Source organism: Misgurnus anguillicaudatus, chromosome 25, assembly GCF_027580225.2.
Source record: "Misgurnus anguillicaudatus chromosome 25, ASM2758022v2, whole genome shotgun sequence".
Classification (NCBI taxonomy): Eukaryota; Metazoa; Chordata; class Actinopteri; order Cypriniformes; family Cobitidae; genus Misgurnus; species Misgurnus anguillicaudatus.
In genome coordinates this window covers 24,799,150-24,943,328 of record NC_073361.2, presented here as the reverse complement: position 1 = coordinate 24,943,328, position 144,179 = coordinate 24,799,150, and the positions used below count along the sequence as shown (strand labels likewise).

General features: G+C 37.6%; 1 protein-coding gene across 1 annotated transcript; it reads left to right on the top strand.

The window, feature by feature from the left end:
• Nucleotides 1–52,412: 52,412 nt before the first annotated feature.
• Nucleotides 52,413–124,084, top strand: hs6st1b (heparan sulfate 6-O-sulfotransferase 1b). The gene is made up of 2 exons (XM_055181471.2): nucleotides 52,413–53,368; nucleotides 121,852–124,084. Exons 1-2 carry the CDS (start codon nucleotides 52,848–52,850, stop codon nucleotides 122,555–122,557), a joined length of 1,227 nt encoding a protein of 408 aa, XP_055037446.1. The 5' UTR covers nucleotides 52,413–52,847; the 3' UTR covers nucleotides 122,558–124,084.
• The last annotated feature ends 20,095 nt before the right edge of the window (nucleotides 124,085–144,179 follow it).

Below are 144,179 nucleotides of genomic sequence, written 5' to 3'. Positions count from 1 at the left end.
AAGGGGACTATTTTCGGCTGCTGTGTAATATCATTGCGCTTCCTGCAGCCATGTTACGGCAGCAAAGTCATTGATTTGTTACGCCAGAATGAGAGTATTGTCCTAGCCATATCCATAGATATGTATAAAGGCTAGATGGCTTACCGGCGCTGAGAGCCAATGGGACCCGACGACGTCACACGGCGGCCATCTTAGGACAGGACCGCTCGTCCAGTTATAACATTAAAGTCTATTGTGCATGTAGTGCTGAAATAACTATATTTTGCTCAATTTTCAACCGATTTTCAAACGGCTTGGTGTGTCATAAACGTCAGGGATGCAGCTATTTAAATGCATACTTGTGAAAAATTATAGCAACGGAGTTTATTAAGAAAATAGTATATTAAGCGTTAATAAGGTTTGTAATACACCAAACCGTTTGTAAATCCGTCAAGAATTCAGCAAGTTACGAGCATTTTAGTTGGCGTATGTCACTCACCTTCCGTCCAGGGAGCAGCACTATGGCAGCACTGACCTAAGATGGCCGCCAAGTGACGACACAGCTGACTCCGCCTTGAGCCATCTAGCCTTTATACATATCTATGGCCATATCGGCCTAGAAAATCACAACTGTTAATTTTTCGTCGGTCTTAGTACACGATTTAACTACAGAAGAGTCAAGTTTTAAATAGGAAAAATAGCCAAACTTTTTGGTTATTTTTGAGCACGATGCTAATGGTCTAATCAGATTCAATGGATTATGCTAAGCTATGCTAAAAGTGCTAGCGCCAGACCCGGAGATCAGCTGAATGCATTCCAAAAAGGTAAAAATAAAATGTTTAAATCTAGGGGAACTGGAAAATTAGCATATTTTCAAAATAAAAGTCCCTTTAAGTGTGTGGCTACTACTAAAAGAATCATGTGTTGTACACATTTCTTTGTTCTGATGAACACAAAGAAGATATTTTGAGGAATGTTTGTAACCAAACAGATCAGAAGCCCCACTGACTTACATAGTAGGAAGAATACTATGGAAGTCAATGGGGCTTCTGATCGAAAGTTCTTTTGGGAACAACTAAATGGTTCTTCTATAGCATTAATGTAAACTCTTTACTGGAATGTAGATCATGGTGCCATTGTGTGAGTAAACATGTGGGCTTGTAATGGAAATATCAGGGATTTAAATCCCACTAGGGGTGGTCCAGTAGCCATCAACATGTTCTCATTGGGTTGCATCTTGTTTCTTTTAAAGTTCACTTGTATTCATAGTTTACATAGAAAATACATTTAGAAAATCAGCTCACACACTTACAATGCCAGACATGACATGAACACACCTTTTTTCCACACAGACTTTGTGTTTATCGTAGAGGAATTAAAGAATTAAAATGCAGTCTTTTTATAGCATCTTTCAGGCGTGGTTCTGATGTCACAGGAATATCCCAGAGCCCCATCCCTGGTCCATTTGGAAACACTCGCTCCTGCAAAACACACAGCTGAACATTTTTCTAAGAACTGCTGGCACCAGAGGGGTTATGGAGAGTGCTGGCATTAGCCAGAGAAACAAATGTGGAGGATCCAGTGTGTGTGCGGATGGCCTCTGTGGGTTTAAACATGCATGTGTCTGCAAGCGTGAGAGACCCAGAGACAGACTGGAAAATTAATGTTAATTATTTCTTATTTTGTTTTATACTGCTACAAAAGGTTCTTCACAGTGATGCAATAGACGTTCCATATATGGTTTCCCAAAAAGGGTTCTTAAATAAAGATTTATTTAAGTCTAAAGAACCTTTTTCCATGACATGAAACAGAAAGGTTCTTCCAACCTGATCTCACAGGAATACGTATTTTACAAGTTTGCTAATTCGATTGAATTGCACAAAGGGAATCGTACAATTATTACCAATTAAACAATAATGAACCCCTCCAACCGCAATGTCACAAATCGAACAAAAACATACGTGGTCGTACAATTAGCCACCTCATAAAAAGCTTAGAAATTGCCATAAGATTGTGTTGGTTCTTCTGTTGGATGTTAAAGGAAAACATCACAGTTTTTTAATATTTTACTATGTTCTTACCTCAACTTAGACAAATTAATTCATACCTATCTTTTTTCAATGTGTGCACTTAATCTTTGTACAGTGTGTAGCGAATGTGTTAGCATTTAGCCTAGCCCCATTCATTCCTTAGGATCCAAACAGGGATAAATGTTTTCAAGAAAAAAAAATCTAGTATTTTTGTCTTGTTTTCAATAAAAATATCAAAAAGTTCTTAACTTAAGATGCTTTTTCTTGATGAGCAAAATGACCCAATAAGTCTAAAAATATCAAATTTAAGTGATTATGTGCAAAAAACAAGCAAAAAAATCTGCAATGGGGTAAGCAAAAATATTAATAATGAATATTTTTCTTAAACACTAAATTCAAGAAAAATTCAATTTAAATTTGCTTACCCCATTGGCAGATTTTTTTGCTTGTTTTATGCACAAAATCCCGTAAATTTGATATTTTTGGTCTAAAAACTGGACTTATTTTCTTGGGTCGTTTTGCTCGTCGGGAAGGGGCATCTTAAGTTAAGAGCTTTTAGACAAAAATACTGGGAGTTTTTTCTTGAAGGTAGTTTTTTGCAGTGCATGTAACAGTCTTTAAACAGGAAAAACATTTATCCCTGTTTGAATCCTAAGGAATGAATGGGGTTAGGCTAAATGGTAACACATTCGCTCCACGCTGTACAAAGATTAAGTGCACACATTGAAAAAGAATATGAATTAATTTGTCTAAGTTGAGGTAAAAACATAGTAAAATATTGAAAACAGTTGTGTTTTCCTTTAAAGGTTTTTCATGGAACCATATAGCCAAAAAAGTTCTTGTTTGGCATTGTTTGGTATATTAGATGCCTATATAGCATTTTTAATATGTAGTGTAATTTATTGTTGTTTGTTAAATTTATTGATTATTACTTTCCAAATGTATTCTGCACAGTTAATATTTTATTCGCAATCTGATTGGCCCGGGTACAGAAACTCCATAAACTGATTGGATACGATGCTCTTCAACACGATAGGTTTATTGGCAAAAATATTATGCACCTGATTTTCTGATTGCCGGACATATTGTACAGCTCATCACTTAATAATTTATTATTAAACCTCCAGTTTATCAATTTGCATAAAGGCTGTGAAAAGCTATAACACTTGGCCAATATAACTTTTGTACAGAAAGAAGAGAATGGGTGAAACAAAAAGAAAGAAACAAAATGGTTAAAATAAATATCAAGATTGCAAAAGGTATAAAAGGGTGGAAGTGATTCTCTCTGGCAGTGGTTGTGGGTCTCAAGCGGGCATACGGCAGAGAAACAGTCACAGAGAATCAAAGGTGACGGATCTGAGAGGTTTCCACCGGTTCTGATCTAAGGTTGGGCTCTGCCCTTATCACAGGGACTCTGACATCCCCCCTCTTACTCTATTGGAATTGCTAAACCTGACCTTCAAGAAGACATTTAAAAGTGACCCCAGATTGTTTTTTCTCTCCAAGTAATGCTTCCCAAACCGCTCTGCCTCCATAAACAATGATCTGGTCACTGAAACTGAAACAGGTCATCAACATTGCAATTGATTTCAAACACTAGTCTATTTTGTTTTTCTTTCTAATACAGTATGTTTCTAATACCTTTATTTAATAACGAAAATATTTTAGCAATATCTCTATAAAGAGGAAAGATCGTAGACGTGTGCCTAAATGAATGTTTATTGTTTTTAATGAAATACTATGATGGAAACTGACAATTAAATGGAGCTAAAGTAAAATATGCATTTCACCTCAATCTACTACATTGAATTCTTTATGCATATCATTTTCAAGTATGCCACATTCTGTAATTTACTATTGTTCAATCTGCATTGCCTCGTTCAAAGTGTTTGGCATCTTTTATGCAGAAAAGTAAAAGTATACAGGAATACATAAAGCAGACATTTTGATAAAATACTGTAAGGGATGCAAAACACAATAAATACAAAATGCTTAGAAGCGATGTTAAATAAACCATTGAGAGAATATTGCAGAAAATCTGTTTCTAGCTGTATTTTTCTAGCTGGTACTAAAGCTTGTGACTTTCGACAAGAGCTAAAGCATTTGATCTTTTGTCATAATGGCAGAGCAGATTGCTTTAATGTTTCGTATTTAGCCTATGTATTTAGTCTCGTTTCTTCTCAAAAGGGAAAGTAAGAGAACTAGAAGCACTGGTGGAAGTCGGGAACGGCCAGATAAGAGGCTTCTGTGTGGTTTATCTAAGCTTTAGTTTGATATCAGAGCTATAGCTTTGTGTGTTGTAACTTAAATGTCTTTAGATTTATGCACTAAACACATGAATTGAAAAGAAATGCCGCTGGTTCATTTTTATTCATTTGATTTTGCATAGGCAGGACTATACAAGTGTGTCCGGTGGAAAAGAGGGTTAAGAGATGAATCTTAAAATACGGTCTTAGTGCTTTGGTTCATGTGATGGTGCCTGACCCTAACAAATGCCATAAAACCTAAAAGCTGTATATATCAGAGCATACTGTAACTATGGTTCTGTTAAGAGAGTTTTTTGGTTTGGGGTTCCAAAGGCCCATAATGCATGCAAAAATATATAAAATATATTACACAGATATATATTATAGGGTTCTTTTTCCTTGTTCGTGATTATTGCGTACTGTGGTCTAAGTTGTTATTATGCTATTCCAAACATTTAAAAGAAATTTTTGTATAAAAGTTTTTGCTGATTCATGATTTATTAGTTAAAACGTCCGAATGCATATTTTACAAACAAATCTGTGCGTATGCATGCTTTGTGAATGAGACCCCCTATTTGTGCATGGGGTAAATTTGACTTTAACCCTGTAAAACCCTCGGTTGCAATATTACAACATCACTTTAAAATCGAATAAAGTATACCTGTACATGTTGTTTTCTGTTTAAAACCACATTTACACAACTTAAAAAGGTCCTAATGTTTGACCCTGCAATGATTTTGAATGGTAGACTTTGTAAATAGGTTTGCTTTCCTTGACGTGAACTTACAAAATCTGCAAAACTGCCTTGAGGAACATAACCTTTTTTACTGGACTAAATAAATCAACAATCACGTAAGTAAATGCCTTTTCTGTGATTAGTTATGTGTCTAGATCATGCAGATTTTAAGATACAGCTGAATGTTATGATTATATAAGATGTTAATGTTGTAGTTTTACAACGTTGGGTCTGAACGGTAACAAAATGTACCTGTGCCCCTTGCTTATTACATGAATTTGCTGTACTTCTAAACTGTTAAAAATTTACTTTTTAAATCATTTTTTTGTAGCAACAAAATATAATATTGATGTTAAATGTCTATTTTGAGTTTCAATCAAAGTTTTAAGATTATTAAATAAGTTTATAGGAAATCAATAATTTATTTGATAATTTGAAAGTATTTATGCGCCAATATTTGAAACTATTTGTATCTTATTGTTTATAAAATATTCTTAGCTCGTCCTGTTATCTTGTCTGGGCTTTGTTTGCTCAAATATCTGTTTGCTGCATGAGGGCCAGTTGATAATGTTCTGGAATGTGGTGTGGGGGTTATAAGTGATATTAGCATTATAAATACAGGACAAAAAGCTTCCTAGACAATATTAGTGAATTCTGTGGAATGGGTGAATCCTTTGAAATGTAGAAAACAATGATTGGAAATGATTTGCATCAAGATTAATAAGCATTAAAAAATAATCAGTGTGTTTTTATTTCAGAATTCTACCAGCCATGACTGTCTTATCTACAATGTGGTATGATGTCATTTATATCATCTAAATTTAAAAAAGTGAGTTTGAGATGGGACTCTGATGAGGAGGAATGTGGTGATGCCTCTCAACTATAAAAAAAAAACTTTGTCCATATGATGATAATGTGGACATGACGCCAACAAAACCAATCCATTTATGAACACAGACCTTGCCCCATTACAGGTATTACTGTCTGAAAAAGGATTTTATTAGTCTCAAGACTGATATTTCTGTTATTGGCATCACTAATGATGCCATCTCCTTTCATATTCCACTGGAGAACCTCCGAAGGTTTGCGCCAGAAGACATGATCACGGCACTGGAATGCATGTAGTAGAAAAAAACAATAAAACAAACAAAATAAAATACTAAAAGGTAGAACATAGCAATTAGTAATAAAACAGTGATTAATCTTATTTCTAGGGATCCCTGAGACCTTAAACAATGTTGCATGTATTAAGGATGGTGGTTTAAGCGGCTGAATTAAAATGATGCTTACAATTAATTATCAAAAGATTATAAAAATGGAATGAACCTTATACTTATTTCTTATTATAAAATGGTTAGTTCCAATCCTTGATTCTGATTGGTCAATAGGTGTGCTTTATTCACGATAAAACACTGCTATGACCGCTTCACCCAACGGTTCTATTTAATATCACTGCGCCCTTAGCAACGCCCTTAGCAACACCCTTAGCAACACATAAACATATAATGAGACAAAGTCTGAGAACAGTTTGTTGTTTTTATTTGAGCTTTCATGTTGTTGTTTGCAGTCAGGGACTATTTTTTCTAGCGGAAGGAATGCTTTTATTGATTTAACTTCATGAAAGTTGCACTAATATTTTTTTTTTACTTTAATATTGTGTGGTAACCATTTTATAAAAGCAATAAGGTACTTGAGGCAAGTGCTGTATCGTGAATAAGTAACGGCTGAAGGGCGCTTCGCGTCGTGCCTAACAACGCCCTTCAGCCGTTACTTATTCACGATACAGCACAGCCTCTCGTACCTTATTGCTTACCTATATTTTCTTGATACCACCTTGGAGTTTTTGTTAAAGCCAAAACATGAAAGTTAGTACATGTTGTGTAAATATAATGAACATCAATAGAAACTGCAATATAAAAAAGACTTCATTTCCAAATGTTTACAGTTCCTCATTTCCAACACTACTATTGCTCATATATTTTTATATTTCAACCACATATCCAATAAATATTTCACTGGAGTCTGCCACGAAAAACAACCACTCAAAACAATATAATTTTTACAACAGAAAGTCAGTAAGGGCAAAATGAAATTGCTGCGCTGACTTCGGTAAATCGCATTTATTGACATTTCCACAGAAAACGAAGTGTGATGGATGATAAGAACCTGTCTTGTATTTAAGGCTTAACAACTTATATCAGTCTGCACAGCTCGTGAAGTATAGAGAGGCATCTTCATCAAATTAGCTGAGGGAGAGAATCAGAAAGCAGGGTTGTTTCGGGTCGCTGACTAAACAACAATCACGCACGCCTTTGGTTGGTGTTATGGCCAATCTGAACGGTTGTCAAATTTCAATAGCATTGAATAATCGCTTTGTTGTTCAGGTCTGTTTGCAAGAGGCAAACAGGAAGACTGAAACATCAACTAAGACCAGAAACTCATCTTAAGATGGTTTAGGTTGTATCTTCTTCCGAAACAGCCACATTTCTTTCAGAGAAATACATAAAACAAGCTACACATGAACTTGTGTTTATAACCCAAAGAAAAAGCAATTTCACACATGAGAACATAAACTTGCGTTCTGTTGGTGTTTTGATTAATTTAGCTTCTTCAACACAAATAAAAGACTGGCAGAAAGGGGAAATAAATTAACTGTGCACATATGCAAATATGTTAGCAAGCCTCAATGTCAAAGAGGCACTAGGATATTGAATTATTTGTCATAGGATAATGGGTGATGCATGCCACACCACTGTCTCTGTTTTGAAACATCACTTTTAACAAGATTTTGTAGCTTCTGAATGACCATTACTTTGGAGTTCTGTGCATTGTAGATAATGTGATGTGTGGTGTCTCAGTGCCAGCTGTGCCAGACACTGCCCAGTTTGAATCCCAGCTGGCCTGTCCTGGTCACACACTTCTGCTTATGAACAGCAATGTGTTCTGCAAATGTTACTGTCAAATTGCTTTATAATGTACTGGTATAATATAATTTAATGTGTAGTAAGGTACATTGTGGCATGGTGCAGTATTGTATAGTAGTAGTATATTGTATATTATACAACAGTTCTTTCTGGTTCTCGAATCTGATTGGCTAAGAGGCGTGCAATATTCTACTGATAACGGCACAGTAACCGCTTCACCTTACGTATCATTCCGCCACCTAGTGAATGGAGGTCCTCTAAACAGGCTCATCTCTGAATGAAAAAAAAACACCCACACACGGACACACACAAACGCGCTGGTTTGAATCACTCTCCGTGTGTCTCATTAGTTCACTAGCTCGTAAATCAGTCTGTGAATACCAAGTTATTATTCCGTCAAAGATCAGCGCTCTTGGATGTTATGTTAAACTTAATGGGAGTAATGTCTTGTCACATCGTGTGGACACTTGGAAAGAGGAATGTAAACACTCGTTTTTTCTGGAGCTATATCTCTTATCAGAACGCGAAAACACCGTGGAACTGCAGGTAAGCACATTTAAAGCTTTTAAATGTGTACATTGATCATTTATTTAATCGCGACGTGACTATTAAAACATGTTATGAGATATCGCCACTGGTATATTTATAAGCAGCATGCAAAAACATCTCTCTGACACTTTTTCAACAGTTTTATATAGTACTGACAAGAACAAAGTTTAATAATAATCGAGTGCTCGTATCGCGTTAAGAGTAAATGGGAAACCAATAGTAACATTATAGAAGTATAGTTTTATTAACTTTTACCTCGCGCCAAAACAATAACAACACAAAAGACACTAAATATGACTAAGAAAACAAGTAATAGTTTTATCATGACACCAAATACTGCTGATTTGATCTCATTTTGACCATCAAAAACAAACAAGGCGAATATCAGAGCCAGGGAATCCCTGTCAGAGATGTAGCCCAGAGAGGGCGGTGGTCAGCGGGGCGAGTAAACACTGACGTTCGCTCATGCTTTGGTTCTCATACGTACCGAATCTCACTAAGCAAACGTTCAAACTGGCGCTATCTTTACTAATCGACTGTAGATTTAAATATAATAAATATATATTATAGACTGAACTAATCTTAAAACTACACTTTGTGACCAAGAAACGGTAATATAAAGAAACGGCTTTCCGTCCATTGAGTTATTATAAAATTCAAAGCAGCCGAAAGTGTTACCTGTCATTCTGGCAGCCCTCAAATCCGTGGCGGAAGAAGTAGTTCTCAAACAAAGAGGCTTTTAAAATAACTCCGTTGTTGTTTTCTAGTTTTCGTTTTTCAAACGTGTGCCGTCGAACTGTTGTATAAAAGCAATATCGCTCTCGGAGTCTTGTGATATAGCTCTACTCCTACTCCTACTCAAGCGTTATTGCTTAAGTATGGTATTGCATTGCATTATTTAAGTATATAAGGTTTCTGAGTTATGAAGCGATTTGTTTTTTTCCGTATTGTTTTCACACTGCCAAAAGACAATCTCACGCACATTTTTGGAAAGGTATAATGTTTTTCCATAGAGTTATTGATGAAAGAGTGTTTTGGTGGCATGTAAGTAAATTTTTTCATCATATGTTTTTTTTTATGGTTTCTGAGTGTGTAAGATACCAAATCCAATGTTATGTCATCTTAATCAGTGTCTTGTTGACTGAAACATAGCATCATTTTGAAATATGTCTGCAGCTCTTAGCAACTTTTTTCGTTGGCTTGAAAATATTTTCACCCAGCGGGGTTAATTGTAACGCTGTGTTACAACTAACCCCTCAGCACTTACGATATGAAAACTGCTAACTTTAGCATAACTTTTGCCGCTGTTTTAAATAGACTACACACTTATGATTGCTGGCTGCCAACAAAAAAAATGTGCCTGTCTTATAAAATTTTTGTGTCTAATGTATTTTTGTTCATATCTTTAATATTGATTGAATAAGGTCGAAATCATAATGAAATGGATGGCTTAAATCAGACTTTGATTTTTATTATCTCAGAATTAGATTTTGAGACTTTAGGTTTTTTTACAGACTGGGTCACATAGAAAAGTGTTTTTTTTTGTCATAATTGTGCTGCTTTTTGTCACATATTAGTATCCATTTATAATTGAACTAGGGTTAGATGAAGGATGAATAGTATAGATACCTGTCTATTATAGACATATATATAAACAATATTCACTTCAAGTATATAGACAAAATAGTATTGAAACATTTGCCTGCAAACTTAATTTTTAGCAAGTGTTACAACTAACCCCCTGCCTGTTACAATTAACCCCACTTACAAGGTAAGTTGTAACATTTGCACTTCTGTCATGTTTGGTGAAATTGTCCAAGAATGGTAAGTAATAGAAACAAACTTCAAATGGTCATTCGTCGCAGAGATGTGTGTGTTGCTTGTGTAAAAAATATAATTCATCAAAAGGTCTGCATAACTGGAAAAACATAACAAGATCCCTGGTGGACAGTTCTTTCCCTCTTTCCCAAGAAAGGACATTTATCACAGTTAATTCCTTCATCTTAATTATATGTGAAATGAGACAAAGAAAAGGCATCGAGCGTGAGCCGCAGTAATTAGTTGCAGTGCAATAATTGATATTGTTCTGCAATGATTGAAGTCATCCACTGATAGTCAGAGTCCCTTTCATTAAGTTATCAAAACAGCCACAGCCAGTACATGCGCAATTATAGAAGACTGTTGGATTCTCTCTGCTAATCTTTTGCATTGAGAAAAAGGTGATAAGTGAGAATAAGGATGAAATTGACTTGAGCTATTAGTAGAACAAATGATAAAGGTGTCTGTGTTTGCAATGAAAGTTGAACTCCACTTAAGAGAAAGAAAGAAAGAATGAAAGAAATCTCTCCCTCGTTTTCGTCCAATATGAGTTTTCCAACTCGTTACAGTTTTACAGCTGTTTTAATAGGGATGTGATATCACAACACAAGCAGCGTATGGTTCATGTCTCATGCTGTTTTCTAAAGATCCACCCACAAAGCTATCTTATCCATTAAAGGCTTGCTGTATAGCACAGAATAACCCTATAGTTTTATATGTGCTACTTTAATGGTGCTCTTCCAGCCAGTTCCTATTTATTTTAATTGCATGCATAGTAAATAATCAAGCATCCTTTAAAATCCATTTCTGCTCAAAATGGCAATGTTGCTTTTTGGACATAAATGATGTTTACCGAACAACGACAGAATTTTTTGGGCTTGCTTGCTCTGCATCCTCCCACGTATTGCTATCCAGACATCAGAGTCGGATTCTGTAGCCAGTCCCAAGTCAGAAAAAGGTTTAACAGGCTTTTAAGTGCAGCACGCTGTGGGCCGTACAAACTCGCTTGTGTTCTCCATAAGCTAACTATGTTTCTCCCCCGCAGTGGAGGCAGCGGGGCCGCTACTTTACTGTGGGCTGAGCTGTAACTTACTGTACTCCCTCCATCAGAAAGCTCCATAAGTCAGTGACTGCGTAGAGGCCGAGGAGTCCTGGGAGGCACCTGACGTGCTGATGGTGCGCTGGGTGAAGAGCAAAGAGGGTTATGCAATGCAGTTACTGATGGAGAGTGACTCTAATTCACATCTGGAGAGGCTCTTGATGGCTCTGTAGGGAACACTGAAGGACCTTTGACTAAAGAGCAGGTGTAGAGGGGGATTTGAAGAAACCCAGGGGTGGAGATGCTGATGGAGGTGTCCAACAGTGTTAAAAGGGGTCTGTGAAAGACCTAAACTTGGAAAACTACTATTGTTAGCTCTAGTGGCGGCTCGTGATTGCTCATCCGAGGGATGCTAATTCAAAATAAGTGTTCATGTGTGTTGCTTGCGTTCTCAAAATATGTGTTTGTTGCGTCATGTAAACCATGTGCATCACATATTTTGAAAAAAGGAACCACACACATTACAGGCTACATGCATGTTGTGTTGAACTTCGCATCGAGCGCCCCCGAAAAAAGAGCTCAATCCAGCCATTACGGTTACCAGCCCAAAGCTTTTTTCACTACGCCATTACGTTGCCATCCAGTTAGATGTGTTAAATACAGATGGTGACCTACACAAAGCTTCATCGCCAAGTGTCTTTGAGTAGGTCACCATCTGCCCTGTGTTTGTGTTGCTATGTGGTCTATCACCTGGGAGTTTATTTATATTGAGAGGCTAGAAGGTCATTAAAGGTCTCAATGCCAAAATGATAGATCCGAGAGGAGACAAATCCAGTCCAGACCATGATTCCTATTTTCATATAAAAGTCAGGGAGAAAAATACCCTTCACCTCCAGAACATGATCTTGGGAAACTGAACATAATGTGGATGAAGGTTGCACCTACTCCACGTTCACCAAGCAGTCAACGACCTACTCTGCATCCCAGACATGAAAGCAGTAAGGAACCCTTAGTGTTTCTGGGCCAGCATGTAAACATAAGAGCCATTTTGAGAGTAAGAATTTCACAGGAAAGACGAATGAGCTCTGAAGACGAGCTCTCTGCGATGTGGTGCGGAGATAGTGCTCAGTGTGAGCCAGGGGAACTGCGCATCGCTATTAATCTTTGACGCCATATGCCGAGAGGAATTCCGTAATCCAGAGATTTTTGGGAAGGCGTCATTTTTCTTTCCCTGCTTCTCAATGCACGCCGGAAAGGGAAAATTAAAAATGGATTGCAGGGTGATTCATCATCACAGGTGCACCAGAAACAACCGTCTCATTACGAAGCCTGAAACCAAAGAACGGCATTCAAACATTCTTGATCACAGTGGAGAAAGATGAAAGCACGTGATACGTCATTTACATATTGAATAGGTGACAAATTGGTTTATGGAAAATAGCATGGAAAGTTGGACATTCTGTACTTGAAAATGTGTGAATATTTTTCCGGTAAGTTTAAGTGTAGTTTAAAGGGATACAGTAGTTCAACCAAAAATTAAAATTCTGTCATCACTTACTCACCCTCATGTTGTTTTAAACCTGGATGAGTTTCTTTATTCTGATGAACACAAAAGAAATGTTTTTGATAAATGATGGTAACCACATAGTTGACGGTACCCATTGACTTCCATAGTAGGATAAACAAATACTATGGAAGTCAATGGGTACCGTCAAAACTCTATGCTTACACCATTCATCAAAATTTCTTCTTTTGTGTTCATATAAAGAAACTCATACAACATGATAACAGAATCATTTTTGGGTGAACTATCCCTTTTAGTTAATCAAAAATAGGGCCCTGATAACATTTGCATTCCAAAACTATGACAGCATCTTTAGCACGCAACCTTTGACAGATATTGCATTATTTACCCACCGTTTTGCGCGTGTAAGTCCAGAAAGCTGTTTTCATCTTTCCTAAAGGGGTCCTTTTTTCTTAAAACGCGTTGTGTTTCTGTTTTCATGTGTTCAAGATCAATGTACAGGTTATTTAGTGCTCTAATGCTGCGTTCACACCAGCCGCGATAGGGGCGTCAAGCGTGAGTGATTTTGATGTTAAGTCAACGTGAAGTTTGCGCGAATGGCGCGAATTGAGCGTCTGACGCGGTACGCGTGAATGGTGCTTTTTGTGCATTTTGTCTTTGACGCAAATTTGCGGCTGACGCCCGAGTTGATAAATTTTTACTTTGGCAGATTTTCGCTCCGCGTTAACCAATCAGGAGCCTGCTTGCTGCTGTGGCGGCAGCCACGCCCGGAGGCCCTCATTCAACATAGAGAAACACTTGATATTTTGACGTGCGTCTGGAGGTCCTGAGGCGCGAATAAGGCAGAATTGCGTCTACCGCACAACACTAAACGCCTTATTCGCTCTGCGAGATCTCTTCACGTTGACTAGTCTAGTTCACGCGAATGGCGCGAATTGACCGTTGCCGCGGCAAACACACAAGTTTTGAGCAAAATTTTGAACTTTGGCGGAAAAACGCATCGCGTTAACCAATCAGGAGCTTGCTCTAGTAGTGACGTGATTACAGGAAGGGAGCGGAGTCCCAGAAGCCCCTCCCATGACGCAAATTTTCGTGTGAATGTCTCGGACTAGAATTTCATGCGCGAATGAAGCGAGTAAACTGAAAATGTTCAAGCGGCAAACTAGACGCAGTAGACGCGGATTTGACGCCTTCAACGTGGCTGGTGTGAACCCAAAGTCACACATCCTGAAGTTTGCCGAGAGTTTTTCAAAATTAAAGTAAATTGGGTTTAAATGTCAGGATTTCCTGTTGGGACGAAAATAACACTTGTTACTTTTGTCTCGCTACTAATACTGTTGCATTATGTTGAAAATTGTATTATTCTAATTTGATTTAATTTAATTTAATAGTGTTCAAACTGTTAAAATGTTTTATTTTCAACAATTCAAGTTTGTACTGTCGGGTTGCTTTTGAAACGATTGATAAAACTAAATTTAAAATTAAAATGCAATTTCATTATTTTTTGCAAATATAAATGACAAATTTTGTTTGCAGTTACATATCAACAAGGTCATAGTCATGTATATTTACTAAAAACAAGTGTAACACAAAAATCTTGTTCTGTTGTGTTACTACTGACAGGGTAAAAAGTAACAATGCGCTTCTTATGTTCAAATTGAAACTATACTGAAGTCGTTTTACATTTGTTCAACATGGTATTCATAGACCACACTCGTGAGCAAAAATAAATCTCTGTCTAAAACATTATCTTTTCAAATGACGTTTTTCTGAAAAATTGTACTTTCGCCCCTGCTCTCCCCTACACTACAAGTCAAAAAATGATTGGTCAACAATGGACATTTTTTCAGACAGTGTACATTTGTAGATTTTCAGCTGTATGATTTCCCAGAAATGTTTGCAGTTTTATTTTGAAGAACATAAAAACATTATGGCTTTAATTGATGTCATTAAACTAATCCGCATTTAATGTAACTCAAACATCTGTTCAAAAAGCTGTAAGTCAAATCGAGGCTGCAGTTTGTTAATGTTCATAAAGTGTGTACTGGCTGATGGATGCTCCTCTCGGGGGGAGAGAAAAGGATTGTAGTCTGATAATTTAGGTTTATTTTTATCCTTTATTGTATTTGCATGCATGTCTTTATGTCTTCAATGTTTATAGGCCTAATGACAAATGCTAATGTATTCTTCATCCCTGAGGCATGAAACGTGTTCTTGGAATATGCGATCCCTGACAGCATGCATATTCCCTGCTATTAATTCAAGACCTTGTGCTGATAGGTACTGTAAACCCACATAACTTTTTCAAGTCTTCGCATCAGTCAGTCATTTACATCTTACCATTAAAAGATGCTTTTAAGCATTTCATTTTGCCTATTAATTTATGAATCTTTGTTAACAGTTGGGTTTTATCAGAACAAATGGAGCCAGAAAACATAACTCCAGTGAAAAGACCTTGGCTTGGGTGACAGATTATAAGCACATTTTTCTGCTCGCCTCATTTCAGCTTCTGCAATTACTGGCTCAGAGGATCTTATTGTCCATATCAACAACAGGATGCCCGGCAGTTGTCTCTTTACCGGTTTCCCATTTTATTGCCTGGAAAACCACAGAGAGAAAATTGAGTCTCAAGATCTTCGAGGCCTATCACATTCAATTAGAGTCCGATCCATTGCAACACAATAAGCTTTTCAAAATAAATGAGCATAAATCATTTGGTTAGTATGTAACCATTATCTTTTTTTCATTTCTGTGCTCTTATACACCGGAATGAACCACTGGGATGGCTCTAAGTGGTTTCTGATTTCATTAGGTGGATGCCTGAGGATAGATGTGCCTGATTTTTTTTACATTGGATGAAGTGAGAATCAGTCGGAGACACCACAGGTAATTGAACATTTTTACGAGTTTCCTCTCATAAAACACATACTACTATAAATCTACCTGTCATCTGTATCTTAAAAATGGATTTTTGCTGCTTGCATAATTTAATTGAGAATTCAACTATTCTTTAACAGCTTTATGTCATTGCACTGAAAATGGTCCAAAGCTGTCACTGGATAAGTACCCTTTAAAAAGGTCCTAACATATAGGGACAGATATACTGTATACATTCTGCACCAATATGAACCCTTAAAATGCTGTATCTCTGAGGAACTAATATGCACTTTTTATGTGTTAAAGTGTACCTTTTGAAAGGGTGTTTTTTGACAATTTTTTTGAAAGTGTAAACTATTCCAAAATTGTGGAAAGAAGATATTTAATTCTTACTGATATACATTTACATTGAAAACATTTTTTGTTTAAATGTAGCTTAAATAAATTGATTGCTACCAATTACCTTAAAAAAATTGAGTAAATTGAATGAATCATTTTTTTCAGTGTAACTTGACTTGTTTTTATCATTTAACAATCAGTTAAGAGATAATAAATATGGTTTATTGTGTTTAAAATATATAGTGTTAGTGGGTCTGTTTATGCGACGCCATTTTCAAATAAGCATGCCATTTGAATAGTGATGCTTCATTCATTCAATTTCCCCCGTATATCTGCACAAATTTCAACAGCGCAACCGAGAGGTTTCCACATGAAGGTCAGATATTGGTTCAAAATCGTTTCATACAAGATCTGGCAACCTTGAATAATATATTGATGTGATTATTCATATAATGAGGTACATATTATGGGAGTTTCCCTGGAGAAATTACAAAACGGGAGGGGGCGGGAGAAAGATGTGAAATGCGGGAGACTCCCGGGAAAAACGAGAGTGTTGACAGGTATGCTTTTGACCCACCTGGGTGTTGCTTTCATCCCACCTGACAGGGTCGAAAATAACAATGCAATGCGCTACTTATGTAAAATTATACTGAAGTTCTTTTAAATTAGTTCACAATTTCACCAACATTTTTGATAGACCACACTTGTGAGTTATTGACCACAGCAAAAGTATTTCTCCGTCTAAAACATTATCTTTTCAAATGTTTTTTTTGAAAAAAATTTCTTTTGCCCCTGCTACATCATTGTTGTGTAAATCAAGGGTAAATGTATATGTTTTTTATTAAAATGTTGAGTTTTAGAACTGTTTTTTGTCATAATTTTTTTTTTGGGAGGGGCGAAGGAATGCCCCATACACAAGGGGGGCCGCACACTGAAAAAGTTTGCGAACCACAGGTGTAAATGTACCCTTAGTCATCCTTTAGTAAATGTTTATATCTTGTGTGGTAAATACAATGCAGAAAACTACAAAAAAATTAATTGTCCATGTAAATAACATGCTTTTGCTTTACATTCACATTTATGATCTCAGCAAGCACTATGTATTAGCTGTCACTGGGTGATTTTTATTTTTTATTAACAGTAAAGATACTTTGTAGATTCGTCTATTATAGAAGCGCAAGAAAACAGAGTTACTTTATCTTCTTGAATTAGATTTGTGCTTTCCCCCGGAGCCATATTCCAAAAGCACAGCAAAGAAAACAAAGTTATAAAAGCACAAAAACAGTAAACAAGAGGAAACAAATGTGGTCTTTGGGGTGAGATTGATGAAAGGGTTGTTCAAGACTGCAGTGAAGGTTTGTGACAGAATCTGTATCTCCTCTCAGGTCTGTAAGCTTCACTGAGGTCTAACAGTCATTCACAACCGGTTACAAACTTATATGTGTGAAGATTTTTTTGGAAACACATTAATCTCCTCTTGTCTTTCCACAGAGGACGTAGTCAAAAATGAAATTTGCAAAGAAATGGAAAAAAAAAATGAATGAACGAGAGACGGTGAAAGCAAACAAAGATATCATGGTGAAAGTACACAAAAGCGAAAATGACTGGAAGAGAAAGTGAACTAAAGAGAAGTCGAAAGCAAAAGTAATGAAAGAGAAAGTAAAACAAACTGGATGGAGAAAGCAAGTTTTTTAATACTCACTTTTATTTATTTAAAATTAAAATGCTGTTTAAATTATCCTGGGAGTAATAAAGATGCAAACAATAAAGTACAGAGATGATGAAAAATGAAAAAATGAATATCAGCGATATGAATGTTTAAAAGGTTTTCTGAATGATTAAGCTCTATGCATTTTCCTCCATCCTTCCTAAAAGAAGATTGGTTTCACCTCTTCATTAATTTGCCATTGATAGAGAAGAGAATAAAAACGGCACATCATCATTCTGTGCTAATTCGATAATGGCAACTCATTTAAAACACGCTCACCAATTTCTGGTACACCATTTCCAGAGATAAAGTCAAAAAAATCCGGCCCTAGTCTTAAGGGTTTGCTCTATAAATAAAGCGAGAGCACAGGCAGTAAACAAGCCGTGTCTTGGCGTGTCAGAGCATCGAACTGAGACCGCTGTAATGATTCAGAAGGGTCTCACGGGACCAGACTCCAAATGATAATTATCACCCCCTCTATAATAACCTCAGTTTTATCATCATCTCTCTTCCACAGATTCCAAGGAGCGGCATAATCCAGACCGGATTTCAGCGGCTTTACCAGTTATTCAGTGATTAAACATCATCAAGCTGTTCAAGGGTAAGATACCAGATGGAGAACTGGGTGGTTGTGCCTTGTTGGGTCGATCCATCCGGGAGGAAACTATAAAACACAGTTGAATTCCAAACGGTTGGTTCATACAAACTCATGATTCTGTTATCGTTTTCTGAGCCCATGTTTTAAAATGCGATAGATGTGTTGTCTGAGTTATGAGGTTTCCAGTTAATGCGCTGCATGCCACTGACGTGCATGTTGATCCCAGATGAATAGTTGAACAGCAAGACTCAAGTCAGACCTTTTCATATCGTTTTGCTTTAATTCTGTGCTCTCAGGTGTGCAACACAGGCGCCTTCTCACTATTGTTTCGTTGTTCGGCCTTAGTTGAATGGTGTCCATCAATATCCATAACAATGAATAAATAAGCAAAATGGCATTCGGTGTCTATTGCAATATCTCAGTAGGTGCTGAGGATGTTGAAAGGTCAGAGGCACAGTATCTGAATGATACCCAATCACACTGCCCAGAGGTTAACAATCAGTTTTCAGAGCACACAACAGGAGTTTGTTGTAAGGGGTTGTGACAATGGTCTTTAAATCCACATATCATATATTATGTTAGCAAGCTACTTACATCTATCTGACTCTCCATCCTTCTCTCTGTCTATCTATCATATCTGTCTGTCTGTCTATCTATCTAATGTATTTGTTCTGACCTATCTGTCTATCTATCCATCCATCCATCCATCCATCCATCTATTTGTCTCTTTATATACCCACCTGTCTGTCTGTCTGTCTGTATGTATGTATGTACGTCTATCTATTTATCTACTGTATCTGTCCGTTCTTCCCTGTGTCTGTCTGTCGATCTGTCTGTCTATCTACTGTAATTGTCTGACTAATCTCTCTGCCTGTCTATCTACTGTATCTATCTGTCCATCCATCCCTCTGTTTGTCTGTCTGTCTGTCTGTCTGCCCGTTCATCCATCTATTTGTCTATCTACCCACCCATCTGTCTGTCTGTTTGTATGTCTACTGTATATATCTGTCCATCCATCCATTTCTCTGTCTGTCTGTTTGTCTATTTACTGTATTTGTCTAAACTGTCCATCCATCTGTCTGTCTTTCTGTATGTCTTCTGTATCTATCTGTCCATCCATCCCTCTGTCTGTCTGTTTGTCTATTTACTGTATTTGTCTAAACTGTCCATCCATCTATCTGTCTGTCTGTCTGTCTGTCCGCCTGTCCATTCATCCATCCATTTGTCTATTTACCCACCCGTCTGTCTGTCTGTCTGTCTGTCTGTCTGTCTGTCTATCTATTGTATCTATCTGTCCGTCCATCCCTCTGTTTGTCTGTCTGTCTCTCTGTCTATCTGCCTGTCCATCCATCTATGTGTCTATCTACCCACCAACCCACCCATCTGTCTGTCTGTCTGTCTGTCTGTCTGTCTGTCTGTCTACTGTATCTATCTGTCCGTCCATCCCTCTGTCTGTATGTCTGTCTGTCTACTGTATCTATCTGTCCGTCCATCCCTCTGTCTGTCTGCCCGTCCATCCATCTATTTGTCTATCTACCCACTCATCTGTCTGTCTGTCTGTCTGTCTGTCTACTGTATATATCTGTCCATCCATCCCTCTGTCTGTCTGTCTGTCTACCTACTGTATCTATCTGTCTGTCCATCCCTCTGTCTGTCTGTCTGTCTGCCTGTCTGCCCGTCCATCCATCTATTTGACTACCTACCCACCTATCCCTCTGTCTGTCTGTCTGTCTGCCTGTCTTTCTGTCTTTCTGTCTGTCTCTCTACTGTGTCTACCTACTGTATCTATCTGCCCTCCATCCCTCTGTCTGTCTGTCTGCCCGTCCATCCATCTATTTGTCTATCTACCCACCCATCCGTCTATCCATCTGTTTGTCTGTCTGTCTGTCTGCCTATCTATCTATCTGTCTGTCTGTCTACTGTGTCTCTCTGTCTATTTGCTGTATCCATCTGTCCGTCCATCCATCACTCTGTCTGTCTGTTTATCTACTGTGTCTTTCTACTGTATCTATCTGTTCGTCCACCCCTCTGTCTGTGTCTGTCTGTCTGTCTGTTTGTCTATCTACTGTATTTGTCCGACCTATCTGTCTCTCTGCCCGTCCATCCTTCCATCTATTTGTCTATTTACGCACCCGTCTGTCTGCCTGCCTGTCTGTCTATCTACTGTATCTATCTGTCCTTCAAATCCCTCTTTCTGTCTGTCGGTCTGCCTGGCCATCCATCTATTTGTCTATCTACCCACCCGTCTGTCTGTCTGTCTGCCTGTCTGTCTGTCTACCTACTGTATCTATCTGTCTGTCCATCCCTCTGTCTGTCTGTCTGTCTGTCTGTCTGTCTGTCTGTCTGTCTACCTACTGTATCTATCTGTCTGTACATCTCTGTCTGTCTACTGTGTCCCTCTGTCTATTTGCTGTATCCATCTGTCCGTCCATCCATCACTCTGTCTGTGTGGTTATCTACTGTGTCTATCTACTGTATCTATCTGTTCGTCCATCCCTCTGTCTGTATGTCTGTCTGTTTGTCGGTCTATCTACTGTATTTGTCCAAACTGTTGATCCATCTGTTAGTCTGTCTGCCTGCCTATCTGTTTGTTTGTTTGTCTGTCTGTCTATCTACTGTTTCTGTCTGTCTGTCTGTCTGTCTGTCTATTTACTGTATCTATCTGTCTCTCTGTCCATCCATCCCCCTGTCTGTCTTTCTGTCTACTGTATCTATCTACTGTATCTTTCTGTCTGTTCATCCCTTTGTCTGTCTGTCTGTCTGTATGTCTGTTTGTCTGTCTGTCTGTTTGTCTTCTGTATCTTTCTGTCTGTTTGTATGTCTATCATATCTATCTGTTTGTCTGTCTAATGTATTTACTGTCTGTCTGTCTGTCTGTCTGTCTGTCTGTATGCCCGTTCATGCATCTATCCATCCATCCATCCATCCATCCATCCATCCATCCATCCATCCATCCGTTTTAGACTTTTAGAAGATTTGGTCAAGCCAAGGATGTGTGCACAAATCTAATGCAGAAAGATACGTTTGAAAAAATACTACAACAACCTAGGGAGAGACATTGAATGTGCACAGCTGTTATTTTCTTCTTTTGTTTCTACATGAGCAGTCATGATGTAAAGGGCAGAAGTTGTCTGTGCTCCAGTGCAAACGGGAGCCGCTACATTTCTGTTCCCTTTATTCTTCACACAGCATTTAGCAGTTTCTGCAGAAAAAGAATCATTTAATGCTTGTTTTGATCAATGATATTTGGTCTAATAATTGATGCTGGTTAAAGTGTTATTTAAATGCTGGCATTCGTCTAATTGTTTTGGCCACATGGCTCGTAAATGGCACTGTTTGAATTTGCACATGAAAGATGCAAGACATTTGTTTGGGGGCGTTTCAGAGATAAGTTGGCATGTTTTAGTGTTTAAAAACCTCGAGGGATTTTAGTAAATGTAAAAATTCCACGTATTATTAAAGTTACACATCTCTTTACTATATTAGGTATTTTATTGTAAATGTAATCAAATACAAAATGACTTTAAAAATAGCTTAGTTTTTAATATCAACTTAATCATAGGTTGTGTCGATTTTAGCATGCTTAGTAAAACACAAAAAAAGAAAATTTTATGCTATGATTTATTTAAATGTATAAGTTAATATGATTAAGATAACATAAATAATCAAATTAAATAATTATTTATCACAAGTATTATGCTATTTTACAGTTTTTCTCAGTCGCTTTGGTCATTTCTAGAATCATCCTCGACATTTGCAAAACAATAAGTGCATTTCTCAAATCAATTTGTACAAATAGCAAAACACCATGGAGAACCTACAACAGCTCAAAATCCTTAGTTCATCTCTCAAAAGTGAATATCTGTGTCAATGAACATGTCAGTGCCATCAGAATAATGTCCTTGTGTCATTGTGTACGGATAAGACAGTCAAATTGTTTAGTCATGTTGTCAACAGTTTACTTTGGAGGGATGTTCTGATGTAAACTGGTTAAAGTTTTGATGATAGTTATTGTAAATTGTAGTTACATCTTAATGTAAGTTATGTGGGAGTTTGCAAGAGATTGGACAAAATTTACATGTACGCTTTTACTGTTTGCACTGTAATTCGCTGACAGACCATGTCATTGCCATAAAGAAAGGAAAAGACAGCACTGCATACCACAAATAAAAAAATAAAAAAGTAGAAATGTGAACATAGAACAATATTTTTAGGGAAAACTGTACATGCAGTGCTGTAGGAACTACACTGAAGTCTTCCTATACCTCCTGAACCAGCAAGCATGTTTGGCTAAAACAAGGCTAAATTTGGGCTGCCAGTAAAAGTCTAATAGACATCTAACCATAGCCCAAAAAAGACAATGGGTATACTTTTAGAACATGTAAAAGACATGAAAGCAAACACCTTGAACACCTGTGGACTTTGCTTACATGTTGGAATATGTTATTTATATGTTATCAAGTTATTTTGGCAAACATGGCATGTAACCAAATTCAGTGTTATTTGGGGTAGAAGTGGGTTACTCATAGTCGGATAGTTAGCCGCCATTTCAATTTTTCGGTTTTTGCTTGCTGGAGATTCATCTGGAAGCAATTTACCAATTCAGGACAGATTTAGAAAAAATGTCTAATGGAAATAAAAAAATTGTTTGACCATAGCCTGTATTATGAGAACTTATGATCAAAATTACATAAGCGATAATGTAGGAAAAAGCTGAGAATTGTACAAAATCATTTGCATGGATCTACCAAAGCATTTGCAACTTGTTCAAAGAAACGAGAAACTGCTTTTTTGATGTGCACAATGATGTGAGAATTTAACAGTCTTGAGAATTTTTTTATTCTAATATGAGAAATGTACCAAAGCGACTGAGAAAAGCTAAGGAAATTTGCATATAGCAAATAACCAAAACAAGTTTTTCTAGAGAATGAAATCACTTTGAGCACATTGATTATTCTGCGAGACATGAAGGAACATGAACCTATGAAAAAACAACTTTGTTCAATCTCTCTTTAACCTAAGGACGAAACATTTATCACGCTACTGTATATCACTGCAGTTTGATCCGATAGCTGTTTGGATGGTTAGATTAGATGGCTTTGTTATGCCATGATGTGTCTTTAAACATCTATTATGGGGATTCTCTGCTTGTTTAGACATCTTTTCCTGTGACCTTAGAAGAATGTTTATGAGTCACAGAGTAAGTTATGTTGTAACAGAGCTACCAACTCATGACATGTAGAAAGCTCTCATAAAAAGTTCAATTTGGAAACCACAAGCCATTCAACTTCCATAATGTGATGTATTTCAAAATAAAGGAGAGCATTCAATGAGAAAATAAAATGTAGGATGGGACGATTGGATCACGAGTTGCTATTTTGCTTTTTGTAGGCATTGCTCAACACGGCACACCAGCCTGAGGGACATAAAGGTTGTTTCATGAGAAAAAGTTATTGCATTTAGATTAAAGATCACAAAGACAAACATTTTTCTTTGAAATAAGATGCGCTTATAATTCGTTCATAATAGGACAAGCAATGTACGTTATGAAAACAAATATGTTCAGTCCTTATTTCATGTTGACTATAAATTGAATTTGTGTTCAGCAGTCGAATAGCAGACCTATAAATTTGGATGATAAAATCGAAACAAGATAAACCCAGAGAGACAGAAAGGTTTAGTAATACAGCTCTGTTCAAAACATTTTGTTTGGGTGTTGTCTGTGTAATGTAGTGGTTACAATCGCACTCGAGTGATTCTCCCGAAATCCAGTGTCCATTCTTATGAAATCCGTGTCCAGTATTAGAATAAAAAAAAAACTTGAAGCCAATTTTTTTTTGCACATATAAGATTAAGGTCTGAACTTACTATAACCATTATTTGTGGAGAATTAGGGGTGGGCGATATGACCAAAATCTTCTATCACGATAGGATTAATTTTATATTATGATAACGATATGTATCACGGTAGAGGTTTTTTTAATGTTTTAATAAGGTTTAAATCTTTAATACCATAGAAATGTTCATACTTCTCACAAAAAACATATACAAGCATAGAAAGAAGATAAAAAGCAAACAAAACTCAAGCTCTCTGAAGACAGTCATATAAGAATGATAATAAATAATTATGCCTGTATGTATAAGCCTATACATATTTTTATTTAAGGTAGAAAAGTGATTTAATCAGGAGCAGTGAGAGATTTTCTCTCAATGCTGTTTGATTAACACGAGTGACAGACGGGAGCAAAATTAGGTAACTTCCCCTTTAAGACCAACGTCCAGATCCAATACACTGTCACACATGCGCTTTCTGTTTTAGCTGTTTACTTTCGACCTGACTGGTCGTGTTTATGAGGATGCTTGCAAAGACGGGAATTTTGACGCATATATGTATTTAAGGCCAATAAAGCGGGAAAAATGCTCGCGAGCTTAATGAGCAGCAGTCGCGCGACTTGCGCGTTCCTCACAGACAGAAAAAGCAGCGGCTGCGCGACTTGTCCGCTCCTGACACACAGAAAGAACGCACGCATACAGATCTGTTGTCTGTGTTTCAATGGCTTAAAATAACTTGTTTTAAAAGTGCAGTGCTTAAATACGTGTACAAACGTTACGTTTTCGCGACCACGCGCACAGGAGCGTGTCGTGGGCACGTAACCTCGATAGAAACGATAGTCCAAAATCTCTACCGGTTGACAATTTTCTACCGGTTAATTATGTCTACCGGTTTATCGCCCACCCCTATGGAGAATCATTAAAAAAATTATCATTACCGCAACATGATATTACATTAAATATATATATGCATTTACAAACTCATGTTTCGGTAATGAGAACTAAAAAGTTGTCTAGGTACTATGACAAACAAAATTTCAACTTTTATCTGGAGAGAAAAAATAAGAACTGCTTTCCTGGTAGCCATCTTGAGTGTCACAGTCAATTATGTCATTTCCCAAATTTTTTAAAAAAATTGTTAGTTCCTTGATGGCTTAAACAATGATTGAAAATTGTTGTGGAGGATGAGAAAAATTTTCTTGGACACAATTATATTCCTTATTATTGTCTCTACATTTACCAATGATCACCAAATACCACATGTTTCTTTACTGTAAATGTTTCTAGTATAACATGCACTGAAGCTTTTTATTTTTTAGATTTTTTAATTATAAATATTTCCATGCCAAAGAACCCAAATCCAGTCATGGACACGTTGCGGTAATGACAATTTTCCTCTTAAATGTAGAAAAAAACACAAAATTGATTTGTATGATGTCATTTGAAATCATGTGCAAAATAGTACGTGAAGAGATCTTTGTAACTGTATGCTGCTTCTTATTTTGGTACTCTTACTTTGCATTTACTTTTTTTAATCAAAATGTTTCATGACACCTCATAAGTCTAATTTCGCGAGAATCACCCACTTTTCCTAGTACTTTATTAAGTTATAAAACCCATATATTTTACCATTTGGTAAAGCATAGTGTTGTGTTAGCATCACAAAGATCATAGGAACGATTAAAGGGAGCATACATACTGACGAAAATAGTATAGCTTAAATGCACTGTAAATCGCTTTGGATAAAAACCTTGTTGAAATGCACAAATGTAAATGCATTTATAAGAGCACATAGACTAGAGAGATCAATTACAAGGAGAAACTGTGTGTCTTACTTCATTCCACAGTGCAAATAACTAAACTCCAGTTTAAGCGGATGAAACCGGTCGATTTCATTTTGCGAGAGGCATTTTGGCTGTGTGCACTTTGAGATATGACTCACTTTTGGCAGTGGGGGTATGGAAGCAGATAAAAGACAGGGTGTCTACAGCTGACGTACAGGATTTTAGATGTTCAGCGAGCACAGAAACACACCCTCGGCGAGGCAGAAGGTCACACGCGGGAGGAGGCAGAACTGTGTGAAATGCAAACGTCGTCTCTCGGCCCCTCTCTCTTCGCACCACCAATTAGCAGAGGAGAAGGGTGTGAGGACTGCTGTGTTGACAAAGTGCTCTCGTCTCCCCGCGCGCCTCTCAGCACGCTGTCGTACAGCGTTTTCTCACATCGGCCCGTGTGCTTCTGTGGCAGTGCCTCGTGTCCTCGCCCGACTGCACAGACGCCCTTTATTTGCAGTGAGCGCCGCAGTCATTAGAGCCAAGGTGACCTAGCATTTGCATACATGGTCGTACAAAAGGTACAGGAATAGAAAATGAAGAGAGTTTCACAAACCCTTTTCCATGACACAAGATACACACGAACGTGTATTTGCTTTCATTGTCTCTTTGATATCATCCTATAAATACTCGATTAGAGAAATTGATTGCAATGCTTCTATTGTTTTAAAAGCTTTAAGTACATTTTGGCTGGAAGTGCCAGACTACACTCACCTAAAGGATTATTAGGAACACCTGTTCAATTTCTCATTAATGCAATTATCTAATCAACCAATCACATGGCAGTTGCTTCAATGCATTTAGGGGTGTGGCCCTGCTCAAGACAATCTCCTGAACTCCAAACTGAATGTCAGAATGGGAAAGGTGATTTAATCTGCTCAGTTACTGGGATTTTCACGCACAACCATTTCTAAGGTTTACAAAGAATGGTGTGAAAAGGGAAAAACATCCAGTATGTGTCAGTCATGTGGGCAAAAATTCCTTGTTGATGCTAGAGGTCAGAGGAGAATGGGCCGACTGATTCAAGCTGATAGAAGAGCAACTTTGACTGAAATAACCACTCGTTACAACCGAGGTATGCAGCAAAGCATTTGTGAAGCCAAAACACGCACAACCTTGAGGCAGATGAGCTACAACAGCAGAAGACCCCACCAGGTACCACTCATCTCCACTACAAATAGGAAAAGAGGCTACAATTTGCATAAGCTCACCAAAATTGGACGGTTGAAGACTAGAAAAATGTTACCTGGTCTGATGAGTCTCGATTTCTGTGGAGATATTCAGATGGTAGAGTCAGAATTTGGAGCAAACAGAATGAGAACATGGATCCATCATGCCTTGTTACCACTGTGCAGGCTGGTGGTGGTGGTGTAATGGTGCGGGGGGGATGTTTTCTTGGCACACTTTAGGCCCCTTAGTGCCAACTGGGCATCGTTTAAATGCCACGGCCTACCTGAGCATTGTTTCTGACCATGTCCATCCCTTTTTGACCACCATGTACCCATCCTCTGATGGCTACTTCCAGCAGGATAATGCAACATGCCACAAGGCTTGAATCATTTCAAATTGGTTTCTTGAACATGACAATGAGTTTACTGTACTAAAATGGCCCCCACAGTCACCAGATCTCAACCGAATGGGGGCATTTTGGACATGCTATAATAAATGACCTGTGGGTTTTTTTGTGCTGAAACTTCACAGACACATTCTAGACACATCTGAGACAAACATCCCTAGAATAGAGATTGTCAGTTTATGCTGAAGACTTCAGAACTGATGTTGATATGAAGACGGGCAGATTGAAAGTAGATAAGAAAGATGAGAGCCGCTCAGCAGATGTATATGGAGAGGAAGGACTAGACTGATTGAAGGACATATTGTTTTATAGCAAAGACAAGATTTTCTTTTAAACTACAGCGGGAATCATACTTGTATAAATTCTTTCCTTCACCGTACCCTGTATACATAGAGAGAAGTGCACTTTACCAATACAAAGAGTGATTTATCTTGTTTGTGAAATGCTGAGATTTCTCAAAAACTACTTCTTTATAGAAGTAAACAATTGGACGGCCGTAATTGGGCATCAATTGCAATGCGGTTTGTCCAAGGTCAGCCGTTTACAAAAGAAATTGTTCGAGAAGAACGTTATTTCATTCCCACTGTTTAGCTTGTAATAAATCAGCTCTCTTCCAATGCATAACCTCTGCCAGTTGGATTTATACAGAGGGTTGTTATGTAAGCATAGCGAAACCTGGCAAGGGTGAAAAAGTCTTATATCCTCTATTCCACTGCTTGATAAATGAGATGAGAAGACTACACGTTTGGAGTTCTAATGTGTCGGAAATGAAATTCCATAAATATGGAGATTGAAAGCTGCATAGTACGATCACACAGCTCGTGCCCAATCTCCATACTCACCCTGGCATCCCATTTTGCTTTGTCCTGCAACCACCTGCAGAGTTTTAAGCAAATTTCTACAGGACAATGAATCATAGATCATTACAAGTCATTAGCTTTAATATCTTAATGCGTAACTTGGTGTCCAGTATCTTAAAGGGACATTCCACTTTTTTTGAAAGTATGCTTATTTTCCGGCTCCCCTAGAGTTGAACATTTGATTTTGGCCGTTTTGGAGTCCATTCAGCTGATCTCCGGGTCTGGCGCTACCACTTTTGGCGTGGCTTGGCATAATCCATTGAATCTGATTAGACCATTGGCATCACGCTTAAAAAATAGCCAAAGAGTTTCAATATTTTTCCTATTTAAAACTTGACACTTCTGTACTGACATCGTGTACTAAAGCCGAAAGTATACTAGAGACGTCCGCGTATGCGCGCCGTCCACATGACGTCATTTTCGTCATCAAGAGGGTCCGCGGCTGGCCGCGCGGACCGTCCGCGTGCAGCCCAAAATTTGAGACCGCGCGGACAGTGCGCGTACAATCCGCGTACAACAGTGCATGCGCATGAAAATATTTAGACAATGCACTCCACTATAAACAATTATAAAGAGGAAATAGACAGCATTTGCACACACACTATCGTTTTTTCTTCTTTAACTTTTACTTCTTCCAAGAACAGAAAGCTCTGGAGCATGTTTGTTTGATTCCTGTTCTTTGTTGTCTTGTTGTTTGTTCTAAACTGTGTTTGCAATGGTGGATCAGTTACTTTTCTTCACCAGTTACTTTTCTTCACCTAATGTTTTAATGTAATGTAAATGTCGCCAAATCAGTGCTGCCCTGACAGCCCGTTAGACTAATAATTTGAATAAGAAATCATTTGTATTGCGTATAGTGTCGAACGCGGCCATATAATAGCCGCGGGGAGTATACGCGAAAAGCTGCGCGGACACGGAAAAAAGGTATACCTTGGCCTTAAGACAGACAGAAAACTAAAAGTTGCGCCTTTCTAGACAGATATGGCTACTATACTCTCATTCTGGCGTAATAATCAAGGACTTTGCTGCCATAGCAGGGGCAATGATATTACGCAGCCCCTGAAAATTGTCCCCTGCTATTGAAAGTAAGCAAGGGGACTATTTTCGGCAGTGCGTAACATCACTACGCCTGCTGCAGCCATGTTACGGCAGCAAATTCATTGATTATTACACCAGAATGAGAGTATAGCTCCTAGCCATATATTGGCCTAGAAAATCGAAACTTTTAATTTTACGTCGGTCTTGGTACACAATGTGATTACAGAAGATTTAAATAGAAAAAAATATCGAAACTCTTTAGTTATTTTTTAGCGCGATGCTAGTGGTCTGATCAGATTTAGTGGATTGTGCTGAGCTATGCTGGGGGTGGTACCGCCAGACCCGGAGATCAACTTGGATGGATTCCAAGAAAGGTAAAAATCAAATGTTTAACTTTAGGGGAGCTCGAAAATGTGGAGTGTCCCAATATAAACACATTAAAACTTTGCCTAAATTTTCCTAAAGCCACTTATGTGGCTATGTAAAAGAGCTGTTTTACATTTAACCTACATGTCATGTTTTCAAATGTAGTATGTTGTCTGCCTGCACGTAAGTATTTTAGTTATCACAGGTATGTGACTTAGATGCTGCCCTTTGAGATCTTTTACGAATAATCACATAATGCATTGGTACAAGAAGTAGACTGGACTGTTTTCACGGGAGGAAGTTCTGTCTCATTAAAAATAGATCATTTTGTCCAAAGTGTTTTTGTGCTTAGTGGAATATTGGATCATTAGTTTAGTCATTTCCTAACTGTGAGCATTAATCTTCAAGTCTCTCATGCGATTCACAGCATACACATGGTGCATGTGTGTTGCTATTAAGTTAATGAGAAGCGATTTTAAATCAGCAACTTATATAGTACTCATTTATATCAGATGTTACCTGTGTAGAAAGGTCCCTTGGTTTTTACAGCTAATTTAACATGCTACTTAATCGAAACCTTATGTGTGCATTTATAAGTTATGGGTGTAGTACCCCAGCAATGCATTAGCTGCATTTCTTGTCTTTAGGGTGATCATCTGTGTCGAGTCATTGCAGGTCGTGACTGATGAGCCGACATCCCGTATCTCATATTTACTGTGACTTCTCACCATGAATGTGTCAGCCAGTCTCACAACTCAACATAGGTTGACAGAACACAGGCGCCTCTGTATTCACTTTGTTATGCATAAATTATAGCTGCATTAAATATATTGAGATGCTGTGGCATAGTTATAAAGCTCAATTGATAGAGCATTGCATTAACAGCACAAATGTTGTGGGTTCGAATCCTAGAAATACGCATACTGATAAAATATATACAGCACATTGAATGCACTGGATAGATGCATCTGCAAATGCATAAATAATGAACCAATTTGCTTGAAGCATTTAGCTTGGGTAAATGTAATCCTATCGTTTTTCATGCTTCACAGATGCAAAACCTGGTTTAGTAATTATGTGTCACTTTGGATAAAAGCATCTGCTAAATTAATACTGGCTGGTGGAAATGTATAACTGATGAATTGGTAATTAGTTTTTAATTAATTAGTGCCTATACTGTATATCTATGCCAGTCACCTAGGTTCAAATGTTTATGCCAGTGTAGTTTTATAGGTCATACCAAAACCATTTCATCAATCCAGACGCGTGATTGGAATAAATATAGCACAAGATAATGAAGAAGGAACAAAGATGTGTCTTAGAAGGTTGTAACGCAGATTTGAGTCTGATCTTTTGTTGCTTGTGTGTCGTAAGATGATGTAATAACCATTCACGGCTGTGTTATTTGATTACATCTGTTTGCTAGATAAAACTGCACAACATCAATTTTATGCAGTTGTGTCTCAGAACAATATTTTTAATTGACTTATTTTTTTCATTCCTAAAAGCCATTTTGTAAAGCTGGTTATCTTGCTAATCTAATGCACTTATATATATTTTAAAAAAATGCTTGGTAGTTTCAACCCATGGTTAAGTAAAATACAGAGAAACCAATCCATTGGTTTAATTTACTTAGAAAATGTCCATATTTGACCCATGGTTTAAAACAACAAAGCATAGGTTTATATTTTTTGACCAACACACATGCACAAAGATGATAGCATACATATGCAATGCTGTTATAATTATTATAATTATTTTGAGATGAAAATGATTTTGACACCACATGGTGACCATGACGAATATTTTTTTGTCCGAAAACAAAATGGTCAAAAAAATCTTGCAGTCTGTTACTGGGGCAGTACCCTTAAAAAAGGCCCTAATATGCACCATTTAGGTACATATGAAGAGTTTGGTTCCAAAATGCAATAAATGGCTTTTTTTTAATGTGTTACCGCCAAAATCAAAGTATTAAAAAGTAAATTCTTAATTTTATGCAAAATCCAATACTCATTGTTATATTCTGTCATCTTTTCTCCATTTTTTCCCAAAACGCGATAAACGGCAGTCCTCCTTTTCTGCGGAATGCAATAAATCCGCTCAACAAATTACAGCGCACCATTCCACGCACTATAAAACAATAATAGTGGCGCGTTGAATACATACAGAATCATCTACTTTGTACTTCGTGATCAACAAACAAACAAAAACAAAATAACACTTTTGTTGGCATAGAAAAACCTGTGGTGGTTTTCTGTGATGGGGAAGAAACGTAAACCATCAAAATCGAATAATTTACGCGAAAGGCACTCAGGAGACGGAAAAAGGTTGTCTGTTGCTTGTTTTCACACTACAGTATCAAGCTTCTGTCATGCTAGACATTAAACTCAGGGGATCTTATGAAAAACTTTCCATTATCTTACTCGAAGTCAACGAAAATCGAGCAGGACCAAAACATTTTACAGCTGATCGCTGTCAAAAAAAGTTCGGCGACGACGTCCCAAGGATGACAGCAACAATGACAGTGTTGTTAATATGTGATAAGTGTTTTCATTTATGCCATTTATGTTTTTTTTTTTTTATCAGTGTATACCACTAGTCAACTAAATGAATATAACATGACAAAGATGAATGCACATTTATATATTGATTCAATAGATTTATAGCATTTGAAAAAACTTATGGATTTATTGCATTTTGCGGATCAGTTTTTATAATAAATCTTTGAAAATCAAATTATGGATTTTAATTTTAAATTTTATTATAACATAAAGATGCTATGTGAAAGTTTGTAACAGAAAATAGTGGTTTTTATTATGTCACTTTCTTGGTATTGAAAACACATTTTTACCGAAATTACTCAAAATGGATTTATTGCGTTTTGGAACCAAACTCTTTAGATATTTCTAATACATTTGGTAACAGAATGTTCCTCTGAGGTACTAATATGAACTTTTCATATGCAAAGGTATAGATTTTTAATTTTTTTTAGACAGTGTATATAATATAAATAACATTTTGTGTAAATATAACCAATATATTTAATATTGACCGAGTAAGGCCATGTTTTTTAAATCAATATTTGAAATCAAACCTGATAACGTTTTATAATTATGCGATCAAAACTTTATTTTAAACCTTTATTATGCTGATCAGGTTCAGTATTTCAACATATTTAATAGAAATTCAGCTACAGAGGACAGCCATTGCCATCTGATCCCTAAGTCTTCAATGTCCTTCTAGACTCAATATGTGATTGTAATCAATAGAAGGAATCCCAGTCTGATTATATCAGCACGCTTCTCTGTGAAAATTATGCCATGACAGCAAGGCCTTGCTCTTGTCTTGAACCCTTCATCTTTCTGAAAATCTGTGTGCCCATTGGTCGAGAGCCCCTGTGTGTCACGCTATGCTAAGGTCATCCTTTTTCATGATGAATAATTTATTCTTCCTGTCTTATGCTCTGTATCAGGGTCAGTTTCAAAGGTGATACAGCGCATATCACTACATGAGCCATTTGCAGTGTCGTGGGGTTTGGAGAATAGAGGTTGGAATTTGAATTGAACTTTGCTAACCTTACCGTTGGGTTTAAAATAACCTATGCTGGGTTGTTTCAACTCAAAAGTCGGGTCAAATATGGACATTTTCTGAGTAAAGTTAAACCAATGGTTGAGTTTGTCCATATTTGTCCAGGTTAAAACATCCCAGCAGGATATAGTTGTTTCATTCAACCCATGATCGGGTCAGAAATTGGGTTTTACTCAAGATTGTCCCTATAGCTGTGACTGTGGCAGTACCCTTTAAAAAGGTACCAATATGTACCATTTAGGTTTAGATATTAACTTTTTAGGTGCAAATGTGTGCTTTTGAGTAGCGGTAGCTCCCCAATGATGGCAAAGGACAATTTTTTGACCATTTTTTCTGACAATACACGAGTTAGTGTATTTTTAATTTATGTTTTCACCTATGTGTTAAACTAAGGAATGTCATATGTTTTACAATTTCAATGAACCCTGAACCTTGTCTCTCTCGCTGCCTCCTTCAAGGTCCCTGTGCATGGCTGTCCTCTCACTTTCCACAGCTGGTAATTAAGCCGGTCAATTCTTCACAACGTCAACCCTGAAGGCTTTTTCATTGCAACAATACGTCTTCTCAAGGACATCGACCGCGACTAACCCATCGACAGTACCTTGACCCCACCTAAATTTTGTACAGGCACTAATTAGGACACCCTCCCTTGTGTTTATACCGATGCAGGGAGGAATCAAGGTGTGATGAATGTTGCATAGCAGTTTCACCAACCATCTCCTGTGACAGCCAAAGGCATATTTAATGTTGCGTGTGGCATTTTCAACACCGTGTATCTGGCCTTTACAAATATATATCAGTATTGTACAGCTTAAACGTGACTCTGATGCTAACGTATAGATAGAAAGATTGTAAATGTCATGATTGACACAGAAGAAAAATGTCTGTGTTATGGAGGATGTATCTTTGAATCTGGGATAAAATCGTTGTAGGTTTTATGCGTCATTGATCTTTGTTGTGTATTTCTAGTTATATTTTGAAATTTAAATGTTTATTTAACTAAGTTCGGGAGGAGCATGGTCATGTGATCCAACCAATCAGCGCAAAGAGGTGTCTATAACAGACTGATCTCACAGAAGATCCGTGACATGATTTTTTTTCCGTGTCTTTTTATGTATTGTTTTCTCATAGGTTTTTTTTCTATTTTCTTATCGTTGTCACTTGGGGTTGGGGTTAGAATCACTTTCTGTTACATTTTAAGACATCCTAACCCAAACCCCAAATCTAACCCCAACTTCAGGCGAGAATAGTTTTAAAAGCGGAAGAAAAACATGTAGAAACCAATACAGACAAAAAAGTACATCCTAACCCAAACCCCAACTTTAAACCCAACACCAGGCGACAATGATTTAAAAAATAAAATGAGATAACAATACATAAAATGACAAGAAAAATAAAGTGCCACGGACACAAAAAAATATTTAAATAAATACGTGCGAGTAACATGAAAAAGACATTCGTGCACAAGGCATGAAAAAAGCTGAAATTTGTGCCATGGACACGAAAAAAATTATAAAAATTTTTGTGACTATACTGTAACACGACTTGCCGTGAGATCATGTTGGTCTATAAATAGCTGCCCTTCACCTCTGTCTCGTTTAGAATAACCCGGAGTTAACTATTTCCAGTGTGAAAAGCATGTGACGACTTGCCCTTATGTCATTAAGACAATTTGCCCCAAACTGACATGTGCTAATGTTGGCTAAATCTCAGGTTTAGCTCAACATAGCACGTCAGCTTGCCATAGTATCAAAAGACACGTTATTGTCTCCTATATTTTTTTAACTAAGTTGTATTGCATAAAATATAAAGTGCATTTTTTTTCTTTTGAATAAAAAATAAGAACATTTTGCTAACGCCAGATTAGAGCGATTTTGACCACATGTGAACACAAAGTTTACTATAGAAGAAGTCGTCACACAAAGTGGCTATTTGATTTTTGAGATCAAGAGTGCCTCTAGTGTTGGAGTTATAAACAGGGTGACAACTTACCCATTAACAACTTACCCCGCTCTCCCATACTAATATGCAGTGTTTGGGGGTAACGCATTACAAGTCACGTGCATTACGTAATGATATTACTTTTCTGAAGGTCTGAAAGGGATCAAGCCTCAGGCTAGTAAGAAAAAGTAACAAAAAAGTAATTAAAAAGTAACTTAAAAGTAACGTAAGTATTACTTTCCATGAAAAGCAACTAAGTAATGTAATTAGTTACTTTTTGGGGGAGTAACTTAATATTGTAATGCATTACTTTTAAAAGTAACTTTCCCCAACACTGATAATATGCACCAATATTGGTACCAATATGTACTTCTGAGATACTTAAAAAAAACCTCTTTAGGTGCAAATGTGTACTGGTACGGCCCCAGTGACAGCTAGGGACCATTTTCGATAATTTTTTCCGAAAGTGTAGCTTTCAGTTTCAGTCTATTACACCTCAAGACATGTTAGGCTTTTCAGATAACAGTATTGATTTCTGAGGTTTTGAATCATTGTAAATTGATGGTTGGTTCTTTATAGAAATCAAAAAGTTTCTCTACTGGCATCAAGCTGTTTATTCTCACCAAAACCTTTATTTTTCAGATTTGCTGGTTTGAGTTATATTCCTCTATTGCCTGAATTATATAGAAAGCAGGTATAAGAATATCTCTAGCATTAAACCTTATATAAACCTGCTCTTTAGAGAAAGTTGAAGTCGAATATAGGACCTCAATAACATGTTTCAGTACATTATCCCAGATTGTGTGGAAAGGTGAACGGGATGGAATCATATCGCTTCAGGGTATCTCTCTCTGGCTGGGCTGGGGAACTTCAATAGAGTGAATGTGACTCTCTCCTCCCACTTGGTGACTTCTGCCCATGCATTCAGGCTGATTAATCTCCATTTCCACCGCTGAGCGTGGAGGAGTTTAGAGGGGATATCACATGCGCTTACTTATTCCCTATATTAGTGCCGTGGGCGTGGGTCACCTCGCTGAGGAGTCTGTAGAGTCTTTCTTTATCTCTCTCGATCTCTCTCTCTTCTCGGCCCACGTTCTGAATCAGCTGTCAGGACTGCAAAGGTTCCTCTCTTCCAACAACTTTTGTTTCTGTTGTGAATTATAAATAAACCTCAAATGCACCTCTTGATAGGGTGGGAAAAGATTTTATCGGGACTTTTACAAGAGAAACAGAACAGTTCCCTTGTTTTTGTCATTGTAATCTCAGACTGATTGGATTCGGTTGCTCTTGAATGGGCTTTGAGATTGGACCATTTTTCTTCCAGGCGTTTTAATTTTCCCCAAAATGGATTCTTAGCTTGCTTTGCATGTATGTTTTTGTGCGATAGCATCGTTTTTCTTTAACATCGGGGTGTAGGGAAGAAAATTAATAAAGGATATGTGTTTTATCACAGACAGCATGAAGTTAGATAAAATGTAAAACTGCTGCTTAACTCTCTAGGATTTTTTCTAAAGAGAAAACCTTAATAATCTCACCCATCTCTTCTTTGGAGTTTTAGAAAAAAATCTAAACAATTTCAAAGTCAAATTTCAATATAACATTTCTCTAATCTAATTTATCCAATATTACACATTTAGCAGACACTTTTATCCAAAGGGACTAAAAGTATAGTTCAGTTTTTACGCATACACTAGGGTCTGCGTACAATGCACGTGACGCAAATTTCGTCATCAGAATATACAGTAAGTGTGCACTGCATATTTTGTAGCCCTAGGTTGCGCATGCGCATGCATGCATCCAATGTCTGTGTATAGGTACGAGTCAAAAAACGATGCTTTCAGTGTGTTCGACCGTGCGCGTACGTTCGCGTAGCCTATACGTAAAAACAAACTATACTTCAGGCTTTACAGTGCATTCAAGGTATACCTTTTTATTCAGACTGATCTCATGGAAAGTCGTGTTATAGTCACAAAAAATTTTGATTAATTAATTCTTGTCCATGGCACAAAATTCTGCTTTTTCGTGCCTGAAGCACAAATGTCTTTTTCGTGTCAGTCGCACGAATTTCTATAAATAGTTTTTCATGTCCGTGGCACAACTTTCTTTTTTGTGGCATTTTATGTATTGTTTTCTCATTGTTTTTCCTATTTTCTTACCATTGTCGCTTGGGGTTGGGGTAAGAATCGCTTTCTTTTACATTTCAGACATCCTAACCCTAACCCCAACTCCAGGCGAGAATAAAAGGGGGAGAAAAACATGTAGAAACCAATACATAAAATTACATCCTAACCCAAACCCCAAATCTAACCCCAACCCCAAGCGACAATGATTTTAGAAAAAAATTAGAAAAAAATACATAAAATGACACGAAAAATAAAATCGTGCCACAGACACGAAAAACTATTTATAGAAATTCATGCGACTGACACGAAAAAGACATTTATGCTCAAGACACGAAAAAGGTTGAATTTCAGGCCGTTGACACAAATAAAATAATCAAATTTTTTGTGACTATAACACGACTTGCCATGAGATCAGGTTGTTTTATGAGTACACTGTAAAAAATTGCTGTAGTTATGCAGCTGTTTGCCGGTAACCTACTGTAGATTTCAATTTATGTTACCCACTGGCAACAGTTTATTCAAAGGTCAAATAAAATAACAGCCTCATGCAAAGCATTCTGGAAACCAGAAATCCTCATCAACCTTTTTCTGTTTTTTCCTTAAGATTTTGTTTCCCAGAATGCTTTGCATAAGGCTGTTATTTTTGTTTTATTCTATAAAGATTCTGTTAAAGGGATAGTTCACTTTAAAATGAAAATTTTGTCATCATTTACTCATCCTCATGTTGTTTTAAACCTGTATGAATTTCTTTTTTCTGAGGAACACAAAAGAAGATATTTTGAGAAATTATGGTAAACACACAGAAGTAAGTGACCTTAGACTTCCATAGTAGGAATAAAAAATATGATGGAATTTAATGCGTACCGTCAACTGTGTGCTAACCATCATTTGTCAAAATATTTTCTTAGTCTTTTATCACAATACTTCCAGAAAAAAAAATTCTACTATGGAAGTCAATGGTCACTATATGCTGTGTGTTTACCATCATTTCTCAAAATATCTTCTTTTGTGTTCTTCAAAAAAAGAAAAAAGAAATTCATACAGGTTTAGAACAACACGAGGGTGACTAAATGAGGACAGAATTTTCCTTTTAAAGTGAACTATCCCTTTAATATTCATTTAACTTTGAACAGTAAATAACATAAATTTACAGTAAGTTACTGGCCCACAGCTGCCAGTAATACTGTAATTTTTACAGAAATGTTTTAACAGTGTATGTCTATTCCCTAATAACGCTAAGAGTAAAGTCTACATATTCATTTCTAAATTAACACTCATATTGCCATCTCGATCATGTCACTCCTCTCCCTTTGTACATATTGCGTTTTTTGCGTTTTGCGATTATACTTAATATCATTTGAGCCTTTGGCAATAATTTAACACCATGAAACGTGTTGAATTATTAAATTGTGAAAGTTAACGTTTTGTAACCACATACAAAATTTGTTGAACACTGTTCATTTCATAATCAAGATAACGGCAACTTTCAGTCACCCTGCAGGCAAACTCCTTGACAGTTTTTCTTTACATAACCAGCACAATAAAATCTGTCTTGTTAAAAATTATGAAAGGGAGCTTTTTAGCCTAGATGAAGAGAACCGCACTCAATCCTGTCATTCTGGTGCAGCATGATACTGTAATACATGGTACACCTGCCTATTCCTTCTTGTGTAACCACATATTGTTTGTGTTGCTCTACGCTGCAGGATTTTACTTTCCTGGGTGAATGTGATATGAGCTTTGGTGAGCAAATAAAATGGAGTAACTGTCCTGGCCTGTAAATGTTGAATGTAGATAAAACATGATTGAAATCACAACAAGACTGATGATCTCACTGTTGCTGATGTAAGCAAATTAAATGAAAGAGATTAAAATGTTCAACTACAGAAAAGCTCTTTCACTGCACCGATGTCCGATAGTGGGAAATCATGCAAAAACTTACGACTGTCATTAAAAAACAATAATGAAACACCATCCCTAACCCCAACGTTAGAGACGTCAAGGCAAATAGTTCAAAAATGTACGAATGTGGTCATACGAATTAATGTGAATTAGCCACCTCATAAAATACGTACGAAACTACGAATTGCCATGAGATAGCGTTGGAAGAATGCTTTTATCTGCGACGGTTATAGGCTGATATATCGGTGCATCCCTGCATAGACAAGTATATCAAACTTCTATGTATGATGATTTCATAAAAAAAAATTCCACATATATCCATATGGAATAATGAACACTATAGGGACCTCGTGTATCAGTACGCAGCTTGTGAGAACAGATGGAACGTACTGATAAGGGCGAACTGTAGAGTCATATCCATCAATCCTGCATTAGCAGTCTAGCAGGACTCACATGTGGTTGGCTTCCGTCTGTCACGTTTCCAAGTATAGGTCTTAAAAACACACACATACTGAACCCTGACTCATGGGTGGGCTGCAGCGGAGTCCAGACCTCCAGATGTGCACCTCCAGATGAGCATCACTGTATTATTTTATGCCTCTTTTACTTTTTAATCCATTCCATGCAATGTTGTTTCTAAGCAGTGCAGACTTTTAACGTTCGCAGAAAGCAGACCTAAACGTTGAGGATGTTGAGGTTAAAGTTTGTGATTTCTGCATCTACACTGAAAAAAATGAGTCATTGAATTTAATCAATTTTTTTAAGGTAAGTGGTTGCAATCAATTTATTTAAGCTACATTTAAACAAAAGTTTTATATTTTATTTTACTTTACCAATCTTTTTTGTTTAAATGTAGCTTAAATAAATTGACTGCAACCACCCACCTCAAAAAAATTATTAAACTCAATGAATCATTTTTTTCACTGTAGTGTGTCTCCAGACAGACATAATTGCAAAAGATTATAAAAATAACACTTTTTAAAAGTCCCCCTTTATGTGCAAATATGTACTCTTGACATTTTGTCAAGAGGGGGACACTTTATGCTCATTTGCCAGCTCCCCTAGAGTTAAACATTTGATTTTTACCATTTTGGAATCCATTCAGCTGATCTCCGGGTCTGGCGCTAGCACTTTTAGCATAGCTTAGCACAATTCATAGAATCTGATTAGACCATTAGCATTGCGCCTAAAAAAATAACCAAAGAGTTTCGATATGTTTTCTATTTAAAACTTGACTCTTCTGTAGTTAAATTGTGTACTAAGACAGACAGAAAATTAAAAGTTGTGATATTCTAAGCCGATATGGCTAGAAACTATACTCTCATTCTTGCGTAATAATCAAGGACTTTGCTGCTGGAACATAGCTACAGGATGCGCAATGATATTACGCACTACCCGAAAATAGTCCCCTGCTATTGAAAGTTACTAAGGGGACTATTTTGGGCTGCTGCGTAATATCATTGCGCCTCCTGCAGCCATGGGACGGTAGCAAAGTCCTTGATTATTACGCCAGAATGAGATCATAGTTCTTACACTGCAAAAAATTATTTTCAAGAAAAAAAATTCTTAGTATTTTTGTCTTGTTTTCAGTAAAAATATCAAATAAATCTTAAATTAAGATGCTTTTTCTTGATTATCAAAATGACCCAACAAAAATAAGTCTAGTTTATGGACCAAAAATATCAAATTTAAGTGATTTTGTGCATAAAACAAGCAAAAAAAATTTATTGAATTTAGTGTTTTTTTGCTTACCCCATTGGCAGATTTTTTGCTTGTTTTATGCACAAAATCACTTAAATTTGATATTTTTGGTCTAAAAACTAGATTTATTTTCCTAGGTCATTTTTGCTCATCAAGAAAAACAGCTTAATTTAAGAATTTTTAGATATTTCTACTGATAACAAGAAAAAAATACTAAGTAAGAAAGTCATTTTTTGCAGTGTAGCCATACAGTATCTGCCTAGAAAATCACAACTTTTAATTTTCAGTCAGTCTTAGCACACGATAGTAACTACAGAAGAGTCAAGCTTTAAATAGAAAAAAATCGAAACTCTTTGGTTATTTATAGCGTGACGCCAATGGTCCAATCAGATTCAATGGATTATGCTAAGCTACTCTAAAAGTAGTACCGCCAGACTCGGAGATCGGCTGTAAAACTGTAAAAATCAAATGTTTAACTCTAGGGGAGCTGGAAAATTAGCATATTTTTAAAAAAATAGTGGAGTGTCCTTTTTAAGGAATAGTTCGCTAAAATATGAAGAGACACACATAAACTAGTCTGGAGACATGCGAGAACGAATGAGATTCAATGTTCCCGACATGCCACCATATTTAGCACGATGTGCAGTGGCGGCTAGTGACGACTTTTCTGAGGGGCGTGTGTGTTGCTCGTCATGTCAAAATATGTGTTCGTTGAGTCCTATGTGCATCATGCGTCATGTCAAAATATGTGCTTGCTGCACATGCGTCGAAATGGTTTATGATAAAAGTTTCTGGCAAACGTGAACCCCATCATTTGCAGGCTCGTATTTTGACATAAGTTTGCATGACACACCAAACACATATTTTGACATGAAGAGCCACACACATGACGGACATGTTGTGATGAGCTTTGCATCATGGACCCTCGTAAAAGAAGTCACTGGCCACACTGATGATGTGTATGTTGCTATGAATATTCAAAGTGGATACACAGATCAAAGTCCTTTATGGAAGTCGTGCCACTCGGCAGCCATGTTTGCAACAACTCCAAGCAGTTGCAAACTATTATTTTTTAAGTTAAAAATCCTATTGACTTAGACTCACCCGCTGTACCCTGGATTACCTTTCTCACATTATATAACCTTTCTCTTTTACAGAAAATTTGGTGTGAATTTTCCTTCTTCCTTTGTACTATAATCAGGAAACACTTCTCTGAGTCTCTTTGAATGTAACATTTAATTAACCCTGCAATTATTGCATCTGGAGCTTATTAACATATCAAATGAGCAACCGCTGTGTATAAAGGGAGCCTGGGCTTTGGGGAGGCATTGATTACCTTTTCAATGCACTGCTTGCTTTAATATGACTCATTGTGTTCAAAGCAGCCCGTTCATTTTCCCCAGTGCTCATTTTGTTAAATGTAAATGCATTTTAGCGCATTTTCTCAGTTCATTAGTTTGAGGTCCGCGTTGGCAGCACAGAGATGCTTCGGATAATGGAGCTGGTGGAGGCAGGATTGCCATGTTGGAGAAAATCCGAATCATTTCTTGTTTGTTTGTTGATACGTATGATGGGATGGCTTTTGGCAAGAAGCTCACTGCAGCTCTGCGGGAGGGTTGGCAGCGTCTTTAACCTGTCATACAAACCCTGTGATCAGCTTGGTCTTAGCTGTCATTTCAAAGCATGTTATACACAGAGAGACTTCAGTACTGATACTGTATTACTCATAAAGATGGTTGGCTCTTACTGCAGAGACCTGACATCTGTGAGACAGCTGGATAGCTTTGTACTTGTCCTTCGTGTTATGATTTTTTAGTTGTATGCAGAAATTATACTGTAACATCATTAATTGTGACAGTAATAATAGCATCATTTAAATCTGTGAGAGATCATTGAGATTTTCTTTAGAAAAAATGTAGATGAAACTTCATGCATTTGCTCTACTAAAATGAAGCTGAATGGTAAGCAAATATTGATTTGCACTAGCTTGAAATTATTTATTGAATTCCACGATCCAGAATTTTGGCCAATCACATTTTTGAAAGAGTGCAACCAATTTCAAACAATCGATTTTGACGAATAAAAGCACAAGATTGACCAATGTTGTTCTTTGGAGCGGTTGCTTAGCACAGATTTTATTGTGATTTTACAAGCATGATGAATTCTGCACCTCAGAAACACAATAAGCACTTTGGCAGCTAAACAGATGCAGACCTGTTGGAGTGGAGAGAGGTACCAGGCACGAGGGTATTGTGATGAGGTCTTTCAATGGACAGCCAATGGGTTCATATGCTTTGCTGTATTAAGAATTTACTTTGTCCTTGAGAAAGAAAGAGAGAGAGAGAGAGAGAGAGAGAGAAACAATGCAATTATTTCTGAATCTGGTGCACAGGTCTGATTGACTATGAGTAGAGCAGATGAGAAAATATCCTTATCATGATCCTTATCTTACAGACACTTTTTAAAATAGCAGTCTGTGTACAGTATATATTAGACAAGGTGTTGCGATTGCGTTATTTTTTATTTATTTATTTATTTATTTTGCTTTTATTTATTGTTTATTATTTTTAAAACAACAATTTTGCCCTCGCCTAAAAATACATAAATAAAAATAATGAATAAATAAATACATAAATTAATTAAAAAATTACAAAAACCTATATAAGACAAATCTAGTGATTTATAAAGAAATATAAAATAATAGTAATTGATTTAAAATCACAATGGGTACATTTACATGCAACCAAATAATCAGTTTTTCGGATCGAAAAAGCCTTCATGTAAACACCTTAATCAATGTGACTGAGGTCGATCAGATGCAAATTTCAATCGTTTTAAAAGGGGTGGTGTAGTCCGATCTATGATCTGATCATCAGGAGAGAAGTATGAATGTAAACGCATGAATCGTAGTATCGGATGCAAAAAATACCTTGTGCAAATGCGCAGAACAATTGTGCTTAAGTTCACGTCTTATATTTATCTCATTTTTACGTATCACATGATTCTTGTCACAGAAACATGCAATGGCAACATGCATTATTAATGTAATGGGGTCACGCACTGTACATTCTGCAGCGTCAATGTAAACTTTCATAACATTACATAAAGCAATAAAATAGCGCTGTGTCTTTCGAAAAGTGTTTTTTCTTTGCCTATATTTGAAACAAATTTTTCTTCAACTCAGCTTTGTACATTTATTCAGAGATAAAGCATGGATTTTAGATTTTTTTTGGGAGTTAAGATTTGGGCTACTTTTAAATTGTTTTCGCAAGTTGTTTTTTCTGCAGGTTAAAAATTTGGGCTCTGAAAAGTCTTTGGGATGCTTTGGGGCTAGTTTTGAATGTCCTTTGGGCTGGTTTTGATACGTCAAACTGGCAACCCTGGCTGGGTGCTTGCGCAGACCTTTGTTTTGATTATATAAAATGTACATGTAAACTAACATTTTAATCGGATTGCAATGTTTAGGGTACCTAAACCAGCCAATGGTTTTGTTTATCCCTTTTTTACCCAATCCTGGGTTAAAAATAAACAATCTTTTTTTTAGGGCATTTAAAGGGGTCATATTTTGAATTTTTTTAAAAGATGTAAATTAAGTCTTTGGTGTTCCTAGAGTGTGTATGTGAGGTTTTGTTTCAAAATACTCCACAGATAATATATTATAGCATGTTAAAATTGTCATTTTGTAGTGTGTGCCGTTTTTGGGTGTGTCCTTAAAAATGCAAATGAGCGGGTGAAAAGCAAACACTGATCGCAATGATGGTGGTTTGTTGAAATTGAAACTCAATTGTGCTGTCAATTATCTTTTCTCTCTCTCTTTCTCTCTGCACTAAATGGCAGTGCCGTGGTTGGATAGTGCAAATTAAGGGGCGGTATTATTGTAATTTTCCTTGCTACCAACGTCACAAAACAGGCGAAATCTAAACAACCTGATTTGCTTGCACAGAATGGCTTAACAAAATAAAGTTAAAAAAAACTTATTCAGCAGTGTGGAAGTGAAGGCTGTAGCTACAATAGGGAACCAAGTTTAATTTTTTAGGTCATTCCTCTAGAGCAATGGATTTGACTGACAGTGCTCTGACAAGTGAACAGACAAATGTGCTAAATTTGAGAAAAAGTGAGTGGGTCCAATATTAATGGTCTAAAGGGCGCATATCGACCAAAAAGTGTGCACTTTTGAAGGCTAAAATGACAAATGTGACACCCTATCTTTTTGTGGTATTAACGGGCGTGGATTGCTTTCATAAACCAACAGAAAGCACCAAAGTGCCTATTGTGTACACTTTTTGAAAAGTCATCCTTTAAACAGCTTGCTTATAGTTGTCTATGCCCATTAAAGGTGATGTATGTAATGTTTTTCATCTTGAATACTTCCCCATTCAGTTTGGTGGCGTGAGTGGCACATAAATGACACATTTTATCTTTACACTGTCTGCACAGTTTGCATGAGCTAAGTTAAGACGCAAGTTTTTTATATTTTGCAGACATGAATGCATTCATACAGACTAGCAAATTATAACACCAGCAAAAATACCTTTTATGAGTTTCTATGCTGTATGTTTTTAAAACAATGGTTTTGCAGCTGCCTCCGGGTAACCTGCAACACTGCAAAAAATGATTTTCAAGAAAACATTTTCTTAGTATTTTTATCTGCGTTTGTCTGCTTTTTCATGATGTGCAAAACGACCCAAGAAAATAAGACCAAAAATAACAAATTTAGGTGATTTTGTGCATAAAACAAGCAAAAAAATCTGCCAACGGGGTAAGCAAAAAATCTCATTTGTTTACCCCATTGGCAGATTTTTTTTGCTTGATTTATGCACAAAATCACTTAAATTTGATATTTTTAGTTTAAAAACTAAACTTATTTTCTTGGGTCATTTTGCTCATCAAGAAAAGCATCTTAATTTAAGAATTTTTAGATATTTTTACTGAAAACAAGAAAAAAATACTAAGAAATATTTTTCTTGAAAATCATTTTTTGCAGTGCACTGCAAAAAATGACTTTCTTACTTAGTATTTTTGTCTTGTTTTCATTAAAAATATAGAAAAATTCTTAAATTAGGTGTATTTTCTCGATTAGCAAAATGACCTAGAAAAATTTGTCTATTTTTAGACCAAAAATATAAAATTTCAGCAAATTTGTGCTTAAAACAAGCAAAAAAATAATAATAATAAAATCTGCCAATGGAATACATTTTTTTTTCTTGAATTAAGTGTTTATGAAAAAGTAATCTTATTTCAAGAATTTTTTTCTTATTCCATTGGCAGATTTTGTGCTTGTTTTAAGCACTCATTTACTTAAAGTTTATATTTTTTGTCTAAAAACTAGGTCATCAAGAAAATACATCTTAATATTAGATATTTTTACTGAAAACAAGACAAAAATACTAAGTAAGAAAGTCATTTTTTGCAGTGCATGCTCTACTCCACTGTTATTAATTTTAATAACAAAATCCACCTTATTAATTTTAGGGTGGCTAAAATGACATACAGAGTGGCTGAAATAAACCCTAAAAAGGGTCTAGAACCTCTCCTGCATGTGAATAAGCCAGTGTTTCTTCTAAAGAAAGTCTGCACGAAAAATAATGAATGCACTACAGTACTCTATAGTGTCCAACAAGGTTGCTGAAAGCATTTTGCAGGTTGAGGTCACCTGTTGTGTATGTACGGTCTTTAAAGGATGGATGTTATTTCATTACTTCATAGAGTTGCTGAAGGTCATGATGGAAAGTCTGAATTTAACAACACTGGTTCGACAAGCCACCTTGTCTTTGGGAGGCGTGTGGCTTTGTCTAATCTAATTTTGCCATGCAGCTGCCTCTGTCTCTGACGTTAGTCCTTTGTGCTTCAAAGGCAAACTCACAGAAACTCAGCGATAGGGAACTATGCAGGGAGTTATTCTGCGGCCTCAAGGAAATTCATATTTTTCACAGCCATACGCTGGACGCTGTCTTTGATGCTCACATAATTTCATAGCATTTTAAAACCCTGTTTAGCTGCATCAGCAGTCCAGCATGTTGAATCAAAGCAGACATGCTTTCTTATTTGTTACAGTAAATGAGCTGGCTGGGAAATAGCAATGGGACATCTGTAGCCCTACAGTTGCTATGAAAATCCACTTATGATTATCATATTGTTTAAATGCAATTTTAAGATCTGAACTTTTAAATGTAATCTCACTTTAAACACCATCTTTTTAAACACTAACATTTTGTTAAAGATTTGTAATAATAATTTATTCAAGTTCACACATTTCAGACATTGCTTTAGCAGTGCAAAAGGTTCTGGTTTCAAACCCAGTGAACACATACTGGTAAAATATATATATACCTTGTAATGGACTTTGAGTCGCTTTGTATAAAAGCATCTGCCAAATGCAAATGTCTATAAACTTTATGTCTGAACCTAAAAATGTCCCTATGCACAATTTGCATACATACTGTATATAGTTTACCCTGAAAGGACTTATATAATGCATCTGGTTAATGATCATACATGCTTAACTATTCAGCAACATGAGACTCTGTCTATAACTTTGTATGCTTCACTAGTTGGCAGTGGTTTCTATTTCAGGTCTCTAATGTCCTGTGTGGCCTTGTTTGTATGGTTAATTTATACATTAAATGTCTTTGCCTCAAATCATGTTGTTAGTGATTGTTAGATGATTGCTGCGCAGCGTAACACCAGGCACAACACATTTATATGAAACGTTGTCTTCTGTAATCACTTATTTTGTTATTTCAAATCTGTGCAACCCCCCATCAAAAATAGGAATATTCTTGCCACCTTTTTATGAAAGTACAGAGGGATTGTGTCTGTGAAACTACAAAACTAAAGTAAGGCCCTGTTTACATCTGGTATTAAGATGTGCTTTCGTCGATCAGATCACAAGTGGACAATGCTAAATACAAGAGTAAACAGGGTGTCAAAGATTTTGAGCTCACAAGCATCACTGTGCAACGCACCTATGGCAACGAACGCTCACCATGCTAAAACTCTTGTGAATCGTCCGTTGTTACCGAAAGCTAGTTATTACAGTTTATAAAGTTTTAAATCTGGATATTTTTCTCACAAATTCTCATTGATTACCCGCAGAAGACATTTATTAACTTATTGGAGCTGTGTGGATTACCTCTGTAAAGGATGAATGCACTTTTTTGGTGTTTAAAGTCAGAAGTTGTTCCCTAATCCCTGTTTTCTACCATTATAAAGCTTGGAAGAGCAAGGACATTTTCTAAAATAACTCCAAATGTGCTTGTCTGAAAAATGATGGACATATGTATCTTGGACTGCTTGAGGGTGAGTAAATCATGGGGTAATTTTGATATTTGGCTGGAGTATCCCTTTAAAGCAACACTATGTAGTTTTTTTACCTTTAAATAATGTCTCTAAAATTATTTCAGTGATAGAATAACTTTTAACTGGACAAACTGTACTGTTGCTGCAACCTGAGCAGCCTCCTAGCTGCTACAAGCACACTCTGAAAGTGGCGGTGGAGGGTAGGAAACACAGCCCCGCCCCTCCCCCTGCCTGCAGAAGAGTGTCTGATACCAGGCACTGTTGCGCTTTTCAACCACATGGGGGAGCTGTAAGTCATTTTTACATGGAAACTACATAGTGTTGCTTTAAACCCACAATGTCTCCCGCTCGTGTTTAACATAAGCAGAAGGACTCATAGACCATCTTCTCGAAGTAATCAGGACAGAAGCAGTCGAAAGTAGACAAAAGAGGCAGATTAAAACACCAGGTGTGAATGGGCATGTCCACTTGTGATCCGCATTTTAATACCATGTGTAAACAGGGCCTAAGTTTATTTGTGATTCTGTTACATTTAATGCCCACTATTAAATTATAGTGCTGCTACCACACAATAAACCGTTTTTTACTGTGTTAACTGTAGCTTATAAATGATTTAATTACTACAAAATTCTTGATTCTTGTTTGAACAGTTTGTGTGTGACCCCACTAACCAATTAAGCAACATGATTCTAAACTGGTGTCACATCATGTCACACATACTGTCCCTATACTGTAACATGTCATGCACCCCATCAAACAGTCAGTCAGTAGCTGCAAAATGCAGTGATAGAGGAAGTATTTCCTGTTCTGTGCACTTTTTTATATCACTTCTGTAGCCAAAAGCAACACATTGCATACCCTTAGTCTGTCCACATTAAAGTGAAACGTTTTCATTTGTGTGCAGATGAACAAGCGTAAAGCACATCACAAAGATGTTTCTACATCAGGTATGACTACGTTAGGTAATGTAAACTAACAATGAATGCTGAAAATTAAAGGCACAATATGTAAGATGCTTGCATTAAAATATCCAAAAATCACTAGAGCATTATATATTTTGTTCACGTGTGCTTACATTATCCCAAATATAAATTTTTATTTCAATACATCATCCATAAACTTGATATGAGGGCTCTGTCGGAACGACTATACTCCCATCATTCCATGCTCTTTCACATTTGTTGTTAAGCAACCTCTACCGGTAAAAAATTACATATTGATCCTTTAACAAAGATTATTAAATGCTGTAAAAATAAAATAAAAGTCTCTTACTGTTAGAATAGTTAAAGCCACAATATGTAGATTTTCAGTAAATGGAACCTCACAATGTTTTCCCGACATTTTTTGAATGTCTTTATTCTCTTTTTATCTATTAAAAAAATTGTGACAGCTACAGTTTGAACCTGCAAAGAAAATGTTTGTTGTGTGATCTGGCACAAGCATTTGTTGTTTTAGGTGCTAAATGTGTCATTTGATGAAACAAATAAATAACAGCACGAGCAATTAACCATGCAAAACACGCATTTCAGGGTTTTACAAGTGCTACGTTTTCTCATTTGAACCAATAAATGCAAACCATCTGTAGTACAGTGAAGCGTATTGATGACAAAACAGTTCAAAAGTGACACCAAACATATGGTACAACAGTTCTTCCCCATTTTATATCCTGTTTGCCTGGATTTTTTTCTCCGGAGATTATCTCGGAATGGCTGGACCCTAAAGCCACTGGTCAATAAAGGCAATAATTAAATGCAGTTTAACTTGGGGTCGGGTTTCTGTGTCCTTGCTCATTAAGGAACTTGAACCACTTTTCTGCTTCAACGCTTTCATCCCTAAAGCCACATAACTAAGGTTAATGGCAGGGACATTTAGACAATGTTCTAACCAACAAACTACACCAATCTTCATTGGCAGACCCTTTTGACAACAACAGATTTAATTAAAATACTGATATACTGTAAGGGGTTTATATGAATAAAGAACATTCAAGATACTTATTTTATCACCTGAAAACTTCTCCAACTAGTATTAGAAGAAAAAGTTCTGTAAGGGAAAAAGAAAGAGATATAATTTTCACATTGTAGGGGTGTCAGATGATTCAGCCAACTAGACATTTGATGAAGTCATTTGTCGATAATGGAAACCCTAATAAATAGTTATTACCTGTCTGGTGATGAAAGATGAATACAGGTTGCTAAATCAATAAAGTCACTGTCTGTCAGGATATGAGACATATTCTTAAATGGGGTTATTACATTCGACTTATTGTGGGTGAAACCTGACCAAAGGGCTTCATGTATTCCAAATAAAGTTAGATATTTATCTTTCTCAAAAATGTCATTTGCGCTATTTCATCGTCATGAATAGTTTCACACTACAATCCAAATATGAATTCATTTCTGTTTTATTACTATATGGCGCTCTTTATGATTTTGCATTGTTGCGAAGGAGCTACAGCAATTGCATATCAGTACAGGCTGTAGAGACATAAGGAAAACATGTCCTATGAAAACAAGCTAATGAAATATATGTTATCACTGTAAAATAACCCTAACCTCATTTAGTATACACTTTAATGTACTTTGTGATTAAATAGCTATTTCTTTGAAAGTATAGATTTACATTTTGCATGATTTGCATGATACATCTGCTATGGCTTTTGCTTAAATTATTTTCATGTGTTGGACTAATGGGCTCTCTCGCATAGAAAAACACTGCTGATCGCTTCACTGAAGTGGAGAGAGTTCACCCCGTACAAACAAATACGCTTGGGGTCAAGTGATACATTCTAGCCAAACTGACATAAACATGGATGTTTACCATGTAGCCATTGTTAATTTATTGTATGGTTGACACTAATGGGTTTGGGTATTTGAGCTAAAAGGATCAAGGTCACATGCGTCCTACTGAAATTTTAGACTGACAAATGGAATTGGAATGCAAGTAAATGCCTTCATCGCTATATGAGAAAATATGGAGGGCAAAGCAAGTTTAAATGAAAAAAAAAACATGGTCTGGGTTTTCCCACAGTCACATTCACTAACAATGTAAAGTATGCATACTTTTTTAGCTTTATTGTTTGTCATAGTGTGTTCTAAAACTGAACATTTTAAACCATTTTTGCTTAAAACATTTCTTAAGCTTTTACTTAAAACTTTTATATAAACTTTTATATATACGTTTATAAAACTTTGTCACTATTGGCCAATAATCTTTGCCTCTACTTTCTGATGTGCTTTGGTCAAAACAGCTTCTGTAAGATACATGATAAAAATGTAGTGAAAAAAAATAGGAACATAAATGCCATAAATAAAAAAGAATCCAATGAATAAGAATTCAAAACCCAACAACTAATCTGTAATATATGTATATTCTGTTTGATTACATTATTTATTATATCAAATTCATTTAAACATATCTATCCTCAAAATATGGTATGTTATAATAATTGTATTTCTAAAATGAAACAAAACATTTCTGACATGTCCATGTCAGTCCCCATATTCTTCCGTGTCGCCCCCTATCGGTTCTCAGGGGAGATGCACCAGTAACTCTAAATCTCATCAATCAGGTTTGATGTTTTGGTTCACGCATTGCATTATTTTTATGACTCGAAACCACATACTTTGTGTCTGCTACAATAGCATCGAGTTTTGTCAGCTTGTGCAAATACATCATAAATCAATTGTTGTGTACTTTTTTGTTATTTCCTCAAAAAATTAATCCTAACAATTTTTCCCTATCTTAAAAGTGTGTGTGTGTGATCCTTATTATCTGTGAACTGAACTACAGGAACATTTTTAATTATTTAATTATGCAACACAAATGTTGCATCACGTTTCATTTATTGGTTTGAGAATAACAATTGTGGGGAATAAACAATATAATAGTCCAAAAACCAACGCGTCAATTATGTTACAAGCGTGACCACCAAGCGAAAAATTAAAGCCCCGTTCGCTTGATATGTGTGTGCGCGCGCGGGAGTGAGTGAGGGAAAGTGGGTGTCGCTCTTGTGGCCGTGTAGAGTAATTATACGAGACAGGGGAAGCGTTTTCTGACTGCTGGCTACACCGAGGACTCAACAACAAGGTTTGCGGATTGTTGGGCTGTAATAGGAGTCCCGTGGACGAATTTGAGCTGTGTTGTGGACAGGTCGGAACAAGACTACCGCACGAGTGCAATGTGGATACAATGTATCCAAACGCGTAGCGTTATGTATCGATACTTTTTACAGTGTGTATGAATTTGAACTCTTACGCGGACCTGGAGCATGTTTTTACAATGCATCTGATCGTAAGTGGACCCAGACTTCTCTACACATAGTATGATTATCTGTATGTGGAGAGACGAAAGGGCAAAGCCCCAAAGAAACAGCAAGGACTAATTTGTCGTCGTTGTTGTCGTTTGAGAAATGATTACAAATGCACGACACGGAAAGTAACATGATTGAAAGGACCAGTAAATTTCTGCTGATCGTCGTGGGATCGGTGTTTTTCATGCTGATAATGTATCAGTACGTGGCGCCCGGGGTGATAAACTTCGGCTCCCCGCATGGATACCTTCTCGGTGAAGAGGACATGACCATTTTCCCCTCTCCGGATCCCCATTATGTGAAAAAGTACTACTTTCCTATTAAAGATCTTCAACGCAACATAGAGTTCGAGATAAAGGGAGAAGATGTGATCGTTTTCCTCCACATCCAGAAGACCGGCGGGACCACATTCGGAAGGCATCTGGTCCAAAACGTTCGTTTGGAGCTTCCGTGCGATTGCAGACCCGGACAGAAGAAGTGTACATGCTACCGTCCGAACCGTAAGGAGACCTGGCTGTTCTCCCGTTTCTCGACCGGCTGGAGTTGCGGGTTACACGCTGACTGGACCGAGCTCACCAATTGTGTACCGGGAGTTCTCAACAAAAAAGAGAGCAAGTCCAAAAATTCGAGGTGAGTTGTTTGACTGTTGCATTACAAGGTTTTCAAAACATTCAATAGGCTACACTATGAGTTTAAATACCCAAGAACTTAAAAGCTTGAAGGCAAATTGTTTATTGCTGCCCCGCTGATAGACTAACACATTACCCTGCTGACAAAACAATAGAAACCATCAGAGAAATTGTAATGGATTTAATGGTGATAATGGGAAATAGATTGGTTTACTATAATGGTCTGTGTGGGTCTTCACAGGTAATGTGTTGGTGGGATGTTATACGGCACAACAGAACACTATTAAATCCTACTGGAATAAGACCCAAAACATAAAGGAATTTTGTAATGGTTCAGCTCATTTTATAATGAAAACCATAAACTTTATATTGTTTATTTTTTTCAGCAGTACTCTTTAAAGATGTTTTTAGTGTATTTTAGTAGTGTGGTTCTTTTTAAATAATAGGGGTTACACAAGTTCAACAAAGGCACGTTTAGACAGGCAGTTATCAAAGAAAAATCTTGTATCTGCTACGGTTAAAATTCCACCAAAGTACTTATGGAAAGTTAACTTGGTGACTAATTGTTGTTTAGCAGACACGTTTAGATCTATATTCACATTTGTGCAGTGTTTAATCGAAGACACAACTGTAGTTCAATTGTTTCGTACCTTCAGGGTTTGTGGAAGTGCTATCGACTCTTAAGGTACTGTTACTGCTGTAAAAAAATATATACATATATATTAAATGTCTCCCAAAATCTGTTCAAGGTTTTTTATAGTTTTACGGTGGCATTATAGTTTAAACCAGTTTTTCTCTTTGTGTCCAAGTTGACGTGAAAATAAAGTGGCTCGGTCATGTTTATTATCACAACGACTTGAAAACCAAAGCACTTTTACTTGATACACAAGACAGTTCACCATCTGTGTAACCAGATAAAAGTCAGTAGGTTGTTATAACAAGCCTGTAGAAAGAGTCGAAATAACACCTTTACATCTTCGACCACATCTTTCATGACATTTCAGTTTTTTTTTTAAAACCTCTCTTGAATGTGATAATGGACATGGTGACTCATGTTTCAGAGTGACTGCCCGCTTGATGACAGAAAGTTTAAGACTGTTTGAAACTTGTCTTACCTTTCACTTTCCCAGGTGCTTTCCTAGTTTTTTTTTTTAAACTCCAATAGTTGAATGACTAAGCATTCCATTGTACTTTTAGCGGAAGGTCATTTAACGTTTAAACCTTTAATCCTTTTTGATAATGAAGTAATAAACTCACACTCTACAGTAAATAAAGACCTTTTCTGTATTTGTGAAAATTACTCCATTTAAAGGTATTGTGAAAGATCACAGCCAACGTTGTGGATCTGAGTTGAACGTTCGGTCAACTTCAGGCTTAGTTGATGAAAATTGGGAATTTCATGGATGGTTATGCCTAATCACTGAGAAAGTGCCTTTTAAAGCCGACACGACCAGCGTAATAGGCACCTCGGTCACTGAGTCCATCACACATGCCTTGACACATGGGTCTAAGTGTATCGCACTACTGAGAGAGCCATCAGTTGTTACTAGTTGATCTCAATGGCCTCACACTGTCAGCCACGGCTACACTTAAACAAGCAGGGCGCAGTTAACACACTCATGCTGTTGACGTGTTTGGGCACAGTACATACGATGTTCTATAGCACAACATTCAGAGTTGTGAATGTGACCCTGGGCTTAGAGATTAGGTTTTTAAAATAGCTAAGATTTTACATTTTTAAAAATTTTAATCTAATCAGTTTACAGAAGAGTTACACCGCACTTACGGTCAATAAGGTGCCAGACAATAAAGTAGTCAATAAAAATAAAGACGTCTGCACAATTAAATCCTTTAGAAGCAGGTTTTAATAACTTCACCAAGCTTTCTGTCAAAAGACCATCTTCAGGGTATACAAACAACAAATGCGGCTATGTTCAGATACATCAAGACCTTGGTGAGGTTATTAAAACCTGCTTCTAAAGGATTTAAGTGTGCAGACGTCTTTATTTTTATAATCTAATCAGTTTGAAATTACAAATGATTTCAACCTTTTTTGACTAGCGAGGAGTTGCTATAAATAAAAAAGTGAAGATTATTTTGAGATTTTTGCAAAATAAAATAGATGCAAAATGAATCTTTGGTGTCCCCAGAGTAGGCCTACATATATGAAGTTTTAGCTAAAAAAAAAACTTTTTTTTTATTGTGGCAGGTTAAAATTGGCATTTTGTAGGTGTGTGCAAAAATGTGCCGTTTTTGGGTGTGTCCTTTTAAATGCAAATGAGCTGATGAAATGCAAACACTGATCGCCATGGTGGTGGTTTGTTGAAATTGAAACTTAAAGGTGTAGTGGAGTATTTTCTCGAATTTTAGAAAAGAACCGCCTTTTCCACTTTTTTAAAAAACGCAATTGCGCAACACTCCTGATTGACAACTAGGAGGACCAATAGTCTTGATGATCCACCCGGAAAAAGAAAATCCACTGCAATACCTTTAGTTGTGCTCTCAATTATTTTTTTCTCTCTATTTCTTTCTGCAGTAAATGCTAGTGCTGTGGTTGGAAAGTAAGGGGTGGTGGTATTATTATAATAAGATCCCCTTTTGACATCACAAGGGGAGCCAAATTTAAATGACCTATTTTATATGCTTGCAGAGAATTGTTTACCAAAACTAAGTTACTGGATTGATATTTTTCAGATTGTCTAGGTTTTCACCCAATTATATAGCCTGGCTCCGCCCTCCTATGTGCTTCCGCTTAATTTTCATTTCGCTTCAGTACAACGTCTGGGACTGCTGAGTAGAGTTTCGTTTTCTCTGGCAAAAATCTGCAGGTCCAATCAGCGAACAGGGAAAAGTTTGATTCGTTAGCGATTGGTTATGACAGTTTCAGACAGAGTGACTCTGGGCAGATCCAATAGTTTTAAACTTCAACAGAGGACCCTCCTTAATGGAAGTAACGCTTTGCAATGGAGCGTGGCCTCTGTACAAATGAAATGAATGTACAAGAGTCTGGTTGGATCAGGCTACCAATTATAGCCCTTAAACATGAAAAAATCAGATTTTCATAATATGTCCCCTTTAAGCTAATTCAACTTTATTTTTATAATATATAGCAACTCCTAACTAGTCTAACGTTTAAATGAGTTGTAAATTTAAGTTGATTAAACTTAATTTAAGTGCAACAAGGAATTTAAATAGTGTAGGGCATGGCGCTAGCAACGCCAAAGTAATGTGTTGGATTTCCAAGGATCAGCCTGTAAAATGTTTTGGATGAAGTTTGATATACTGAAACTGTATTCACTTTTTTCAATTTAAAATTTTCATTAAAATTAGGGATGCATAACGTTTAATCGCGATTAATCTATAGCAGAATAAAAGTTTTTGTTTACATCAAATATGTGTGAACTGTGTATAATAACTTTGTATAGATAAATGCACACACCTGCATGTATATAATATATTGTTTACATGTGTATATACATTTGTATATTTATGTATAATTTATATTCTATACACACATATACATAATTATTATACACAGTTCACACATATATCATGTAAACACAAACTTTTATTCTGCTATAGATTAATTGCGATTAATCGATATGCATCCTTAATTAAAATCTTTATTCAATTAAGTAGTCATTTATCATATTTTCTCTGTGCATTTGATGCTTTCATCTAAAGCAACTTATTTATGTGTTCCCAGGGCTTTGAACCCATGACCTTTGTGCTGCTAATGCAATGCTCCTGAGCTACACAAACATTTTTAACAATTTAATTATGCAACATAATTGTTGTAGTAAATTAGTTTAATTTGCTTTGAGAATAACAGTAAAAGGGAATAAACAGCATAATGGTCCAAAAGCCAATGCGTCTCCAAATTACTCCAAATAACTACATCATATTTATTGCCTCTAATAGCTCCAATCCTATCAGACTCATAAACAAGTCTTGTTTTATGATTTTTTTGTATATTGTTTATCTCTTGTTGCTGGTTTACTGTTTATTCTAGTACTCATTAAATCTTATTTTTAATAGTTTTATGGTGAAGGCAGTAGCATGTTATGATGATCATAAGTCTGGAGTAAAGGCTCATTATCAGGTTGTTCCCATGGGTAGTGTTTCGAACACACACAGAGGCAATTTGACTCGCGACCAGAAATAGAATAAGGTTAGTTAACTCTTGAGGAAAAAGCTGTAACTGATAGGACAGCGTCTGAGCTCTACTAAATTAATTTTGTAGCATGCAGATGGCTGGTTAGGTGCTGTACTCATAATGTAAAAAAACAACCAATAAATACTTATAAATGTTTCAGGTTTTAAGAATATTCAGTAATCTGCTCTGTTGTTAACCTATCACCCACACGCTCTTAATTTTCTCCTAAGCAGCATCTGTAGATGGGTGAAAGACCAATCTGTCTGTAACCCCTAGCAACAGACTGTTTACAAAGTCTGTGCGCTATTCAAGTTGCTTATCTTAATAATTATGCAGCCGTGGCATCATCCATAACCCATCCATGTAGTATCAAAGCTCTTTAGTAACCTGAGACTATGATGCAATTTCTTGTGTAGCACCACACCTTATCCTGTCTTCTAATGTGGAGGTCAAAGTCGAGATCTGGATCAGGCAGAATTGTGATAGATTTAGAGGACAGTGCTGCTTTTGTGCTATATGTGGGTTTGTAGCTCCACTGGGACAAGTTTGGGGATATTATGTTAAGGTATGACCTCTTTGTAGATTGATTGGTTAAAAAAGATTTGTTTTGGACTTTAATGCTTATAACCAGCATCAGATCTTCAGTTTGATATTTCACCAGAGCTGATACGAGTGATGCTTGCTGCCCATAAAAGTCATGATCACAGTTCTAGGACATTGCTTTCCAGTCCAAGTGTTGTTGGACAGTATCCAAGACGGTGTTATTGCAATTTTGGATGTATTGTAAATGATAGGTGGTTGTATTCTGTCCCAAGTTGTATTTTTTACTTTCACTTTTTTGTCAGTCAAATAAAAAAAACAAATCTGACCACTTTGAAAGTTGCCTGACAGAGTAAACTTTACTCAGGGTTCCCACGAGTCCTTGAAAACCTTGAAAGTTTGTGAATCTGGGGGGAAATTCAATGCCCTGGGAAGTTTTTGAAAATATACATACATAGATACAGGTCATTGAAAGTGCTTGGATCTGTTTTATGCAAGAAGTTTTCTGGAAAAAAATCCATATAATTCCCTGTGTAGTGTATGAAAATATCATAAAAATTCTAGACTTTTTAAGCACACATGCTAAACTTTTCGCTTTAAATGCTTATATCTTCTATATGCGAATGTTGATTCATACCAAAATGCTTTTTTGCATAGTTGTGTTTGACACATGAAAACGTCTCGTGTTACGTATGTAACTCTTGTTCCCTGACACTGCGTCTCCCTTACCATACTTCCTGCATCCCTGTAACGCCGTCTTTGGCAATATTTCAGATAGCGATATACTTCCTAGCTCCCGCGTCACCATGTCTTTGTCGTTAAGCCTCACTATTGGTTGAATTTGATATACACATTCAGACGCACATACCCCTGGAGGCGTCCCCAAAGTGTCCCTTGGTGACACAGCGCGAGTTCCCTTGAAAGGGAACTGTAACAATATATATTGAAAGATAACACGATGTAACCTTGCTCTGACTTGAAATGTGTCCTCACATTTAGTCCTTGAATTCGAGGGTATTGGACCTGGAAAGTCCTTGAGAGGTCCTTGAATTTGAAGTTAACTAAGGTGTGGGAAGCCTCTTTACTCCTTTCAGTCAAGTATGTACAGTATTACATTTACCTTACATTCGGTGATTTTTTTTATCCAAAGCAACTTACAGTGCACTACAAAGTATGTATTAATTTTATCTCCATGTTCCCTGGGTTTGAACCCAAAACATTTTGCACTGCTAGTGCAATGATCTACCAGCTGAGCCACAGAAACAACATGATTTAGCTTTTTCAGACAGTAGAGCATAAGAACAAGAGGTCAGGAGAACACTTGCATCAAAGATTAAATATAGTTCTCAACAGGCGAATCCTCTTCGTGATCTTGAAGAAGGTGCGTGGACCCGTAATAATAACGGCTTAGGCTGCAGGCTGTGATTTAGTGAGCTGGAAAGACAGGACAGCAGCCTGCTAGGGAACAACCCAGCGGTAAGCCACTAACTACCTGTCCGCAGAGACAAATGAGAGCCAAATTCTCTTAGACTTTCCCCTTCTCTTATTTTCTTGTATTCTTGGCCGTATGTACTTTTGTCTTGCTTTCAGGTCTCTGTGTAGTCATCGTGTGGTATTCCATGCATTTCTGGTGCTGCAGGGGTGTACGGACACGTTCCCGTCAGCTGTCATCTTCGTTCAGCGTAAATGTAGCGTTTCTCTCCTTTGATGTAAAGCTGCACACTTATAATCGCATTACTTCCTTAGTAAAACCATGTTGCCTGCCGCAGTGAGGCTCTGAAAGGGATAGTTCACCCGATATTAAAATTTGGTCACATTACTTGCACTTAATATTGTTTCATTATGTTTCTTATGTTTTTCTTTATGTGGAGCACAAAGTAGTGCACATAAAGAAATGTCTGAAGATCAGCTGGTAGAGCATTGCATTGGCAATGGGTTTGATCCCAGGGAACACACATACTGATGAAATGTCAGTGGCGGCTCAGTGCTTTTCCGAGGGGCGAAAATTCAAAATAAGTGTTCAGAGTGTTATGCGTGTTGCTCGTGTTTTCAAAATATGTCTTTGTTGCGTCATGTGAACCATGTGCATCACGTGTTTTGTCAAAATAAGTGCCTGCTGCACACGCGTCAAAACCAAGCTTGCCGCACAAGCCCTGAAAAGTGAAGCCAAAACGTCTCGATTGCCCCCCAGTGACTGGTCCCAGTATACGTCATACACCCCGCGTCCCCATGCTATTCAATGGGACTTGAGACCAACTAAAAAAATTAATTACACTTCAATTATCTTTTTTCCGAAGCTGGTTTCTGTCATTTACTGTAGTTTTTATCACGCTGATGTAAATTCAAATGTTTGTTTTTAAAATAAGTTTGTGTTTAGTTAGTTATTTAATGATATAAAAATGGTGGTGTCACGTCATGATTGACAGCTGTGATATCGTGTGATATGCGCCTTTTGCGAGAGCGAGGGCGGGGTCTTGATTTCGCTGCTTTACTTCCTGCTCAAGACCCAAGATGTCAGCGCTGTATCGGGACACTGGCGGCTTCACTTTTCACCAATGGAAGAGAGCGAACAGGCGTCGTCCATCTTTTTTTAGTCTATGGTCAAAACTGTTTATGATAAAAGAGACGTTCACGTTCACAAAATACACGCTAGACATTATGAGAGTATCTGGCAAATGCAAGCGTCTCTTTTATCATAAACCCTTTGGACGCGTCTGCAGCAGGCACTTATTTTGACCAGACACGTGATGCATATAGGTTCACTTGACGTGCAGAACACGTATTTTAAAAAATGTCGAACGACACATATGACGGGCTACATACATGTTGTAACGAAGTTCGCATTGTGCGAAGTCGAAAAAAGAAGTCAACGGCCGCTACTGTAAAATGTAAACATTATAATGCACGGTAAGTCGCTTTGGATTAAAGCATCTGCCAAATGCATAGATGTAAATATCTGTGATTAACCCCATGAATTGTTTTGTGATTTTAAAAAAATTGCAGTTGTGATTTTGAACTGCAACGTTTCGGTTCTCATGTTGTTTATGTTTTGGTCATAAACTAAGAAAGAAACTCTTTTATTTTAGCGATTTATAAATGAGGGAGCATTTTGCATGTTGCCTTAATTCCAAAATCCTTTAATATGAACCACTTTAAAACTCTTTTTGGTGATTTAGAAGCTCGACAGTCCTAATCCTCATTCACTTTCATTATTTGAAAACAATCAGCAGAGATATTCTTTAGAAATGTACCTTTTGTGAAAACAACAGGCCTGGACACAAGCACTCTTTAAATGGCCCGGCTGTTTCTTTACCCATAATAAGTAAATATTGGACAGAACACATGCTGGGTTAAAAATTACCCCATGCTGGATTAAAAATAAGTTGACTGGGTTGTTATGCAACCATGGTAAATGGTAAATGGACTGCATTTATATAGCGCTTTCATAGACCAATGGCCATCCAAAGCGCTTTTACATATTGCCTCACATTCACCCATTCATTCACACAATTATACACCGACGGGGGTTTCAGCCATGCAAGGCGCCATCCAGCTCGTCAGGAGCAGCTGGGGTTAGATGTCTTGCTCAAAGACACCTTGACACCTGGTCAGGTGGAGTTGGGGATTAAACCACCAATCTTCCGGTTTGTAGACAACCTACATGAACCACTGCCGCCCCAGAACCATGGGTTATAATAACCCAGCAGTTGGGTTAAAACAACCCAGCATTGGGTAAATTTTCTGTCCCAATATTTACCCAACATGGCATAAAAATAACCCAGCCATTTGTAAGGGTTAAGTGAGGTTAAGCATTCATGTGTCTGCTTTAGGTAAAACTGCATAGTCTGTAATGGGTATCTGTGGCTACCTGGCATGTAAGTTTAATGCAGGAGACTTGAACCCTTTAGGCAGACATCTCCTGTAGCAGGCATGAAAGTGGATGAGGTTGGGATGAGCAGTGGTCTGTAGCGCTGTGAGACCCAGGATGTTTGGGGCTAAATTGAATCAGATGTTGTCGAGCTGTGATGGCTTATGGTACGGCGAGAGCCACTCACACACACTTCAGAGGTAATTGGAGGACTTTTTTCTTTGACCTCACATTCGGTGCTTTATCACTAGGGTTGCCGTACTGATGCTAAACTGGTATTTTGATATTACACAGTTATAAGGAATTTAAACCCTAGCTCTATCCCATAGGCCTTCTGGAGAGGTGCGCGTCAGGCTACGCACAGCCTATGGCATAGGGCCTAGGCTAGGTCTGCACAATTCATTTAAAAACTAATTGCGGTTACAATTATGGGTAAAAAATTACATGATCACCCATAATCATTCCTGTAGCAGTCCCTCCAGAAAAATGCGATTATGCGATTGCATGATTCAATGCATAATCAGCCAGAGTCCGCATATTTATGTGGGGGGCGCATTGTTTAAATACGCCACACTTTTGCAGCATAAATTGCAGATTTCTGCTTGCAAAATATGCAGGGCTTGCATGATTTCATAATCCCCGCATTTTCGTACCAAAAAGTCATATATATCTTAGCCGAAAGTTGAAAAATGGGAATGAGGAAGTGATGTAATTACGCGACGTGAACATCAATGAAAAACAGTTTTTGCAAGTTCCCGCAATTTTGGCAAGTTCCTGCAATTTCATTGCATAAAATTACATAAATATCCCGCATATTCCATTGCATTTTTTAAGAAAACGTGCCGCAAAATCAAGGATTTTTGCCCGCAACAATCACAAAAAAACGTGTTTTTCTGGAATGACTGCTTTAGCCATTCCTTTGGACTTTTTACTTGCAGCATAACTCCCATTATTATTTGTTATTTACATTATATTATTTTGTTTTGGATGTTAAGAGTTTAGCATGCAGCTGCTTCACAGAAAAATATAAAACTTCAACGTAAAATGTATTAATCAGCAAATATAACCACAATTAAAGCTGCAAGCAGCGATGGAAGGGCCCTCGCACGCATGTGCACCGCCACCCTATGGCATTAGTAAAGCAGTAAACCAGGGGGGTATTAATTAAAGTGGGTAAATACAGATGGATATGCAAAGGGAAACTGATGTTCCACACCGCCTGTGTGCAGCAGGCGGCGCTATGACGGTACCTGATTATTGTTATATTGACGTGTTCAGGCCGGGACCCTTATCAAACGTGTGAAGTCTGGAGCAGATCAAACAATGTATGCCTGAATTACAACAGCTTCCTGTTTCATGGTGAAACATCACACTTTGCCAGGCTGCCACTGACACGCCCTTCAACGAAAAGTCAAGATCTTCGCAGTTTATCATCGCAAAGGGCTTAAGATCAGTCTGACCAAATATGATGATGATTTTAGTAAATCTCTACGAGCAGTAAATCACAGCGTAAAACATGGCATTTCCTGCTACCTCTAGGTGGCGCTATGACTGAAGCAGAATATTGGCATTGAAATGTGTTTAGGCCAAGACTCGCATCAAACGTGTGAAGTGTGTGGCAGATTGGACATTGTATGCCTTAGTTATAACAACTTCCTGTTTCATGGCGAAAACGCTGAACTTTGTCAGGCCGCCACGGACACACCCTCCAACGAAAAGTCAAAAGCTCCGCAATTTAACATCGCAAAGGCCTTTAGATGAGATTGACCAAATATGATGATGATCTGATAAAATCTCTAGGAGGAGTTCGTTAAAGTACGAAGGCTGGAAATGACCAAATTCGCACAGAAATCACAGAGAAAAATCAAAATGGCCGACTTCCTGTGGGGTTTAGAGCTTTGCTCCAAGAGACTTTTTTGTAGGTCTTGGGGTGATACATGATCCTACCAAATTTCGTATCGGTACGTTTTTCGTAGTGGGGGGGCTGTTCTTTTGAAATTTTGCAGGTGGCGCTATTGAGCCATTTCTACACGCTCACTTCTGGCGCCTATGCCAAATGTAAATTTTCGCCACTTCTGACGTGTGTGCAAAATTTCATGAGTTTTCGAGTATGTTTAGGCCCTCAAAAATGCGATTCACTTTGGAGAAGAAACGGAATAATAATAATAAATATAGCTGCAAGCAGCGATGGCGGGCCCTCGCACGTTTGTTTACCGCTACACGGTGCCTCCGAGAAAACGATGCACGGTGGGCAAGTGCATCAAGTGGGTAAATATCATGCTGCTACTGACCCATTTAGGTACTGTAGGTAAAAGAAACCCCACATTTTAGACAAACGGGGGCACTAGTGAGCCACTAAATAGACACGCCTTTATCTGACGTTTTTGTCAACACTTAACAGCCGACAAATCTGATGTGTGTGCCAAATTTAAAGTTAATCTAAGCACACCAAGAGCCTTAAATATGCCTGACATAAAAGTAAAGTTTGACACGTTGCCATGGGAACAGCGTTAGAGATGTCAAAAATTCCTTCGCAATTTAGCGTCTACAATGTCTCAGCATCATGTTGACAACTTCTGGTGTGAATTGCATTATTTCCCTAGAAGGAGTATTAAAAAGAACATTGCATGCGACTGTCAGGCTTAAATAAGCCTTTAAAATGAAAGTAAAAAGTTTGACGCGTTGCCATGGGAACAGCGTTTGAGATATCAAAAATCCCTTCACTTTTTTATCATCTCCAATGTCTCGGCATCATGTTGACCACGTTTGGTGTCAATCGCATGAATATCCTAGAAGGAGTATTGAAAAGTTCACTGCATGGGCTTAAATATGCCTTTAAAATGAAAGTAAAGTTTGACGCGTTGTCATGGGAACAACGTTTGAGATATCAAAAATCCCTTCGCAATTTATCATCTACTATGTCTTGGCATCATGTTGACCACTTTTGGTGTCAATCGCATAAACATTCTAGGACGAGTATTTAAAAGAACATCACATGGAACTGTCAAAAAAATCAACCTTTGTGACTGCAACACTTCCTGGCGCCTGGTGGTGGCGCTATACCCGAGACTTACAATAGGCACATCGATGCGATCGGAATCTTCAGACGAACAAACACCCCGCATGTCATCACTATAAGACATTTTTTGCCTTAGATATTAGACACTTCCTGTTTCTCTGATTTCACCATGACTTTGCCGCTTCGCCATGGCAACACCGTTCGAGATATCAAAAATCCCTTCGCAATTTAGCAAGTCCAATGTCTTGACATCATGATCACCACATTTGGTGTCATTTGCATGAATCCCCTAGGAGGAGTATTCAAAAGTTCACCGCATGCATTTTTTAAACAACCCAAAATGGCGGACTTCCTGTTGGGCGGAGCTAAAATGTTAGAGGGCGAAAGTTGTTCGGGTCGATGAGATCTATATGCGTACCAACTTTCGTAAATATGCGTACATGTTTGCCCGATCTGTGCACTCCTGTTTGTTTTTGCATTACAGGGGGCGCTACAGAGCCCCCGTGCCACGCCCGTGTTCCAGCCTTTGGCTTTCGGCGATCACGGACGACTCTGATGTCTGTGCCAAATTTCAAGAGTTTTCGAGTATGTTAAGGCCCCCAAAATGTCCAAAAGTGTTGAAAAAAAAAAAAAAAAATAAAAATAAAAATAAAAAAAAATATAGCTGCAAGCAGCAATGGCGGGCCCTCGCATGTTTTTTTACCGCTACACGGTGCGTCCGAGAAAACGATGCACGGTGGGCAAGGGCATCAAGTGGGTAAATATCAGTGGGCTATTTAATGTTGTTACTGAGCCATTTGGGGACTGTAGGTAAAAGAAACCCCACATTTTAGACAAACGGGGGCACTAGTGAGCCACTCAAGAGACACGCCTATATCTGACCTTTTTGTGCACACTTAACAGTCGACTACTCTGATGTGTGTGCCAACTTTTAGGTTAATCTAAGCACGCCAAGAGCCCTAAATATGCCTGAAATAAAAGTAAAGTTTGCGGCATTGCCATGGGAACAGCGTTCGAGATATCAAAAATCCCTTCGCAATTTATCATCTACAATGTCTCAGCATCATGTTGACCACTTCTGGAGTCAATCGCATGAATATTCTAGAAGGATTATTTAAAAGTTCACTGCATGCAACTGTAAGGCTTAAATATGCCTTTAAAATGAAAGTAAAGTTTGACGCGTTGCCATGGGAACAGCGTTCGAGATATCAAAAATATCTCTTCGCAATTTATCATTTACTATGCCTCTGCATCATGTTGACCACTTCTCGTGTCAATTGCATGAAAATTCTAGAAGGAGTATTTAAAAGAACATTGCATGGAACTGTCAAAAAAATCCAGCTTCGTGACTGACACACTTCCTGGCGCCTGGTGGTGGCACTATACCCGAGACTCACAATAGGCACATCGATGCGCTCGGAATCTTCAGACGAACAAACACCCCGCATTTCATCACAATAAGAAATTTTTGCCTTAGATATTAGACACTTCCTGTTTCTCTGATTTCGCCATGACTTTGTCGCTTCGCCATGGCAGAACCGTTTGAGATATCATAAATCCCTTCGCAATTTAGCAAGTACAATGTCTCGACATCATGTTCACCACGTTTGGTGTCAATCCCATGAATCCCCTAGAAGGAGTATTGAAAACTTCACTGCATGCAACTGTAAGGCTTAAATATGCCTTTAAAATGAAAGTAAAGTTTGACCCGTTGCCATGGGAGCACCGTTCGAGATATCAAAAATCCCTTCGCAATTTATCATCTACAATGTCTCAGCATCATGTTCACCACTTTTGGTGTCACTTGCATGAATATTCTAGAAGAAGTATTTAAAAGAACATTAGATGGAACTCTAAAAGAAATCCACCTTTGTGACTGACACACTTCCTGGCGCCTGGTGGTGGCGCTATACCCGAGACTCACAATAGGCACATCGATGCGATCGGAATCTTTAGACGAACAAACACCCCGCATGGCATCACAATAAGACATTTTTTGCCTCAGATATTAGACACTTCCTGTTTCTCTGATTTCGCCATAAATTTGTCGGCTCGCCATGGCAGAACCGTTCTAGATATCAAAAATCCCTTCGCAATTTAGCAAGTCCAATGTCTCGACATCATGTTCACCACTTTTGGTGTCAATCCCATGCATCCTCTAGGAGGAGTATTTAAAAGTTCAACACATGCATTTTTTAAACAATCCAAAATAGCTGACTTCCTGTTGGGCGGAGCTTAAATGTTAGAGGGCGAAAGTTGTTCGGGTCGATGAGATCTATATGCGTACCAACTCTCGTACATGTGCGTACATTTTTGCCCGATCTGTGCCCCAATGTTTGTTTTTGCATTACAGGGGGCGCTACAGAGCTCCCTTGCCACACCGTTGGTCCAGCCTTTGCCTGGACCTGATGGCCGACGACTCTGACGTCTGTGCCAAATTTCAAGACTTTTCGAGTATGTTTAGGCACCCAAAGTGGCCAAAAGTGTTAAAAAAAAATAATAATAATAATAAAAAATATAGCTGCAAGCAGCGATGGCGGGCCCTCGCACGTTATTTTACCGCTATACGATGCCTCCGAGAAAACGATGCACGGTGAGCAAGTGCATCAAGTGGGTAAATATCAGTGGGCTATTTCATGTTGTTATTGACCCATTTGGGGACTGTAGGTAAAAGAAACCCCACATTTTAGACAAACGGGGGCGCTGGTGAGCCTCTTAAGAGACACGCCTATGTCTGACCTTTTTGTGCACACTTAACAGTCGACAACTCTGATGTGTGTGCCAAGTTTTAGGTTAATCTAAGCACGCCAAGAGCCTTAAACATGCCTAAAATTAAAGTAAAATTTGACGCGTTGCCATGGGGACAGCGTTGGAGATATCAAAAATCCCTTCGCAATTTATCATCTACTATGCCTCGGCATCATGTTGACCACTTTTGGTGTCAATCGCATGAAAATCCTAGAAGGAGTATTTAAAAGAACATTGGATGGAACTGTCAAAAAGATCCACCTTTGTGACTGACACACTTCCTGGCACCTGGTGGTGGCGCTATACCCGAGACTCACAATAGGCACATCGATGCGTTCGGAATCTTCAGACGAACAAACGTCCTGCGTATCATTACAATAAGACATTTTTTGCCTTAGATATTAGACACTTCCTGTTTCTCTGATTTCGCCATGACTTTGTCGCTTCGCCATGGCAGAACCGTTCGAGATATCAAAAATCCCTTCGCAATTTAGCAAGTACAATGTCTCGACATCATGTTCACCGCGTTTGGTGTCAATCGCATAAATCCCCTAGGAGGAGTATTCAAAAGTTCATCACATGCGTTTTTGAAACAATCAAAAATGGCTGACTTCCTGTTGGGCGGAGCTAATAGGTTTAAGGGCAAAAGTTGTTCGGGTCGATGAGTTCTATATGTGTACCAACTCTCGTACATGTGCGTACATTTTTGCCCGATCTGTGCCCCAATGTTTGTTTTTGAATTACAGGGGGCGCTACAGAGCTCCCTTGCCACGCCCGTGGTCCGGCCTTTGCCCGGACCTGATGGCCGACGACTCTGATGTCTGTGCAAAATTTCAAGAGTTTTTGAGTATGTTAAGGCCCCCAAATTGCCCCGAAACGTAAAAAAAAAATAAAAAAAAAAAAAAATAATAATAATAATAAAAATAATAATCCGAGCAAAAACAATAGGGCTTCGCACCTTTCGGTGCAGGCCATTCTGGCCTGCTCCTCGGTGCTCGGGCCCTAATAATAATAAAAAATATAGCTGCAAGCAGCAATGGCGGGCCCTCGCACGGTTTTTTACCGCTACACGGTGCCTCCAAGAAAACGACGCACGGTGGGCACGTGCATCAAATGGGTTAATATCAGTGGACTATTTCATGTTGCTACTGATCTATTTAGGTACTGTAGGTAAATTAAACCCCACATTTTAGACAAACGGGGGGGCTAGTGAGACACTAAATAGACACGCCTTTATCTGACGTTTTTGTCAACACTTAACAGCCGACAACTCTGATGTGTGTGCCAAATTTAAATTTAATCTAAGCACGCCAAGAGCCTTAAATATGCCTGAAATAAAAGTAAAGTTTGACGTGTTGCCATGGGAACAGCGTTCGAGATGTCAAAAATTCCTTGGCAATTTAGCATCTACAATGTCTCAGCATCATGTTGACCACTTCTGGTGCCAATAACATTATTTACCTAGAAGGAGTATTTAAAAGAACATCGCATGCAACTGTAATGCTTAAATAAGCCTTTAAAATGAAAGTAAAATTTGTCGCGTTGCCATAGGAACAACATTCGAGATATCAAAAATCCCTTCGCAATTTAGCATCTACAATGTCTCAGCATCATGTTGACCACTTTTGGTGTCAATCGCATGAATATCCTAGAAGGAGTATTTAAAAGTTCACTGCATGAAACTGTAAGGCTTAAATATGCCTTTAAAATGAAAGTAAAGTTTGACACATTGCCATGGGAACAGCGTTCGAGATATCAAAAATCCCTTCGCAATTTATCATCTACTATGCCTCGGCATCATGTTAACCACTTTTGGTGTCAATTGCATGATTTTTCTAGAAGGAGTATTTAAAAGAACATTGCATGGAACTGTCAAAAAAATCCAGCTTTGTAACTGACACACTTCCTGCCGCCTGGTGGTGGCGCTATACCCGGGAGTCACAATAGGCACATCGATGCGATCGGAATCTTCAGACGAACAAACACCCCGCATGGCATCACAATAAGATATTTTTTGCCATAGATATTAGACACTTCCTGTTTCTCTGATTTCGCCATGACTTTGCCGCTTCGCCATGGCAACACTGTTCGAGATATCAAAAATCCCTTCGCAATTTAGCAAGTCCAATGTCTTGACATCATGATCACCACGTTTGGTGTCATTTGCATGAATCCCCTAGGAGGAGTATTCAAAAGTTCACCGCATGCATTTTTTAAACAATCCAAAATGGCGGACTTCCTGTTGGGCGGAGCTAAAATGTTAGAGGGCGAAAGTTGTTTGGGTCGATGAGATCTATATGTGTACCAACTTTCGTTAATGTGCGTACATGTTTGCCCGATCTGCGCACTCCTGTTTGTTTTTGCATTACAGGGGGCGCTACAGAGCCCCCGTGCCACGCCCGTGTTCCAGCCTTTGCCCGTTCACAATGACCGACGACTCTGACGCCTGTGCCAAATTTCAAGAGTTTTCGAGTATGTTAAGGCACCCAAAATGCCCAAAAGTGTTAAAAAAAATAAAAATAAAAATAATTAAAGCTGCAAGCAGCGATGGAAGGGCCCTCGCACGCATGTGCACCGCTACCCTATGGCATTAGTAAAGCAGTAAACCAGGGGGGTATGAATTAAAGTGGGTAAATACAGGTGGATATTCAAAGGTAAACTGATGTGCCACACCGCCTGTGTGCAGCAGGTGGCGCTATGACTGTACCTGATTATTGTTATATTGACGTGTTCAAGCCGGGACCCTTATCTAACGTGTGAAGTATAGGGCAGATCAAACAATGTATGCCTGAATTACAACAGCTTCCTTTTTCATGGTGAAACATCACACTTTGCCAGGCTGCCACGGACACGCCCTTCAACCAAAAGTCAAGATCTTCGCAATTTATCATCGCAAAGGACTTAAAATCAGTCTGACCAAATATGATGATGATTTTATTAAATCTCTAAGAGCAGTAAATCACAGCGTGAAACATGGCATTTCCTGCTACCTCTAGGTGGCGCTATGACTGAAGCTGAATATTGGCATTGAAATGTGTTCAGGCCAAGACTCTTATCAAACATTTAAAGTGTGTGCCAGATTGGACATTGTATGCCTGAGTTATAACAACTTCCTGTTTCATGGCGAAAACGATGAACTTTGTTAGGCCGCCACGGACACACCCTCCAACGAAAAGTCAAAAGCTCCGCAATTTAACATCGCAAAGGCCTTTAGATGAGATTGACCAAATATGATGACGATCTGATAAAATCTCTAGGAGGAGTTCGTTAAAGTATGACGCTTGGAAATGTCAACAAATGACAGAGAAAATTCAAAATGGCCGACTTCCTGTGGGGTTTAGAGCTTAGCTCCAAGAGACTTTTTTGAAGGTCTTGGGGTCATAGATAACCCTACCAAATTTCGTATCTGTACGTTTTTCATAGTGGGGGGGCTGTTCTCTTGAAATTTTGCAGGTGGCGCTATCGAGCCATTTTTACACGCTTACTTCTGACGCCTATACTACATGTAAATTTTCGCCACTTCTGACGCGTGTGTAAATTTTCATGAGTTTTCGGGTATGTTTAGGCCCTCAAAAACGCGATCCATTTCGGAGAAGAAGAAGAAGAAGAAGAAGAAGAAGAAGAAGAAGAAGAAAAATAATAATAATAATAAACGGAGCAAAAACAATAGGGTCCTCACACCCTGGTGTGCTCGGGCCCTAAAAATAAAAAAAAAAGTGAAAAATTCGAGCAAAAACAATAGGGCTTCGCACCTTTCGGTGCAGGCCATTCTGGCCTGCTCCTCGGTGCTCGGGCCCTAAAAATAATAATCCGAGCAAAAACAATAGGGCTTCGCACCTTTCGGTGCAGGCCATTCTGGCCTGCTCCTCGGTGCTCGGGCCCTAATAATCCGAGCAAAAACAATAGGGCTTCGCACCTTTCGGTGCAGGCCATTCTGGCCTGCTCCTCGGTGCTCGGGCCCTAATAATAATAATAATAATAATAAACCGAGCAAAAACAATAGGGCTTTGCACCCACGGTGCAGGCCATTCTGGCCTGCTCCTCGGTGCTCGGGCCCTAATTACAATACAAAGGGGAAAAACTGTGAATTGTGTTTTTTTTTTGTCATAATCGTACTAGGCATGGGCTGGTATGAGATTTTGGCGGTATGATAACCTTAAGCAAAAATACCACGGTTTCACCGTATTGCGGTTTTGCCATTGCAACACTAAAATGTGTTATTTTCAGACGTATACAAACAACAACTTTTTAACAAACTTCTTTTTAAAGCAACATACAACATGTATGCTGGGTGAAAAAGCCTTTAAATTAAAAATTTCTTCTTGAAAAAATATTTTTGTATTATTATGTTAAATGTAAATTACATGACTTAATGATTTAATTAATTTTGTATAAACCCAGCTCATACCTTGCAAAGGATATTACAGAAAATGTTAGTGGTTTTGAAACCTTGAACTTTAAAACCTTGGTATACCTTGAAACCGGTAACTGGCCCATGCCTAAATCGTACAGCCCTAGCCTATGCAGAACTGTAAATCGCCCTTTTGGTTGAAGGCCCTAGGTGCTCAAATGCTTGTTTAGAGCTAAAGGTCGGGGTATACCCTTTTCCTTGTCCGCGCAGCTTTTTAAGTATACTCCCCGCGGCTACACGCGGATGGCCGCGTTCAACACTATACGCAATACAAATGGTTTCTTATTCAAATTATTAGTCTAACGGGCCGTCAGGGCAGCACTGATTTGGCGACATTTACAGTACATTAAAACATTAGGATAGGTGAAGAAAAGTAACTGATCCACAATTGCAAACACAGTTTAGAACAAACAATAAGACAACAAAGAACAGGAATCAAACATTACGGTAACAAACATGCTCCACAGCTTTCTGTTCTTGGAAGAAGTAAAAGTTAAAGAAGAAAAACGATAGTGTGTGTGCAAATGCTGTCTATTTCCTTTGTATAATTGTTTATAGTGGAGTGTCCTGTCTAAATATTTTCAGGCGCATGCGCTGTTGTACGCGGACTGTACGCGCACGGCTGGCCGCGGACGCTCCTGATGACAAAAATGACGTCATGCGGATGGCGCGCATACACGGACGCCCCTAGTATACTTTCAGCTTTAGTAGTAAGGACAGTAGGTCAGGGGATGCATCTGAACCTTGGGATGTTAGTGGCGTCAGAAACCACACATCGCATGATGGCATAGTGCACAGCCATGTCCCTAAGAGCTGGGACAGCCTTAGTGTGTTAATCCAATCAGATCAGCAGGGTATTAAAGGCCGTTGTCTCTAAAGACGTCTATGGAGTTACGCTAATCTCTTTAGCAATGTGTGCTGAGGCCAGAGTCTCTGGTGACAAATAGACCGAGACAGTCAGTTCTTAGTAAGTTTACTCAAGGTTATTTTCTCAAAAGAGGAACATAGTTGATGTTGTTGGCAGATTGAAAGAATTCTGATAAATTATACTTATATTGCATTTACATGTGTTTGTGTTCCTGGGATTGAACCTATTACCTTTGTGTTGTAACACAATGCTGAGCTACGGGGTCATTGTTATCAACCTCTGTCATCATTACTCTTTTGCATTTCATTTGAACCCAAAGTTTATTTAAACTTCTCCATTTTCTGTTTTACACATTAAAGGAAGTCTTTTGAGTTTTAAAATCAGAATGACAGATTTTCATTTTTGGGAAAACTTGAAAGTCATTTCCTACACGTGAAACTTTTGTCCGTACCAACCCAAGCGACACAAAATCTTGTTCGGCACAAAAAGTTGAAATTGATGCTCACGTATGCGTTACACTTTTAATGGTAAAAAATCCTGCCTCACACTGCCTCAGTGATTAGATGACTGATCTTCAAATCATTCGCCAGGACTCAGTGCTGTATGAAATTGAATTTAGGAAAAGCGAAGAACGCAAGATGAGGATTAAAAACAGCTGATCATTGTGAAAAAGGTTCATCCATTTGTAAAAAAAAGGATTAAACTAGAGAAAACATACAGTGGCTTTGCCGCTCCGGTGAAAGCTTTTTGCTCGATGTGTTGAAATATAAAGATTAGAAGCATCTCTCACTTTTATTGCTCTTATCGTCTGCCTCGTCTAGCATCAAGGCCAAAATGACAGTCGTGTTTTTAACCTTTGACTTTTCGTTGAATCGTTTCGCCGTGATCTTTGATTTCCTTTGTGTGCGAAAAATGGATGACATGATTTCTCAGAAGAGAATGAGATGTCCACGGTGAATGACATCTTGCTTAGGCGGTCTCTTGTGTTATACTGGTACGTGCAGGAAATGGGCTGTCCTGGTCCTTCAACAGATTGGTGCTTTACAAGGGCAAATTACAAGGTAATGGGCGGTTAGCAGGAGACACTCTTTAATTACGGCTTGATGGTCTGGAGTGAGTCTGATGGACAGCTATGGATTATTGTGTTTCTCTTTGTTGGTGTGTGCCCGGATGTTTTAAACACCGGCGGGTTTATGTCTCACACTTTCTCATGTATTTTTAGACGAATCCAAATCTGGAGGTCCATCTCGAGGCGACTAATAATAGGTTGGGATCCTATTATAATGATGACATGCAATCTGTCCTGCTGGACAGCTCCTCTCTCTTTCTCTCTCTCTCTCTCTCTGCAGAGACTGGGCTCATACTAGCTCATTAAAAGCATAGTCTTATTTAAACTTGTGAAAAAGGGCTGATGAAGAAGATACATTTGTGTGGGAACGATGACAGTAAGCTGTAACCAAATGGTGGCTCCCATTGGGGATTTATTATCAAACCGTCAGGCACATCAGCATATTTAAACATGCACGCTTAGTGGTGTGTGTTTTTTTTATTTGGCTGTGCAAGTCCCTTTTTAACTTATTGAAATAGTCCAAGCTGTTTTTCTCTATGATGGTTTTTATTTGAAATAAAGGGGGGCAGTACTAGGTGGGCCCCCATCACCTTGATTTTATGTCATTTTGAAGTATCGTATAAGAACCTAGTGATGAAAAAGCCAAATTCTTTATAAAATCCTTTTAATACGCTAAAGTTTTTACACACACTTGAGGTGGTTTTTGACTTTCGTGAAAAAAGTAAATGCAAATAATGGCAGATGGAAACGCATTGTCCAAATAAATTTGTAGCGACGCCTAGTTAGAAAGGAATCCTTCTTCTTTTGTTTCCGGTCAATGTGCTTAAAAAACTTTATCGGAGGAAAGTTTTTAACATATTTATGCATTGGGTTTTTGTAATCCGTACGAATTGGACTGATGTACTTAGTCATAGGACTATATTAGTGTTGCTTACAATGCTTAAAACATAAGAATTAGTGATTAACCAACAGGCCAATAGCAAAACAGATTTTAAATACACATTGCGCTGATCTTATCTCAAAATTAGGTCATATGTCCCTTCTTATTTCAACAATCCATGATTTCTGAGGTTCTTTGTCCTGTGGAAATTTGTCCAATGATGTATTTTCTGTGTTTTGATAACTGAATGACCACCATCCCGGTACAAAACAATAAGTTTAAAGCGCACGCTCTGGACGTCTATCCCTCACAGCCTCGTTTTGGAATCAACATGGCGGCAGGCTGAATAAGGGGCGGATCACATTTCGCATCTAAATCCGCTCTGAAAACACGACCACCGGTTGGTTCTAGTTACATGACCTTGCGGCATTCTAGAAAGTTGAAATGTTTATAAGTTGATGTGGTGCGGACGCGCCTGGAAGAAACGAGCCCGTCGCACCGCGTGCGCGCCGTTTCCATTATGAGCGTGCATACCGTGGCGCCTACATTTGAAATAACGAACTTGAGCACGCAAAAGACGCGAAATGTGATTCGCCTCTGTGTGGGTTTACACCAGATGCGAGTTCAACGATTTGCGCGAGTAGATTACATACAAAGCCAATGCATAGACGCGATCAGACGCGTCCTCGCGTGGTGCGATGCGAATGACGCTATATGGGCGGTGCGTTTGCCGTGAAAACATCCCTATTCTACTCAAACGTGTCTTCAAAAAAATTAGCATGACACAAAGTTAAATCCCGCGAGTAATCTAGTTCCCGCAAGTTTGGTGTAAACCCACAGTAATGCTACGTACACACCAAACGCGGGACATCACGTTACTCGCTCTAGATTACTCGTGGGATTTAACTTCTTGTCATGCGAATTTTTCGCTCAAGTTGAACATTTTTAACTTGAGCGAAGATACATTTGAGGCGAATAGTGTGTGTTTTCGATGCAAACACGCCGCCCATATTGCGTCATTCGTATCGCCCAACGCGATGACGTGTCTGATTGCGTTTTTGCATTGACTTTGTATGTAATCTACTCGTGCAAATCGTTGAACTCGCGTCTGGTGTAATCCCAGGGTAAAGCATATTAAACCCATGTGACATTGTCTTTACCATATATGGGGCTTGATTTTGCTCTATCATAACTAAATGCAGTCCTGTCTCCATTTTTTTAACATGCTTTGTTTTATTTACTGTTGGTTACTATGTTACAAATACCACTGTCGTTCGCTCAAACAACTTGATGGAAACACACCTAATTCGTGTGTGGTTTTTATTTTGCAAATTTTGAAAAGATTCGCTTCTCATTTGGTCGAAAAACTCCCTTTTGAAGCAGACATGATGATTTGCATCTTGCAAAAATAACTAGAATTTTACCGACACACAATATTTTGCTGCACCCCTAGTCAAAGCTAGATAGATCCGGTTCAGGTTAGAAAGGTGTCAAAAGGAAACAAGACCAAAGTTTGGGACTGTTGCACTTTGTAAGAGAAAGGGGAATATAAACCAGAGAATAACAAAAAAAACAAGGTTGGCAAATGTTATTATAGAGCTTTTTATATTTGCTTTGATTAACTGAATTTAAACTTTCATTTCAGAGACTTTCACCACCTACTGTCTTTACTATCTTAGCCTGTCAACATACATACAGTAATTCCTATCTCACTCCGGTTGCTGTCTGGTTTTACAGATTCCTTTTGCATGACATAAATCTTCACATAGCTCCCCTAATGCTCCGAGATCAGAGCTGGGAGGGAATCGTTCTTCATCAATCCAACAGCAGGGCATCTAAACCCACCCAAGACACAGCTGATTCTGTGTCGATCTGAATAAACCGCATCTGTTATTCTAAAGCGTAAGATGTTAAATAAGGAAAGGAAAGGCTGAGCTTGCGAAAAGTGATCATTTGGCTGTCGTCTCATATGTTTGCTGCTTTTTTTCGTGGTTGCTGAGCAGATGTCTTCATCCAGTGAGAATTGGGTTCTGTTAAATTTGGGCTGGCATTCTGTTATTAGACATCTGCGTGCTGTTGCATGATATTTGGCTGCGCAGCAGCTGAGGGATTTAGACAGGGTTTTGTTTTTCTTGTGCATTTGGTGTACAGTTAAAATGCTGGAGGAATGTCAAAAAAATAGTTTGCATGTGTCTTAAACTAGTGATGGTATGGGTGGTATGCAGGCAGCATTGTGGAGGTTCCCACTTAGGCTACGTGATCTTTTTAAACATAAGCCGTGCCGGGGTGGGAGGGAGAGAAAAATGCGCACATCACTAGAGATATTATTATCCATTTATGGTACTATTTATACATGTGCCGGGCTTGCTGTATGTCGAGGGAAGTGAGGTCACGTATGTTGAGCTGGCCGGAGGCTGGTTTACATTATACGGAGCATGATTTATTAATACTATGATGGGGGTCAATAATAGGCGTCTTTTCTGCAGATATTCGGTGTGGAGAAGGCGGGCAGAGCATGAGCTGCCTGCAGCTATGTGGTGGATGTGGGTGGCTTTGCTTTATGTGTTTTCCCAAACATGAATCAGAAAGGCAACAAACAGGTTTTACTGTAAGGATCTCTGTGGTTTAGACTGAGGTTTATTTGTAATAAAGGTTTGAGGAAGAGGTTGGTAGTGATAAAACTGAAGGGAAGAGATAAATTGTCCGAGAGCGGGAGAGAGAGTGCGAGCGAGCGAGAGACATTGATGACAAGACAAAAGATTTACAATGACCTCCAGAACTGTCTTTGAAGAGTAATTGTAGGTGAAGATTAATAGTGTATTGTTTCCTTCCTTCAAAATTAAAAAGAAAGTATTAGAAGTACAAGACTATCAATCTATTATCTATCTATCAGTCTATCACTCGTTCTCTCTGTGTGTGTCTGTCTGCTTCTTATATGGTCATACTCGCTTTATGACTGTTTTTAAATGAACCGTCTACTAAATTGTTCTTCTTACCACATAAATCGTGTTTGCTGTGCTCACAGGAGCACAGATAATATATCTAGTATGACTCTCCTCCTCTCCCAAGATCACCCGATGGGTTTTGCTGTAAAGTTTTATTTCGAGTTCAAAAACAATAAATTCTGCATCTCGAATTTGACTTTAACCATTGTGTTGAATCATATTAAAAAGATATTTCAAAAAGAACATTGCTTTCTTAAAAACTTGTCTTGCTAGAGATATGCCAAAAAATATTAGTGACCCACTGGAATAGTCTCTCAATAATGCAAGGGAAGTATTGGAGCACCTCAAACATGCACTTTAGTCTGGGACTACTACTAGAATAAGCCCTGTCTGGGAAACCTGCACTAAATGTTTTTTTAATAAAAAACTAACTTTGTCTCCAACTGAATACTGAGGATTATCACGAATAAGGATTCACGTGTTATGCTACGTACAAACCAAACGTGGAGCATTGCGTTACTCGCTCTAGAATACTTGCGGGATTTAAAGCAACACTATGTAGTTTCCATGTAAAAATGACTTGCAGCTCCCCCATGTGGTTGAAAAGCGCAACAGTGCCTGGTATCAGACACTCTTCTGCAGGCATGGGGAGGGGCGGGGCTGTGTGCTCTATCCTCCGCCGCCACTTTCAGAGTGTGCTTGTAGCAGCTAGGAGGATGCTCAGGTTGTAGCAACAGTACAATTTGTCCAGTTAAAAGTTGTTCTATCACTAAAAAATAATTTTAGAGACATTATTTAAAGGTAAAAAACTACATAGTGTTGCTTTAACTACGTGTCATGCGAATTTTTCGCTCAAGTTGAATATTTTCAACTTGGGCGAAGATGCGTTTGAGGTGAATGTGTCTGATCACGTCTTTGCATTGACTTTATATGTAATCTACTCGCGCGTTGAACTCACGTCTGGACTCGCGTCTGGACTCGTTTGAGGTGTCAAATTCGTGTCTACCGCGTCTAGTTTGTCGTTTAAACATTTATAGTTTACTCGCTTCAACGTGTGAAAGCCGCACGTGAAATTCTAGTCATGGGACGGGCTTCTGCGACTCTGCTCGCTTCCTGTAATCATGTCACTACTAGAGCAAGCTCCTGATTGGTTAACTTGGCACGTTTTTCCGCCAAAGTTCAAATTTTTGTGCTCACTCATTTCCCGTGGCAATGCTCAATTCGCGCGAACTAGATGCGCGAATGAGGCGGAATCGCATCTACCACACCGCAAGACCTCCACATGCGCGTTAGTCAACATTGCCTCCACGGCTGTTTTTGCCTCCAGCTAAGCCCCGCCCACCCGTAGACATTGCAATGTCTACAAACTTTTAAGGAGTCTAAGCCTCCAACACGCTTGCACGTCGCGTGAAAAATAAACGCCGGTTCTGTTTCTAGCATGCACGCGTTGAGCCGCGCCTGAGATGCACGTCTCGCGCAGGCAGTCTGCAAGCACTAACCTGTTAACATGGGAGCTGAATAAAAAACGGACACGCCACACAGCTGAGACGCTTACGCCATGCATCCAGTGTGTCACCGGCCTTAAGGATCATAAGAGAGCAAGTCTTTAAGTTCTTTAGGTTTGATGGTGTGTATGTTTGTTCAAATTACACGGTGTGTTTGGTTTTAATATGTCTGGATCTTTATTGCCTATGGGAAAGCAGGGGAGCTTTGCTGAACTACTCTCCAAATTGACAAGTAGATTGAATTTGGAAAATGGATGATGAAATGCTGTTGAAAAATTCATTTTGTTCTCTACGCTGCAGACGGGTCACACACACACACACACACACACACACACACGCTCGCACATATCCCAGTACTGCTTTACTTAAAAAAGTGTCACATATTCTTGACTTCACAGCTGTTTCAGCAAAAGCGAGAGTCCCACAAACTGACACATTTCTCTTGATGATCAAACCTCTATTGAAGTTTGGAAGAAAATGAAAAGAAGAACAAACTTTCTCACCACAGTGACATCAAATCAATCCAGTTGTGTGTTATTAAATCTTCTTAGGTGTTGATATGTGTGTGCTGTGTAACTATAATGAAATTAAAAGATGAAAGGAATTCTGGGAACTTCCCAGATTTTTGCTTGTGAAGAAACGTAATGGAGTTCATGCTACTGTTAGAGAAATAAACAGACACAAATGAGTAAGATTACAGTAAGATTATGCAGTTAAAATAAACATAGAAAGCATAATGAAGGTTCTTAAGTTTTTTTATGGGGCTGTATGGTTTTATTAAGAACTTTTTACATCCAGTGTAAGACGGATATCCTGGAAATGATTGATGGGAAATATTTGTTTATATTAAAATCTCACTTTCCATTGGCAAGACCTTGGCACTTTTTTCTTTATAAACTTTAAAGGAAACATGTGAGATTACTCCTGTGTCTTAGAAGAGAAATCTGGAAGCAGAAGACGAAGACAAGAATCTCAATTTGCTGTCATTTTAATATCATGCTGTCTAGAAGCAACAATTGAGCTATTAAAAAGATTTTACTTGTGATTTCTCTTTCCTGTGGGCTGTTAGAATTGGCACTAAAGAAATCTTGTGAACTATGGCAGTCTGTTTGACAAGCTCGATAATTGAATTGTCGAAATGCAAATCCATTTCAACGACTTCTGCCGGCAATGACCAGTAAAAACAAATGAAGGTCCACCTGTGCGAACATCTGTAGGCTCAATAGAGTCGTCACACCATGCGATCACAAGACGTACATCTTGTGATCGATTTTTGTGAAAGACGTCTGTAATCGTAATTTAAGTTCTGGAGCTGGAGAGTACATGCTGCTGTATAGCTCAGTGGTAGAGCATTGCGTTAGCAACACAAAGCTGCATGGCCGTAACCACATCTTGAACATTGGGGGGACCAAAACATTCAGGGCTGCGTGTATGTATATTAAAAACATCTAATGTTGGTGGACAAGTTTCTGATTATTGGGGGGGACATGTCCCCCTTAATGTCTGTTGTGGTTACGGCCCTGGTATAAACCCAGAAAACATACATGGAGATAAAAATGTCGTTCGGTTCTCTGACAGGGCCGGAAAGATGGGGTTTAGTCCGGGGGGAGTGCTTAAGAGTGGGATGCTCTGGACCGAACGGTGCGCCGGGTACAGACTCCAGGGTGTCCGTCGCAGGGTTCAAGGCTGGCCGATGTTCCCGGGGTCTTATTTCCGGCTCAGAACGGTCCACGGAGACGGGGTGGTCTCTCTGCGGGGCGTCCATGGGTGTTGGTCCCGAAGGGCTGGGGTGAACGGTGCCGGAGCTACGGCCATGGAAAATCAAGGGGAGGTATGCTTTTCAAATCTGTGGGTTTTAGAAAGAGAGTAAAATCTGGAACTAAAAAAATGTACGGTATGTGGAAAATAACGTGTGTTTTAACCATAAACCACGCGGACACATTGTATTATACCAAATACACAAAATAACATTGTTTTTTAGCAATGAAATAGGTGCTCTTTAATGTGTAAAGTAGTAGTAACACAAACTTAAAGTGAAACTTAAACTGCTTTTCTGTTTTGACTGTCAAATTTCAATCTTTGTTGCTAGGCTATATTCCTACCAAGTGTAAGAAAACAACATTTAAAGAAGTCTGTCTGTTTTCTGATTGGTTGACCTTGCCTTATACAGTGTGGTGCAGCTTGAGGGCATGTTTTTCAATGAATGATTTACCGATCAGACTGGGTTTATTTGGACGGCCAGCTATCCATCACTTTTATCAATGAAGCATGTCCCCGCAGAACCAACCTGCCTGTTCCTTCAATATCCCTGAGTTGGAGCTTTCAAAAGTTTGTTCATTGAAAAAACTGCTGAAGGTGGTTTTCCTGTGAAGCATAGCGCCTGGTGCTGTATAGTGGTCTATGTAATATGATGATATGATTGAAAGCTGAACACGCAACCTTTCAAGAAGATCAAATGGAAGGAGTTCTTCATCTCTCCAGTGTGCCATGTTTTCCTTGGCTTAGTGCTGATGCACAAAGCCCCAGTTTTTCTTCTGATTTCTTTGGGGTTGCCCTCTTAACTCCACACTTTCTTTCATCTTTGGTTTTTCTTAGTATGTGCTTTAAATATGTGAGTAGGTGCAATCTGGAGACTATATGGACTTCAAAGAACCGTCAGTTCATATCACGTACCAGCGTTTCAAAAGGTCTGTGTAGATGCTTGCTAGTGTAGGAAACATGTGATTTACTGGATTTGACTTGCACTGAGCGTCACCGCAGAGAGATTTACTTCCATTTAAACGTCATTTCATGGGAACTTGATGAGTCTTCTTTGCTTAGTTGTTTTATCCGCACCACCGACTTCCTCTTTTTACCACTCACTAGGGCTGTGTGGATTTTGGCAGCCTGGATGAAACGCGTACAGTTTTTTGGAACTGAGGGTTGAAGTTTATTCAAAGAAATGTGATGCAACTTGAATGGAACAAAATAGTGCTGATCTGGAGAGAGGTTTAACCAAAAAGTGTCATTTGTCATTCTAGTATAACTGGGCTGACTTCATTTTATTATGATACTATGATATCTAAGCCTTTAGATTTTGTTTCCTTGTGAATTAAAAAGTGTTTGGACACTTAAAATGCTGTATACCGAGTTATTTGCACATTTTTTTCAGCTTTTCATTTTTAACATTGTTTATGTGATGGCTGCATCACATGGTTAAAGAGCCCCTATGGTCTGATTCACGATTATACATTTCCTTTGGTGTGTAAGTGTGTATTAGTACATGTTAACGATATGCAAAAGGTACAAACCACAAAGTAAACAATGATGCGAGTTATCATCTCCAATGTAAATCTATTTTCTTGAACTTTAACAAACACACAGATTGTAGGCAACAGTTTACTTCTTTTGATTTGTGATGTAGACGGGACCGACATTATTATAATTCCTCCCGCTTCAGACTCACAGCCTGTAAGTTAACTCCTGTCAGCATTGCATTGTGACCAAGTCTTTCAAACATGGTAAGGAGCATCACATTTCCGGCTGACGTCAGCCAATCAGGGACACAGAGCTTTTCAAATCGATGAGTTTTGTGCAAAATCAGTGCGTTTCAGGAAGAGCGGGAAATCTGAAGCTACAAAAATGTACGGTATGCCAAAATACACAAAATAACATAGTTTTTAAAAGTGAAATGTGTGCATTTTAAGCAACAGTGTATTTAGTTGTAGATATCTTGTTTTCCAAAAGGAAAACACAAAGGCAGACTCTGCATGGACGAATAAACAAAACCAGTGTCCCAAATGATGCACTGTACACTAATACACTATGCATTTACACTATGCACTATGTACTCCATCTAGTGCATGACATTTGGAAGTGTAATATTGTCTCAAATAGAAGACTATGAGCCAGTGAAAAACAATTTATACATTGCACTTCTAATGTCTGTGTTGCACGTTTTACCCAACATGACCTCAGTCACCATCAACTGAAGCATAATCGTCTTCGCAGCCAGGTGAACTTTGCTTGCAAAGCACTCGATGGCCCGCCTCCTATCGGCTATGTAAACAAAACTGTGTCCATGGAGTGCACAAAGTGTCCAGTGTTCCACACTTCATTTTTTCGAATAAATAAGTGCATCCAGGTCCTTGAAGTGCACAGTTACAGTTGCACTATTTGTATTTATACTACACTGTAAAACCTAAAAGTTAGCTTGACTCAAACCATTTAAGGAAACCGGTTGCATTAAACCATTTAAGTTTAAAACACATACATTTGAGTACTGTGAATTTAAACAAATTGAGTCATATGCAGTTATGCACTTATATTTAAGTTCACACTACTTAAATATAAGTGCATAATTGCACATGACTCAAGTTCACAGTACTTAAATGTATGTGTTTTGAAACTTAAATGGTTTAAGGCAACCAGTTTCCTTAAATGGTTTGAGGTAAGTTGACTGTGATGATGTAGAATAGTGCATAAGTATGCAATTTGGTATTCACCAAAAAAATATGTTTTCAGTTAAATTTTCTTAAAAGAAAGATCTTTTTCTTAGAAGAAAAATCCAGATAATTTACTCACCACCATGTCATCCAAAATGTTGATGTCTTTCTTTGTTCAGTCGAGAAGAAATTATGTTTTTTGAGGAAAACATTGCAGGATTTTTCTCATTTTAATGGACTTTAAAAGACACCAACAATCCCAAACGAGGCATAAGTGTCTTATCTAGCAAAACGATTGTCATTTTCGACAAGAAAAATAACAAATATACACTTTTTAAGCACAACTTATCGTCTAGATCCAGTCGTGATGCGTGATGTGACCCCACGCAATACGTCATGACGTCAAGAGGTCAAGAATGCGAAACTCCGCCCCAGTGTTTACAAGTGTGTTGAAAGAGGACCGTTCCGACGTTGTTGTATGTCAACTGATACTAATTAATGTCTTTGTGTCAGTTTATTGTTAACAATGGTCCACAAATGTGCGTTTTATATATGTAACACGTGACCTCCCTACGTCACTACGCATTTATGTTAGGTCGCGCTGGACCGGATCTAGACGAAAAGTTGTGGTTCTTTGAAACTCCGTTGAAAAAAAACTGTTACGTGTGGTGTTAAGTGTTAAGTGTTGGTGTCTATTAAAGTCCATTAAAATGAGAAAAATCCTGCAATGTTTTCCTCAAAAAACATAATTTCTTCTCGACTGAACAAAGAAAGACATCAACATTTTGGATGACATGGGGTGAGTAAATTATCTGGATTTTTCTTTTAAGAAAATGGAATATTCCTTTTAATGTTGTGGCTTTAGATATTGTGTACTGTAGTGTACCCATGGTTATTTTGCTGGGACACCTGTGTGATCCTGAGGGGAATTGACTTTATTCATCTACATTGATTTTTTTGTGTGTGTGTGCGCGTGCATGTGTGTGTGCGCGCATCTCTGTACAGGATATTGTGGTCGGCCACTGTGCTATTGAAACACAAATGGTGATCAGTGATTTATTGTGTCAGTTATCACCTTCTGTGTCTCTAGTGACTGCTGTCCAGATGGTCTTGCCATTACGATGTGTAAATTACACTTCAAAGTGCAGTCGCTCCAGAGCTCTGTATGGCTTACATGCAGTTTGAATGAATGTCAAAAACAGAGCTGGTATGTTTTGTTAGGAGACTGTAAAGCTTTTTTAAAATTTGCTTTGTGACCGTTTAGTAAAACTCTTATACATGGTTTTTTTTAAATGTAAAAGCTAATTTCAAATCTGGATTTTAATATCAACCGCGTGTTTTTGTTAGCACATGTTTTGTTTATCCTGAAGCAGGCAGTTTCATCCTGTCATTATTTATTAGGGTCAGAGAAGCTGCGAGTCTTTGATTGATGGCTTTAACTTCCCTTAGCAGGTGTAGAATAATGAGCCAAAGCTTCGCTGCCTTTACCTCCGGTTTCATTAAATCCTCAGACCCAAGCTTTTAGCTGCAGCTCACGCTGAACCGAATAAAGCGGGAATCATATTTAAGCATTTTTCAGGGAAGCAGGGGCTTTTCAGAGCATTGAGAGACGGAAAACAGCTCAGTTGGGATTCTTTCTAAAGGTTTCAGCTGGAATAGGATTTACAGAGGACAGATATTACCCTTTATCATGTCTCAAGCTTCCCTTAAAGGTACAGAACTCCCAAAAATGAAGATTCGGTTATCATTTACTCACAATTACTTATTACAAAAATGAACAGATGATTAAATCATGATAAATAATTATATTACTGCTTCAAACTTATTGTATGTTTCATCTATGTGATGACTACATTTTAATATCCTCTGTCTCCTCTTCTTTCCTCTAGTCAGCCTTTGAATAGACTGCTTGCGTCTAAGAGTAAAGGTCAAAACAAACCAATGTCACCATTCATGCTAACAATGCTCCAGTTTCACCCAGTATCCCATACTAATGGGTAGTGCATCGATTATGGCACTCGTGTTAAGAAATGTCAAGGGACAGGCCTCTTTTTTAACGCAATTAAAATTCAATAATGTCTAAAGGATCTTCCCCTCATAGATGTCAATAACAGATTTGTTTCTAAATGACAAATGTTGTTCCAAATGCTGACTCTAAACAGCATTTGATAAAAGGCAAAACATCAGCGGAAATTACTATGTGATCTATTCGAAAAATGTGAGTGAATTTTATTATTTATTTTTTTACTGAGAAACGGGACAAAAATACAGAAGAAGAAGTTGTGAATTATCTTAAAATGGATTTTTCAGCTGGAGATGTTATAGGATGGGACATGATTTTAGCCATCCGGGTATAATTTTCTTAAGATTTAGCATTAAAAGAAAAATTCCCTCATCATTTACTCGGCTGTTGGAAAGCATCTTTTGCAGCGATTTTTTTGTGTGAGCATATCAGTGAACACCCCTGACCACTCAGTGAGTTTCACGTCTTTGTAAACGAAAGTTTAATGCATTTTAGGAAGGATTGTTCCAGTGCACCTATGCAGCCATTATAGAGGTGGGAGGTGATACAACAAACACTCGAAAATTCTCGGGCCAGCATCATATGTCCAAATTTTAGTCCAAATCGTTCTATTTCATCATAAACAATCTGAAAACAGTTTTAAGTGTAAAATGCCGAACTTGTCCTTAAAAGCCCATGAGGGAGTGTAAACAACACACATGCCTTACAACCTAGTGCAAGGAAATGCCAGAGCCGCGCGTATTACAGGCTCATGTGCAAGGAGTCATGCGCGTTCAGGTCCAGGTGCGTGCGAATCCTTGCACGTTACAAGCTCTCTCATGCAAAGTGAAGCCAATAAACCGTGAAAAAGCATACAATGCGTGTTACTGTGAAACTATGATGATAATAATAACTTTTGCCAACTGTCGTCATGAAAGCCCGCTATCTGCCATATGTCTGACAATCGCCGATATACGATAGTATCATCTATCGACACAACCTTAGTGTACATGTTTCACACTCTTTGGGCCCTATTTTAACGATCTGAAACGCAAATGCGAAGCGCAAAGCGCAAGTGAGTTTGTGGGCAGATCTTGGGCGCTGTTGCTATTTTCCCGGCGGGAGAAATAAGTCTTGCGCCAGGTGCAAATCAATAAGGGGTTGGTCTGAAGTAGGTTCATTATTCATAGGTGTGGTTTGGGCGTAACGTCAAATAAACCAATCAGAACGCTATCCAACATTCCCTTTAAACGCAAGGGCGCAAGTTCCATGGCGGGTTGCTATTATAATGACGGATTTACCAGGCGCACGCCAGGAGCGGTTCACAGCCAAGGAGACCCCGGTTCTTGTAAGAACAGTCAAAGACAGAGAAGATGTTTTGAATGGGGATGGGAGAAACCCACCCAAATCAGCGTAGGTTAAACAGGCGTGAGAGGAAATAGCCACAATTGTCTCATTAGCTGGCTTCCCCATCGTTGCGCCAAGCGCTACAATGATGTCAGGAGATGGGGGAATCCCAAGCTTGCCAGCATAAATCGGGCACGCCGTGTAACGGGAGGTGGATCTGTCTCTACACATGACCTGACGCCAGCAGAGGACATTGCTGCGTCCACCCTCACCGCTGAAAGGGTTTGGGGGCTTTGAAATCAGAAACGCAAGCAAGATCCAACCCCAAAGTACACTTACAAATCAAGTTCATTAAGGTTTCTTATGAAAACATTTTAATTATTATTTACATAAAATAAACGTAATACAGCCACACAACAAACTTATGAAAATATTTTAATCGTTATTTGCACGAGAATTTTTTAACGCAGCCACACAATACATAACAACTATCACCACAATGCTCACCACAATGGTTTCCCTTATCTCATGTGTTAATATTTTTTATTGTAACAATTTATGATTTGCAAAATTAACTGTTGCATCTGTGTAGATTAGATAAGCAATGTGCGTTGTGCACGCTATACATTATGGTCAAGCATGCGCCCTTAAAATAGCATAATGAACTACGTGCAACGTGCCACTGACTTTAGACTAGTTTTTTTTTTTGGTTAGTAGCGCAATTGTTTTTTGAAACTGCAAAATAGCATCCGGGATGGTTTGCGCCGAAACACGCCTCCTTTTTTGCCCTGAACCGCCCAGGGAGCGCAAGTTCATTCCCTAGTTTGCCGACGTGCGTCTGTGGAGGGAAAAACCCGCTGTGCGCCGGTGCAAAATACGAAATGATACATGCGTCACTGACAAAGTCAATTGCACTGGGTGCAAGATAGGGCCTTTTCTGTTTGATGATCATCTTCCACACGCCAGAGAACACACGAGCGCTCAATCATGTGCCAAACTGTTTGCTAAAATGCACGTTTGTGATATTTCGATGATTCCGATATATTGCCGTATTCGAAATGCATTCAATCTCCGTTTTTCTTGGGTTGCCTTGGCGGTGTCTTATTCTTGGTTTCTCTTAATTGCATGTTTGTCATATGGACTTAACTGTAAGGATGTAATTAAGCAGAACCGGATTCAGCGAGCAGCTGTTTGTGGTCAGTGGCATTGGTTGGGTATGAGGCATGACAGCCGAGTCTCTGGATTAACAAATTTAGCATGTCATGGTCTTTATCTGATCATATTGACATAAAGAGCAGACATGGTGTTTTTAGATATGGCCAGAGTTGAGAGTGGCAGGTGGCAGGTCTCACTCTTTTGTTCATTATTACATTATTCCACATTTATCCTCACCGTGAGTTCCTACATCCGTTGTTTTAGAGCCATCTGGACCCACTCACTATCGTCTTGTACCTCTCTTTCTTCCTTTTCAAAGGTCAGAGGTCAGCTGGCATCCAAGTCTGCGTTTGTGTAGTAACCGTTACCATCGTTAGGCATAGGGGTCAAAGTTCATCTTTGGTCAATCCCTGAGGGGAATGAAAGTAAAGCTCTTCTTTCATGCCGTTCTGCTCTCTTGTCAGAACGATTAGATTGTTTTTCCAGAATGATGGCAGGTCTGATTGGCCAGAGGCAAAGTATCTTGCTGGTCACTGGTGGGGTCAAAAATAAGCCCACTCCTTAAACAGTGATGTATTGCAGTGTGTCAGATTTAAAGACCTTATGTAATATGTATGATGATTATAATTACAGCAGTGATTTTCAACTAGTGGATCTCGACTTAAAAACAAGTTGCAGGAAAATTGTATTTATTGATTTCCAACCTGACTTCCTGTTTATTTGTACACTGTAAAAATGTATGCAGTAAAAGTTATGCAGCTGTTTGCCAGTAAAATACTGTAAATTGGAATGTATGTACGATTTATATTCATAATCTTGGACAAATCGCCTCCGATAATGTACTGTATGCGATTTGGCCGAGCTTCTTTTATGAAATACGGCTCTGTGTAGTAAATGCCGCTCCATCTGAAATAGGGCTGGGAAAAAAATCGATTTGATTTTAAAATCGAGTTGGTAGGTCAAATCGATTTATATTTTCAAAAAATCGAGTTTTTTTAGACCCCCCCCCCTGCAGTATAGCGCAGTACATAAATTTTGCATTCACCAAATCTTCAGTCGTGTGGAGTTGGTTTGGATTTGCGTAAATTTCATGTTGATGCATTTTGATTAAATATAATAAGTATATATTTTTTAAATATATATACAGTTTGCAATTATCTGTTTTAAATGGGGGTGGGGGAAAAATCGAATCAAATCGTAAATCGAGTTTTTATAAAAAAAATCACAGATTTTTTTAGGGGGACAAATCGCCCAGCCCTAATCTGAAAGTAGCTGATGCCGATTTACTACTAATCATGAAACCGGCTTTACTGATGAGATACGCATGAGAATCGCAGTCGATTTTTCGCCCACCCCTACTTTGGCATGGCCTTATTCAGTCAATATTAAAGATATTAAAGTTATATTATCACACATTATGTAGAAAACTGTAAAAATGACTTTAGCTAGGTTTTTACAGACTGGGTTACATATTGTTGCGCCGATGGAGTTTGTGTGGTTTTCGGGTTGTCACTTGAATGCAGATTAAGATCTGAGGCCCGAAGCAAAAACCATTTGAGAACCACTGAATTACATACTTTAGGTTTTAAGCAAAATTGTTTTGCTAGTTTGGCAACCGCTTGCTCTTTTCGCATTCATCTTTCTGAGATTAACTTTGCTATTTAAGGCCCATTAGGTTGATTGAATGTTTCTGTGTTTTGGTAAATGGCAGTGTTGGGTTGGTGCCCCTTTTTATAAACTCTGTTTTTAATCTAACAGAAAGGTTCATGCATCTGTTCATTTTTCATCCTGCCGGCTGGCTGAGATTCATCGTAGCTGAGGGCAACATATGGTAGAATTACCCAAAAGCCACTGGTTCATCGCCTGTTTTTTCTAAAAAAAAATCAAATCAAAAATAAAAAACTTGTTGAGAGTGCTCGAGCGGACATAGATGAAAAGAGCAGAAACATTTTACTGTGAAAAACAACAGGTGCTGAGAAAGGCTTCTCTGTCTGAGGAAATTTCATCTGGTACATGAGGAATTCGAGGTGTGTTTGTTCCTCTAGCTTAATTGCTGGAGCGTTACACTAGCAACCCCAAGGTAAAAAAATAAACACCCACATATGAATACCATGATGTACAGGTATATAGCAGATGTGTAAATGTGAATTAGACTGAATCTAAAGGCTGGCTAGGTGAAACAAATAGGACTTTGATGAAACTGTTGTGATCATGGTTCACTCCCAGATGATAGTAGTCCAGAGTTCATTGGTCTGTGTGTGTAATATCCCTCGGTTTTCAGATTATCCCTCAAGCAATCCTGTTAGTGTGATGTTTACACTAGTAATCTGAGCCAGACACATGCAGAACAAATCTCATAAACAAATCTACGCATAGCCACCTGCTCAACGCACTGATCACAGCTTTGATAAAGAAAATAGACAAAAGATTTAACGTGACCCTATGTCTTTGGCCGCATGTCGCATTTACACTATAACTGCTGTACATTTTTGTATCATCCCTCTATGCTGCGATTTTTGTCATTATTAGTATTATATGTACGCAAATGTATGTGCACAGCCTTGCAAAGCCTAGTTGATTTGACTCACAGACGTTTGACGCATGCGCATTGCAACAAAATGCAATGCATCTCCTAGGCCACATACTACATTCTTCTGTATGCATATGCGCGCCCTACGCGTTAAAAGTATATTATGCACGGTAACAAAACATGAACAGTGCGCGGACCATCGTGTATGCATAAAATTGCCCTATACTTTGTTGTTAGGGCTTTGATAGTTGGTCTCTAGTAGGGCTGTAATGATTAATTGTGCAAATGCGTGTTTTCTCAATGAATGAATTTTAATGATTTATGGTGAAATCCTGGCACATCCAAAATCCAGAGGGCGCTCTTGTGCAGAAACTCCAATTGTGACACAGAATTAGTACCATTACAAATACTGTCTGTTTCTCAATATGCATTCTTCAGCAATCTTGCGTCTTTAAGGGCTCGTTATAGTCATGCGTAGGTCCTATGGCGTAGGTTCCGTGTCGGTTTTCATTTATACTTTTGCGTCGTCATACGCATCGACGTGCAAACAAATGCGCGCAGGCCGCTGGTAGGCAGTAAACATGCGTGTAACCACAGTAGCAGCACGAACGCCAAAGAAGAAGAAACTTTGCAAGTTAAGCCACAAACGAAGAAGAAACAGCAACTTGTTGTGTATAATTTGAGAAGACCAGCAATGATGGAAGTAAATAAACAGCGACTTTTGTTGCAGTTTTGAGTTAAATCACTCCTCAACTTGACCATTCGTTGTTTTCACCCTCGCAAACGGAAATACCTATGACGCAGTTTTTTTACCGGACGGGAGGGGTTCTGGTGGACCAATCACAGCGCTTGCGGTCCGCGTAGAGCTGACGCGCTGTTAAAAATATTGCAAGGTGTGCGTCATTTTACGCAGAGCTACGCACAGGCTACGGATAGCCTACGGCGTAGAACCTATACGCACGACTATAAATTGCCCCTTTAACCGTTGAAGTTCAATTCTCAAGAACGCAAGTACAGAAGACGCATGAAAATACCCAGATATGTTATTGATATCGAGAGTGCATCGAGTGCAGACTTGCGCGTTGAAGTCACTTTACGCCCCAGAAGTCATTGCGGCAAAACAATGGCGGAGGTCAGGTGACCAGCAGGAAGATCGAACACATCTCAATTCTCACAGGTGCGCTCTGTGTTCTCGTGACCTTCTGAGTTCGTTCTTACAAGGTCGCCTGGCAAAACCGATTTCCACGAGAACGCAAGTCAGTTCTTGGAATTGAGAAACAGCCACTATTCCAGGAAATGTCTATAAGAATATTTATATAGGCGTTCTTTAAATTATTTCAGGTATTTTCATGATAATAAAGAATATTTTGAATAATTTTGTTTCATGAGTGTTGCTTTTATAAATGCACGTTATTAACAAATCCGACTCATAATGATTTTAGATTGATAAGGACTTCTTACTGACCAAAATGCCGTAGTACACGCAGCCTTGTGATTCAGAATTCAAAACTATGGTTTTACTACAGTAACCATTGTTTAATTATGGGTTTTGAAAACCTTGGTTGTCAAAACCATGTTTATTTTGTGGTAACCATGGTTTTACTACAATAACCTTTTTTTTAAATGTAGTAAAACCATGGTTAATTTTCGTAAGCATCTGATCGTTGTGCTCGGGTTCTTTCCTTATTCTGTGTATATTATGTTTTATTATCATCACATAATTCGAATCACTTATTAAAACAATAGCACAAAGCCTCAATAGACTTAACAGATGCACAGTTTGAGGTGTCATTCATGCCCATAGCACAAGTGGTGTGGGATGTGTTATTTAATATTGTAGGTTTTTGTAGACAAGTTTCTGCAAACACACGCACAATGATTTAATTCTGTTCTTTTCAGCTTATGTATTAATTGTTTTTATATAACTGTTAGTTCCGGTCCTTGATTCTGATTGGTCAATAGCTTTGTTTCATTTACGCTAAAACAAAAAAGGAAAATGGCTTTTAGTGATTTTACTTTATGAAAGTTGCATTGATATTTATTCGCGTTTTAATATTTGTATTGACTCCCAACGCCCTTCAGCTGTGACTTATTCCACCATACACCGCAGTCTCTTGTACCTCATTCCTTACTTTTGACACAGGCTTGCGCACAAAAATGATTTATTTTACAGTATGTTGTACTACAGTATATGAATTATATGTATTGGTGCTGTGCTTACATGACATAAGACTAATTTCGCTCTCTTTTTTCCCCATGCTACCCCTCGCTGCACATCAACTCAAGGTAAAAACATTTTATTTTCTTATTCTCACTTAACTTTATACAATTACATTGACCCTTGTGTCAACCATGAAAACATCTGGGTCTCTGGCTTACTTCTTGCACATTTGTCTGTCATCAGGGCCTTGCACAGAGAGTTATGTAAGATATTCATTCGCTTTCCTTCATATGTATTTGGCAGACAGTTTCATATCCGAGAGACGTTTGTAAGTGTCGCTGATATGAAATGTATATGGATAGTCTTACAAATTGACAAATGATGTATGTTATGTCTTGTACTGTGCCTGAATCAGACATAGCGATATATAAACACCCGACAAGAGATTCTTTAAATTTTTTTCGTTTCCTGTGTGATTTGTATTTTGAGCGAGGACTGCTCTCTCATTGGTCAAAAAACTGCTTCCATATATAGTATGTATATTAAACGTATTTCTGATTGGCTCTGATTTGACACTTTGCAGAGCATTTGCATGTGCAGTAAAGACAGAAAAATGACTTGCATGGGTAAATTACTTTCCACAATACTGTTGTGACACAAACAAGAACAGTTGGCACAGATGATAAGTATTATGACAATAATATAACCACTATTAATAGAATATTTAAAATGAATATACTGAAAAGGATCGAGTCAGAATTGCTTTGGATGAAATTCAAATGCTGTCTGAAACTAAGAGCTAATGAATCACATTGATGATCTTGTCCTCTGCATTGCTTGTCTAAGATGGCATAGCAGCCTTTCTAATGGTACATCAGATCCTCACCATTGTCTGAACAAGTTATTGTGGACCAATAATGATCTGAACATTTCTGAATGCTATTCAAACTGGCCTTCCTTACATCAGCACATGATGGAGGATTGTGTTTTGATTCATGTAAAGCAAGCCAAAACGTTATTTACTCATTTTAAACTATGTGCATGCTTTGATAATCGTTCTGAATCTGATCTCTACAAAAAATTATTTCACAAAAATGCAATTATTTTAGCTTTTTTTTTTTTTTTAAAGAAAAATATCCATATTTAAGAGTTTATAAGCAGAGGAAAAAAGGTAGGATGACACGTTTTTTCCATTTTGTTTGTTTGTTTGTTTATTGTCTGTTTGAAAGCAAGAGGGTCTGTTCTTTCACTTGATATATTTGTATGTTTATATATATTTTCCTGGTGGACATTTTGTGAAACTTTTGTGAAAAATGCTTGCGGGCACTTTTTAAAAAAATGTCTGGCAAGGGAATGAGTTAATATTCAAGGGACTGATTAAGGTGTTCCCCATTATCGTATCATTTCTACGGCTCTGGTTTCCATTCATCGTCTTACCTATGCACGCGTTCATCATTTGATTGATCTATTCCCCAGTCCCTCCATCCACCCTGGATCTCCATTTCTTTCTTTTGTTTTGTTTCTCTTTGACATACGAGCAGTGGAAATTATGTGAAGTGTGATACACATCTAAACATTTAAGCTCTGTGCACAGTTGTACAGCGGATAAAATATTAAGCTTTCCATTAATGGTATTTTGATGAAGCCGGATAATTGGACTCCTGCATATCGGGTTATATCAGCTTCAGAAAAATACACGTACTTACACACGACCCCATTTCCTCCCAATTGCTGTGCTTCATGCTTTATTTTGTCTGTTTTGTTTTTGACCCTGTTGCCTGGTCATTTCATTTTTCTGAGGTAAACCATTTGCGGTTCATTTTTACTTGGTTTGGTGGTGTTTGTATTGAGTTAAAATCACTGAAATACCACACTTTATAAAACTTATCATGGCATCAAGGGGTCTGAACATAGAAAATGTTAATTAGGGCTGTCACAATGATTAAATAATTGTGTCATTGTGATTGTTTTACCTCATCGCAATGATTTCTGATCACCACAATGATTGCACATCTCTCTAAAAAAACACAAGGGGGAGCTGCAGTGCCTGTATAAACGAGACAGTATTAGATTACTTTTAAATATGTGTTATGTGTATTAATATTTACTGCCAGGTAAACCTTGCAAAATATTTAATTTAAATAATCACAACGTGTGAAATTATTTTATAAACAAACCAAAAAAAATGAGAATTAAATGTCAAAGCAATTAATCGTCATAATCAGCACAATTTATTAGACAATTAATTGTCAGCCAAATTTCATAATCGTGACAGCCCTAATGTTAATGTATTGTTTTTTGATGTTATAAAGGAAATTATACCGTATAGCTTATATCGTAATGAGAGCAAATGGAATTAGTGGAGTGTTTAACTCTTTCGCCGCCAGCGTTTTTTAAAAAAGTTGCCTGCCAGCGCCAGCGGTTTTCATGATTTTCACAAAAGTTTAATGCCTTCCAGAAAATGTTCTTCTTTAAATATATACCAAATGAAAGAACAGACCCTCTGCTTTCAGACAAAAAAACAGTTTCATCCTACCTTCAGCAGTTCTTTTATAATCAGCTTTTGAATATGAGTAGGTTTCTGCAAAAACACCACATTTTGAGCAAAAAGCAGCGATAATTCAATTTTTGTGACAGACTTTTCATAGAGATCCCATTCAGAGCGATCTTTAAAACAGACACGGACATGCAGCCGCTTGCCATAGGGCAATACTTCCGGGTTTAAAAAGTTGCGGAAGGGCTGTATTGCGGAAAGACGGAAATACTCGTCATTGGCAGGGAAGCGTTTTCTCTTGATTGACGAGATATCTCGTCAATGGCGGCGAAAGAGTTAATGTTTAATGAGTGTTTAAGTGATCCAGTAGGACACAGTGAATGTTGCCTTATCTCTTTCTCTTTAAATATAGATTACCCAAGTTCGACAAAGTTGCATGCACTTTTTAGCTTAATAATTAAATTCATTGTTGACTAAACTTAATGTACTGGAGTTTGTAAGATGACTTCTTTCATCCGAACTGTACTGACACTTGTGAACAACACGTCCTGAGGAATCAAACTCTGTTGCTGTTCATTTAACTCTGGAAATTTGACTTTGTTATTGTACTGTAGATCCACTGAGCAGAATGTAGAGAACTGTCAGTCAAGTTGATTGACAGCGAGACCAAGTTCACCCTTTTTTTTCTGTCCATTCACGTGTGCCACTTTCTGTTCCTGCAGAGCACACTAATAAGTCTGTCATGGCGGCCCATGAAGTCACATTCAGCTGTGTGTGTATGTGACCCAAGGGAATGTGGCACCTCATTTCTCAAACGTGACAACAGAAGTGCAGGTCTTTGAAGCCCGCCGTGCTGCAGGAATTGAACCCTGTGTGAATTTGTGACCCGGGTGTCGGGAAGGAAGCTCTTAGACTTCCAGTCTCCCAAAACACTCACGCAGAGGAACCACCACCTCGCCGATATGCTAACTGCCCATAAATGATTAACGTGCCGCATGTGCCAAACACAATGCTGTCTTTCTGCCAAGTAGTAGTAGATGCTTGAGGGTACATTGCGTATGTGTGTGTGTATATGTGTGTGTTATTGTAATGACACTCCTGGGTTTTGTCTATAAATCTATTAAGTCTACACTCTTAAAAATATAGGTGCTACACAATGCCATAGAAGAACCATTTTTTGATTTATGGTTCCTTACAAGAACCTTTAACATCCGAAGAACCTTCCTGTTTCACAAAAGGTGACCTTTAACTGACCAAAATTTTTTATTTTATGGCACCACTGCGATGAACTCTTTTCGGATCCTTTGTTTTTAAGAGTGTATAATGTTTTGCTAAGATGAATTGTAGCTGCTGAACAAAACAACTTGCATTTTTGGACTCTAAATGGACTCATAGGAATGCGTAGTTTTGTTTAAAAATCTTGAAAATTCTGGCTTGGTGTGAAAAGTCTTTTTATCCTGCTGACAAAAGTGTGTGATTTTGTGATGGACTGAGTGTTCCTGCCAGTACAATAATTTGTTGACGTGCCTCATGAGGCCCAAAGAAAGTTATGTCTTGTGTATATATGTTTGTGTGTGTGTGTTTTGGAGGTGGTAATGCTCCAGGGATCTTTGTTTTAGCTCCAAATCAGATTGGTGAGTTGTGTTAGTGGAGGTGACGGCCTGACATAAAGTGAAGGGTCTGACTGTGACAAGATCTCCACCCTCTGTGGCCCTGGAAAAATGCTTCTAATTCTCAGCTGTCATTTGGTGATCACAGGCAGACCGGCATGCAGGGATCTCCCCACCCAAAAACTCTGAATGCAACATACCACAGCGTTACACCCCTATGCAACCCGCCTGGGTCTTATAGCAGTAGGTGGAAACGGATATAAGCCCCTAAAAAAATTTAGTAGAAGAGAGAAGAACTTGCTATTTACCAGTTTGGTAAATCATTTTAAACATATGTTAATATAAGCACTGTTATATGGTGTATTAAATTAGATCAATTAATGTAATGGTGTTTACAGTATTTAATATTAAACCACGTTACGGGTTTCTTAAATGCACTTTTAATCACTTTGGATAAAGCATCTGCCAAATGCATAACTGTAAACTATTTTACAGTTTATATAATACTAGCATTTAACTATTTCCCCGCCCAGCATTTTTTTTTTTTTTAAAGTTGCTGGCCAGGCGACAGCATTTTTCATGATTTTCACAAAAGTTTTATGCCTTCCAGAAAAATTTCTTCTTAAAATATATAAAACATACAATATATCAAATAAGAGAACAGACCCACTGCTTTCAAAAAAAAAAAAAAAAAAAAACATTTCATCCTACCTTAAGCCTGGAATACACTGCACGATTTTTGCCCTCTTATAAGATCATTACCTTATCACACTGTGCGACATGTATCATTGAAACTCGGGTACGACAGGCATGTAGACTGTACGATGATGACACGGAAGCTTCGGCGGCTGCGTCACACGTTGCGCAACGTCACCAGCATGCGCTCGTGGTAAACAAATACCGGCGCGCAGGTCGTAGCAGCAAACACACTGTGCGGTGATCATGCCGAATTTCTGACACTGTCAGAAAACTATCGTAGGCTATCTTTGGACGCAATACCGGGAAAACGGCCGTCTTTGAACCTCTCTCACTGTACGACATAGGACCACCGATGGAGAGCCACGATCACAGAAATCGCGACGATAGTTTCACGATGACAATCTTTCGTCTGGGACAGCCAATTATCGTGCAGTGTATCCCGGGCTTTAAAGGTGCAGTGTGTAATTTTTAGAAGGATCTCTTGACAGAAATGCAAAATAATATACAAAACTAAATTTTATAATGAACCATTATGTTTATTACCTGAGAATGAGATGTTTTATCTACATACACAGAGGGTCTCCTTACATGGAAACCGCCATTTTTTGCAGCCATGTTTCTACAGAAGCCCTTAAAGGACAAACTTTTTTACTAAGTTGTCTCCAACCATGACATGTTTGTCCGGTGGCGGCTACCGTAGGTTCTCTGTGTTTCAAAAGCAAGAGGTGAGCAATGGACTGAGCCGTTGGTTGCAATTCGCAACCTCACCCCTAGATGCCGCTAAAATTTACACACTGCACCTTTAACTCTTTCCCCGCCATTGACGAGTATTTCCGTCTTTCCGCAATACCGCCATTATCCACTAGGTGGCCCTTCCGCAACTTTTTGAACCCAGAAGTATTGCCCTATGGCAAGCTGCTGCATGTCCGTGTCTGTTTTAAAGATCGCTCTGAATGGGATCTCTATGAAAAGTCCGTCACAAAAATGGAATTATCTCTGCTGTTTGCTCAAATTGTGGTGTTTTTGCAGAAACCTACCCATATTCAAAAGCTGATTACAAAAGAACTGCTCAAGGTAGGATGAAACGGTTTTTTTTTTTGTTTGAAAGCAGAGGGTCTGTTCTTTCATTTGGTATATTGTATGTTTATATATCTGAAGAAGAACATTTTCTGGAAGGCATTAAACTTGGTGAAAATCATGAGAAACGCTGGCGCTGGCTGGCAACTTTTTTAAAAAATGCTGGCGGTGAAAGAGTTAATTAGTTCTCTTTTTATCACCTCTCAAATATGGGTAGGTTTCTTTAAAAACGCCAAATTTTGAGCAAAAAGCTGAGATAATTAAATTTTTGTGAAGGACTTTTGATAGAGATCAGATGCAGAGCGTTCCTTAAAATATACACGGACATACAGCTGTTTGCCTTAAGGGTTTTATAAGTTGTGGATAATAGCGGTATTGCTGAAAGCCGGAAATACTCGTCATTGGCATGGAAGTGTTTTGTCTTAATTGACTAATTAACTTGTCAATGGTGGGGAAATAGTTAACTGGGAGAACGAATTAAGAAAATCACTTGTTGTATTGCCCATCTTGAATAAGCTTCAGTGTATGGAAGGTTTTTTCTGCCTATTGTAAATAAAGTAATTGCATGATAAAAATGAAAATTAAAACCAGACTTACTATTTTATTTTAGAAAACTGTACGCAAAATAAGTGGCAAAACTGATAATTAAATGTAATTATTTCATTATTTATTTAAATTTCCCATGTGATAATGCATCTTCGCTGTCAAATTGGAAAAAAAAAAATTTATGATTTTACATTTCAATTTCACTACAATTCCAAGACTAAAGCAACTGTGCATTCATGATGCAGTGCACTACCAATTGTATGGTTCTGTTGCAATCTTAAGTCAGGTGTTACTGCCTTATCTCTTCTTGCAATTTCATATCTGATTAATTTTTTGTCCGTTCTTAAGTTGTAGTGTGAACAGGGGATGTCTCGCTTGAATGGCTATCATGAGTCGTCCTGTTCCTTAGCACACCGATACATCAAAGAATAGGCGTTGCAAGAATATCCGAGTTAAAAGCCAAGGCTGTTGCCTATGTAATCGATTTCTGAAAGGTTAAATGAACAAAAGCAGTGTTCCTGTAGCTCAATTGCTAAAGCATGGCTATAGCATTTGCAGTGCAAAGGTCATGGATGTGATTTCAAAGAAACACACATACAGATAAAAAATGTAGACACTGAATACACTGTAAGGATAGGTGACTGTAAGATCAAAACATGCAGATAGTCAGACCGTATCTCACATAGGAAGAAACACACTATCTAAATTGGGATCTTCTCTTGCATTTATTTATTGCATTTCTTTTGCATATGCATTTTATTATAATTGCTAATATAATATTCAACTTTAGGGTTTAGCGGTAGGTTTAGGGGTAAGGTTGCTCCACTGGCAAAACACCTGCTTTATTCATTGGTAGTTAACACCCTTTTATAAGTGCAAATTGCATGTTTTTTTTGCCATCTCTTATTGTACACACCTCATGCGTGTCTCTTTGTGAGCACAGAGCGACAGACAGAATATGACATTAGCAGGGGAAGCTAATTGTGTCAGAGCCTTAGAGGGGGTAAACCAAAATAACGAGGCTGTTTATCAGGCTAATGAAATAAAAAATAAAAAAGTCACGTCAGTAAAACTACTGAAGGAAAGATTTAACCAAAAAAATGTTAACATTTATGCATCTGGCAGACGCCTTAAAGGATTACTCCACTTTCATAAAAAAGAAATCTCGATAATTTACTCACCCCCATATCATCCAAAATGTTGATGTCTTTTTTGTTCAGTTGAGAAGAACATAGATTTTTTTTTTTAGGAAAACTTTTCATTGGCTGAATGTCTGTGGCTTATACGCCAATACAGATTTATCTGCGACAGGCTCATATCGGCCGATGAAATCTGCAAAACAATAAATCGGTTGGGCTCTAGAAACAATTGTCGTTTTCGGCAAGAAAAAAAATGCACTTTAAAACCACAACTTATCGTCTTGCACTAGCCGTGTGATGCGCCAGCATGACCTTACGCATTGCGTAAGCATGTCAAAAGATCAAGCATGATGTATGCGAAACTACCGCCCCAGTGTTTACATAGGACCATTTCGACGTTGTTGTATGTGAAATTATACAAAATTAATGTCTTTGTGTCAGTTTATTGTTTAAAATGGCCTGCAAATTTGCGTTTTTCATATGTAATGAGTGACCTTTCGATGTGCTTACACAAATATGTAAGGTCATGCTGCCGCGTATAAAGTGCTTATTTTGTATTTTTCTTGTCAAAAATGAAAATCGTTTTGCAAGACCCTTATGCCTCATTTGGGATCATTTAGATCCCTTTGACGCTGCATCGAAACTGCAATTTTAAACTGCATTGAAACCGTAAACTGTTGGGGTCCAATAAAAGTCCTGGAATGTTTTCCTCAAAAATAATTTTTTTGATTATTTTGACTAAACAAATAAAGACATAAACCAAGTAGATTAGGGGTGAGTAAATTATCTGGATTTTATTTTTATTAAAGTGGAGTAATCCTTTAATCCGACTTGAGTCAACATTCTTATCAGTTCCTTAGGAAACAATGGTCTACATGTAAATAACTACAAAGACGAAAACGGTGACAACCCCCCACCAAAAGAGCAAGATAATGTAGATTCTCTTGTATGTTTTTTTGCTCTTGTTAACTAAGTTTAGCAAAGGAGTGATGTCATAATCATTCTGCACTGAAATCCAACCACTTTCCCTCTATTACTTTGATCAGGCTTCAGTCTTCCACGAAGACGAATAGCAGGAAATAAGACTATTACGGCATAGTACCGCAGTACAAATGACAGGTGAAGGGCATTTTCCTCTCGCTCGCCACTGATCCGGCGACAGACTTTGAAGTTTAGAGGAATCTTCACATCCAGAGATGTTTTTGTCTCCACTCTCAAGTGGGTGAGATTACAGCATTTTGAGTTTTTTAAATCCTCAGAGAACATGAGATTAGAAGTGCCAGCACAATGAAAAAGGAAACGGAGGAGACTTTTTCAAGGGCAGAGGAAGTTTACACTCCGCGTGCCAAAGGCGTACAGAGATCTGACAGAGACCACGTTTTGTTCTTAGATTGCTGAATGATGTTGTGGTATCAAAAGCCCAGATGTAATATTTCTTCCAGCCAGAGAATAAAAAACAAAGGCAGGCAGATCAAGAAAAGATAGAGAAGTATATAAGAGAGGGAGGTGTTGTTTGATATGATGTGACGTGGTGAAGTATTGTGTGAACTCCCTCAGTTTCTTTTCCTCATTTTCTTGCGGTTTTTATCTGTTGAATTGAGGTGGAAGGAAGTTGTCTTATGACATGTGACTCAGCCAACTATGTAAATGTTAATTGCTCTTATTTGTATGTTGCGATTGGCTAAAATCTTAAAGGGACACTCCACTTTATTTGAAAATATGCTCATTTTCCAGCTCTGCTAGAGTTAAACATTTGATTCTTACCGTTTTGGAATCCATTCAGCTGATCTCCGGGTCTGGTGCTAGCACTTTTAGCATAGCTTAGCACAATCCATAAAATCTGATTAGTCAATTAGCATCATGCTAAAAAATAACCAAAAAGTTTCGATATTTTTCCTATTTAAAACTTGACTCTTCTGTAGTTACATCGTGTACTAAGACCGACGAAAAATTAAAAGTTATGATTTTCTAGGCAGATATGGCTATATACTCTCATTCCGGCGTAATAATCAAGGACTTTGCTGCTGTAACATGGCTGCAGCAGGTGTAGTGATATTATGCATTGCCCAAAAATAGGCCCCTTGGTTACTTTCAAAAGCAGGGGACTATTTTCGGGCACTGCGTAATATCACTACGCCTGTTGCAGCCATGTTAAGGCAGCAAAGTCCTTGATTATTACGCCAGTTTGAGAGTATAGTTCCTAACCACATCTGCCTAGAAAATCGCAACTTTAAATTTTTCGTTGGTTTTAGTACACGATGTAACTAAAGAAGAGTCAAGTTTTAAATAGGAAAAATATTGAAACTCTTTGGTTATTTTTAGCGCGATGCTAATGGTCTAATCAGATTCAATGGATTGTGCTAAGCTATGCTAAAAGTGCTAGCGCCAGACCCGGAGATCAGTTGAACGGATTCCAAAATGGTAAACATCAAATGTTTAACTCTAAGGGAGCTGAAAAATTTGCATATTTTCAAAAAAAGTTTAATGTCCCTTTTAATGGCAGTCACTTTATGCAAATAAACACAAATGTAAACACTATGGCAATATATTGCCTCTCCAAAAATCACAGAGGTCATGGTCATCATTAATCATGCGATAAGTCGATAAAGTAATTATCAGGCTTATTTGGCACTAGGTGTTGTTTAATTACCTGAAAAGAGGATAGTTAAGGTGATAATAAACACAATAAACAGCTTACTAAGCTCACAATTAAATAGACTGTATTGATGGTTTACACACTTGCGGTAGGCTGCTGGGTACAGTAAGGGACTGTAATTTGATTACCGTTTATTGTTTGATGCCAAGAGCTCTATGACTCACTTTTAATAGTTTTATTATTCTTTGAGCACGTGGTAATGACTTATTAAAGGTGTATTTATCGTGTTTTCTTTGTCTCGATTACATTTTGCTTGTTATTGTTTATCTATAATCCTGAAATTGCCAGAGCATGTTTACTACTTACTGCGAAGAAGTGTTTAATTCGATTATGTGTTTGGCTTTCCACCAACGCCTTTCGACTATGTGATTGATTCGACAGAGTTCAGGTTTATTAAATGCGTGCTTTAGACAGATGTCGACCTTCTTTCCTGATGCTTGAGTTATGTTGACACTATGCCTGACAAAAGCTCCATGTTAAGATTTCAGCTTTTGTTTAAAGCCCTCCGGTTGTTTTGATGGATCGCAAGGACGCAAACACTTCACAAGCACCTCGCACGTCAGCCGGTTCGCTGAGGTGTCGTGATTTGAAGAAAAAGCTGAAAGGGCCGTGTGTCACCTGTCGCCTCGCCTGAAATACTTGAGTAGCTATCAAACCCACCAGGGCGTGGAAGGTCCACGCAGTGCCAGCACAAACTGTGTTACTGTGTAACCGTGCATGTCTGTGATGGAGAGCGAGGGCTTACGTTTCTGAAGTGTCTGGGCAGTATTTCTTATCTTGGATGAATGACTGCGGTTGTTTTTCACTGTGAGTGCAGAAGTTCTCTGATTATGCATGAACACTGTCCTTGGTACTGAACTGTCGGTTGAGTGGTGCACTGGTGTATTCACACAGGAAGTGAGGTCATAATGAAGGCGTGATGACGGAACTGTAACCTAACCTGACCTGCCCTTTGCTTACCTACTACACATTAGTACATAAACAGAGCAAAGCATTTTTTTTGTCTTTTCTATATATATGGTGTCTGAGGTGTTAGATTATACTTGAATTGTGAAGTCATTTTTTGTTATTGTATGAATTATTTGGATGATGCAAAATGCATTACATACTTTAAAGGGATAGTTCACTAAAAATGAAAATAATGTCATTAATGACTCACCCTCAAACTCGGGAGACCTCCGTTCATCTTCAGAACACATTTTAAGATGTTTAATATTTAGTCCGAGAGCTTGCTGACCCTTCATTGAAAATCTACGTACGGTATACTGTCCATGTCCAGAAAGGTAATAAAAACATCATCAAAGTTGTCCATGTGATATCAGTGGGTCAGTTACAATGTGTTGAAGCATCGAAAATACATTTTGGTCCAAAAATAACAAAAATTACAACTTTATTCAGCATTGTCTTCTCTTCCGCGTCTGTTGTGAAGCGCATGCGCAAGACTAAAGTCACGTGACTACAGTGACGCGGATGATGTGTTATTCCTCAGACATGTTTGTGAAGTTTTTTTATTTTTTAAACTTACAGGGTGCGTCTCCCTCAGACTGTAAACGAATCCCAGGCGCACTAAAAAATAACAGCTGGGGGGCACCAGATAACACGTCAGCCACGTCGTTCGTCATCCGCGTCACTGCAGTCATGAATAAAGTCGCAATTTTTGTTATTTTTGGACCAAAATGTATTTTTGATGCTTCAACACATTCTAACTGACCCACTGATGCCACATGGACTACTTTGATGATGTTTTTATTACCTTTCTGGACATGGACGGTATACCGTACGTAGATTTTCAATGAAGGGTCAACAACAAGCTCTCAGACTAAATATAAAACATCTTAAACTGTGTTCTGAAGATGAGCGGACGTCTTTTGAGTTTGGAACGACGTGAGGGTGAGTCATTAACAACATTATTTTCATTTTGGGTGAACTATCCCTTTAAAGCTGCGATCCATAACTTTTGCCTCTATATCGCCATCTCTGTTTGCAACATAAAATTGCAGGTTAATTGATATGAAGAGTTTCGTTGCAAAACGTTATAAATCCATTTTTTAACATTTTTGTCAAAACATGTTAGTATTATGTTATTATGTTATTACTTTGTTTTATGGTGCTAATTAGCTGTATTTTTTTAAGTTATGAAGGTTTAAATCAAAACAAACCAACTGCAGTTCAATTGATATTAATTGGAATGCACAACCAAAAACGAGATTTCTGAGAAATAAAAAAAAACGAAACTCTTCATATATTAATCTTTATGTGGGTTGTTGTCAAACTGACATTTCTGACAAACTGAAATTTTACCTGATAACTTAAATTATAAGCTCATTGTTGTGAATCAGGATATTTATTTCAGTGAGATATTAAATCGAAACCCAAACAAAGACTGAAAGCCCATGTGTGTACAGGGAGCAGTGTGACCTTATCTTTGAAGTAAATATGTTTTCTGGATTAGCTCAGTCTCTGTGATTAATAATAAGCAGCTTTAAACACCTGCTTAAAAGCGATTACAAGTTAATATTGGAGTAATTCTCCATTTCCAGTCTGTAGATTCAGTATCTGAACTGTTTGGAGTTCTTCTTTAAATAAGACAACAGTGGTTTAAAGGTGGAACATGTTGGTGGGTAGTGTTGATGGTGGAAGTCAAATAAGTGTGTTTAAGTAAAAATCACATTTGAGGAAAGAGCCCTTCCAGTCTCGGTGTATCTCTGTCACACATGCACATGGCATTTAAACCCTCCAGACAGATCCATGTTGATCAATATAGATCAGTTCTGTGTAGATCCATTCCTTGACTGATCGTCCGTGCCATAGTGAGATGGGCGCAGCGGTCATCTTACCAGAGCAGCAGGATGTAGAAAGTCAAGTATTTAACCATAGCTAATTAAACCATTAACTGGCACTTGTTCTGCTACAGTTACCACACAATTGGGTGTAACAAGCATGTTTATTTGCTGGTTAGCAGGTAATGATGAGAAAGTCACAGCGTCTCTTTGTGTAATAACTTGACCTGACGGCTTTTTGTCTTTAAAATTTAGACAGGTTATTGGGCAGAATAATTTCTTTGTTTGTTCGTTCGTTCCCTCGTTCTTTCCTTTTCTTTATTGTTAGTTTGTTCTTTCATTCTTTCACACATTTCACATTCGTTTGTTCTTTTGATCGTTCTTTTGTTCGTTCGTTTTTTTATTCGTTCTTTTTTCTTTTGTTTATTCTTTTTTCTTTCGTTCATTCTTTCATTCTTTCTTTCTTTCGTTCCTTCTAATGTTTCTTTCGTTGTTTCTTTTTTTGTTTTTTTTGTTCGTTCTTTTATTTTCTTTATTTCTTTCTTTCGTCCTTTAGCCCTTTCTTTCTTTCTTTCTTTCTTTCTTTCTTTTTTCTTTCGTCCTTTCGTTCTTTCTTTCTTTCGTCCTTTCTTTCTCTTGATCTTCGTTTGTTCGTTCTTTGTTCTTTAGTCTATTGTTCTATCGTTCTTTCGTACATTCTTTAGTACGTTCTTTCGTACGTTCTTTCATCGTTTGTTCGTTCGTTCTTTCTTTGGTTCGTTCTTGCATTCTTTTTTCTTTTGTTTGTTCTTTTTTCTTTCATTTTTTCTCTGATTCTTTCGTTTTTTCTTTCTTTCTTTCTTTCTTTCTTTCTTTCATTCTTTCTTTTGTTTGTTCTTTCTTTCTTTCTTTTGTTTGTTCTTTCACACATTTCACACATTTCACATTTGTTTGTTCGTTCCTTCGTTTGTTCCTTCGTTCGTTCCTTCGTTCTTTGTTCTTCAGTCTATCGTTCTTTCTTTCGTTCTTTTGTTCATTCTTTGGTTCGTTCATTCTTTCTTTGATTCGTTCTTTCATTCTTTTTTCTTTTGTTTGTTCTTTTTTCTTTCATTCTTTCTTTGGTTCTTTCATCCTTTCCTTCTTTCTTTCTTTCTTTCTTTTGTTCATTCTTTCTTTCTTTCTTTCTTAAATTTTTTTGTTCTTTCCTTTGTTCTTCTTTTTTGTTCATTCTTTTATTTTTCTTTTGTTCTTTCTTTCTTTTCTTTTCTTTCGTTCATTCTTTGATTTTACGTTCTTTTTTTCTTTCATTCTTTCTTTTCTTTTGTTCTTTCTTTTGTTTTATTTGTATTTTTTTGTTCTTTCTTTCATTCTGTCATTCTTTCTTTTGATCTGTTTTCTATTGTTATTTTTATTTTGTTATTTTTTTCTTTCATTTTTTTAATTGTGGGAATTGTGGGGCATTGACTGCTGGCATAAGAATGTATTTCTCTTGTATTTTTCTTTCTTTCTCTCTCTCTCTCTCTCTCTCTCTCTCTCTCTCTCTCTCTCTCTCTCTCTCTCTCTCTCTCTCTCTCTCTCTCTCTCTCTCTCTAGTTGGTCGAATTGTGTGGCATTGACCACTGGCATAAAGATTTCTATCTCTTGTATTTTTCTTTTGTTTGTTTATTCTTTTTTCTGTCTTTCTACCTTTCTTTATCAATCTCTCATGTTGGTTAAATTGTGGACATTGACAGCTGACTGTGACATATAAAGATCTTTGTCTCACCTTCTACCAAGAACCATCACTACATTATAGCACAAGGCCAATCTTTCATCTAAGCCTTTCTGTTGGTTCCCTCAGCTGTCACCCTAATAAAGATGGACACTGTGCTTTAAAATGAAAAACATTTTTATTTTTGCTTCAGCAGCATCATCTTTATTGCATAGAGAAAATATAGGCACTGCAATTATCCAGGCGCATCTCATGTGTGACTAACAACCTGAGGAGGTCAGAAACACTTATTAATGTCATACTGTGAGTTTGCAGCATCTCCTTTTGACTCTGTATCGAAGTGTTTGTTTATGTGACTTTGTTCAGTGGCCATTTGTGTTTTCGAACAATTATATTTAGTTAAAATGTTAGTTAAGTTATAATACTCACTGAAAGAAACGTCTGGACATCGGTTGCACATGATTAAATTTATTAAAATTAATTTCATTTTAAGAAAACTTGATTCAATCATGTTGAACTGGTTTACATAATTAAATGACATAGATCCAACAGATCGTTTTTTTAATGAAAAATCATTTTAGGAAACTTAATGCAATCTTGTGCAACCGGAGATTTTTTTCAGTGTGTATGTGGTGCCATCAGCCAATCAGAGTTAATAAATGTGTGCATAATCAAAATGGAAATCTATAAGTTAGTCAGATAAAATTGCAGTTTATGTTGCCAGACACCAGGACCAACAACATCACTGATGTGCTTTTGCCCACATAGCGGAAGGGGAAAACCCCTGGCCAACATCCAAACAGACTGAGAGAGGAAGGGACGGGGAGGTCGAGAGAGGAACAGCATCTGCTTCTCGCTTCAGTTGTTTTCAAAAAAAAAAGTGTGGGGAAAAATGCTTGACTGTGAATACACCTGTCTCTGTGTCGCCATAGCAACGTAATTAGAAGACCAATAGGATGAAAGCAGGGGTTGGTTAGAGATGACAACTGGAGGTTATAAGAGAGAGATCTGACAGACAGATCTGAGATTATTGGAGAGAGAGAGAGAGAGACTGTCAGTCTTTACCTGTCACAGCTCAGCATTGTTTTACTTTTTTCTTTTTTTATTTAAAATGTTTACATTCACATAAAATCTTAATATTTAAATTATTTATGTATTGTTGTGTGCCCTGCTGATTTAATTTGATTAGTTTGGCAGTTTGTCTGTTTGTTTGAACAACACATGGGTTTCGGGGGCTGAAAATGCAAACTTTGGAAGACGGGTTTCAAAGTGGAATTTTATACTTCTCCATATGAACTACGTAAGCGTGAATCTGTGATAACGGTGACATCATGCGCATGTGTAAATTCAGTCTATAGCCGTGCGCGAGTATCATAAACCAAAACAACAACATTGGGAGCCTACAGGATTTTTTGTGCTTCCCAATAACACTTCTTCAACAAAATGTAAAAAAGGCGTTTTATAGTAAAGGGATTATAGTGTAGTAATAAATCTACCTCATTGTCCTTCTAAACAAAACAGCCGTTTCTCAATATGTGGTCTTGTCTGTACTTGTGTTCTTGTGTACTTGTGAAACGTCACCAGTCCCGGCCCAAGTATTGTTTCAATTCCAAGTTCACATCAAGCCAAGTTCACATAACATCCCCAGATGTGTTCTTGATCCACCCATTTTATCGATGATTCATCAGGACGTGACTTGTGTGGACTTAACAGCCAAGTTTCCCAGAAGGCATTTTGCATCAACGGAAATGAAACTTAAAACCTTCATAATATTCAAAATATGAGAATGTCGGTCTATACTACATCACCAATACTAGGAAGTAAACTGCTGCCTACAATTCGTGTGTTTATTGTTGTCCAAGAAAATAGATTTAAGGTGGAGATGATAACTCGTGTCATCGCTTACTTTGGGGTTTGTACCTTTTGCATATCCACTGAAAAAAATCACTTAATTTACTAAATTTTTTAAGGTAAGTTGTTGCAATCCATTTATTTAAGCTGCATTTAAACAAAAGTTTTTTGTTTTGTTTTGTTTTTCGAATTTTTTTGTTTAAATGTAGCTTAAATAAATTGATTGCAACCACTTACCTTAAAAAATTGTAGTAAAGTTAAATTTTTCTAAAACATGAAGAAGAAACATTTCCGTTTTTTTAAAACGTTGTTGTGTAAACATAGCCTCTCATTTTATACATCAGACATTAGGGCTGGGCGATTAATCGAAACCGAACCATAATCGCGATGTGAATTAGCAAATTGCGAAAAGGATGCGATATGAGACAGGACTTTGTGACAGTCTAACCAATTGAGTGAGCGCGAGTATAGCTGTGCTGTCTCCGTGAGAGGCACGGCAACCAAAATAGCATGGGGAGGGGGGAGCAATCGACCTCGGGTTCGGACCAGGCAATCGCACCAAATGTGAAACCGCCCTAAGTTACAACTTTCGCACTACTAAATGTTTTTGCGTTGCACCATTAAACTTAGTTTAAACGTATAACAATACATTGAAACTAAATATTTACGGAAGCCTCTGTCCATGAATAACGATTGGAATAAGATGTCAGCCAGATTATATTACATCGATGAGCTCGTAATTAATTATGAAGGGCCACAAGTTCGTCAACGAGTTTTCAAGAACTGTTTAATTTTCTGTGTATCCATCAATTAAAATAATTTAAAATTTCTTCCTGTTTATTTTCTCCTCTATGTGTGGGATAGATATTTTCAATTAAAAGTGTAATGTTTTTAGTTCAATAACGTTTGCTTTAACGTCTTTTTAACTTTAAGTTTAGGCGAGTCAAGAATGAGTTTGAAATTACGTACTGTTCAGATTATTTCCTATTAACCCATTATAAGGCTTGTGATTGGGTTAAGAAAAATAGACGTCATTCTATGCGACAACGCATTACTTTACGGAAAGCTTACGACCTACTAGCTGCGTTCTGCCTTAAGAACAAATGGTGCAACCGAATAAAGTAAAGAGTTAGTTATAAACTAGCTAGTAGTTACTAAGCCTCTAGTTTGGACTTTACGTCCCAGTTTAAGTAAGAACTTACGAACGACTGGTGCAACCCTACCCAGACCCATAAGCAGTATCATTAAGATCTAACCATCTAGAAAATGGATGCACATTGCATCCACTACAAAATTAAATCGCAAACCGAATCGCAATTGCAATTTCTGGCAGAAAAATCGCAATCAGATATTTCCCCTAAATTGCACAGCCCTACACTGTAAAAAATACTTTGCTGCCTTAAATTTTTTTCATTTACAAGTCATTTCAACTTATTATTATTAATGTTGACTAGAGAGGAGTTGTTATAACTACAGGTGAGTTGTTATAACTTATAAATTTAAGTTGACTTTTCTCAACTATATTTTATAAGTTGTGACAGCTAATCTCTGTTGACATGACTGAGTTGATTTAACAAAAAAATTTAAGTTTTTTTTACAGTGTACCAGACATGATCTATTTTCAAACTATAACCCAGGAACATTTAAACAGTACATCTTTGTTCTAAAAATACAGAAGATTAGTTGGTTAAGTAAGGCATAGGAGGCTAAGCTGTCTGGTAAATGAGATAAAATAGATTGTAGTCCAGACTGTACATAACATCCACAGAATCAAAGAGATTGTGTTTCCAAGTAGTTCTGGAGGATTCGTGGAGGTATGTTACAAGGTAAAATGGTGGGGTTTTCCCCTCAGGCTGTTAAGGGGTCTCAACGCTATAAACATTCCTCACATTCCTGCTGCTTATTGGATCAGAACCGTTAAGTTCCCGGGGAGATCTTTTATTACACTTTACCAATGTGGGTGGCGGGTGTTGTCTCTCTCTCTCTCTCTCTCTCTCTCTCTCTCTCTTACAATTGAAAATATTTACTTGCCTTGTCTTTCAGTAATGGTCCTGTGTATGATTTAAAATGTTTTTGTTACTTCTTGCTCCTTGGGAATGCATTATGAAGCTGCTTGGCTACTTGTTCGTTTGAATTTTTGCTTGCGCGTACACACACACACGCACACACATTGTCACATTTGGTTTTAATTTTAAAAAACATGCATTAACATTTTCAAATATGTGGAAATCTTCTAGGTTAAAGGTCAGGTCAACCTAGACCCGCCTATGAGGGTTTGCCTTAAGGAAAGGATTTATAAAATCCAGCATGATTCTTGTTTGAGCCGCTCTGTAGTCTTGAGCCTTACCTGGATCAGCTGTCATACATATACATGAAGCGGTACAGTACGTGCAGTACGAAGCTTGAGCTTTATTAAAACACTCCCTGCTCTCTGAATGACTGTATCACTGCTGTCCGTCTCTCTTTATATCTGTCTCTCCACCCAGATCCTGTGCTTTGTTTTTCTTTTTCTACTCTCTACTGTTTTGTGATCACATAAAGGGATTGTTCCCCCAAAAGTGAAATTCCTGTCATTATTTGCTCATCCTCATGTTGTTTTAAACCTGTATGAGTTTCTTTATTGTATTGAACACAAAAGAAGATAATTTGATAAATGATGGTAAACACACTGTTGACGGGACCCTTTGACTTCCATAGTAGGAAAAACAAATACTATGGAAGTCAATGGGTGCCGTCAAATGTGTGTTTACCCTCAATTGTCTTATTTTGTGTTCAACGGAGTGTAGAGACTCCTCATGCAGGTTTAAAACAACATGAGGGTGAGTAAATGACAAGTTTTAATTTTGGAGGAATCTGCCTTTTAAGGTGGACCCGCAATGTATGAGTATGGCCGTCATTTGACCCTTTTTAGTGTTTTCTTTGTTAAAAATATGCTTAAAAATCACTGTATTTTTAAAGGGGACATTTCACAAGACTTTTTAAAGATGTAAAATAAATCCTTGGTGTCTACAGAGTATATACGTGAAGTTTTATCTCAAAATACCATATAGATAATTTATTATATAACATGTTAAAATTGCCACTTTGTAGGTGTAAGCAAAAATCTGCCGTTTTGGGTGTGTCCTTTAAAAATCCAAATGAGCTGATGCACTAAATGGCAGTGTCGTGGTTGGATAGTGCAGATTAAGGGGCGGTATTATCCCCTTCTGACATCACAATGGGAGCCAAATTTCATTGACCTATTTTTTCACATGCTTGCAGAAAATGGTTTACCAAAACCAAGGTACTGGGTTGTTCTATTTCACATTTTCTAGGTTTATAAAAGCACTGGGGACCCAATTAAAGCACTTAAACATGGAAAAAGTCAGATTTTCATGATATGTCCCCTTTAAAGAACTAGCAGTACACAAATCCCCATCTTGTAACAACAAACTTACAGTAGAAACTTGAACTTTGTTTAAAATAATTTTCCAGGTGAAACATTGCAAGGACTTGATAAAATACCGCACAGTATGCACCTGGCTTTACATACCACGCATGAATCATATTGAATAAAGTTCTCCTGTTGTGACATACTTACAAGGTTTACAAGCTTTAAACAAATGAGAAATCCTGACTTTTGTCTGTGTGTTTTTTTTTATGCAGCTGTGTCTGTATTCCCAAGTAATCACTCACTACTGCTGTCTACTCGTGTGCATATGTTACCCATCACAATTCACAATAATGTCTGCTCCACAACGACACCCAAGAGGTCATGCAGGGTTTCTTTATTGTGTTGCATGGGAGCTCGCTCTGTCTTTGCACATTTGGCAAACCTTAAACCTGCCAGGAGCCTTCCTGACTTTTTATTTATCACCTTTTCTGATGTGCAACACCTGCGTGGGTCAGAGATAGCTGCTTTATGAGACCCCAGGTAGAACCTGCAGGGGGTCGACAGATCCTGTCTGACTTATGTTCCACTTTGCCAGGAAAAGATGTCTCTCTCTTTCTTTCTCTCTCTCTCTCTGTCTGTCTTTCTTGCTTCCACATCAGAAGACGAAAGAATGGCTGCTGTTAGTTTGTCACGCCCGTACTTTGTCCCGGCTGTTACGACTAACATGCGGCATAGAGCGCAGAGAAGGTGAATTTTATATTCATCCCAATAAAAGAGTTTATGGTGCCTTTGATAGTCAGAGAAATCTAGCTGAAATCCCCAAGCACCCCACCCACCCCTGCTTTAACAGGTCTGATGCAGCCCAGGGTGAGATTTCCACCCACTGCTCGTCTCTGAAGCTTTCGCTCGCTTTCTGAAATTATAGAAGCATGAGGAAGACCTTCTTTCCTTCTCTTCTCTCCTCCTACAGATTTCAATTTCTACACTGTCTGTATCGTGTTTGAGTATTTTCAGAGATCAGAGTAAAATTAGCTGTTTTTCTCTTGTCTGAGGATTCTATAAATCCTTATTTATCTTCAGATGTCTTTTTTTGCTGCTTGAGTTGTATTTTAATGAGAAAGCCATTAGAGGAAACAAGCAAAAATATCTGCCAATGGGGTAAGAAATTAATTGTTTTTTGAAATAACTTTAAACACTTAATTCAAGAGACATTTTCTCACCCCATTGGCAGATATTTTTTGCTTGTTTTAACCACAATTTTACTTAAATTGTATATTTTCGGTCTAAAAACTAGACTTATTTTTTTAGGTAATTTTGCTCATCAAGAAAATACATCTTGATTTAAGAATTTTTAGATATTTCTACTAAAAACAATACAAAATACTAAGTAAGAAAGTCATTATTTGCAGTGTACACGTATGTAAAATGTGCCAAATCAAACAAGCTCATTTTTATTCATAGAAGTACATACCTAAAAAAAATATCTAAAAATGTTGTTTCAGCTACTTCTGTATTCTCTTATAACCTTCAAACATGCAATGTGATAAAAGAATAGCAAGACTTTTTCATGTTTTTTAATCTCTGTTAAAATGGCTATTGAGAGATGTTCTGGTGGTGCAGGAGACCTTGTCTGTAACATTTTTATTACGATACTAGTCTGAATTGTGTGGAAAATGTCCTACTGCTAATTTTGTAGCACATGGTTGTTTGCTGCCTGTGAAATATATTTCCAGCCTCTGAATAGCATTTTTAGCAGAATTATGTCCTCCATTCAAAGGTACGATCGTATCGCTGTGCATGTGACGGGCCAGTTTAATATCTCTGCTGTACTGAGGCCTCATATCAACATTTGAAGGGTCAAGGCTGTTTGAAATACTGATAATCATAATTATGCTATCATCCCTGTGCGGATGTTTTCATTTTTTTAGTGCACAAATGCTTGAATTGACAACTGAATGCTTTTATTTGTCCAAAATGTTTATGCATACAATAATGGATTTTCATATGGGCCGTCTCCCAATATGACAGACTGGAATCATTCTGCAGTTTGGTGATATTCAGAAATGTGGAAAAAACTCATTTACAGCCCACACATAGTTGTGTAAGTTTTAGCTACACTGCAAAAAATGATTTTCAAGAAAACATTTTTTAGTATTTTATTTTTGTCTTGTTTTCAGTAAAATATCTAAAAATTATAAAATTTAGATGCTTTTTCTTGATGATCAAAATGACCCAAGAAAGTAAGTCTAGTTTTTAGACCAAAAATATCCAATTTAAGTGATTTTGTGCATAAAACAAGCAAAAAAAAAAAATGGGGTAAGCAAAAAATCTTGAACATTTTTCTTAAACACTAAATTCAAGAAAAAATGCTTACCCCATTGGCAGATTTTTTTCCTTGTTTTATGCACAAAATCACCTTAATTTGATATTTTTGGTCTAAAAACTAGACTTATTTTCTTGGGTCGTTTTGTTCATCAAGAAAAAGCAACTTCATTTAAGAATTTTTTTGTTATTTTTTTAAAACAAGACAAAAATACTAACTTAAAAAATCATTTTTTGCAGTGTAGATAGTTGAAATGAATTACACACTACAAAAAATTATTTTCAAAGAAAAAAAATCTTTGTCTTGTTTTTAGTAAAAATATCTAAAAATTCTTAAATTAAGATGCTTTTTCTTGATGAGCAAAACGACCCAAGAAAATTTGTCTAGTTGTTAGACCAAAAATATCAAATTTAAGTGATTTTGGGGCGGTTTCCCGGACCAGGATTAGCTTAATCCAGGACTAGGCCTTAGTTTAATTAGGAAATATAACTAGTTTTAAACAACATGCCTTACTAAAAACATTACCTGTGTGCATCTTGAAGTAAAACAAAGGGCCCTGATGTATTTTAAGATCTGTAAGTGAAAGTTGTTTTCAGTTTGGAGAGCTCTTAAAAGTGTTTAAGTCTAGGACTAGTCTAATCCCTGTCCGGGAAACCGTCCCTTTGTGCATAAAACAAGCAAAAAAAAAACTGCCAATGGGGTAAGCAAAAAAATCTTGAACATTTTTCTTAAACACTAAATTCAAGAAAAATGTGCTTACCCTATTGGCCGATTTTTTTTGCTTGTTTTATGCACAAAATCACTTATATTTGATATTTTGGGTCTAAAATGTAGACGTATTTTTTTTGGTCGTTTTGCTCATCACGAAAAAGCACCCTAATCTAAGAACCTCTAGATATCTTTACTGAAAACAAGACAAAAATTCCAAGAAATCTGTTTCTTGAAAATGACTTTCTTACTTGGTATTTTTCTCTTGTTTTTCAGTACAAATATCAAAAAATTCTTGAATCAAAATGTATTTTCTTATTTACCTTAGAAAATAAGTTTAGTTTTTAGACAAAAAATATCAAATTTAAGCGAATTTGTGCTTAAAACTAGAGATCGACCGATTTAAACTGATGCCAATAACACATATATTTGGATGCTTATGTGCCCGATAACCGATATGCTGAACCGATTTTTATTTACTGTTATACTTCTGTTTTTGACATAATAATTACTACAACACTACTGAACTGAACAAACCCTTATAATAATAATCATCATCACAATCACTCCCTCTTTGCATACAAAGTAATAAATAGAGGGGTCTGAAAGAGTGAAGAATAATATTAATTTAATGAATAATGTAGAAACTATATTCCCAATACATGGACCATTCCAAACACCCCTTTCATTCCGTCAGAAATGGACTGATCCAAAGGTCGCGCTGCGGTTGGCAGCGGGAGAGAGAGAAAAGTATAGCGGAGTTGGCTGCTTGTTATACATAGTTTATAGAGTAAAACAGGTGGATTAAGTGCCTTTTTTGGAATAATATGGTTGTTTTGACCAGCAACATGTAGCCTTCAGCAGTAAAACAAGTAGTTAGCAAAGAGGTTTTACAAATAATATCACTGACTGGAATACTACATTCAGGAAAGTAACAAACAAAACGGCTCATATATCACTGAATTTCTTAACTGGTAATGTTATTTGATGTCAGAATAATTAATATTTTGTTGTTATAGCTTAAGAAATGGCTGTTGACAGCGCTGTTATCTATGCATTTACTCACGCATTAACTGTATCAAACTGTGACCGCTTGCGGAGGTAATAAATAATTAATTCATATCCACAGACATTTATATAGATATTTTAGCAAAATAATGTTTATCTGGTAAATTTTAATATAACTTAGGGTAAATCTTGTTAAAAGCTTCAGCCTTCAACCCTGGTAAGTGAACAGCACGTGATTTTGTGAGTTCGTCTCTATTCTTGGACAAACTGCATACATTGCTTTTAATATATCAACTTATTTAACATAACATACATTAATGCACAAATAAGATGTGTTATAAATGCCTCAGATGCAAAGTAAGTATACTCAAAGTCCTTTTAATGAAGTCGCGTCACTCCGCCGTCATATTTGCTGTGCACGCTGCTGCTGCTGTGAGCTCCTCTCCTCAGATGCGTTCAGCGCGCAATTCTCAATTCTCTCGTTTATCGGTCAATCCGATATCACAAACCCGATATCCGATCATCGGAAAATGCTCAAATATCGGGGAAAATATCGGAAAACAGATATATCGGTCGATCTCTACTTAAAACAAGCAAAAATATCTGCCAATAGGGTGAGAATTTTTTTCTTGACTTAAGCGTTTAAGAAAAGCGTAAACTTCTTATTTTTAGATTTTTTTCTTACCCCATTGGCAGATATTTTTGCTTGTTTTAAGCTCAAATTCACTTAAATTTGATTATTTTTTGTCTAAAAACTAAACTTATTTTCTTGGGTCATTTTGCTTATCAAGAAAATACATCTTGATTTAATAATTTTTAGATATTTGTACTGAAAACAAGACAAAAAATACAAAGTAAGAAAATCATTTTTTTGCTGTGTATAAACACAGAGCTTAAATCTGTGGACGAAAGTAAACCAGTTTGAAACATTTAGTTCACCATTATAACACATTTTTTTAAGAGTGTATTTTCATCAGTTCAGTCCTCCCCTATGTATTTTCCATTATTTTTGGATGTTTTTGCATTGAAATATTGCTGTGTGTTGTATAGTTGACTGGTAAAGCTGTGTTTGTTCCATACAACAATGTTATCGTTCAGAAGGTGACTAAGGTGTTAAGCCGAAGCAGGTTGAAGGATCTCGTGAGGTTTAGGAAACTGTGTGCCAACAGTCAGCAGAGGCTCTGCATCAATAATGCACCAATGCTTCACTTCCCTACTTTAAACGCTCCATAGGGAGAGAAGCATTGAGAGTGAATCTGCTTAAAAGCAAACAAATAGAGATGAATGACTTTCACTGTGTATGTATAAGAAAAAGAGCATCTACTTATATAAACCGTTATTTTCTACTTGTGTATGTGTGTGTATAGGCATTCAAAGTCCCCTCACAGCTGTTTTCTGTCTGGTCTGTCAGAATTGGTGACTGGTTTTGTGCGGTCATCATTTATTTGAGAGGTTGATTTGCATGTGGAGTCTTGTTAGATGTGTGCTGTCAGCGTGAGGTGTCTTCCAGTATGCTTTCTGTCTCGGTTCTGACCTTCAGACTCTCCAGCGGGCCGTACGTTCTGTCTCTCTCAGTAGCCAAGCCTCCTTTCCCATCTCTCAGTGGAGGGCTATAACCTCAATAATGAGATTTATAATGAAGGCTTTGTTTTAATGCATTTGGTGCTGACCAAAATCCTAAACATAAATAGCTGACGTAAATGCACGCACCAGTGCTAAAAGCCTTTTGTTCGAGCTGACCTGACCTGGGTGTTAATTCAATTACGAACACTTTTATAAAGAGACACGCGCTCGATAGATTCATTTATCAGTCTCTGCTGCAACAGTCCAGGCGCCTGACCCGTACAAGCTCGTTCTCATTAATAATGAGTCTATTGCCATGTGTTATTACTATTGACCGGTGTTACACGGAGCAGGCAGTCGTTATTGGCTGAGGTTTGGAAGTGCCGTGTGTGTTGATGGGCTTAGAGTTTAATCGCTGTGGAGTTATTAAACCCAAAGTTGTGGCGCCGTATAGAGATCTGGGTTGTCTCTTAGGCCCGCTAATGATTATGAGACCACAGTTTTGTCCCCAAATAGTGAAATAAACAGAAGAGTTTTGAAGTAGTTAAGTATATATTACAGTGCCACCATGTGGTGAATGATGGTACTGCATGTAAAGAATAAGGGCGTTTGAGTGCACACTATTGGCTCCATTGCTTCCTCCTGGCCAGAGGCAAAGTGACTGCACTGCGTATCTCATCAGCACCCAGCGATACCTAAGGAAGTGCCATGTAGGTCACCGCAATTGAATCTCAGCATCAGCCACTGTGCTTGTGTAATGAGTGTGTAATCGGCTCTCGGGCTTTTGACTGTTGTTTGGGGAATCCTTGTCAGATTTGGTCACAGGTTTGCAAAGAGTTAATGTAGAGTGAAGTGAAGGGCCAGAAGGCCTCAGGGCCATAACAGCTGGAGCCAGCAGGAATATGGGGGCGATGGATTGCTGACGGAGAGCTGAATCTCCCTGTCGTCAGTTTATTTGGGATTAATCTGCTGAAAACCACCTGCTAGCTTCCTGGCAGCATCGGCTATCCACCCACTTTACAGCCCCTTCGCGCCTTTCCGTCGAAATTTGCTTTTCCCTGCGGTTTTTGTCCCAGCAGCGTTCGGCTGAGCTCTGTGCCACTTCGAGAAAGTTTTGTTTATTCGTCAGAAATAATTCTTCTAGCATGCGCGTATGAAGTGTTTACAGGAGGGACTGAGAAGGTTACATCACCATCATTATCAGACTGCCTCAGCTCTCCACGGTGCCACATCTTTCCTGTCTCTTACTTCTGTCTCCTGTCACTGACAGACCCGGAGCGGTGCCTGTTTCTTCACCTGGGGAAAATGCTGACATTTTGGCTATTAGAAATCCTTATCATTGTTAAAGATTTTTGTAGATGTGTCTGGATACGATTCTTTTTTTTAGCTGCATAAACATGCATGCAATATGCATGCTTACAAAGGTTATAGTTTAAAGCTCACATAACACAAGCTGTTTCTCTGATGTTAATCTGGAGTACCTATAGAGTAGTATGACATCCTTTATATCTCCGAAGAGTCTTTAGTTTAATCAGATTTATAAAATAAATACTAGCTTTACAGATTCTTTCCGATAACGTACGAAAAAATGAAAAAGGAGGAGTTACTACCGCGGGAGGGGCGAGTACGAGTCATGCAACACTTTACACTGTTTAACTTATGATTCACTACATGTTCGTGTCATTTATATAATATTCCAGCACCTATTTCCAACATAAGACAGAAGTCTTACTTACCGCATGCAACTCGTGACCCGGTTGGGACTTTTCAGTGAAATCCAGCGCACCAAACACACACCCAAAACTCCGCTGCTACCCCGGATAAACAAACAGGTGGGCGGGGTTTTATGTGTTATTATTGAAACAACACATTTTGTGTTACTTTTAACACAACTTGTGTTATATTTTAACACAAAATCAACACAAAATTACACATAATGTGTTAAAATTACACATAATGTGTTAAAATTACACATAATGTGTTAAAAGCTTAACGCACAAAGATGTGTAAAAAATTAACACATCCTTTCTAAGAGTTTATATATGTAATAGGTAAAAGTAAAAAATAAGAGGTAAAAATAAAGGTCCACATCAAGAAAAGACCCCTTGTCTATAGGAAATGTTATAAATACAAGGTCATTGCTGTGTGTGTGTACCTGGTAATTATCACGTTGTGGGGACCAATTGTCCCCACAAAGATAGAAATACCAGTGTTTTTGTGACCTTGTGGGGACATTTTGATGTGTATATATGTGTCTATATACATTATAATGTATATATACATTACAATTACACGCAGCACACACTCGTATATTAAGCAAAAAACCCGTGATTAATCGTTGCCCACCACTAAAATTCTTCAAACCCCCCCAAAAATGCTTTAATTCCAACTTTAATGATTACTTGTGTATATGTTCTGCATCAAGTATGCATACTGTATACAGTGTTTATCTGGTTAATGCCTTACTTCATCACTACAACTTTCCTGATCTCCTCTTATTTGCATTTGCAATATTTCCTTCGGGGCAGAATCTGGACAGGCTGTATGTGATATGGTGGGAAAGGATTAGGATGTTGATGCCCCAGGGCATGCTGGGAAAACTCTGAGCAATGACAAAGGCATTTATTTACATCTGTTACCTCATGTCTTGTCGATTGCAGGATAAAACTTATTAACAGACAGCTTTTAGACATTAGATCAAATGCAGGCCTCAATACTGGTTGGCTGTTTTGCCGTGCACAGTGAACTAACATGTTTGTTATTAACCCACATTAACTTTATCTCCGCCAGTGTTTTTTTTTTTTTAAGTTAATTGTTAAGTTTAATGCCTTCCAGAAAATTTTCCACTTTAAATATATAAACAATACTATATATCAAATTAAGGAACATTAAGGAACAGACCCCACTAAAACTTTTCATCCTTTTTTTTCATTTGTTCTCTTTTATCACCTCTCAAAACATGGGTAGGCTTCTTAAAAAAATAAAACGATTATTTATATAATTGCATTTTTGTAAATTACTTTTGTTAGAGATTAGATTCAGAGCGATGATCAAAACATTCACAGAGTTTTTACTCATTGGCCTTAGTGGAAGCTTAATTGTGTTTTACAAGTTGGGTAAGAGTGCCACCTCGTGGATAATAGCGGAAATATGGATTGCCATAAAAACTCATCATTGGCAGGGAAAGAGTTAAATGCTGCAAAAATATATTGCATAATATTAGTTAATGCATTACAAATGTCAATGAGCCAAACCTTGTTACATTGTTATTACCTTGACCTTTAATCTGATCTTGGAAGCATGACTAACAGAGCCCTATTTATCTCCTTTTTCCTGTAGAAAATTTTACTACATCACTTTGCTGAGAGACCCCGTATCACGATACCTCAGCGAGTGGAGGCACGTCCAGCGCGGGGCGACGTGGAAGACCTCCCTGCACATGTGCGACGGGCGAACACCCACTCCCCAAGAGTTGCCTCCCTGCTACGAGGGCACGGACTGGTCGGGCTGCACCCTGGAGCAGTTCATGGACTGTCCCTACAACCTGGCCAACAACCGGCAAGTCCGCATGCTGGCTGACCTCAGCCTGGTTGGCTGCTACAACCTCTCCACGGTACCCGATAAGAGACGCTCGCAGCTCCTCCTAGAGTCGGCCAAGAAAAACCTCCGCGACATGGCTTTCTACGGCCTGACGGAGTTCCAGCGCAAGACGCAGTACCTTTTCGAACGCACCTTCAACCTTAAGTTCATCCGACCTTTTCTGCAATACAACAGCACGCGGGCGGCCGGCGTAGACTTGGATAATGGAACGATACAGCGTATAGAGGAGTTAAACGACCTGGATATGAAGCTGTACGATTATGCCAAAGACCTGTTTCAGCAGAGATACCAGTACAAACACATGCTGGACCGACGAGAGCAGAGACTTCTTCTGAGAGGGCAGGGGGCGTTCCACAGCCCCTTCCGAGAGGATGGCACCGGGGGAGAGGGCACGGCACGGCTACCCACCGAGGACTACGTGAACCACATCGTCAATGGGTGGTAACCGTACACCTGTCTCCAGAAGAGAAACAGGAGGGAATAAACAGGCCCCGATGGATTTTTCAAAAGTTAAAACCATAAATATCCAACACGAGCTGTTGTATAGGACCAGCGAATGTTCTGTTTGGGCGTAAATGAGTGTGCAAGCATCTCAAACTTTTTTTTTTTATCAAAAAGCTCTGATTTAATAAGACATAATGACATACACAAATATTGGTGATGAATAGACTTTTCAGGAAAATAAAATAATTGTTTTGTTTTTATATATATAAATATAAATATGTATAAATCTTAGATTGCCTTTTTAAATCTTGTGTTAAGTGCAGCCGGTTACAAGTGGTTGAAACTACTAACAGCTGTTGTAACCGAGTACGATTTTATACAGTAGATATAAATATATAACACATTTGTCCTCCCTTTTTCAATTATTGTTTTGTTTAGTGTGTCAAAAAAGATTTTCACATGCCCTGGTGGTGTTTGGGGGCAGGGGGGCACTGCCCCCCAAGACCAGAGCCAGTTATGATTTTGAATGAGCTATGAATAAAATTTCTCATTTTATCTGTATTATCTTGTTTTAGTCTGTAGACTGGGTAACTCATTTAAAGCCCTGCTCTCTCTCTAATCTCAAAGTATTGCAGTACCCTGGTCTGCCTGTAGGTGCCCCCTAGCACAACCGTGAAACTTCGCTTATCCCTGGAGATTGTTGAAGATAAATCCATTCCTTTTAGTTAATTATTGTATTCCTGCATCATTTCTGGTCACCCTAAAAATGATTATCATGTAATTGTATTGTTATTCCTATTATTATTATTATTATTATTTGGTTTGTTGTTTGCTTTATAAGCATGTGCTGATTTCTACAGTGTGTACTGTACGTGTTTGTTTTGCACATTTGCATTTGTTGTGACTGGAATCGTTTTTACCCATGATGCATCATGCAGTACACATTTGCATTGTGAGTCACATACCCAAAATGAACAAAACCATTTAGCAGTTATCTTGTTTGATCACACGCTGATCAAGATTTCACATAATTTGCCTTGGTCGTGGATTTTGCCAGCATGTAGAATGTGTTAATTGAACTTGCACTGAGCATGTTGGGGCCTGACGTCTCTCACAGATTGTTCTCGTTCAGCTCCGTGTTTGTTATCGATGTCTACAGAGGCTCTTTAACTCGCATCACGCACTTCAGCTGTAATTTGAAACGAACAGACTGCTATTGAAGCCATGTTAAGAGCCATCTGAAAAAAATGTGTGTGTGAAAAATGGATGATGTGATCTGTCAGTATATCATTTGGTAATATGAAAAATATTCTGTTTTAATTAGAAGAATGGAGAAGAAACATGACCATTAATTGTTAAAAGAGTATGTGTGTATGTATATGTGGGTGAGTGTGTGTGCGTGCGTGTGGGTGTTAATTTAAGGTGTCTAAAGTTTGATTTCCAACAATGTTTATTACTGTGAGTGTTTATTTCAATTATGACCCCTGGATCTTAAAATTACCAATAAAAAGATATTTCCCGTTTCTAAGACATGAATAAGTGTGTATTCTTTTTAATACTCTTAACAGTAACATTTTTTTTATATTCTGTTTATTAAATTTAATCTCTCTCTCTCTCTCTCTCTCTCTCTCTCTCTCTCTCTCTCTCTCTCTCTCTCTCTCTTTCTCTCTCTCAAACATGTTTTTAAATAACTTTTATTAGATAAGGTGATCTAGTGCATTTTGTATTTCTGTCATTTAAATGTTCTCAGCAGACTTGACTCCAAACAAGCAGTTCCCTCTTTCCCATCTATGTGTTTTTCTTGTTTTATCCCACACCTCTCCTCTGAGACCACAGTGATCCTAGGGATTTGACACCTGCACTGGGACTAGAATTTGCCACAGTTGTTGTTTGACTGGTAAGATATTAATTTGTGTTGTTTTGGGGTAAGACATAAATTTCACAGGTTTGTTTACAATCAGTTACACAGTAGATCAGCTACATTTATCTAAATATTTTTTATTATATATTTTGAAGCTATATATGTCCATTATATTTTTTTTTATACAAATTATAACTAAAGTTAAAATACTTTCAGTTGATTTATGAGATGTAACTTAATATTTCTCACTTTTCAAATGTAAAAACATTATTTTTGCAGTTCATATAATTGTATTGTATACTTACTATGCACATCTATAAATAACTCTCCCACTTATATATCATGTATATTAAATTATTTTTAGTTCTAGTAGTTCTAGTTGTTTGTTTCTATTTCTTGTATTTATGTGTAAACAGTGTGTGCAGGGACATCATGCATTTTTTAAAGGGCAATAGCACAAAATACTGACAGAAATGTTTGCACAAACAGATAAGTATGTTGACTAACTTTTATGTCAAATACTTATATCAGTTTATTCAGAATAATGTCATATTGATTTAATTCTGCTCAATTGTTCTATTGATGCATTTGCACAACAACTACGTTGTGTTAATTTAATTTTAGATGCATGAAGTATAATGAAAATGACCAAAACACGTCACGGAATTGACAGTACAGTAAAGCTGTAATCTACTGTCTAGTTTTCGTTAATTTTCAAGTTAAATTTTAATTCCAATTTTTAAAAACTTTAAAATATATAAAATGATTAGAGGAACGCATTTTGCACTAAATTTGACCTCATAGATATTGAGACCATATGTGATTCCGCGCCCCCATGAACTTGGGAGTGTCACTTTATGAACCATACAATTTGTTCACAGCTGGAGTTAATTGCGCATTACTGTACTTGGTTTTGGGAATGTTGTGAGCGTTTCTTACGACGTTTTAATTCTTCAGATAACAAAATGCAGCAGCAAAGAACGGATGCTGATGACGTCTGTGACTGCGCTGAGGTTTCTACACAATAATGACGTCGCAACATATGCGCGCGAATTTTGGCAGCGGAAGTGGCGAGAATCAGCAATGCGAGCGGAGCAACAGAGAAACAGAAGTTATTTAAAAAAAAATGACTTTATCAAATGATATCGGGCTACCAGATCCGTGTGCTATTGTGGAGTGGGAAAATATGCTAGTGATGGGAGAAACGAAGCTTTTCGAAGCTTCGAATCAATTGAACCAATTGCTTCGAAAATTGATTCAGTTTTTCGAAGCAGTTCGAAACCCACACACGCTGGTGACCCCTGCTGGTCAAAATAGTGTAAAAGCAGATGTGTCCAAACATTTTACACTTTTATTTTACAAAATAATACAATAATACAATAATACAATTATAAAATAAAGTAACATATTTTAATACAAATCTTGCTATTATTTTGTAAAATAAAAGTGTAAAATGTTTGGAAAAATTATTTAACTTAATTAACACATAGTTAAAAGTGTATTATGTGTTTTTAGTTTTATTTAGGGCAAACAAATTATTAAAACTAACTACCCTTTTAATTATTGCACATTTTTGTCATTAAACCTGTCTATAAACAAAAAGTAGACAAAATGGCAGTGTTATTAGTCAGAAGGATAAATGTTTTATGAACTTTCATAGTAAAACTGACCCGAGTTCACCTAAACATATTAGACACTGGTCATGTGATCAACTCCCCCTAGTGGTGAACCATTGGATTTTCGAAACGTTTCGAAACAGTTAAGACGTAATGAAGCCTCGTTTGCTAAAATCACGTGACTTGGGCCAGTTTGAAACAAGCTCCGAACCACTGATTCGAAACAAAAGATTCGTAAATGTTTCGAAGCCTCATGATGAAGCAGTGCTTCGAAAACGACCATCACTAAATACGCTAGCAGATGGCCAAATATATCATATAAATATAAAATCTATAAAAAATTACAAATATTAGCAACCCGTAAACGCAACAACCAGACATTTTGATGCTGGGAAACCGTTTTGATAAACTTTCTGAGTTGCTAACACGTTAGAACCACTGGGGAACAACACCACTTCATCACGTGGGCTGTAAAGTGTCTATAGTATGCGTATTCAGCAGATTAAATGACAAGTAGATAAATAGACGCTTCTTTGGTTTGGAGGTTGCCTGCAAAATCTATTTGGCTCCATCATGAGGGGACACGTGGGCTTGACGCCTCTGCCTGCATGTACTGTAAGTACCTGGAGCACCTGAAACCACAAAAAATCTGATTTAGCTAGAAATTCAGCAGAAAGTATATCAATCAATATTCTGTTGTGTCTTTTTTATACAGTCAGACACGAACTGAAGCACTTTATTATCACTAATGTCGATTTTTGCAAGTTATAGGTAAAAAAATCGGAAGTAGCCTAGTGGATTTGAGCATGCTTTTTGTGGACACAAGAGGGCACTAACAAATTGTATTGATTGTTATTGGTTTGATTAGATTTTGTTTATGGATGCTACACTTTTTTTCATATTTTATTTCAATAAAAAATTTACCTATTTACGTTATACCTTTTTCTGTGAATGTACCACCTGTATTTGTCTCTGCCTATGTCTGGTGTAGGTCTCCTTATATGTGTGTTGGAACAACATTAAAGACAAATCTATCATAAAATATTCATGTTATGAAAATGAATTTGCTAAATAATACAGCCTATATACTCTAGATTATATGCATTTAGATTATATTAATTACGATTGTAGTTTAATGTACTGTAATCAGTAATAATCACCACGAGAGGGCGCTGTTGGCTCAGTTTTGCCATATGCTTCTCATGAAAATTTACATGAAATGAATGAGAAAATTATGCATTTTGCAGACACTTTGGAGATATAAGGATTATTTGCTGTAATATCGCTAGTCTACTTTTACATGCTGAAGAGATTAATTTGCAACAGATATATGTGGTTAAAATTTACAGTGTGTCTCTTTTAGAAACATGGATCAAAGATATTTATGATCCGTACACTCCCTTTCTCCTATAAAATATTCAAGTATGTTCCTCCCCATAATACTTCTTACTTTTAACTCAATAGCACACAACAAATCATGTGCAAGGCTGGGACGTAAACAAAGGCTGTTGGCTTTTATTAATGAATAACTTAATATGTCCCACCATAATTCTTCATTAACTGCTAGATGTTTTATGTGTTGTAAAGTCCACTGACAGCTTGTAAATGCGAGAGAATCAGAGCTTGAGAATTTTAATATTTAAACACGGTCCTTTACATTCAGTGTTTTATGCAAAATATTTCAGAATAATATTTCAAGAGTTAAGTAAATTAAATAAAGGTATGAAAGCTGTTATTTGGGTGGCACTCCTCCAATAAGAACACATTGTAGACTGCATAGTATTAACTCAACTACATATCGATACAAAATGTATTCATATCTTTACCTAATTTTTAAGGATACCATCCCAGTAACAGCTTTTGTACCGTTGTTTCTGTGTATCAATGACAATTCGGCATGTTTTAGATTGTGTTGGGATTCTTGTAATGCATAACTAACATCTGCCATTCCCTCATTTTTCCCACGGACAGATAAATACCTGGCCTATCAGTGGGTAGCATATATTTTAAACGCAGGTGACTAAAATTGCATGTTGATCACAGCTTCACTGTGACTTTTAAGTAAAATGGCATAGATAAATACTCAGTAATGTATCTCATCTCTCTTATCTCATGTGTCTCTCTGTTTGTAAACCAGCAGGGTGTCTGGTAGGCAAATGTCTACTGAAGCTAATGAAGAACAAGACAGATTCATCACAGCTGATAGTGCTTGTCACACATGCTGGATGAACGAGACCCATTTACAGCCCATGTCTGCGGTCTACACTGCCACTTAAGAGAATTTCAGACCGCAAACCATAAGTTATGGTAAGAGATGCCAGTGCATTTATTTTAATCATCTCAGCTTTTCGTTTTAGGGGAGCTTTCTAGTTCACCCAAATATGAAGTCTCTTGTAATTTACTTATCCTCATGCCATCCCAAATGCATATGACTTCATTTCTGTATCTTCAGCATGCAGATCAGCACGATAAATTCAAATATAGCGTCTTGAAACATTTTACATTTATGCATTTGGAAAATGCTTTTATCCAAAGTGACTTACAGTGCATTACAAGGTATACATTTTTTATCAGCATGTGTGTTCCCTTGGTTCGAACCTATTACCTTTTGTGCTGATAATGCAGTGCTTTACCACTGAGCTATACAGGAGATATATAGACATACTGGAGTCATTCGGATTACTTTAATGATGGATCTTCGAGCTTCGCCATGTTGACCCCCATGTTAGAAGTTAAAGGGCACCTATTGTCCAATTCACATTTTTACATTTCGTTTGGTGTATAAGTGTGTATTAGTACATGTTAATGATGTGCAAAAGGTACATACCCCAAAGTAAACGATGACGCAAGTTATCGTCTCCAACGTACATCTCTTTACTTGGACTACAACAAACACACGGATTGTAGGTAACAGTTTACTTCCTAGGATTGGTGATGTAGACCAGACCGACATTATCATAATTCCTCCTGCTTTGGACTCACAGCCTGTAAGTTAACTCCTGTTAGCATTGCATTGTGGGCGAATCTTTCAAACATGGTAACGAGCGTCACATTTCCGGATGATGTCAGAGGTATTCAGGCCAATCAGAACACATTGTATTATACCAAATACACAAAATAACATTGTTTTTTAACAATGAAATAGGTGCTCTTTAAAATGCATTAGTTTATTTAATTTCTTTTCGGTTGAAGAAAAGTATATACATTTGAGATGCAAGAGGTTGAGTAAATTATGACAGTGTTTTGATTTTCATTTGGGTAAATAATTCCTTTAATTTCAAATTGATTTCATGCTATAAACACCTTTTATGTAAATGTTGGCCTGAAATGAGATTTTCATTCAACGCTGTATTACTGTAACTATACGATGAGCCCTAAGCCCACACTATGCCACCAGTGTAGGCTCTCACATTATAGTTTTTCTCATTTACGTCTTCTCCTACATTTAGTTTTTGAATACCAGCATAAATGTGATGGAAAAAGTGGCAAAACATTAGCAAAATAGATTTTTTTGTCGACTGAATGCCTCCTATCTAGGCTGGCGGTGACTAATATATTCTGGTCAAATGTGTAATAGTGCTGTAGTTGCGTGTCTGGCACTTACCTCTGTATTCACAACTGCATTACTCACATTTCAATTACAGATCACATTACTGCCATCATACCTCTCTAGAATACCAATTCATAGGATGATTACCTTTCCTCCCCATCATCTGGAGAAAAATGAGACTTCTGTTTTAAGCTGCTTTTGAAGCTTCTCGTCTCTGAAGTGTTGAATGGTTTAGCATTTAGATAGCAGCCTTGAGAGAAATTATAGATGGAGAGAGAGAGAGAGAGAGAGAGAGAGAGAGAGAGAGAGAGAGAGAGAGAGAGAGAGAGAGTGCTGAAATCTAGGTGCTGTTGGGAGTTTTATACCCCTTGACACATCCAGACTGTCTTCATCTCCATAGAGTACGCAAGGCGAATTTGAATTAGAAAGTGAATTAGAATAAAGCAAACAGTGAGATTTATGTACTGTAGTGTGTGTAGTATTACAGTAGATTATTATGTGTATTTCACATACGAAGATGACTTAGTGATAGCTGCATGTGCTGTTTCTCTCAAAGTTCAAACAACATATAGGCCCTATTCTAAAGAAACACTGCTGTAAGCATGAAACACAGTTGTAATTAAGTAATAGTTCAACCAAATACGAGCCCATTATTTGAAGAGTTTGGTTCCAAAACGCGATAAACACCTTTTTTATTTTTTTTATTAGTTACCACCAAAATCGGTATTGTATCTGGTCAATATTAAAAAGTAAATTCTTAATTTTATGCAAAATCCAATATCAGCCGTGTTATTCTGTCATCTTTTCTCCCTTTTTCCCCAAAATGTGATAAACGTCCTCCTTCTCTGCAGAATGCAATAAATCGCTTAACAAATCACAGCGCACACATTGTTCCACACATTGTAAACAACAATGGCGGCGCATTGAATAGAATCATAGTTTTCTTTGTCTACTTTGTAATTCGTGATTAACAAACAAACAAAAACAAAATAATACTTTTGAGTGCAATGCTAAACCTGACTGTGGTGTATTTCTGTGGCGGGGAAAATTAAGCCACTCAGGTGATGGAAAATGCCGGCTGTTGCTTGTTTCACACCAACGCATCAAGCTTCTTTCATGCTAACACATTGACCCCAGAGGATCTTATGAGAAACGTTCCATTATTTACTCAAAGTCAACGAAAAGCTGGACCAAAACATTTTACAGCTGATCGCTGTCCAAAAACTTCTGCGACGACATCCCAAGGATGACAGCATCAATGACAGTGTTCTTAATATGACAAAGTAAGTGTTTTGATTAATGCCATTAATGTTTTGATTTTTAATCAGTGTATACCACTAGTCAACTAAATGAATATAACATGGCAAAGATGAATTCACATTTATATATTGATTTAACAGATTTATAGCATTTTTAAAAAATTGTCATGGATTTATTGCATTTTGTGGAAAAATAATCAGTTTTTATAATAAATCTTTGAAAATCAAATTATGGATTTAAATTTGTAATGTTATTATAACCTAAAGATGCTATGTGAAAGTTTGTAACAGAAAATAGTGGTTTTCATCTTGACACTTTCTTGGCAAAAAACGCATTATTCGCGGTAGTTGGACGCTTGAACATTTCAGTTTACTCGCTTCATTCGCGCGTGAAATTCTAGTCATTTAAGACATTCACGTGGAAATTCGCATCATGGGAGGGGCTTCTGCGACTCCGCTGAGACTCCGCCACTCCGCTCGCTTCCTGTTATCAGGTCACTACTACAGCAAGGTCCTGATTGGTTAATCAGTCCCTCCAGAAAAACGCGATTGTGCGATCGCGCGATATATTGCATAATCAGCCAAAGTCCGCATATTTATGCGGGGCTGCATTTTTTCCAAATACGACGCACTTTCGTCGCATTAATTACAGATTTCCGGGCACAAAATATGCGGGGCTTGCATGATTTCATAGTCCCCGCATTTTCGTAGCAAAAAGTCACATATATATTAGCAGAAAGTTGAAAACTGTTGCATTTACTTCCCAAAAGCGCAGCCGTGTCCTCTATTGCCATGGGAACGTTATGAAGTGGCGTGATTATGTGACGTGAACATCATTGCAGCTTTTGCAAGTTTCCGCAGTTTTTGCAAGTTCCGCAATTTTTGCAAGTTCCGCAATTTTCGCAAATTCCCGCAATACCATCGCATAAATTGCATAAATATCCCGCATATTCCATCGCATTTTTTAAGAACTCCGCGTTTTTCTGGAAGGACTGGTTAATGCGCCGTGGAAATCCGTCGAAGTTCAGATTTTTCAACTCGCGCGTTTCCGGCCCAATTCTCGCGGTGTGAACCCAGACTAAGAAGCGGCTAAAAACCCATTTCTTCCGCCATTACCTCACTTTCTAATATAAGACTTACTTTTCTTTTTCTTTTTCCTGATCTCTATCTATACATTCTTACAAAAAAACTAACCCATGGCTATGTATACTGTGTTAGACTTGATGAGACTATTTCCAGCAGTGGCGGCTTGTGACTGCTCATCCGAGGATGCGCTAATTCAAAATAAGTGTTCGGATTGTCACGTGTGTGGTTCCCACTTTCCAAAATATGTGTCCGGCGTGTCGAGAGATCCTGTGTGAATCACGTGTTTTATCAAAATTAGTGCCTGCTGCACACGCGTCAAAACCGTTTATGATAAAAGAGACGCTCACGTTCCCAAATTACACGCTAGACACTTCCTTAACAGTAAACTCTGATTACGCATGAGATTATGTGAGTATCTGGCAAACACGAGCGTCTCTTTTATAATAAACCCTTAAGATGCGTCTGCAGCAGGCACTTATTTTGGCATGACACGTGATGCACACACGATCTCTCAAAACGCAGAACACATATTTTAAAATGACGAACCACACGCATGAAGGGCTACATACATGTTGTGACGACCTTCGCATCGTGCGCTTCAAAAAAAAGAAGTCACCAGCCGCCACTGATTTCCAGTGCACTTATGTATTGCTGTTCTTGTGTTGCTATAATTGCTTCTATGGATTACCTCATTTGTAAGTCGCTTTGGACAAAAGCGTCTGCTATGACTAAATGTAAATGTATAGAAAATAAGTTTTTATTGATATTAGTCAAAATGTTCTACCAAACTCTTCATTTATTCACCTGAATGCCATACTGGGTAAATGACTTCTTTCCTGCAATTCTTATGACTAGTTGTTATATGCGTCGATGAAACACGCGAGAACCAATGATCGTCTTGCAGACCGACGCGAAACCTGCAAACCGTAATTTTCGACGTAGATGTGTTTTCAATCAAACGTGACGTATCTATCGCTAAATACGAATCATTTTCTCTCACAAATGCGTCATTTCACTTCAAAAGACATATATTAACACACTGGAGTCGTATTGATTCCTTTTCTGATGATGAATGGGCTTCAGCTATTCAATGCCATTACAAAGCTACGAAGAACAAGGATATTATTGAATATAACTCTAAATGTGTTAGACTGAAAAAAGTCATATACACGGAGGATGGCACTAAGGTGAATAAATTATGGGATAATGTTCATTTTAGGTGAACTATTCCTTTAATGGGGAACTTGTACTCGCCAAAGGGTAAGTGCACTAAAAAGTGGTGGAAAGCGGTGTGTCAAAAAGGGATGAACCCATTAAGTTGTAATTTAACCTATGCTGGGTTGTTTTAACCCATTGTTGGGTCAAATATAACCATTATATACAACCAATATAACCAAATATAGCTATCAGCATGCAGTGACTCCTGACACCCCACATACTTAAAAAAAATAAAAATGTTTATTTTAATTATTTTAACCCAGTGGTTGAGTTTAGTCTCTTTTGAAGACAGCACTGGGTTAAACATAACCTAGCATTTTTTTTTTTTTTTTGAGTGTATGTGGGGTGCCAGGAGTCACTGCATACTGATGCTGATGGCTGTGACATGTTGGGAGATGAACGTTCAGTGTGTGAAGAAAACAGCAGGAGGGTTCATGTTGAGGTCAGGGTCATCTCTGTCTCTCTCCAGGGCAAATTTAAAGGAACAGTTCAACCAAAAATGAGAATTCGGTCATTACTCGCCTACTGAATTATTAGTTTGCTGATCTTCAAATATTCATCCAATATTTAGGCTTATTGGGTGAGCTGTTCCTTAAAAGTGTCCTTTTAGATGGGATTTTTTATTTTTAGATTTGACATTTCATTTATTAATAAATCTAACATTTAATTTAATGAATTCATGATTAATAGCAAGGGCATAGAGATCATTATAATTAAGGGGGAGGTGTCTCCTCATTCTGATAGGGTTAACAACGGGAATAATGTGGTTTGATATTGTACATGATCTTTTGGTGAGATTTGGTAAGATTTCTATTTGCAATTTTACTTTTATTCAAAGCGACTTATTACAATAGCCTAAAAAATACAAATACAAAATCTTTATCAGTATGTGTGTATTCAGCATTGCAATACTCAGTTAACATCATAGAGTCGGTTTTATTGGACACACGTACTGTTGTGGTTACGCGTTTGGTCTGAACTTTACTTCCGTTTTTTTGTTTTATTTTAATGGTCTGACTAGTGGATAAACTGAACAAATACCTTATCAAAAATAACAAATGTTTTGATTTCCTAAAGATGTGGGGAAACTGTATATATTATATAGTACACATTTTACACATTGATACGCTTTAGCTATGATTTGAGCTAACCCTAGTGAAAAATCCAGCCAAGAGCAGCATAAGCTGGTAGCTGGTCTTAGCTTGTTTAAGGTGGCACTAGCTGGTTTACGCTGGTTCTTCCAGCCTGACCAGCTAAGTCCAGCTAGACCAGCTTAAAAAGTGACCAAAACACAGCTAGACCAGCTTGCTACACCAGCAAAACCAGCTTCCTACACCAGCAAAACCAGCTAAAACCAAGCTGGGAGACCAGCTAAAACCAGCTCACCAGCTTATGCTGGTCTTAGCTGGATTTTTTTGTAGGGAAGGTAAACTATTTGATTATTATAAATTAATGTAAAAGTTGTTATTTATTCTGCATTTGTTTCACGAAAGCCGTTTGTTTATGTTGTTACTGCTGAAATTTTCTATAATACTTGATATTATCTTGGTGGAATACCAGAAACAAAAATAATCTTTAGACACTGAAATGTAAACAAACGCCTTTTTGTTTGCTTCCATTTTAGTCAATAGAGTAGGGGAGAGCGGGGTAAGTTGTCACACGGGTAAGTTGTCACACTGTTAATAACTCCAACACTAGAGGCTCTATCTCAAAAATCAAATAGCCACTTTATGTGACTTCTTCTTCTATAGTCAACTTCCTGTTCACATGTGGTCAAGATCACTGTAATCTGAGGTTAGCACAATTTTCTTATTTTTCTGCTTAAAAAGTAAAAAAAAATCACTTTACATTTTATGCAATACAACTTTGTTAGGTGTGAATGTTTAAAATGATTATTTTGCACAAAATAGAGGAGACCGTAAAGTGTCTTTTGATACTTTAGCTAAAGTGATATGATGAGCTAAACTTGAGATTTAGACAACATTAGCACACAAGTAAGTATGGGGCAAGTTGTCTCAATGACTTTGGGGCAAGTCGTCACATCTGACAACTTGCCCCTGTACAAACAAACACATCGAACATGCTCAGAAAACATGATATAGAAAAGAATAAGCCTCAATCTAGCAAAAAGCTGTTTCAAAAGAAAGGGAAGCAGAAATCTGGACCTATGAAAAACAAGGCAGCTAAAAGAAGAAAAATCATGCAAGAGTCATCATCAGATGATGAAGAGTGCTTCTGCCTCGTCTGTGTAGAGCCATTTTCAAAGAGTCGTCCAAAGGAGACCTGGGTAAAATGTGTAAAATGCAACAATTGGGCCCATGATGCTTGCACCTCAGGCCAGGCAATTTATGTGTGTCAGAATTGTGATTCTGGAGATGAGTCCTATTAGTCATACAGGGCATCTGTTTTGTTCAGAGGTTAAACATGTTAAGTTAAGCAAGTTATCTGCAGCGTTCCATTCAGTTATCTGGTTTTATGTGAAAGCCATAGAACATTTGAACCAAAGTTCAAAGTAAAGTGGTCTTGCCACTTAATTGAAATGTGCATTATTTGGATTGAAATAATTGTTTTTCCAGATTCTCCAGGCACGGATGTTTATATTTCCAGTTTGGTTTGAGTTTAAAAATTAAAATCAATATTCACAATTAAGTAGTTGTGTTCTTATTTTTAGATAATCTAGTGTGACAACTTACCCGCCCTAGTGTGACAACTTACCCTCCGATGGGGCAAATTGTCACAAGTGCACAGTCACTATTCAACAGTCTACAACTCTGTAATGAGATAAGATATAAAGATGTTATGAATACAACATATGTGCCCAAGACTTCCTTCTTTCATTTGGTATGAGATTTATACCATTTTGATGTATGGTGCTCAGTAAATGTTAGACAGTGTGAAAAGTGTGACAACATACCCCGCTCTCCCCTACTGTTGAATGTGTGTTTACACACGTTTTCACTAGGGTAAGATTACACTTTGGGTCTTTGGAAATGTTTGACCACCACATTGTCTGTAGTAAATTATTTACTCAAAACTGACGTCAAGCTTCACACAAACATCTTCACGGCTTAGCAAACATTGTTTTGAAGTCTGCGACTGGATGTGTTGTATTGTTATTCAGCCTACTGCCCATTATTATGTTTTGTAACTTATACACATTCAAGTCTCAGATTTAATCCAGAACTAGTTAAATTTTGAACATTACAAAGTTTAGCATATCTGTTTGTCCTCTACAACATCTTCCACAACTGCAGCTCAATCACTCCAGCAAGACATGGACATTATTAATAAAAATAGGGCACACAAAATGACAGATAAACATAAACTTAAAGGTGTTGAAGCCAAACAACATATTTAATAAAGCAAACAATGCATTGCAGATAAACTCTGCCTACAGCAGTGCTTCTCAATTATTTTCTGTCATGCCCCCCCTAAGAAGAGGTAAACATTTGGCGCCCCCCCGACTCTCCGCCGCGACTGTAAATAGTATATTTTGTCTATAAAATTACACATCTGCAAAACATTGTATCCTTATTAACATTGAGAAAACACAAAAAAAGAAATATCGGATCAACTTACAACAAAGAATAACTTTATTAACATTGTTTTTTAGTCTGTAACAGAAAAGACTTAAAATGCATCAATTTGCCTGAAATAAAAAAATCAATCCTTATTTAAAGTATAATATTTTTTGACCATTTGATGAAAAATTTTATTAAATGTAATCAATAAATAATAATAAAAAACACAAGCGGCTTATCAGCGTATTGGGGTGTAATGTCTTTAAGTGACGGTGCAAAAAAATCACTTCCTGAAAAAGTATTTTCCCCGGGGTCTCGCGCGCCCCCCTGGTGTCGCTTCGAGCCCCCCCCCTGGGGGTCCCACCCCACTATTTGAGAAGCACTGGCCTACAGTGACCAATAACACAACTTTTAAACCCTTGCCACACTAATGCTTGCTTTTTGCAATAATCACACACTTAAAAAATATACAAAATCTGTGTACCCTTTAAAAGGTCCAAATATGTATAATTTAGGTGTATAGATTTGGTACCAATATGTATACATTTAAAGTACTAATATGCACACTTGCATACTTTTTTTAACGGAACTGCCCCTTTTATACTTTTCCTTGGAAGTGTATTCTTATTGATGTTAGAAATACAAACACTATAATCAGAGAGCATTTAAGTGTCTATCTTCTCTATACACAACCACATCTCCTCTGATTGGGAAATAGTCCATATGTAACACCTCCCCCAAACATCAATCCATCCATCATCTTTCCTTCTTGTTTCAAGACAGAGTCCTAAAAAAGCTTATGCCCTTGAAAGAACATTGGCTGCGTCTCTTTGTATCAAGGATAACAAGATTGTTTTCCTCTAACGGTAAATTTCATCTTATCAGATGATGTATTTTACATTTTCTGTACGTTGAAACTGAAGGGGTACTGTTGTAAATACATCTTGAAGGCTTAAGGTCAAGAACGCAGTCAGAGATTCTTTTCAGTGATGGAGTTTAGCTTTTGTGCAATGTATTTGACCAACAATTTCTCTATACTAATCTATTGAGGCATATGCTGTCACTGTTGCCCCTTTAGCAAGTCACTTTACTCAGGATTGCTCCAGGGAATTTATCCCTGTAATAAGTGAAATATCAGTCACTGTCAATGACATCTTGGTTGGACGTGACATCACAATTGCATACTGTACAAATGCTAGTTTGACCAATTTAAAAATAAGCCATCATGTCAGATTGAGCTCTGTATTCGGCCTGTATAATGTACAGATGAGAAATATATATTGTTAATTAGTATTTTATAACAATTTGATCAACTAAAATCTAATTTGTATCTTAAATAATAACAGCACCATCAGGTAGCACATGCCATTATTGAATAAACCTAACTTAATAAAGTACATTACTAATAAACATAAAAAGTAACTCTGTTATTTAAAAATATCTATCTAATCTTTACAATGTTACACAGGCACTAAACATCATGATGTTCACTGTAAATTATATGGTGACAAAGCAAATTTAATTTTAATATGAACTGTAATATTTTACCGTAAAAGTTAATTTATTGTAAATTATTTACTGTAAATATTGTGGTAATTTACACACACACACACACACACACACACACACACACACACACACACACACACACACACACACACACACACACACACACACACACACACAAACACAGACATATATATATATATATATATATATATATATATATATATATATATATATATATATATATATATATATATATATATATATATATATATATATATATATATATATGAAGAGTTTGGTTCCAAAACGCAATAAATCCATTTTGACAAATTTTGGTAAAAACGTGTTTTCTATACCAAGAAAGTGACAAGATGAAAACAACTATTTTCTGTTACAAACTTTCACATAGCATCTTTAGGTTATAAAAACATAAAAAATTCAAATCCATAAGTTGATTTTCAAAGATTTATTATAAAAACGGATAATTTTTTCCACAAAATGCAATAAATCCATGACAAGTTTTTATTCAAAATGCTATAAATCTATTGAATCAATAGCCTATATAAATGTGCATTCATCTTTACCATGTTATATTCATTTAGTTGACTAGTTGTACACACTAATTAAAAATATAAACATTAATGTCATTAATCAAAACACTTACTTTGTCATATTAAGAACCCTGTCATTGCGGTTACTTGACGTCCTCGCTTAACGTCTTTCACAGAGATCAGCTGTAAAATGTTTTTGGTCCTGCTCGATTTTCGTTGACTTTGAGTAAAATTATGGAAAGTTTTTCATAAGATCCTCTGGGGTCAATGTGATAGCATGAGAAGCTTGCTGTCGGGAGAACTAACGCGGTCTCACACCCATGGCGTCGGTGTTTGACGGCGCTTGACCGTGCGTCGGTGTGTTGGCGCGGAGGGTGTACCTTTCGCGTCATTTTTTGGCGAGCTGGGGACTTCAGTGCTATTAGGTGCGCGAAATTAGGCAGTTGTCGCCTGGCATTGGGGTTAGGGAAAGGTTTGGGTAGGGATGTCATTATGTAAATCTAACCCTAAACCGACGCGAAAATGGTAGAAAATGGTAAGAAAATAGGAAAGATAATGCAACGGACTTAATAGTATTGAAGTCCCCGGTTCGTCAAAAAATGACGCGAAAGGTATACCCTCCGCGTCAACATATTGACGCATGGTCAAGTGTCGTCAAATATTGACGCCATGGGGTGAGACTGGGTTGGGAGAACAAGCACCCGTCTCCCGAGTGCCTCTCGGGGAAAATATTAGATGCTGATGGCTTACGTTTCTTTCCCATCACAGAAAACCATCACAGGTTTAGCGATGCAATTAAAGTATTATTTTGTTTTGTTTGTTGATCACGAAGTACAAAGTAGATGAGGAAAACTAGGACTCCGTGTACTCAGCGCGTCCGCCATTGTTTGTTTACATTGCGTGACTGGTGGGCTGTAATATCAGAAATGGATTTATTGCGTTCTGTAAAAAAAGGAGCAGTGGCGTTTATCGCATTTTGGGAAAAAAGGGAGAAAAGATGACAGAATAACACGGCGGATATTGGATTTTGCGTAAAATTAAGAATTTACTTTTAACTACTGACCTGATATAATACTGATTTTGGCAGTAACTCATTTTTTTCAAAAATGGCGTTTATTGCGTTTTGGAACCAAACTCTATATATATATACTGAATTTACCGTTAATGTTACGATAAATATTCCAGCTTTTCTGGAATATTTTGCAGAGATGTTATGTAAGGGATTATTCAACATGAAATATTGATTCAAAATATTTTATTTGCTCATTTTTAATGAATGCAGACTTTTTGTGAGGAAAACCAGTTTACTTTATGTTTTAACCCATTCTCTGCAAGTCTTTTTTTTTTTTTAAAGTTGCCCGCCAGCTTTTTTGTGATTTTCACAAAAATTTCACAAAATCCTTTCCAGAAAAATTTTCTTCTGAAAACATATAAACACAAATATATAAAATGAAAGAACAGAACCTCTGCTTTCAAACAAGCAAACAAACAACAACAACAAAAATTTCATCCTATCTATATTTTTTTCTCTGCTTATAAACTCTTAAATCTTAAAATCTTAAAATATGGGTATTTTTCTTAAATAAATAAATAAAATTTAGCAAAAAGCTGAAATAATTGCATTTTTGTGAAGGAATTTTGTTAGAGATCAGATTAAGAACGATTTCGAAACATACACAGAGTTTAAAATTAGTAAATAATTTTTTATTTCAGGTTTTTTTATAAATTGGGTAAGTGTGCCATCTAGTGGATAATCGCGGTATTACAGATAACCATAAAAACTCATCAGAGACACGTTTATTTCATGCAAATGTTTTCCTTTAATTGACGGAATAAATCATCAATGGCAGGGGAAAGAGTTAAAATAAGACAAGATGTCCAAATATCACAAACACGCTATTTAGTTTTCAACATTTGTAAATATAATGTTTATTAAAACACATATTTATATTTAATTTTTGTGTAATATTAAACTGTACTTTTAAAATGTTTTGCATCCGGGTTATCGTATTAAGCGTTTGTTATCTGGGAATAACAAGCCTGCAAATGTCATGACTGGCCAATCAGAATCAAGCATTCCAACGAGCCGTGAAAGAAAAGGAAATAACTGAACAACAGGACTGAAGACGGGAGCAACAGATACTTTAACAACCAATAGGTATTTTATGTTTACAGGTATGGCAGACCATTAACTTTCCGTTAGGCTACATGTTGGAATTCCAGCAGCAAGTGGCAATTGTCTTTGTTCAGTCATGATCTGACACCGACAAGCCATGTGGAAATGGTTTTAAATTACAACATAGCCAAAAACCTGTGAAAGAGAGGTGAGCGGATGACGGCAATTTTATCAGCATGGTTCCTTCTGTGCAGTTCCTGAGACCTTATAGCAGTGAAAAGCATCTGGCAGAGAAAGCAGACCCGGCAGGTGGCCTTATTGGAGCAGAGGCGGTGTGGCGGGGATGCCCGTCCGTCGCGAGGAAAGCCACTGCTTTACTGATTAAACTTCCCAGGATTCGGTTCTGTCTCGGTTACGCCGTGTCAATTACCCACAACTCTTTCCACCACCTGCCGCCTCCTGTCCACAAATTGCTTGTAATTAATGCAATTTTCCTCGTCAGGCACAATAAGGGACAAGCCAGGGAAGTCTGACATCATTAGCTCACGCTCCGAGAATTGGGAAGTGGATTTAGGTAACGTGCCTTTTGTGACTTCATTTGCAATGCGATCCTGCTGTGTTGCCTACATGCAGGATGAAAGTAATTTAATCAGCAGAAGACATCATTGTTTGGTCTTTTCTCTGCTCGTCTTTGTTGTGCAAGACAGACCTAAAGCCCGTATTGATCCAGATGCTGATGAGAGTGTGTTTTGCCACACTGTCCAACGGCCATAACAGCTGTTTAGTGTCTCACGTTTTAGTTAAACATATTGATCACAAGCTTATTGATCCTGTTTGATTAGTTTGCACATATTAAAATAAGCAGTATTGGAAATAGAGTACAAGAACAGCTTGTGGGAGTGTGCCTAGAATGACCTATGACCCTGGCCTTGCATCCCCTGTGTTTCAATGCACCAATATTTGCATAAGATGCATATGTCTGTTACAGTTCGGTGGTCTTGATAATCTTTTTTTTTTTTTCAGTTCAACACAGAACATTTAGGGTAAGAAAGTTACATTGAGAGTAGCAGCAAGCCAGGATCTTCATAATAAAAAAAGTGCTAAATACAACAGCAATAAATTACCACGCTCTTATGTTTAGATTCAGTCATTTAACTTTAATGGCAATGAAAAGGTTAATAGTCAGTAATTGAAATGTCTTATTCTCAAAAGTGGGTGATTCTCACGAAATCCAGACTTAAAAGGTGTCCAGAGTCAGATTTTTTTTAAATAACCATTGAAGCCATTTTTTTGGCACATATAAGATTAAGTTCTGAACTTACTATAACCATTATTTTTAGAGGATTTAAAAAATATTTCTTATAGAATTATTTAATTTTTTAGATTATTATTATAAAAAAGTATCATTACCGCAACATGATATTGCATTAAATATATGCATTTACAAACTCATGTTTCGGTAATGAGAACTAAAAAGTTGTCTAGGTACTACAAAATTTCAACTTTTATCTGGAGAGAAAAAATAAGAACTGCTTACCTGGTAGTCATCTTGAGTGTCACAGTCAATTATGTCTCTTCCAACAATTTTTTTTTGAAAATGTTATTTTCTTGAGGGCTTATACAATGATTGAAAATTGTTGCGGAGAATGAGAACATTTTTCTTTGTACACATTTATATTCCTTATTATTGTCTCTACATTTACCAATGATCACCAAATAGCATGTTTCTTTACTGTAAATGTTTATAGTATAACATGCACTGAAGCTTTTTATTTTTTTAGATTTTTTTAATTATTAATATTTGCATGTCAAAGAACCAAAACCAGTCATGGACACATTGCGGTAATGAAATTTTTCCCTTTAAATGTGGAAAAAAAAATTGTTTGTATGATGTCATTTGAAATCATGTGCAAAATAGTACATGAAGAGATGTATGTAACTGTATGCTTCTTATTTTGATACTCTTACTTTGCATTTACTTTTTTTATTAAAATGTTTCATGACACCTCATAAGTCGAATTTCATGAGAATCACCCAAATGACATTTTCACCCAAATGACAAATTCGACTTATTATACTTTAGTCAAGTATTTCGCTGCAAAAATTTCTACTTCTAAAAACGTCTCCTTTCACTTTTCACTGTCCTTGCTGAATAAAAAAAGGTCAATTTGGTCAATATCCTACAAACCTTGACGTACACGTTTCGTTGTCATCCAATTTTTCTTTGTGCACTTAGAGGACTTTGCTGAAAAATTGTTGTGGCGTTTAATGGTTTCTGCCAACAAAGTGGTTCTGAATGGCCTAAGGTTGGGATTTATAGCGAAAGTATTTGATGAACGTATAATACGTGCCGTGACGTCAATATTATTATCTCATTTTTGGTCTTTCACAGTCTAATGACCTTTCACAGTCTTTTGTGAAATCGAAAGGTTCTTCATATGTTACACGTTCTTTATGAATACATTAAGCCACAAGTGGTTCATCTATGGCACCTTTATTTTAGTGTATGCTAGTGCAGAGACAGTATGAGATTTGAGTCCTAATCAGTGAAGTGTATTTTCACAAATCCATTTTTATAGATAGAGACAATGGGCCCAATTACAGAGTTTAGCGGATTCCCACTGAGCATCCTCAGATGACAAATCAGCTTTAGATTTCCTCATCTAAGCCAGACATAAAGCACTTCATCATGCCAAGAACGATAGAACATAACAAGGCAGAAAAACAGAGAATGAGAGGATAATTACATATTTAGAATCAAATACAAAGTGAGCTTTTAAAACACTTTGCTGTAGGCTGCACAACTGCATATTAATGAGATACTGTATAAAAGCATTACAAAGTAAGGTTGTTCTTCAAAGGTGTAAGCTCTGAGTTTTAACATCAAAAATAACAAAATGTCTTGTAATTCCTCTTTTAGACAAGTCTTTGGAGCATGTATAACCCTTTTCATCTTTTATTTTATGAGCATTTTACAGGAGCACAAAAAGCAAGTGCAGGGATCAATTTAAGGTGATTATATTCACTTTGGCAGAATTGTGTGTCCCATTGAAGGCTGTCTTTCATCATAAAAGAATTGAGGCCTTTTATGTTGGTTGGTATAGGTACAGAGGGGTTTCAGGGCATATTTAAAGACATGGTATTCAAAATCTGTTTAAACCTTGAAAAAAAGATTTTTGACTTAGTTTTTTCAACCCATAGGGAGTCAGCTGACATTGGCTTAACTTAGAACTCTCTTCTATACGTTACATTTTTACTACGCTAGCTTGTACGGTTTAATCTTAGCCGCTGTACTCTGATAGTTATGTTGTGTTTTCTCCTGCTTCTATTAATGTA

Coding starts and splice junctions, on each gene's coding strand:
- hs6st1b (XM_055181471.2), top strand. CDS start 52,848: ATGCACGACACGGAAAGTAACATGATTGAAAGGACCAGTAAATTTCTG. Junction 53,369..121,851: donor AGCAAGTCCAAAAATTCGAG/GTGAGTTGTTTG, acceptor TTTTTCCTGTAG/AAAATTTTACTACATCACTT.